The sequence below is a fragment of the Stegodyphus dumicola genome, chromosome 1, assembly GCF_044657685.1.
Source record: "Stegodyphus dumicola isolate Sdum_Otavi_A_Nest chromosome 1, ASM4465768v1".
In the NCBI taxonomy this organism is placed as follows: domain Eukaryota; kingdom Metazoa; phylum Arthropoda; class Arachnida; order Araneae; family Eresidae; genus Stegodyphus; species Stegodyphus dumicola.
The window spans coordinates 57,014,118-57,158,296 of record NC_140768.1 but is presented as its reverse complement, the minus strand read 5'-3'; the positions used below and the strand labels follow the sequence as shown (position 1 = coordinate 57,158,296).

General features: G+C 33.0%; 1 protein-coding gene across 1 annotated transcript; it reads left to right on the top strand.

Moving 5' to 3' along the window:
- The first annotated feature begins 46,701 nt into the window (after positions 1 to 46,701).
- On the top strand, positions 46,702 to 127,310 carry LOC118181944 (phosphatidylinositol transfer protein alpha isoform-like). The gene is made up of 11 exons (XM_085815028.1): positions 46,702 to 46,825; positions 56,325 to 56,355; positions 57,237 to 57,400; positions 66,708 to 66,799; positions 81,889 to 81,896; positions 88,425 to 88,502; positions 104,357 to 104,437; positions 105,260 to 105,337; positions 111,899 to 111,994; positions 116,955 to 117,077; positions 126,245 to 127,310. Exons 1-11 carry the CDS (start codon positions 46,809 to 46,811, stop codon positions 126,287 to 126,289), a joined length of 813 nt encoding a protein of 270 aa, XP_085671154.1. The 5' UTR covers positions 46,702 to 46,808; the 3' UTR covers positions 126,290 to 127,310.
- Positions 127,311 to 144,179: the final 16,869 nt, after the last annotated feature.

Below are 144,179 nucleotides of genomic sequence, written 5' to 3'. Positions count from 1 at the left end.
CAAACTCAAACACGAAATTCGCCACCACGTTGAGTTCGTTCCGGCATAAATTGCAATAAATCATGATGTGCACAAGATCAAATAGGGTCGTGTAAGGAGAATAACGAGCCCGAATTTGATTCTAGGCTTTCATTTCCAAACATAATTGATAAGCGGGATCCTTTTCAACATCCTTGGAAGTAGGAGGTAGAAGGAACGAAGCATCGTCGCCATCACATATTTTTACGTAGGGAGCTAGGACTTTGTGATAATAACTTAAGAAATTGAAAGGTTGGTCCTCGTCTTGATGGACATTTTCCATGAGCGATTTCATGTTGGTGAAAAGAGCGTGCAGAGCCGCTTTATCGACTTGGGAGTGATTCTCTTCATTGGCGAATTTTTCAATATGCTGGGCGTATTCGTCCATGTATTCGATCATGAACCGTTCGAGCGATTCATACGATTCAAAAGGTTCGGCCTGGGATCGAAAAGGGGCATTCACGCATTGTAATAATCGAATCCCGTTTAATAAAATACGTAACGTGACGGAAACATTACGGATCGGTAAAATACCAGGAATCCCTATGAGAGGAAATGTGCAGGGTACGTTCAAATCTCCCGTCCAATTCGCATATTCTCGAGCTAGACGAGGAATGAGATAATGATGATAATGAGAGGAAGAAGACGAAATGGGCGATAACGGTGGATTGAAATTCAGAGAAGGAGTATCACGAATTGGATTAGGTTTCTTCTTTTTGATCCTACGGCGGACAGGTGGAGGAGAAGGAGTTGGCGATATATCAGACCACGACGTGATATACTCATTCTCCGAAGAAACACATTCATATAAAGGCGAAGAAGGTTGCAAGTCCAAACAGGGTTCATTATCGTCTTCACACGTAATAATTAAGTCTCCCGTAGCCATCTGTTCTAGACCTATCTGCTCAAGAAAATGAGCCGCGATTCCTTCTGCAATCGTTTATATAGAGAAAGAGTGAGAGGGGGGGAATGAAAGTAGGTAAGAGTAAAAAAGATAAGTCGTTGGGAAAAATATTTCTCTCAGAAAAATTTTTAACCTTAAAAAAAAAAAAAAAAAAAAAAAAAAAAAAAAAAAAAAAAACTTTTTGTTAATTTTTATCATGTCTTTAGACATGATAAAAATTAACTATACCCTCTTTTTCAAATGATGTTGATAACCTGGTGTCTCGATACGCTTCTAAAAATAGAACATGACTCATTTCTTTCTTGGAAATTTATTTTTAGAAACATATTCGAAAGGATGAGACATCATTCTCAGACAAAAAGAAGAGAGAGTTAATTTTTATCATGTCTTAAGACATGATAAAAATTAACCAAAAGTTTTTTTTTTTTTTTTTTTTTTTAAGGTTTAGAAATTTTTTTTCTTGGCTTTCAGAAATTTTTCCCAGCCAACTCGATGGACAAAACCATCCAATTTTTTAAGAACGGACTATCGCTCATCTATTTAAGCATTCCGAGTTTCGCTTTAGTTCAATCCGTGTTTCCTTTTAGAATGAGTGTGTGCTCTCCAACATGGTTCTACCCTCTCTTCTCAAGAACCCCGTCCAGTGAAGAATTTAAGGATATCTCCTACCTATCTATCAAAGAAGCTACGCGTAAATTTAATAGAGTTGAATTCAATATGAGTTTTTCTAACATTTTTCATCAATGGATATTCACAAAATTAATAATAAACGCGGAACCACCCGTTTTTTATGAACACAGATTAACGAAAAGAAATGCTTTACATTTCGCTATTTTGTTCTCAATGGATGATATCGTTCGGCAACTGATTCTTCTTGGATGCGACATGAACAAACATGATATTTTTGGTTTTACCCCTTTACACTATGCCTGTCAATTACGATGCAAACTCATCGTGGATATGTTGTTGCTTGCTGGTGCAAATATCCGGTGTTGCGATCCCAAAACAGTTTTAGAACGCTGGCGAAAAAATGGAAAATTGGAAGAAGAAAATATGCGGTTATTCAATTATGCTGTTGAACCACGTATTCTTAGCCTGGAAAATTTATGTTACATAACTATTAGAAAACATATGAGGCATGTCAAAAGGAATGCTCATCATCTCGGATTACCTGACTTAATGGTAAGACGTCTCACCCTCGAAGAATGGTAATAATATTCTTTAAAATAAGATCCCTTAACCACCCCGCATTTCCCACTTGAAGAATCCATCCTATCTATTCTTTTTTTTAATGTCTCGGGATGTCATCCGACGCATTCTCTCCGCCAAAAAAAAAAAAACGAGTTCCTCCCACCTACCCCAAAAAGAAGAAGAAGAGGAAATTTCCCATGAGTCTTTTCGAGAACACTCCTTCTCCTCTCTCTTCCTATATATAAAAGAAGCTGACAGAAAAGTTGTCTTTTCTTTTTTTTTTTTTTCCATCTCATCCTCAGGAGAAAGAGAGAGAGAGAAAACCAAATGCCATGGAGTGGTTACGGCGAGAGTCTTTTTCCCTTGCGATTCGTTTCCGTTTCGCCAAGACAATTCCCCTCACGTTTTACTTGGGGTCGGGCACGCTCTATTTTCGAGGATCGGAACTCGTAACTTGCCTTTCCCAGCAAGGGACTTGGATGAGTTCGAAAAGTCAACGGACCCTTCAGCAATGGATCTCTCGAACCCCTTTTCGCCCTTACCGATCCTTAACGACGGATCTCTGGATCGATACGTCGGACCGCCCTAGCCGGATTCTCCGCTATACCCCTTTTATCACCTTCGATTCGCTGGAAAAACTGCTCAACGATTTGGGTCCAGACGCTCTCCTCTTTTCGACCTGGCTTCAGAGTGTGATGAGAGAACCTCTTCAAATCCAAGAAGATTCTCAGACCGGGGAAACTTATTTTAGTCCCGTGGAGAACAAGGTGATGGACTTTCAGTTTCAAAATTTATCGGAACTGTTTCAATGAGCTTTATGTTTTTATTCTTCTTAAAGAGTCGGGGGGGGGGAAAGAAAACCTAAAAATTGTAGAATAATCATAAAAAATAATTTTGTTTTTCTTTAAAAAAAATATTGAGATAGTCCAATCTTGTGGAGGAGGTGGAAAATTCAAAATTATTATCTAAAACAGATATGGCGGTCAGTCCATTTCGATCCACGGCGGAGGATATGTGTGAGATTCTCTGATCCATAGAGGGTTTCAGGAAAAAAAAACTGCGAAAGTTTCCCCCCTATCTCCAAAGAATGGGTATCCAGGTTGAATGCAGAGTACAGACTGATGGGAAGCCGAAACTCAAGTTCCTTAAATAGAAAAAAATGAGAGCTCCTTCTAGAAACAATTTTAGATGTCTTGTTTGGATGAGTGAGTCGACTGGGAAAAATTTCTCAGCGCTGAGGAAAAAAATTTTGAGTTAAAAAAAAAAAAAAAAAAACTTTTGGTTAATTTTTATCATGTCTTATAGACATGATAAAAATTAACTCTCTCTTCTTTTTGTCTGGGAATGATGTCTCACCATTTCGAAAAATAGAACATATCCCATTCTTGAAATTCTATTATTTTAGAAAGGATGATGAGTGATGGTCTATTTTTCGAAACGGTGAGACATCATTCCCAGACAAAAAGAAGAGAGAGTTAATTTTTATCATGTCTATAAGACATGATAAAAATTAACAAAAAGTTTTTTTTTTTTTTTTTTTTCAATTCAGAAATTTTTCTCTGAGCTTTGCCAATTTTTTTTCCCAGCCAGCTCCATCCATAAAACAACACCTCTCAAAATCTTTTCTCATTCATCTATTTAAACCACTCGAATTTTTTTGCTTCCAATGAGTCCACGCATCTTGGCCTTTCTTCCACTCTGCTCTGAGAAAGATAAGGTAGATTGTTTTCGGTGGACCGTCCTGTTGACGCTTCCGATTTATATAGAGAGCTATATATATAGATAGGGTCCCTCCTAACTCCCTCTATTATGACTATTAGTCTTTTCTTTTTTTCCAAGAAATAAACAAAGAATGATCCACAGTTTTTTTTTCCGTTAATGAAAAAACAAATATGCTTCCTACCTTCCGACTTCTTTTTTAGTACCTCTTTAGGTGTCTCCTCCTTCTGGATCTTTTCCTTCTCCTCTCTTCCTCGCGAGCAGGGAATTGGAAATGCTGTTCAGGATGCAACGCTCGTAAAGACTCCATTTTCTTCCTGGAGAGGGCGTCTACGGCAAACACCGTCTTGTCATGAAATTGGAGTTGGTAGTAAAGAGGTCCGTGAATAATGTACACGGAGCGAGCTCGCAGTCGATAGGGAATCATACGATACCCGTCGGCTTCTGATTCCATTTCCCATCCATAAAGACGGATAGAAGCTTCTCCGGTTTGAAGAATATGAACCCACTCGGGTGAAACGTAAAACAGTTTTAAAAAGTTCCAGCATCGACGGCGATCACATTTTCCCATCGCAGATAAGCGTGTAAGCGAAAGGTTCCTGCCTCCATCATCGATTGGAAAGCAAAGTGCTTGAAAACTTCGATGGACGAAAAATAATGCAGGATTTTTCCATCGTAACAGGATAAATAGCACATGGTTTCTTGGACGATTTGTTTCATACGCTCCGGGTCCCGAAACCATTCTTCGAAACGGGAGAGAGGTTCCCATTGATCAGCTACTTCGGGATGACAGACGGGCGTGATTTCCACCAGGGTAGGTAGAACTGCAACAGCATCGGTCGACATTTTAGTTTTGCTCGGTTGAGAAGGAAGAACGAGAATGAACCCTGTAGGCAGAAAAACTCGGATCTATATAAATACTAGAGGAAAAAACGCGGGGGGAAGGGAAGTTCTTCCTTCCTCCCAAAGAATAAGAAAAGTGGGTGGAAAAAAAAATCATTTCACTCTCAGGAAAAAAAAGAATTCTTTTTCTTGTCAACATGTTGTCTAGACATGTTTCTAAAAATAGATTTCCAACAAAGGTTCATTCTTTTCTTAAAAATCTATTTTTAGAAAAGAATTGACATATCCTTCACAACAAATTTCTTTTTTTTCCCTCCCTCCAGCAGCCAACTGGATGGGCAAGCGTTTCGGGTCAGATCAGTCCGTGCTGACATTATTTTTTTAAATACAATGGAATTAGTATAGGAATGTACTAGAAACTGACCAAAGGTTGAAAAGAAATATCAAAATCAATACTCACTTCTTGACGATTTCTTTTTCCAAAAACCTGTCGAAGAATTCTTGATGGGTTATCCAATCTCTAGACCTGTCTGAAGGGAATTCAATCTAAGGCGAGCGCGCATTTACCTGACGCGAAACTCGGAATATCTGCATAAATAACAAAACGTCCATTCTTAAAAACTTATCATCTAGTCCATTGAGTTGGTTGGGGGGGAAAAATTTTCTGAGTAATAAAAAAAAAAAAAACTTTTTGTTAATTTTTATCATGTCTTATAGACATGATAAAAATTAACTGTCCCCTCTTTTTGTCAAGGAAGGATGTCTCACCGTTTCGAAAACGAAACCAAAACTCATCCTTCTCATGGCAATTATTCCAAGAATGAGTCACGGTTTGTTTTTCGAAACGGTGAGACATCCTTCCCAGACAAAAAGAAGAGAGAGTTAATTTTTATCATGTCTAGAAGACATGATAAAAATTAACAAAAAGTTTTTTTTTTTTTCATCACTCAGAAATTTTTTCCAAAGCTCTGAGAATTTTTTCCCAGCCGACTCGATGATCCAAACAAGACAGATCCAAATTGTTTCTAGAAGGAACTCTCCCTTCTCTATTTAAACCACTCATATTTCCAACTTCAGTTCAGTCTGTGCTGTGAATTCGACCTGGATACACACTTCTCCCTCTTGGAAAGAATTTCTGTGAAGGTATGCGAACATTTTTCTCAGCTCTTAGAAAATTTTACCAGCTGACTTGATCGACGACAGACATCTCGAACATTCTGTTATCTGCGGAAGCCGTTTCATTTTCGTGCAGTCCATGCTGTGGACTCACCTGAATATCCATTGCTCCCTCCCCTTCTGGAAAGGGTCGTAGCTTTTTTAGATCCTCGTCGCTCTTTTTACGTTTCGTTGGATATCTAGGACGAACTTTTTTACCTTATTCCTTTCAAACTCTAATATTGAGGTTGGAGAACCGTCATCGAAAATCAGCCATGATCCTGACGAATCTAAACCGACTCCTTGAAAACAGAGCTATGTCATGTTTTTTTTTTTGATGACAGATTTCCAAGCTCCGAGTAATGAGAAATTTAGAAATTTTGCACTGTTAACGGAAAGGAGGAGACAGAAACCTGGAGAATGGAAATGAAGCTAAGAAAAAATGCTAAGAGCTCAGGAAAAAAAAGGCTCTTTCCAGGAGGGAGGAGAAGCGCGTATCTAGGTTGAGTGCACAGCACACACGGATCTGAAGTTGGAAACGCGAGGGGTTTAAATAGAGAAGCGAGAGTTTCTTCTAGAAACAATTTTGGATGTCTTGTTGTTTGGATCATCGAGTCGACTGGGAAAAAAATTCTCAGAGCTCTGAAAAAAATTTTCTGAGTGATGAAAAAAAAAAAAAAAAAAAAAAAACTTTTGGTTAATTTTTATCATGTCTTCTAGACATGATAAAAATTAACTGTCCCTCCTTTTTGTCAAGGAAGGTTGTCTCACCGTTTCTAAAAATAGATCATGACTCATTCTTGGAATAATTGCCTTGAAAAAGGGTGAGTGATGGTCTATTTTTAGAAAGGGTGAGACATCCTTCCCAGACAAAAAAGAAGAGAGTTAATTTTTATCATGTCTGTAACACATGATAAAAATTAACCAAAAGTTTTTTTTTTTTTTTCATCTAGAGTATTTTTTCTAGCCGACTCGATCGACAAGACATGACATGACCATTGTTTTTTTTTAATAATGGACTTACACCTATCCCTTTCAACCCTCCGAATTTGGCTTTGGATCCGTGTCCTTGCTTCCACATTCAGAGCTCTTTTCTTCAACATTTCGATGCAGGGGAAGAATCAATTCTTTCACGACGTTTAGATATTCTTTCAGAATGCTAGAAAACTCATTCAAAGAAGAAGTATCTAAGGGTGGATTTGCCGGTTGAGGAAAATTCACGAGTCTTGGAACCGGATTATGCGAATCCGTCTGTATGCCAAACTGTAAAGGAGAACCACCCGCTTTAGGAGAGCATATAATAGTAAGATCCATCTTTTTCCAATTTTTGATTTGTATACTTGTTTCTTCTTACTCGGAACATTTTCCTTTTTCTTCCTCCTCATCCAGGAACTGAATTCCAGGTGGAACGGAAGCATTTGTAATAAACTGTTGTTTCTTGGTTCCACACGCTTGACATTTTCCCGTGACCATCGGCCGTCGATTTTTCGACATGCGATAGTGGACGTCGACCGTATCGGTCTTGGCTCGGCATTTCACACACCAAATGGAATAAGAAATAGGTTGCGCGTCAGAATGCTCCATTGCAGTAACACACTCTTTATTATTTTCTTCTCTTTCGATAGAGAGAGAGAGAGAGAGATCTTAACCAGAAGTGTAGATATAAAATTTAGGATACGTTTCGGATCCGTCCGCTCTTTTCGCATACCCCACTTCTTCACAGAGGTATTCCGTTTGCTGATCCGCTCTTCGAGGATAAAACTCGTTTCCCCAAGCATCGCGAGCATAACGAATTCGATCGCCGGCCGTTAAACAATATTCGACTCCATCCGCCTTTTTAGGATACATTTCATGCCCCGATTCGTCTTTGGCATAAGGGAATAAAACAGACGTATAAAGCGAATACTCGTCCCCATTTTGAAATTTCGGGTAGTATTCTGGTCCAAAAGCCGTTCGGGCATACCGTCGAGGAGCTAAAATGTATTGGTTTCCGTTTAAATCTACTGCGTAATACTCATGACCGTTTTCGTCTCGAGCCAAGATAGGATTTCCTTCAGGATCCGTAACGTATAATTCGTAGTGAGGATGTTGGGGGTCGGTCGGGTATCGTTCTTTCCCCGATGCGTCTACTCGATAAACAGACATGCTTACTTCTCGTCGCCTGCTCCTTCCTTCCTCCCACTCGAGACCCGTTGAGATGAAGGTATGATGTGATATCTATAAAATGGGTTGACCCTTTCACACTATTCCATTGTTTAAAGACGGGTGGGTTAGGAAAAAAAATATTAATAAAAGCAAATATCTGAACGGTTCAACACAACGGGTGAATGGAAAAAAGGAATAGTTCTCTCTCTCCACTCACAGGATGGTTTCTTCTTCTTGAACGGCTCACACTCAACTGAAGCGAAACTCGGAACTCGAAATGTTTAAATAGATCATAGAGTCCATTCCAGAAAGAATCCGGAGATGTCTTGTCCATCCAAGTCGGCTAGAAAAAAAAATTCTCAGAGCTTTGAAAAAAATTTCTGAGTTAAAAAAAAAAAAACTTTTGGTTAATTTTTATCATGTCTTATAGACATGATAAAAATTAACTGTCCCCTCTTTTTGTCTGGGAAGGATGTCTCACCCATTCGAAAAAACAAACCATGACTCATTCTTGGAATGGTTCCCATTAGAAAGGGTGAGTGATGGTCTATTTTTAGAAAGAGTGAGACAACATCCTTCCCAGACAAAAAGGGGGTTCATTAATTTTTATCATGTCTTCTAGACATGATAAAAATTAACCAAAAGTTTTTTTTTTTTTTTTTTTTTTTTAGAGTTACAGAAATTTTTTCCAGCCCACTCGATCGACAAGACGTCCCCATTTTTTATTTAAGAATGGATTCTTGTTTATTTGTGTAAGCATTCCGAGTTTCGTTTTAGATGAGTCTATGTTGTTGAAGAGGAAACATGGGTATTTTTTTTTCCTATCTGATTTCTAAGATGAATTCAGTGAGTTCACCTTGACCTTTTCAAATTTTGTTTGTTTACTTTTAGCCCAGAGGTCGACGGATAAATCATTCTGATTTTTTATATATTTTTTGTGTCGCTCTCTCTCTCTAAGAAACCTATCTCGTTCCAAGTCTTCTCGAAGTGCTATTGGTTCGTTTCGAGACGAGGTCATTTCACATCCCCCCTCCTCAAAAAGTATATGTATATAAATTAAAGGAAGTGATTTTCTATACACACACTTCACCTTTTTGAGTGGTGTCACGATGAGCCTATCCAGTAGAGAACGTCTTAGGGAAAGAATGCGTGAACAGAAACGACGCTGGCGAAGCAATTCAGCTAATCGAGAGCGAGAACGAATACTTCAAAGGGAACGTTATGCTGTTTTTAAAAAAAACTCCCGACCGCGAAAGAAACATCTTCCTCCCAAGCAGTGGGAAAGCTATACGAATTTGCAGTATAAGGATATGTGGTCCGAAGAAGCCTATCAAAAATGTATTCGACAATGTAATAAAGAGCAATACAATTTTCTGATCTACGTTCTCGTCCGTTTGTACACCTATTACGCGTTACCTGAATCGAAACGTCCCCCTCCTCTGGATATTATTGTGCAAGGATCTGCCGGAACGGGTAAATCTTTCCTGATCCAAGCTTTATACCAAACTCTGATTCGAACGCCTCTTTTTCGCGAAGCGTGCTCGGTTCTCAAACTCGCACTCAGTGCTCAAGGAGCGGTTTACATTACGGGAGATACTTTGCATCATGCCCTACGTCTTCAAATGAACGGGACTTTTGTTCGACCTCTGACCCAAGAGACTTTAGACTATTACAGACCCCTGTATGCTCCTTTACGGATGGTGATTTTGGATGACGTTTCCACGATCGGATCCAATTTATTTTCGCGCCTCGACCAGCAACTTCGACAATTGTGTCATGTGCTGGATAAGCCGTTTGGGAATGTGCATATGATTAAATTCGGAGATTTGCAGCAGCTCCAACCGATTCGCGACACGCCCATTTTTTATTCTGAAGGGTGGTGGACGCCTCAATCCACGCTCTACTATGAACTAGTCGAATGTATGCGATTCTCTCTGGATTACGAGGAGAGACTCGATCGTTTAACCAGAAATCACTTTTTAGAACCGGACGATGTGGCATTTTTCCAGTCCCGCGTTCGCAGTTTCGACGAAATTCCTCGCGAAGCTATTATTCTCTGTTTTTCGAGCAAGGATGCAGAGAAATATAATATGAAACGTCTCCAATCCCGAGGGACGTACTGTTCGTGTCTGGCTCGAGACGTGATTTATTCCGAGAGCGAAAAATTGCGGAAGAGGATGATGAAACGGAGTCAACATTTACATCGATCTCAGATGGCGAATCTCGAATCCGTCCTCCATTTACAAAGAGGAGCGCGATATCAATTGACTAAAACGCTCGACAGATCCAAAGGATGGATGAATGGAGCGATTGGAACACTACACCAAATAGACCAGGATGAAGACGGAGTTGTGACGCGTGTCTGGCTGCAATTTTCGAATAGTCTAGCTCCTATCGATCGCGTCTCCATTCGTATTGACACCTGTTCGACGAAAACACTCGCATTTTATCGCGAACAGTTTCCTTTGATGTTAGCCGAAGCGATCACGGCTCATAAAGCCCAAGGAGCCACCTTTCCGTCGATCGCAATTTACACGCACGGACCTTTTAATCGATTTCAGCAATATGTCGCTTTTTCTCGAGTGACTCAACCCCAGGGATTGTATATTCTGGACCAGTTTCGTCCCCGCATGAAATTGGCGAGCAAGCAAAAATACGAGGAGGAACTGGAGCGATTGCAAAACATGTCCCGGATTCCGTATGATATATCGGCTCGAGAAGAGAACCAAGATCCGTACGAGTTTCTCATGAACCTTCTTCAATGTGGGAATCGTCTTTCCTTCCATCTTTCCAATAGAAACATCTCCCAAGAAAAAGAAGTCGTCAAACTAGAAGAAAAACCTTCTTTCCATGTAAAACCTGTTATAAAATGTCAATCTTAAATCTTTTTTTAAAAATTCAATAAAAAGAAATATTCTCCATCAAAACCCCTCCATTCTTTCAAAGCTTCACAAAACGCTCAACAATGTCCACACAATGGGAAGAGAAAAATCGATCTCAACGGTCCACACAACATGTTGACTCCTCAAAATATGTCTCTCCCAAGTGACAGGATGCTTCTTCTTCAACGGCTGACACTCATCTAAAGCCAAACTGGGAATGCTTAAATAGATAAGCGAGAGTTTATTCTTAAAAAAAATGGCGCTGTGTCGTCAATTGGAGAATCGAGTCGGCTGGGAAAAAATTTTGAGAGCCTGGAAAAAAAATTCTCTAACTCAAAAAAAAAAAAAAAAAAACCTTTTGGTTAATTTTTATCATGTCTTATAGACATGATAAAAATTAACTCTACCCTCCTTTTGTCTGGGAATGTTGTCTCTCCGTTTCTAAAAATAGACCAGAACCCATTCTTGGAATTTTATTCTTTTTAGAAAGGATGAGTGATGGTCTATTTTTAGAAACGGTGAGACAACATTCCCAGACAAAAAGGGGAAGGTAGTTAATTTTTATCATGTCTAAAGACATGATAAAAATTAACAAAAAGTTTTTTTTTTTTTTTCAGAGTTAAAAAATTTTTTTCCTGGCTCTCAAAATATTTTCCGAGCCGACTCGATTCTCCAATTGACGACACAGCGCCATTTTTTTTAAGAATGGACTCTCGTTTATCTATTTAAGCATTTCGAGTGTCACTTCAGATGAATGTCAGCCGTTGAGCAAGAAAAACGCAGATTCCCATTTTCTCATTTCCTTCAGAGAGAGAGAGGCCTAGATTTTCGAGACTCGATGACATTTCAAGCACTTTTTGTTTAAGCTATTCGACTTCATATTTGTCTGACGTTCAAGAGTATGATCTCTCGTGGATGGATCTCTTCCACCTCATTCTCTTTCCAGTCGATTTAGAAGGGGAAGGGGAGATTTTTTTTTCCTCATGGAGGATGTCTCCTGAATACCGTTCAAAGAGTCTATGGAGAAATTATATGGTCAGAGTTACGGATTTCCAGGGCAATCTGCTTCTCAGCTAAAAAAAGGATCTCTCTTTCCCAGTCTGTCTTCGATTGCCTCGTTAACTGTGAAACCCATCGCTTTTCCGATTTTATGGTTCTCCCAGTATAATCAGACAGTCGGTCACAAAAGTATTCGAACACCGGTACCCTATCAGAAAATGACAAGATGGCGTTTTTTTTCTCTTTCTCTCTGTGTGTCGTGTTATTCCATCCTAGGTTTTCTTCTCCCCCCATCTTGGAAAAAACTGGAAAAAATTGGTTACGATCTCTTTTTGAATGGGGAGATGTCATTTTGAGAAAAAGCTGACGACCCTATCTTGGAGAATGAACATGACCGCTCTACACACCTTTTCACTCTCTCTCTTTCTCTGAATTGGGAAGCCATTTTGGGAAAAAAGCAGACGACCCTATCTTGGAGAATGGAAATGAACGCCTCTCCCTCTCTCTTTGAAATGGGAAGCCATTTTGGGACCCTCTATTCTTGGGGAGGGAGAAAACTGAAGTCTGCATTTCGCTGTCTCTGAATGCGGAAAGCCCTTTTGGGAAAAGCGGACCCTCTTCTTCTGATCTTGGAGAACTGGAAATGAACGCTCTACACGATCTCTCTTTGAATTCAGAAGGTATTTTGGGACCTTCTAATGTTGGAAAACTGAAATGGACGCTCTACGCATTCTCTCTCTCTCTCTCTCTGAAATGGGTAGTCATTTGAAAACTCCCTAACTTTGGAAAAAAACAGAAATGAACGCTCTACACCATCTCTTTTTGAAAATGGGGGGGTGTCATTTTGAGACCTCCCTCCCTCCCCTAAACTTGAAAAAACCTGAAATGAACGAACTGAAGTGAAAGCTCTACACAATCTCTCTTGGAATGGGATCCATATTTCGGGAAACGTGGATCACCTCATGCTGGAAAACTTGAACCACCAAGATTGGACTCTATATAATATTTTTTTTAATTGACATTATGACCCTCCTCCAATTTGTTATTAAAAAAGTTTTTTTTTGTTTTGGTTTTTATCCCATTTCCGATGTGATTTCAGAAATGCAATTCCATAACAGTTCAATTTCATTCGAGGTTAAATGATCTAAACAGTCTTTGACCCACCCATCCGTATGATTATTTTCTTCTCCTTCCTGTTGCACCAAATTTTGTAAGTCCATATAATCATTCCTTACGGGAAGGGCTGGATCCTCACAAGGCTGTCTTGAAACACTTGGAGTCTCTTTGGGATGAGTGGAGGGATCTAGGATGTCTGGACCCGGCTGCGATTCTACCTGCATGATTTCTGGACCCGTTGGAACTTGTTTACCCGGCTGAAATTCTACCTCCATGATTTCTGGACCCGTTGGAACTTGTTTACCCGGCTGAAATTCTACCTCCATGATTTCTGGACCCGTTGGAACTTGTTTACCCGGCTGTGATTCTGCCTCCATGATTTCTGGACCTGTTGGAACTTGTGGACCCGGCTGACATTCTACCTCTACGATGTCGGGACTTTTTGAAGCTTGTGGACCCGTCTGACATTCTACCTCTACGATGTCGGGACAGGTTGGAGAAGAAAAAGAAGAAGAAGAAGAAGAGGATACTGGAAGAGGTTCTGTCTGTGAGGAGTCCGAAAGAGGTTGCCTGTTTGAACAAGTCGGGGAAGAAGAAGAAGAAGAAGCTTCTGGATTCTGAAGCGGATCTTGCACGCCAGGTAGGTTCCGGTAAGTCGATCGTTTTTTAAGAGGTAATTTTTTTTCTTCCTCCTCATCTTCAATTGTGATGACTTCAATTTCATTCCGTTGCCGGGTCGATTTTGTTTCGGGAAATAACGGTTTGGTCCAGCTCCTCTTATCATCTAAGGAAGGGATGGGTAAAGGTGGCGGAGGGTTTTCTTCTTCTTTTTCTTGAAACATCATCGGCGATTGGAAAGAAATCTCCTCTTTCAATTGTTTCCAAAGCGAGTACGAGCACCGATCGACGAGAAAGAGACTCTTCTGGGTTGTGACGATGAGATATTGCGTTTTCGGGGGAACGACATAGTTTTGAAAAGGTCTTAGAATATATTTCTTATATTTCATCCTGTCGCTGACTTTAAAACTTCTTTCCTTCAGATTGGGGGACGATGATTCGTAATATGCGAGAGGAGCGGCTGTGGTTTGAACAATATGAACTTCGTCCTCAGCCGTCGTTCTCACTCCAAACGTAAAATATCGTTTCGTGAGAAAAATATTCTTCCACCGAAAACTCGTGCGCGGATCTGTATATCGCCGGTCTGTTTGAATGGGCCGTCTCAAAGCTCGATCCATCCGATTTCAAAAGAAGGGAGATTCCTCTTTCGTTTGTTGCGATTCGAATAAATTTCTGTATATATTCTGAACGAGCAGGTTGGAGGATTCGACATCTTGGTTGAAAGAAACGATCGCTTGATGAGGTGGTAAATGCGGAATAAATGTCGCACAATGACACGCCAAAAAAATTTTCAAGTTGGAGATTTGCTTTAGCGTCTTCAAATCCTCCCCGTTCGAAATCCGTTGACTTGGAAAAACGTCCAATAGCGACATGGCTCCCAATGGAAAAGAAATGATCTCGCCCAGTACTCTCGTCTTTTTATATATCTATATAGACACACACAGACACACATAGAGGCTCTATGACGTCCGTTTTATTTGTTTTTTTTGTTTCTCTCTCTCTTCTTTCCAAGAAATCTTATCTCCATGACCTCTTTTTCTTTTCTTAAAAAGATGAATGTGTGTGGGAATGAGGAAGTGAAAGTAATAATTTAATAAACAAAAAATTATCCAACCATGACCTTCTTTTTTTTTCAAAGTCAACCTTTCCAATCCAAGGACGTCCAGAGATAGAGGAAGCAGGGAGAGAGGAGGAGGAGGGAAGGGAAGGTCACACTCTCTTTCTCTCTATAAATAAAAGGGGAGAGCCCCAAAGTCGTATTTTTGTCCAAGTGGATCATGAAGAGCCATCCCCAGCTCACTACGTGTATTCCTTTCAAATATAAATATGTTGATGTTTCCTTTTATATCAACCAAGGAGTCGTTTACCTGAAAGCCTCCGATTTTTCAAAATGTGCGGGTTATTATACCGTGGGGAGTTATCAAAAGATGCGGGACGAATTTTTGTCCGACGAAAACGTGTTGATGGCTCGTGACATTCCACCTTTGGATGCACAAATTTTGTTAATGAAACGAGCCAAATATTTTTACACGTCCCACTTTCTAACCGTCTCGCAAAAAATAGGATTATGGATCGTCTTGAGAAGACAAAAGGGATTCTCGTTCATTTTAGTGAATGGTTGCACAAATGTTTGCACGAACCTCTCTCGATCTAAAAGACTGGGAAGAATACCTATTATATTCTTCTCGAGGACTCTCCTCCTTCCTCTCATCATAGAGAGGCCACGACTTTTGAAAAAAATCCTCGAGCAAGAAAAAATAGAATGGTGGAACAACTATCCCATCCCTCTCCCCGAGCATCAAGAGGAGCCTGTTCAGAAGAAAAAGAAAAAACCTTTCCAAAAGCCTATCCTCATCCTCCTCGATAATGATGGGGATGAGGAGAAGCCTGTTCAGATTCCTCTCAGTTTGTCAAAATCCGTCGAGGATGAAAAACCTCTCCCTTCCTCAAAACCCCTTGAGGAAGAGAGACCCCTCGAGAAGGAGAGATCTCTTCCATTGTCAAACCTCCTCGAAGATGAAAAACCTCTCCCTTTCTCAAGACCCCTCGAAGATGAAAAACCTCTCCATTTATCAAGACCCCTCGAAAATGAGGGACCTCTCGATTTGTCAAAACCCCTCGAGGATAAGGGAACCAAAACTTCTCTCTCTTTCGAAGAGGAGGGACCTCTCAATTTGTCAAGACCCCTCGAGAATAAGGGAACCGAAAATCCTCTCCCTTTCTCAAGACTTCTCGAGGAGGAGGAGGAGGAGAGACCGCTTCATGTCTCAAGACAGGACCCCCCTCTATCTCTTGAGGATCCGAGGGAAACGATTCCTATTGAAAAACCATCTATCGACGATCCCCAGAAAAGGTCTTCGGAGGAGATTAGACTTCCATGTAGAAAACGAATCTGCCACAATCATCATCATCATCATCATCATAATAATAATAATAATAATAATAATAATAATAATATACCCCCTTCTCAACAACAGAATCCTACAACATTTGCAGATAAATGCATTCAAACTAATCCCTTTATAGTAACCCTTTTGATTGGAGAACCCGTGCATTAGCCTCGAAAAATAAAATGAGATTCTAGACTGTTTCTATGACCAGAATGTTAAGCCAATAGATAGGTCTAGCTCAGAATTTTTCTTTTAAAAGAAAATAAATAAATAATCCAAAGACTATTCGTAAATATAAATGGTAAAGTCTTGAGTCGGCTGGAAAATAATTTTCAGAGCTGAGAAAAATTTTACAACTCAAAAAAAAAAAAAAAAAAAAAAAAAAAAAAAAAAACTTTTTGTTAATTTTTATCATGTCTTAGACATGATAAAAATTAACGACCCCCTTCCCTTTTCGTCTGGGAATGTTGTCTCACTCTTTTGAAAAACAAATCGTGATTCATTCATGGAATGATTGCCATTAGAGAAAGGATGAGTCATGGTCTATTTTTAGAAAGGGTGAGACATACTTCCCAGACAAAAAGGGAGAGTCATTAATTTTTATCATGTCTAAAGACATGATAAAAATTAACCAAAAGTTTTTTTTTCAGCTCTGAGAAATTTTTTTTCTCCCAGCCGATTCGAGACTTTACCATTTTTTTTTAAGAATGATTTCTCTCTGATCTATTATTTCAAAATTCCAAGTTTCGCTTCAGAACCATCTATGCTGTTGAAGAAGTAACGTGATATATGTATTTTTTTTAATGAGTTCTGTCAAGATTGAATTGTGCAGGATCGACCTTGCGAATTTCTTCTCTGTGTCTTTAAATAATAATGATACCGAACTGCTTTTTGTAGAGCGCAATGGAAAAAACCTTTTGTATGGTTAGGACAATTCATGTGTTCGATCCCATTGTATTTGAGAATCTCTTGCGTCGATCCCGAAATGTAATAAATGGATCTTTGCAACCATTTCTCTAAAAACCGCCGTTTCATTTCTCCTCGCACCCAAATCATGGAAAAAGGTTCCGTCAACATCGTTAACACCCATGGAAAATAACTGTACGGAATTTCTCCTTCGTACCACGACAAGCCGTGATAATAATCACTTGCCCACACAGCGGTTCGTTTTTCTTTCTCGGTGAGCATTTGCCATGGAAACGGGGGTTTAAAACAAATACCCCTCGAGAAGTACCGTCCAATGTGACGTAAGCCAATTCTTTCACAATAAAGGCTCCTTGAGAATCCTAGAAACCTTCAAAGTCGAGCACGAGTTCCATGTTTTTTATTTCTTTTTCTTTCCAAGGTGACCTTTATTATTATGATGATGGATGTGTATTGAGATGCGCACGATATTATTCAAAAAACAAATATATATACGAATGTGACCTTTCCCAGAATTCATACGACCTATCACGTGCAACCTTCTCTCTCTATATATATATAAAAGAGGAGACGGCGAGAGAACGCTATACATTTTTTCCTTCAGGACACACAGCGAGAGAGAGAGAGAGAATTTTGTTTTCTTTTTTTCCTCAATTGAAGAAGATGGACATTTTGAGTACCAAACCTCTCAAAGATTCCTACATTGTTCTGGACATGGAATACTTTCACTGTTATGATCCAAAGACGGGAGATATATGTTTCATCTTGAAACAACTGGGCTACATCACTTGCGATTTAACCTTATGCGGATCCATGATTTTTCTCCCTCCTGTCCATTACGATGACTTATCGTCCCGCAATCAAGCTGTGGTCAACCAGACTACAAATAATCGACACGGCCTTCAATGGACCGAGGGTCGTCTTTCCTACGAGCATCTTCCTACGATCCTGAAAATGCTGACCGAAAATGTGGAGGTGATCTACGTCAATGGATATGATAAAGCCGAATTTTTCAGCAAGCTCTGCCAGCGATCCGTTTACGAGTTTTACATCCCAGGGAAAACCGAGTGGCGGAACAAGTCGAAATGCACGCGACACCAATATTTCCAAAAGATGATTCATTGTGCCGAGAACAAGGTGAGAAATTTTCGATACCATTTGATGGAGGGTAGTCACGTTTTCCGGAAATTACATTGTTACCCCTCCGAAAGCAAAGCTGTCGAAGACGAAGAGGAGGCGGAAGAATCTCCCCAGGAGAACTCGTGCGACGATGAGGAGGAGGAGGAGGAGTAGGAGGATGTACTTTCTAATAATAATAATAATAATAAATGTCTAAGTTGGGATGCTTTAGAGACCCAAGAATATTGGTCTCAACCCTTATCTCACCTAGACCTGAAAGAGGATCCTCAAGTGTACTCTTTGTGGTCCTCTTCTAAAATTTGGTCTTGGAGAGAACCCTTGAATGTTCATGAATGAAATGGTATGTAAATCCCTAGAGAAAAAAAAATAGAAAAAAAAAGTTCCTTTTTTTGTAATGTGTTGATTTCTTTCCAATCCCATTTCTTTTCCATAACTCCAACCCAATCGACGAGAAGAAGAAGAATTTTCCAAGTTACACAAGACGAATCTTCCAAGTTACACAAGACGTAGAAAGATTTCACAAGGATTTATAAATCACACGCTCCCACATGATATATGTATAGAGAGAAAAAGACCCTCTGTTCTCTAGCCAATACGTCAAGACTTCCCTAAACTAAGAGAGACCATGAGTACCGAGGAAACCTTAGCAGAGCAAGTGGAAAGACTTTCAAAGAGATTAGAAGAGTTAAGACGGGATAGATTTACAGTTCCGCCGACTAAAGAGGAAAATATCATCGATTTCAACAAACCGCTGTACTTTCATCCTCTACCCCAAAGAATGAGACGAGTGGACTCGCCGTTGAACAGTTCCAATGAGAAACAAAATGTCACTTATTTGAATAGTCAATTTCAACACATGAATATTTCATAAGTATTTTTTTCCCTAAAGCGTAGGGAGATCGGATCAGTAGTTTTTCCCTTTTCATCGTCGAAAAAGATTGGGAGGAAAAATCTTTCTCAGCTCTCTCAGAAAAATTTTTAAACCTTAAAAAAAAAAAAAAAAAAAAAAAAAAAAAAAAAAAAAAACTTTTTGTTAATTTTTATCATGTCTTAGACATGATAAAAATTAACTCTACCCCCCTTTTGTCTGGGAATGTTGTCTCACACTTTTTAAAAATAGACCATCACTCCTCCTTCCCTAAAGAATAGAATTCCAAGAATGGGATCTGGTCTATTTTTAGAAACGGTGAGACCCTATTCCCAGACAAAAGGCGGGTAGAGTTAATTTTTATCATGTCTAAAGTTCAGGGTCCATCCATCTTCTTATGTGAAACGGTGACCCTGACAAGATCGAGATAAACAAGTCCTGTGAGTTGTTTTGTAATCTTGACGCGATCCAAGAAAGACTTTTTATTTTTTTTGAAACAGGCGGGGGGTGGGGAGAGAAAATATTCTCACGAACCTCAGATATCTTTTCATAAATATATTTTTTATCAAAGTGTTTCTTTCATTCCGATCCTTTTAAGAGGTTGGAATGACCCTGACATTTAGATGGGGTCGCGATCCCGACAGATGTCGCGCGAGTATAAAAGTGTGTATCCTCCGCGAGATTTCTTCAGAGAACAGAAGAAGACGTGAACTGAGCTGGTAAGTCCCTTTGGTCCTATGAATATGGTTTAATCATAACTTCATTTAAAAAGACCTTTGAAACTTTGAAACTTCTTAACCCTTTGAAAAGAAAAATGTCTCTTTCAAGACGACGACTCTAAAACGTTTTATTGTTTTTTTTTCCCTTTCTAGATCTTCCCTGTTATACATATATACCTTTTCGATTCTTTTTTTTTTTTGCTCCTGTTTGTGGAAGACATCACCGTATTCATCGCCATGGCGTGTTCAGAAAACTTTATCGTGCTCGATCTAGAGGGTTTCCAGTCCTACAACCACAAGAAGGGTGAATTTACCTACGTTTTAAAAGAATTGGGCTATGCGACAAAAGATTTTTTGACCGTGGGATCGTTGACGTTTGCTCCTTCTCACCCCTTCCACCAACTGAATGAAAAAAACCAAAAGACGAATGCCTGGCTGACGAGAAACCGGCACGGACTTCGTTGGAACGAGGGTCATATTCCCTACAACCATTTAGGAAGCATTCTCCAATCGCTCACTCACAGCTTCTCCACGATTTATGTGGTGGGATGCCAGAAAGCTAAATTCTTTGCTAAAGCCTTGGATTATCAAAAACCCGTGACGGAAATTTATGTGCCAGATGGAATCATTTGGAAGTATCGGGAAAAATGTGCCCGACATCATCAAAGGATGAAATATTTCCATTGTGCCGAAAACAAAGTGCGCAACTATCGATGGCATATTACGGAAGGAGATTTTCATATCAATCACGTCTATCCAGACGGAACGGAGAAAGAGGAGAGGATTCAGGAGGAAGCAGACAATCCTCTGCAAGCTTTTGATAAGGCCTACGATCAGTTAGAGAAGGATCCGTCCCCAAAAGCGTACGATAACCTCATCCAGAAATGGGATAATCTGTCCTGTTTCCAAGTGATGGAACATCCGGATGAGCATACGCCTTTAAACTTGATGGGCTCTTCTTCTTTGTCGTCAACTTCCTCCAATAACTCGAGGAAGACGGAGCGTTGGGGAGACATACCTGAAAATATTCCCCATTACGATCCAGCAGCCTGTTGGGACGAACCTTCCAAAGAATCTCATGAGACCCCCAAAATATCTTCAGAGGATCCAAAGACAAAATCCACTGAGTGTTGGGACAATGAACGGACGACTCATGCTCTAAAATCCACTAAGACTATGTCCACTGAGTGTTGGGACAATGAACAGACGACTCATGCTCCAAAATCTACTGAGACTATGTCCACTGAATGTTGGGACAATGAACGGACGACCCATGCTCCAAAATCTACTGAGACTATGTCCACTGAGTGTTGGGACGATGAAACCGAAAAGACGACAGAGAATTGGGATGACCGTTCTCAAAAGTATTTGAATTGATATATACATAAACTCAGGAGAAAAAAAAGAAAAGATTTTTAGAAATAAGTAGAGAAAGGTTCTCCGCTTTCCCTATATTTATAGAAATGGACTGAGGAGAGAGAAAGAGAGACGAATCAGGAGACCAAAAAAAATGGGTCTTGGAAGGAATGAGTGCAAATGCATTCGATTCCTTCCAAGACCCATTTTTTTGGGTCCCTCTCTCATCCAATCTTGGAAAAGAACTTTGTCCTATTTTTCTAGGTCCATTCAAAAAGAAATGAATCTATCCATAAATTTTCTTAAAAGAAAAAAAAACAAAGAGATCCTTTACCTCTTGACGGTCCAAAGTCGAGAATCTTGGAAAAAGTTATCCACTCTCTCCATCCAGTCAAGCTTCTCTGTAGAAAATCTAGTAGGTGCATCTGCATTCTTGAACACCCGGCAGTTATTATTGGACGCGAAACGTCGAATGCTGAAATAGTTAACAGTGAGCCCATTCTTAAAGAAACGGGGATGTTTTATTCATCCAGTCGAGTGCGGAAAAATTTCTGAGAGCCGGAGAAAAATTTCTATGACTGAAAAAAAAAAAAAAAAAAAAAAAAAAAAAAAAAAACCTTTTAGTCTGAAAATTGAAGACATCAATTTTCAAATTTTCAGACTAAAAAAGGGGGGTAATTTATTTTTCAGAAACTTTTCCCAGCCGACTCGATGTGAATAAAACTTGACTGTTTACTGTTTGTTAAGAATGTTATTTAATGGATCGATTTCAACCTATCGAGTTTCGCTTGAGTTCCGGCCGTGCTGTGGGCCCACCTGGATACAAGTTTTCCCCTTTTGGAATAGAATTTCCGTCAAGGTAGGCTACTTTTCCTCTTTTTGCATTTTTCATGTTATTTCATTTGTATTATAATATACTGAAAACGGGCGTTCGAACTGATTTCTAGGCTATTTCTATACAAATGGAGCTCGATCCAAGAAAGAAATGATGTCTTTTTTTTTTATTTTGTGGACTGCCAATTTGTATTGGAATATACTGAAAACGGGTGTTTGAGTCGATTTTCAGTATATTTCAATACAAATAGAGCTTGGTCCAAGAAAGAAATGATGTCTTTTTTTTTATTTTGTCGACTGCCAATTTGTATTGGAATATACTGAAAACGGGTGTTTGAGTCGGTTTTCAGTATATTTCAATACAAATAGAGCTCGATCCAAGAAAGAAATGATGTCTTTTTTTTTTTTATTTTGTGGACTGCCAATTTGTATTGGAATATACTGAAAACGGGTGTTTGAGTCGGTTTTCAGTATATTTCAATACAAATAGAGCTCGATCCAAGAAAGAAATGATGTCTTTTTTTTATTTTGTGGACTGCCAATTTGTATTGGAATATACTGAAAACGGGTGTTTGAGTCGGTTTTCAGTATATTTCAATACAAGTGGAGCTCGATCCAAGAAAAAAATGATGTCTTTTTTTTTATTTTGTGGACTGCCAATTTTGTATTGGAATATACTGAAAACAGGCGTTCACGTCGGTTTTCAGTATATTTCAATACAAATGGAGCTCGATCCAAGAATGAAATGATGTCTTTTTTTTATTTTGTGGACAACCAATTTTGTACTGGAATATACTGAAAACGGGCATTCACGTCGGTTTTCAGTATATTTCAATACAAATGGAGCTGGATCCAAGAAAAAAATGATGTCTTTTTTTTTATGTTGTGGACAGCCAATTTTGTATTGGAATATACTGAAAACGGGCATTCACGTCGGTTTTCAGTATATTTCAATACAAATGGAGCTGGATCCAAGAAAAAAATGATGTCTTTTTTTATGTTGTGGACAGCCAATTTTGTATTGGTATATACTGAAAACGGGCGTTCACGTTGGTTTTCAGTATATTACAATACAAGTGGAGCTGGATCCAAGAAAAAAATGATGTCTTTTTTTTATTTTGTGGACAGCCAATTTTGTATTCGAATATACTGAAAACGGGCGTTCACGTAGGTTTTCAGTATATTCCAATACAAATGGAGCTGGATCCAAGAAAAAATTATGTATTTTTTATGTTGTGGAATGCCCTATTTTGTATTGGAATATACTGAAAACGGGCGTTCACGTCGGTTTTCAGTATATTTCAATACCAGTGGAGCTCGATCCAAGAAAAAAATGATGTCTTTTTTTTATTTTGTGGACAGCCAATTTTGTATTGGAATATACTGAAAACGGGCGTTCACGTCGGTTTTCAGTATATTACAATACAAGTGGAGCTCCATCCAAGAAAAAAATGATGTCTTTTTTTATTTTGTGGACAGCCAATTTTGTATTGGAATATACTGAAAACGGGCGTTCACGTCGGTTTTCAGTATATTTCAATACAAATGGAGCTCCATCCAAGAAAAAAATGATGTCTTTTTTTTATGTTGTGGACTGCCCTATTTTGTATTGAAATATACTGAAAACGGGCGTTCGAGTCGGTTTTCAGTATATTCCAATACAAATGGAGCTTGATCCAAGAAAAAAAATGATGTCTTTTTTTTATTTTCTGGACAGCCAATTTTGTATTGGAATATACTGAAAACGGGCGTTCACGTCGGTTTTCAGTATATTACAATACAAGTGGAGCTCGATCCAAGAAAAAAAAAGGTTTCTTTTTTTTATTTTGTGGACTGCCAATTTTGTATTGGAATATACTGAAAACGGGCGTTCACGTCGGTTTTCAGTATATTTCAATACAAATGGAGCTCCATCCAAGAAAAAAATGATGTCTTTTTTTTATGTTGTGGACTGCCCTATTTTGTATTAGAATATACTGAAAACGGGCGTTCACGTTGGTTTTCAGTATATTCTAATACAAGTGGAGCTCCATCCAAGAAAAAAATGATGTCTTTTTTTTATGTTGTGGACTGCCCTATTTTGTATTGGAATATACTGAAAACGGGCGTTCGAGTCGGTTTTCAGTATATTCAAATACAAATGGAGCTCTATCCAAGAAAAAAATGATTGTCTCACCGTTTCTAAAAATAGACCAGAACCCAGTCTTTTCTTGGAATTCTATTCTTTAAAAGGATGAGTCATGGTCTATTTTTAGAAAGTGGGAGACAACATTCCCAGACAAAAGGGGGGTGAGTTAATTTTTATCATGTCTAGAAGACATGATAAAAATTAACAAAAAGTTTTTTTTTTTTTTTTTTTTTTTTTTTTTTTTTTTTTTTTTACATCTCAGAATTTTTTTCTGAGCTCTGAGAAATTTTTCCTAGCCGATCCCATTTCGTTTTTCGACTTTCACTTTCAACTCTTCACTTTTCCTATCCACTGTCATTGGAATTGTGTTCACTGGAGGCTATTTCTTTTTTTCCAATCTCGCTTTTAGTTTTCTCTGAGATTCTTTAGAAATGGCTATACAAATTTCACCATCTATATAGAGATGATGTCCAAACAAAGTCGTCCCCGGACCATCTTGATGACCGAATATGTATAGAAATAGTCTGAAAATGGGCTTGAGGGCCGGTTTCTGGACGATTCCTCTACAAATTCGGCCGCATCCAGAAAAACAAAAATACATAGTTTCTTTTTTGGGTGGACAGGAGATGATAAATTTCTTTTCTCTCTCTCTCTCCCAATATTGGAGGAGAGAGTGGCCCAAAAAAATGGGTCTCGGAAGGAATCGAATGCATTTTGAAATGCACTCATTCCTTCCAAGACCCATTTTTTTTGGTCTCCTGATTCAACTCTCCAGTCTATGGAATAGGGAAAGCGGAGAACGTTTCCCCTTCCTTAAGCGACTGGAGACCATATCGCATCATCATCATCATCATCACCATCACCATCATCCTCTTTCTGATACTTTTCAACGAAGGCTTGATGTCTCTGGATGATTTTGGGGAGATGATGGATCCCGAATTGAGTGATGAAAAAGAGAGGACACTTTTTCCTTTCTTGTTCGTCTTGCACAGTCTCTCGGAGGGTGATATACGTTTCCCCGTCCTCCTCAATTTTCGTCAGAGGTCTCATGAATATTTTACACATCCAAGGGAAGAGCGACTTGTTATGCAGGGATTTCGAAGCGACGAAGGCCGCTTCATTCGAAGTGAGGACAATCTGGTTCGGTTGACCCCATTCTTTGGAGTAGTTGTCCAAATGGGAGTTTTTTTTTTTTTCAGAATTTTTTTCTGAGCTCTGAGAAATTTTTCCTAGCCGATCGCATTTCGTTTTTCGACTTTCACTTTCAACTCTTCACTTTTCTATAAAAGCATTCCACGTTTCTGTTCAGAACAGTGTCTCTCTCTACCCAAATCTGAAACCCTAGTCACGAGAGAATATGAGACTAGAAAAATAGTTTAGCTTATTGATCTAAAAAATGTCCCATGCTAGAACTCAGAATTATAATCAGAGCGGGGCTTTCCAGTATCCACTTCCAAGATTTTAGATTTGTCATGGGTGACATGTTCCCAAATTCATATATTCTTCAATTATAGTCCCCTTCTTTGACAAATGGCTAAGAAATTCTTAAAGAATATCATGATAAAGATTTAGCTATCTATATATAACATTATGTTTTCTTTTCAAAAAAAAAATCCAGTCTTGATCGAAATGGACTTTACGCACAATTTATTGTATCCCCACCTTTCCAAGATTGGTTTGAAGAAGTGATAAAAAAAAATGGGTTTGGAAGGAAAAGGGTGCATTTCGAGAAAAGAAAAGAGGACCCTCTTTTTCTCGCAATGCACCCGTTTCCTTCCAGACCCATTTCTTTTGCCTCCTCAGAACTCTCTTTCCTTTCTCCTCCCTCTCTCTCTTAAGAGGGATTGAAAGAAAGAGGCTAGATGGAAAAGTTTCTTTTTTTTTTCCTTTCGAGAAGATAAAAAAAATTTGGAGGAGGAGCAAATTTTTTTTGGGTGGTGGTGGTTGTTTTTTTTAGAAGGTGATAACTTTAGTGACATTTAAAGAGACCACCAGAGGATCCGTTTGAGTCTCGACGACCTTTTCTTGACGGGGGTCTGTCTTGCAATAAGCGCTGGCATATTGTTTAGGGTAAGTAGAAGAATCCGTCATGCCTGGATGAGGCGGTATGTAGCGCACTCCCAGATTAAAGAGGGTGATGAAGGGAAATTTCTCCCCCGGATAGAGCAGTCGGTAAACGGGTTGATTGGGTACAACTCGAACCAGCGGCTGAGTTAAAATGCTATACACCCAGGCCAGAAGCTGATTATTTTTAGGATTATTTTCGGCCAGATGTAACATTTCTTCGCTGGAGAGGACATATCCCTCTTGAGAACTGCCGAGACTCTCAAGATCTTTTATTTTCCTGAAGACGCGGTGTTCGTCGAAAAACACGGAGAGAATGTCCCAGGTTCTTTTACTGGAAGTATGAATCAGAGGCAAAATGTCCGTAGCGTTCCAAAACAATCTTCCGTCATCCACATAACAGCGAATGCTCACAAACTCATTATATAAGACGCGGATCATCATCTTGAGTAGAAATATGGATACGCACAGCAGTCTCTCTCTCTGGGAAATAGAGTCTGTCTTCCACTCGCCTCTCTATATATACGAGAAGACCACGTGATGGGCGACGTGACGGTTGACTTCTAGAAAAAAAAATCAACTTTGTCTATCTCTCTCTCTCTATGACCTTCTATTTTTTTCCTAAAGGACACCCCGTCACCTTTTCAAAGGTCATGGGATTGAGAGGAACGAAAGAAAAAAAAACAACCATCCTTTGTATACTACCTATGACCTTCTCCTAGAGACCCCTGTCATTTTCTTCTCGAGAGCTACGTGATGAAAGCTTTTTTTTATTCTAAAGTTTATCAACTTTGTAGACACATGACCCCGTCACCTTCTCAAAGGCCATGTCGTATGGAATGGGACCCTTTTGGTTTTTTCTTTTGAGAAAATAAAAAATAAAACAACTCTATAATCATCTCTCTATGACCTTCACAAACACTCATGTTTTATCATTTTTTTTTATTTTAGAATTCATCAACCTTGTTCCTCCTCCTCCCCTCTCCCTCTCTCTCTCTCTGAGGAGTCTATATAAACGGATCGCCAGCGAGCTCTTGTTCATATCAGACGAGTCTTTCGCCTTGAGAACGGAAAAAAAAATACAAAAGCCATGCTGCTCAAACTGGAATATAACGATGACTATTACGTGCACGCGTATGTGGATCTAGGATTCCTGTACTGGAATGCCAAAGATATCTTGACTCTCTTGCCTACGAACGTCTCGCATACGACGAGTGTTCTCCAAGTCTTTTCCTAATCGACACCATTTTCTTCGACTAGGCGATTTGGAAAACTACTCCAAAGAATGGGGTCAACCGAACCAGATTGTCCTCACTTCGAATGAAGCGGCCTTCGTCGCTTCGAAATCCCTGCATAACAAGTCGCTCTTCCCTTGGATGTGTAAAATATTCATGAGACCTCTGACGAAAATTTAGGAGGACGGGGAAACGTATATCACCCTCCGAGAGACTGTGCAAGACGAACAAGAAAGGAAAAAGAGTCCTCTCTTTTTCATCACTTCAATTCAAAAAGAGGATGATGGTGATGGTGATGATGACGATGATGATGCGATATGGTCTCCAGTCGCTTAAGGAAGGGGAAACGTTCTCCGCTTTCCCTATTCCATAGACTGGAGAGTTGAATCAGGAGACCAAAAAAATGGGTCTTGGAAGGAATGAGTGCATTTCAAAATGCATTCGATTCCTTCCGAGACCCATTTTTTTGGGCCACTCTCTCCTCCAATATTGGGAGAGAGAGAGAGAAAAGAAATTTATCATCTCCTGTCCACCCAAAAAAGAAACTATGTATTTTTGTTTTTCTGGATGCGGCCGAATTTGTAGAGGAATCGTCCAGAAACCGGCCCTCAAGCCCATTTTCAGACTATTTCTATACATATTCGGTCATCAAGATGGTCCGGGGACGACTTTGTTTGGACATCATCTCTACATAGATGGTGAAATTTGTATAGCCATTTCTAAAGAATCTCAGAGAAAACTAAAAGCGAGATTGCAAAAAAAGAAATAGCCTCCAGTGAACACAATTCCAACGACAGTGGATAGGAAAAGTGAAGAGTTGAAAGTGAAAGTCGAAAAACGAAATGGGATCGGCTAGGAAAAATTTCTCAGAGCTCAGAAAAAAATTCTGAGATGTAAAAAAAAAAAAAAAAAACTTTTTGTTAATTTTTATCATGTCTTCTAGACATGATAAAAATTAACTCACCCCCCTTTTGTCTGGGAATGTTGTCTCCCACTTTCTAAAAATAGACCATGACTCATCCTTTTAAAGAATAGAATTCCAAGAAAAGACTGGGTTCTGGTCTATTTTTAGAAACGGTGAGACAACATACCCAGACAAAAGCGGGATGAGTTAATTTTTATCATGTCTAGAAGACATGATAAAAATTAACAAAAAGTTTTTTCTCCATCAAAAAGACATTCTTTTTGTTTCTGAATGCAACCGAATGTATATAGGAATATACTAGAAAGCGCCCTCCCCTCCAAGCCCATTTTAAGTATATCTCTATACAAATTCGGTATAAAATTGTCCGGGGACGACTTTGTCCGGAGACGACTCTGTCCGGGGACGACTCTGTTTGAACTCAACCATGACGTCATTTTAATATAGTGGAATGTGTGTAGAAATAGTCGGAAAAAGGACTCGAACGCCCGTTTTCAGTATATTCCAATACAAAATAGGGCAGTCCACAACATAAAAAAAGACATCATTTTTTTCTTGGATAGAGCTCCATTTGTATTTGAATATACTGAAAACCGACTCGAACGCCCGTTTTCAGTATATTCCAATACAAAATAGGGCAGTCCACAACATAAAAAAAAGACATCATTTTTTTCTTGGATGGAGCTCCACTTGTATTAGAATATACTGAAAACCAAAGTGAACGCCCGTTTTCAGTATATTCTAATACAAAATAGGGCAGTCCACAACATAAAAAAAACATCATTTTTTTCTTGGATGGAGCTCCATTTGTATTGAAATATACTGAAAACCGACGTGAACGCCCGTTTTCAGTATATTCCAATACAAAATTGGCAGTCCACAAAATAAAAAAAAGACATCATTTTTTTCTTGGATCCAGCTCCACTTGTATTGTAATATACTGAAAACCAACGTGAACGCCCGTTTTCAGTATATTCCAATACAAAATTGGCTGTCCACAACATAAAAAAAAGACATCATTTTTTTCTTGGATCCAGCTCCATTTGTATTGAAATATACTGAAAACCGACGTGAATGCCCGTTTTCAGTATATTCCAATACAAAATTGGCTGTCCACAACATAAAAAAAAGACATAATTTTTTTCTTGGATCCAGCTCCATTTGTATTGAAATATACTGAAAACCGACGTGAATGCCCGTTTTCAGTATATTCCAATACAAAATTGGTTGTCCACAAAATAAAAAAAAGACATCATTTCATTCTTGGATCGAGCTCCATTTGTATTGAAATATACTGAAAACCGACGTGAACGCCCGTTTTCAGTATATTCCAATACAAAATTGGCAGTGCACAAAATAAAAAAAAAAGACATCATTTTTTTCTTGGATCGAGCTCCACTTGTATTGAAATATACTGAAAACCGACTCAAACACCCGTTTTCAGTATATTCCAATACAAATTGGCAGTCCACAAAATAAAAAAAAGACATCATTTCTTTCTTGGATCGAGCTCTATTTGTTTTGAAATATACTGAAATCCTACTCAAACACCCGTTTTCAGTATATTCCAATACAAATCGGCAGTCCACAAAATAAAAAAAAAAAAAGACATCATTTCTTTCTTGGACCGAGCTCTATTTGTATTGAAATATACTGAAAATCGACTCAAACACCCGTTTTCAGTATATTCCAATACAAATTGGCAGTCCACAAAATAAAAAAAAAGACATAATTTCTTTCTTGGATCGAGCTCCATTTGTATAGAAATAGCCTGGAAATCAGTTCGAACGCCCGTTTTCAGTATATTGTAATACAAATGAAATAACATGAAAAATGCAAAAAGAGGAAAAGTAGCCTACCTTGACGGAAATTCTATTCCAAAAGGGGAAAACTTGTATCCAGGTTTGCCCACAGCACGGCCGGAACTCAAGCGAAACTCGATAGGTTGAAATCGATCCATTAAATAACATTCTTAAAAAACAGTAAAGTTTTATTCACATCTAAAACTCAAGCGAAACTCGATAGGTTGAAATCGATCCATTAAATAACATTCTTAAAAAACAGTAAAGTTTTATTCTATTCCAAAAGGGGAAAACTTGTATCCTGGTGGGCCCACAGCACGGCCGGAACTCAAGCGAAACTCGATAGGTTGAAATCGATCCATTAAATAACATTCTTAACAAACAGTAAAGTTTTATTCACATCGAGTCGGCTGGGAAAAGTTTCTGAAAAATAAATTACCCCCCTTTTTAGTCTGAAAATTTGAAAATTGATGTCTTCAATTTTCGAAAAATTGAAGACATCAATTTTCAGACTAAAAGGGGTTTTTTTTTTTTTTTTTTTTTTTTTTTTCCAGTCATAGAAATTTTTCTCCGGCTCTCAGAAATTTTTCCGCACTCGACTGGATGAATAAAACATCCCCGTTTCTTTAAGAATGGGCTCACTGTTAACTATTTCAGCATTCGACGTTTCGCGTCCAATAATAACTGCCGGGTGTTCAAGAATGCAGATGCACCTACTAGATTTTCTACAGAGAAGCTTGAGTGGATGGAGAGAGTGGATAACTTTTTCCAAGATTCTCGACTTTGGACCGTCAAGAGGTAAAGGATCTTTTTGTTTTTTTTCTTTTAAGAAAATTTATGGATAGATTCATTTCTTTTTGAATGGACCTAGAAAAATAGGACAAAGTTCTTTTCCAAGATTGGATGAGAGAGGGACCCCAAAAAAATGGGTCTTGGAAGGAATCGAATTCATTTGCACTCATTCCTTCCAAGACCCATTTTTTTTGGTCTCCTGATTCGTCTTTCTTTCTCTCTCCTCAGTCCATTTCCATAAATATAGGGAAAGCGGAGAACCTTTCTCTACTTATTTCTAAAAATCTTTTCTTTTTTTTTCTCCTGAGTTTATGTATATATCAATTCAAATACTTTTGAGAACGGTCATCCCAATTCTCTGTCGTCTTTTCGGTTTCATCGTCCCAACACTCAGTGGACATAGTCTCAGTAGATTTTGGAGCATAGGTCGTCCGTTCTTTGTCCCAACATTCAGTGGACATAGTCTCAGTAGATTTTGGAGCATGAGTCGTCTGTTCATTGTCCCAACACTCAGTGGACATAGTCTTAGTGGATTTTAGAGCATGAGTCGTCCGTTCATTGTCCCAACACTCAGTGGATTTTGTCTTTGGATCCTCTGAAGATATTTTGGGGGTCTCATGAGATTCTTTGGAAGGTTCGTCCCAACAGGCTGCTGGATCGTAATGGGGAATATTTTCAGGTATGTCTCCCCAACGCTCCGTCTTCCTCGAGTTATTGGAGGAAGTTGACGACAAAGAAGAAGAGCCCATCAAGTTTAAAGGCGTATGCTCATCCGGATATTCCATCACTTGGAAACAGGACAGATTATCCCATTTCTGGATGAGGTTATCGTACGCTTTTGGGGACGGATCCTTCTCTAACTGATCGTAGGCCTTATCAAAAGCTTGCAGATGATTGTCTCCTTCCTCCTGAATCCTCTCCTCTTTCTCCGTTCCGTCTGGATAGACGTGATTGATATGAAAATCTCCTTCCGTAATATGCCATCGATAGTTGCGCACTTTGTTTTCGGCACAATGGAAATATTTCATCCTTTGATGATGTCGGGCACATTTTTCCCGATAATTCCAAATGATTCCATCTGGCACATAAATTTCCGTCACGGGTTTTTGATAATCCAAGGCTTTAGCAAAGAATTTAGCTTTCTGGCATCCCACCACATAAATCGTGGAGAAGCTGTGAGTGAGCGATTGGAGAATGCGTCCTAAATGGTTGTAGGGAATATGACCCTCGTTCCAACGAAGTCCGTGCCGGTTTCTCGTCAGCCAGGCATTCGTCTTTTGGTTTTTTTCATTCAGTTGGTGGAAGGGGTGAGGAGGAGCAAACGTCAACGATCCCACGGTCAAAAAATCTTTTGTCGCATAGCCCAATTCTTTTAAAACGTAGGTAAATTCACCCTTCTTGTGGTTGTAGGACTGGAAACCCTCTAGATCGAGCACGATAAAGTTTTCTGAACACGCCATGGCGATGAATACGGTGATGTCTTCCACAAACAGGAGCAAAAAAAAAGAATCGAAAAGGTATATATGTATAACAGGGAAGATCTAGAAAGGGAAAAAAAAACAATAAAACGTTTTAGAGTCGTCGTCTTGAAAGAGACATTTTTCTTTTCAAAGGGTTAAGAAGTTTCAAAGTTTCAAAGGTCTTTTTAAATGAAGTTATGATTAAACCATATTCATAGGACCAAAGGGACTTACCAGCTCAGTTCACGTCTTCTTCTGTTCTCTGAAGAAATCTCGCGGAGGATACACACTTTTATACTCGCGCGACATCTGTCGGGATCGCGACCCCATCTAAATGTCAGGGTCATTCCAACCTCGTAAAAGGATCGGAATGAAAGAAACACTTTGATAAAAAATATATTTATGAAAAGATATCTGAGGGTCGTGAGAATATTTTCTCTCCCCACCCCCGCCTGTTTCAAAAAAAAATAAAAATTCTTTCTTGGATCGCGTCAAGATTACAAAACAACTCACAGGACTTGTTTATCTCGATCTTGTCAGGGTCACCGTTTCACATAAGAAGATGGATGGACCCTGAACTTTAGACATGATAAAAATTAACTCTACCCGCCTTTTGTCTGGGAATAGGGTCTCACCGTTTCTAAAAATAGACCAGATCCCATTCTTGGAATTCTATTCTTTAGGGAAGGAGGAGTGATGGTCTATTTTTAAAAAGTGTGAGACAACATTCCCACACAAAAGGGGGGTAGAGTTAATTTTTATCATGTCTAAGACATGATAAAAATTAACAAAAAGTTTTTTTTTTTTTTTTTTTTTTTTTTTTTTTTTTTTTTTTTTTTTTTAAGGTTTAAAAATTTTTCTGAGAGAGCTGAGAAAGATTTTTCCTCCCAATCTTTTTCGACGATGAAAAGGGAAAAACTACTGATCCGATCTCCCTACGCTTTAGGGAAAAAAATACTTATGAAATATTCATGTGTTGAAATTGACTATTCAAATAAGTGACATTTTGTTTCTCATTGGAACTGTTCAACGGCGAGTCCACTCGTCTCATTCTTTGGGGTAGGGGATGAAAGTACAGCGGTTTGTTGAAATCGATGATAGTTTCCTCTTTAGTCGGCGGAACTGTAAATCTATCCCGTCTTAACTCTTCTAATCTCTTTGAAAGTCTTTCCACTTGCTCTGCTAAGGTTTCCTCGGTACTCATGGTCTCTCTTAGTTTAGGGAAGTCTTGACGTATTGGCTAGAGAACAGAGGGTCTTTTTCTCTCTATACATATATCATGTGGGAGCGTGTGATTTATAAATCCTTGTGAAATCTTTCTACGTCTTGTGTAACTTGGAAGATTCGTCTTGTGTAACTTGGAAAATTCTTCTTCTTCTCGTCGATTGGGTTGGAGTTATGGAAAAGAAATGGGATTGGAAAGAAATCAACACATTACAAAAAAAGGAACTTTTTTTTTCTATTTTTTTTTCTCTAGGGATTTACATACCATTTCATTCATGAACATTCAAGGGTTCTCTCCAAGACCAAATTTTAGAAGAGGACCACAAAGAGTACACTTGAGGATCCTCTTTCAGGTCTAGGTGAGATAAGGGTTGAGACCAATATTCTTGGGTCTCTAAAGCATCCCAACTTAGACATTTATTATTATTATTATTATTAGAAAGTTCATCCTCCTCCTCCTCATCGTCGCACGAGTTCTCCTGGGGAGATGCTTCCGCCTCCTCTTCGTCTTCGACAGCTTTGCTTTCGGAGGGGTAACAATGTAATTTCCGGAAAACGTAACTACCCTCCATCAAATGGTATCAAAAATTTCTCACCTTGTTCTCGGCACAATGAATCATCTTTTGGAAATATTGGTGTCGCGTGCATTTCGACTTGTTCCGCCACTCGGTTTTCCCTGGGATGTAAAACTCGTAAACGGATCGCTGGCAGAGCTTGCTGAAAAATTCGGCTTTATCGTATCCATTGACGTAGATCACCTCCACATTTTCGGTCAGCATTTTCAGGATCGTAGGAAGATGCTCGTAGGAAAGACGACCCTCGGTCCATTGAAGGCCGTGTCGATTATTTGTAGTCTGGTTAGCCACAGCTTGATTGCGGGACGATAAGTCATCGTAATGGACAGGAGGGAGAAAAATCATGGATCCGCATAAGGTTAAATCGCAAGTGATGTAGCCCAGTTGTTTCAAGATGAAACATATATCTCCCGTCTTTGGATCATAACAGTGAAAGTATTCCATGTCCAGAACAATGTAGGAATCTTTGAGAGGTTTGGTACTGAAAATGTCCATCTTCTTCAATTGAGGAAAAAAAGAAAACAAAATTCTCTCTCTCTCTCTCTCTCTCTCTCGCTGTGTGTCCTGAAGGAAAAAATGGATAGCGTTTTCTCGCCGTCTCCTCTTTTATATATATAGAGAGAGAGAAGGTTGCACGTGACAGGTCGTATGAATTCTGGGAAAGGTCACATTCGTATATATATTTGTTTTTTGAATAATATCGTGCGTATCTCAATACACATCCATCATCATAATAATAAAGGTCACCTTGGAAAGAAAAAGAAATAAAAAACATGGAACTCGTGCTCGACTTTGAAGGTTTCTACGATTCTCAAGGAGCCTTTATTGTGAAAGAATTGGCTTACGTCACATTGGACGGTACTTCTCGAGGGGTATTTGTTTTTAAACCCCCGTTTCCATGGCAAATGCTCACCGAGAAAGAAAAACGAACCGCTGTGTGGGCAAGTGATTATTATCACGGCTTGTCGTGGTACGAAGGAGAAATTCCGTACAGTTATTTTCCATGGGTGTTAACGATGTTGACGGAACCTTTTTCCATGATTTGGGTGCGAGGAGAAATGAAACGGCGGTTTTTAGAGAAATGGTTGCAAAGATCCATTTATTACATTTCGGGATCGACGCAAGAGATTCTCAAATACAATGGGATCGAACACATGAATTGTCCTAACCATACAAAAGGTTTTTTCCATTGCGCTCTACAAAAAGCAGTTCGGTATCATTATTATTTAAAGACACAGAGAAGAAACTCGCAAGGTCGATCCTGCACAATTCAATCTTGACAGAACTCATTAAAAAAATACATATATCACGTTACTTCTTCAACAGCATAGATGGTTCTGAAGCGACACTTGGAATTTTGAAATAGATCAGAGAGAAATCATTCTTAAAAAAAATGGTAAAGTCTCGAATCGGCTGGGAGAAAAAAAATTTCTCAGAGCTGAAAAAAAAAACTTTTGGTTAATTTTGATCATGTCTTTAGACATGATCAAAATTAATGACCCTCCCTTTTTGTCTGGGAAGGATGTCTCACCCTTTCTAAAAATAGACCATGACTCATCTTTTCGCTAATGGCAATCATTCCATGAATGAATCACGATTTGTTTTCAAAAGAGTGAGACAACATTCCCAGACGAAAAGGGAACGGGGTCGTTAATTTTTATCATGTCTAAGACATGATAAAAATTAACAAAAAGTTGTTTTTTTTTTTTTTTTTTTTTTTTGAGTTGTAAAATTTTTCTCAGCTCTGAAAATTTTTTTCCAGCCGACTCAAGACTTTACCATTTATATTTACGAATAGTCTTTGGATTATTTATTTTCTTTTAAAAGAAAAATTCTGAGCTAGACCTATCTATTGGCTTAACATTCTGGTCATAGAAACAGTCTAGAATCTCATTTTATTTTTCGAGGCTAATGCACGGGTTCTCCAATCAAAAGGGTTACTATAAAGGGATTAGTTTGAATGCATTTATCTGCAAATGTTGTAAGATTCTGTTGTTGAGAAGGGGGTATATTATTATTATTATTATTATTATTATTATTATTATGATGATGATGATTGTGGCAGATTCGTTTTCTACATGGAAGTCTAATCTCCTCCGAAGACCTTTTCTGGGGATCGTCGATAGATGGTTTTTCAATATGAATCGTTTCCCTCGGATCCTCAAGAGATAGAGGGGGGTCCTGTCTTGTGACATGAAGCGGTCTCTCCTCCTCCTCCTCCTCGAGAAGTCTTGAGAAAGGGAGAGGATTTTCGGTTCCCTTATTCTCGAGGGGTCTTGACAAATTGAGAGGTCCCTCCTCTTCGAAAGAGAGAGAAGTTTTGGTTCCCTTATCCTCGAGGGGTTTTGACAAATCGAGAGGTCCCTCATTTTCGAGGGGTCTTGATAAATGGAGAGGTTTTTCATCTTCGAGGGGTCTTGATAAATGGAGAGGTTTTTCATCTTCGAGGGGTCTTGAGAAAGGGAGAGGTTTTTCATCTTCGAGGAGGTTTGACAATGGGAGAGATCTCTCCTTCTCGAGGGGTCTCTCTTCCTCAAGGGGTTTTGAGGAAGGGAGAGGTTTTTCATCCTCGACGGGTTTTGACAAACTGAGAGGAATCTGAACAGGCTTCTCCTCATCCCCATCATTATCGAGGAGGATAAGGATAGGCTTTTGGAAAGGTTTTTTCTTTTTCTTCTGAACAGGCTCCTCTTGATGCTCGGGGAGAGGGATGGGGTAGTTGTTCCACCATTCTATTTTTTCTTGCTCGAGGATTTTTTCAAAAGTCGTGGCCTCTCTATGATGAGACGAAGGAGGAGAGTCCTCGAGAAGAATATAATAGGTATTCTTCCCAGTCTTCTCGATCGAGAGAGGTTCGTGCAAACATTTGTGCAACCATTCACTAAAATGAACGAGAATCCCTTTTGTCTTCTCAAGACGATCCATAATCCTATTCATTTGCGAGACGGTTAGAAAGTGGGACGTGTAAAAATATTTGGCTCGTTTCATTAACAAAATTTGTGCATCCAAAGGTGGAATGTCACGAGCCATCAACACGTTTTCGTCGGACAAAAATTCGTCCCGCATCTTTTGATAACTCCCCACGGTATAATAACCCGCACATTTTGAAAAATCGGAGGCTTTCAGGTAAACGACTCCTTGGTTGATATAAAAGGAAACATCAACATATTTATATTTGAAAGGAATACACGTAGTGAGCTGGGGATGGCTCCTCATGATCCACTTGGACAAAAATACGACTTTGGGGCTCTCCCCTTTTATTTATAGAGAGAAAGAGAGTGTGACCTTCCCTTCCCTCCTCCTCCTCTCTCCCTGCTTCCTCTATGTCTGGACGTCCTTGGATTGGAAAGGTTGACTTTGAAAAAAAAAAGAAGGTCATGGTTGGATAATTTTTTGTTTATTAAATTACTACTTTCACTTCCTCATTCCCACACACATTCATCTTTTTAAGAAAAGAAAAAGAGGTCATGGAGATAAGATTTCTTGGAAAGAAGAGAGAGAGAAACAAAAAAAAACAAATAAAACGGACGTCATAGAGCCTCTATGTGTGTCTGTGTGTGTCTATATAGATATATAAAAAGACGAGAGTACTGGGCGAGATCATTTCTTTTCCATTGGGAGCCATGTCGCTATTGGACGTTTTTCCAACTCAACGGATTTCGAACGGGGAGGATTTGAAGACGCTAAAGCAAATCTCCAACTTGAAAATTTTTTTGGCGTGTCATTGTGCGACATTTATTCCGCATTTACCACCTCATCAAGCGATCGTTTCTTTCAACCAAGATGTCGAATCCTCCAACCTGCTCGTTCAGAATATATACAGAAATTTATTCGAATCGCAACAAACGAAAGAGGAATCTCCCTTCTCTTGGAATCGGATGGATCGAGCTTTGAGACGGCCCATTCAAACAGACCGGCGATATACAGATCCGCGCACGAGTTTTCGGTGGAAGAATATTTTTCTCACGAAACGATATTTTACGTTTGGAGTGAGAACGACGGCTGAGGACGAAGTTCATATTGTTCAAACCACAGCCGCTCCTCTCGCATATTACGAATCATCGTCCCCCAATCTGAAGGAAAGAAGTTTTAAAGTCAGCGACAGGATGAAATATAAGAAATATATTCTAAGACCTTTTCAAAACTATGTCGTTCCCCCGAAAACGCAATATCTCATCGTCACAACCCAGAAGAGTCTCTTTCTCGTCGATCGGTGCTCGTACTCGCTTTGGAAACAATTGAAAGAGGAGATTTCTTTCCAATCGCCGATGATGTTTCAAGAAAAAGAAGAAGAAAACCCTCCGCCACCTTTACCCATCCCTTCCTTAGATGATAAGAGGAGCTGGACCAAACCGTTATTTCCCGAAACAAAATCGACCCGGCAACGGAATGAAATTGAAGTCATCACAATTGAAGATGAGGAGGAAGAAAAAAAATTACCTCTTAAAAAACGGTCGACTTACCGGAACCTACCTGGCGTGCAAGATCCGCTTCAGAATCCAGAAGCTTCTTCCTCTTCTTCTTCTTCCCCGACTTGTTCAAACAGGCAACCTCTTTCGGACTCCTCACAAACAGAACCTCTTCCAGTACCTTCTTCTTCTTCTTCTTCTTCTCCAACCTGTCCCGACATCGTAGAGGTAGAATGTCAGACGGGTCCACAAGCTTCAAAAAGTCCCGACATCGTAGAGGTAGAATGTCAGCCGGGTCCACAAGTTCCAACAGGTCCAGAAATCATGGAGGCAGAATCACAGCCGGGTAAACAAGTTCCAACGGGTCCAGAAATCATGGAGGTAGAATTTCAGCCGGGTAAACAAGTTCCAACGGGTCCAGAAATCATGGAGGTAGAATTTCAGCCGGGTAAACAAGTTCCAACGGGTCCAGAAATCATGGAGGTAGAATCGCAGCCGGGTCCAGACATCCTAGATCCCTCCACTCATCCCAAAGAGACTCCAAGTGTTTCAAGACAGCCTTATGAGGATCCAGCCCTTCCCGTATGGAATGATTATATGGACTTACAAAATTTGGTGCAACAGGAAGGAGAAGAAAATAATCATACGGATGGGTGGGTCAAAGACTGTTTAGATCATTTAACCTCGAATGAAATTGAACTGTTATCGAATTGCATTTCTGAAATCACATCGGAAATGGGATAAAAACCAAAACAAAAAAAAACTTTTTTAATAACAAATTGGAGGAGGGTCATAATGTCAATTAAAAAAAATATTACATAGAGTCCAATCTTGGTGGTTCACTTCAGTTTTCCAGCATGAGGTGATCCACGTTTCCCGAAATATGGATCCCATTCCAAGAGAGATTGTGTAGAGCTTTCACTTCAGTTCGTTCATTTCAGTTTTTTTTTTCAAGTTTAGGGGAGGGAGGTCTCAAAATGACACCCCCACCCATTTTCAAAGAGAGATGGTGTAGAGCGTTCATTTCTGTTTTTTTCCAAAGTTAGGGAGTTTTCAAATGACTACCCATTTCAGAGAGAGAGAGAGAGAAAATGCGTAGAGCGTCCATTTCAGTTTTCCAACATTAGAAGGTCCCAAAATACCTTCTGAATTCAAAGAGAGATCGTGTAGAGCGTTCATTTCCTGTTCTCCAAGATCAGAAGAAGAGGGTCCGCTTTTCCCAAAAGGGCTTTCCGCATTCAGAGACAGCGAAATGCAGACTTCAGTTTTCTCCCTCCCCAAGAATAGAGGGTCCCAAAATGGCTTCCCATTTCAAAGAGAGAGGGAGAGGCGTTCATTTCCATTCTCCAAGATAGGGTCGTCTGCTTTTTTCCCAAAATGGCTTCCGAATTCAGAGAAAGAGAGAGTGAAAAGGTGTGTAGAGCGGTCATGTTCATTCTCCAAGATAGGGTCGTCAGCTTTTTCTCAAAATGGCATCTCCCCATTCAAAAAGAGATCGTAGCCAATTTTTTCCAGTTTTTTCCAAGATGGGGGGGAGAAGAAAACCTAGGATGGAATAACACGACACACAGAGAGAAAGAGAAAAACAACGCCATCTTGTCATTTTCTGATAGGGTACCGGTGTTCGAATACTTTTGTGACCGACTGTACAATAAATTCCCGAGAAACTGTAATAACTGAACTGGGTAAGGATCCTGAGTTTGGAAGCATTTATGAGTATTTGAAGGATCCTGAAAATTTTAGCCACCAAGATATTGTGGCGATAAGAAATAGGGCGGCCCATTACGAACTAATAGATGGTCTATTATTTTAAACAAAAACTACGAATTCCAACAACGAATTTCGACCTGTTATCCCAGCTAGTCTTAGATTAAATATCCGGCAGGAGCTCCATGACAGGCTTTTAGCTTTTTATGCTGGTATTCGAAAAACTATCCAACGCGTACGCGAGGCAGTCTACTTTCCTGAACTGCAAAAGTTAACAAGGGCGTATATCCAGTCCTGCCCAACATGTCAAGCAGTTAATTATATTAATTTCCGCCCGGCCGGGTTTCTAAATAGTATTAAATCCGAATTTCCAAATGAAATAATTGGCATCGATTTATTGGGCCCTTTCCCAAAAAGTCAGTTAAATAAAAGTCGCTATCTCCTTGTTATGGTTGATCATTTTAGTAAATGGACCGAAATTGTTCCCTTAAAACGAGCCTCCGCGAAATTAGTTACTGATTCTATTTTAAATAAATATATTTTAAAATACGGGGCGCCCCTAAAAGTTATATCGGATAATGGTCCTCAATTTGTAAGTAATATATTTGAAGACATGTGCCAAAAACTGGGCATACGTCATTTAAAAATGGTCCCTTATCGGCCGCAATCAAATATAGCGGAACGGGTCAACAGAAATATAGTGAAAATTATCCATAGTTATGTTAAAAATTTTCATAAAAGCTGGGATAACTATGTCAATGAATTTGCTTTCGCCCTTAGGACCGCAAAACACGATACAACGGGCAAAACTCCTGCTGAGTCATTTCTAGGCAGAAAGATTATAACACCGTTAGATAAATTATTTTATGTGCAACAAAGAGCCCCAGAATTTAAAATGGGTGATATAGAAAAACTAATAAAAGAGGCAAAAAAGAATACGGAAATAGCACAAAGAAAACAGAAGCTCTATTATGATTTGAAACGACGGGGAGTAACTTATAAAGTAGGGGATGAAGTTTTAAAAATTAAGCATTCACTTTCTTCAGCACCAGAAGATAAGACTGCCAAATTTTTTCCACGATTTGAAGGACCATATGTTATAGAAAAAATAACTCACGCTGTAGTAGTGTTAAAAGCCAGAAATGGTGAAACCTGTTCCGCAAACATTGATCAAATCAAGCCCTACTTCGATCGTAATAAAATGCAAATCTTTTCAGATCTTTTGCAGGATCCGGCACCGCAGACACCGCAGGCACAAGCTCCAGAGGTGGAAAAACGACAAGTACAAGGGCAAGCCAATGAGAGACAGAAGCAAGTGAAAAGAAAATTGCCCCGCGGAAAAATTGAAGGTAGCAAGAAAAAGAAGCCGTTCCACCGTCCAGAAAAGAGAGTTCACGAACACCCCCAGAATGAAGAAGGGAGAAGGACGACGTATGTGAAGAGAACCAGGAGAAATGACGGCAACTATAACCCGGCTCTAAAACGGAAGATCGACTCATCCGACAGGACTCTCCGCAGTAAATGTAGCCGAACTGCGGAAGGGCCATCAGCGGCGGAGGAAAAGTTACAAGGAAAATTTGAACGGCCAACAACGAGGTCCAAGCAGGAACACGACAGAAGTTTCCCGGTTCCGCCAAGACCAGCTGCCATCAAACGGCCAAGACCACAAGCAGAGGAGAAAAAGAAAGTATTCAAGGGTGGCCGTACTGGTGAAAAAAGGAAGCTTCCAGAGGAAAGCACTGAAGGGCGAGCCCGTACAAGAAGGAGGATAAATCAAACTACTATCTGCAGTACCTTTAAAGACTGGGCCCAGAAAAGGATGTCCGAATATTACAAAGATAAGTAAAATTTTATGTTACTTTGCAAACTTAAGTTAATCTTTCATTCTTACTGCAAGTGGCAGATTTCAAGAAGTTTTACCTCATGCGAGGTCTACCTTTATCGACAAAAGGGCGAGAAATGAGTTGTGACCGATTTTCGTATTATGTTTTTCAATTACTCGCGCGTAAAACTAAAGTTGATGTATAATAGCGTTGTGTAAAAACTTAAATATTGTAAAAAGTTATTGTATAAATTTTATTTAAAACATTCTAGCAAGAAAGAAGTTTTAGTCTGAAAGACTTTTTAAAATGTATTATTTCAATGTAGAAAGAATTGGCACTTGCTTTGAAAAGAATAGAAGTTAACAATGTACTACTAATGTATGTTTTCAAATCTGTAAAATTAACGGCATGTTGATATGTTCTGTTATTTTAAATGTTACGAAATACCGTGATATGGTAAATGTGAAAGTAATGTTAAAAATTTGTTATTCGTGTGACTGTAAAGACTAAATCATGGCGAATAGGTGTTAAAGGTTGAATGATGTAGTTAGGCTCTCTGACGCTACACTTTAGAGTTAGCCACTTTTAGAATAGTACCTCAGGGTTTAGAGTTGAAATTAGGGTGTGTTAAGAGGTCTCGTTGTTATGTTGAATTTTAACACGTTAGTGTTTTGATTGTAGGAAGAAGTGTGGCACACGTAGACAGAAACACATTCGTGTTTTGTGTTCTTTTACAACACATGTCAGAGAGCACGGGGAGAGATAATTAAAATAGTCATGAATGAAATAAGAATGTTAAGAGAAGTATAATTGTATATGTTACTTGCCATTTCATTGTGTAACATTTCATTAAACTAGTTTTCCTTCCAGATCTCTGGAAGGAACCAGAATTGAATAAAAGCTCCTGTTTAGATGCAGTACAGATGAAAAAAATTGTTGTATATCCTGGGCGCTGCTATTATAACAAATTTCTTTCTTTTAAATTTCTAGTTTCTAGCGAAGTATGTTTGTAAAAGATTGGCCTCGCGTTAGATTCTAGAGCTAAAAGTTTTCAACAAGGTCGTTTTAGACCTCAGTTTCAAACTAATTAACTCTGGCGGGAAGTATGTAAGGATCTTAAGTTTTACTAACGTTTATTTTTATTTTAAATCTTTATTATCACTTCTTATTTTCTACTTCCGGCCAGAATTATAAGCGTTAAGGTTTTTATGCAAAGTTTGTCTGGCGAACGCCAAGTATTTAAGTGTGGCCTTTTGCCAAGCGAGAGAGAGGAAGCAGTGAGTTCGAAGCAGGCCGCTTACCTTAGAAGTTACGCAGTTGCTGTTTGCCTTCCAGGCCAGAGGTTTTAATCCTCTTAATAAGTTTAAACGTATTGTAGTGTTCTCAGTTATCTGTACTACATACGCCTTCCTGTTAATATAAGGCCAATCTTCCACGTTTATTAGTTTAAAGTTAAATTAGAGTTTAGTTTTATTTTTATACTTTTAAGTTAGACCCCAAGTGGCGGGTCAGTGTATTCCGAAGTACGGAAGTTATTGTATATAGAGAAAAATAAAGGGTTTTGTATACCCTTTATGTGTATCCTGTCTACTTACCACAATTAGTGAACATAGCTTTAGTAAGCTCTCTGTTCCGAGTCAGGTCCTTGTATGTTCCCGAAGAAGGTTAGAAGGAACATTGACCCTGATAATATGAACATATGCTTCACATCCAAATCTTTTAAGATAAGTAATGTTAGGCTTGCGTCCTTTATATAGTTCATATGGTGTAAACCTTTTATCATTTTTGTGACTCCTCTTTTTCACATGTACAGCTACTTTAACGCTTTCAGACCAAAATTTTATCGGTAATTCTGCATCAATTAACATAGTTCTAGCAGATTAAATTATAGTGCGATTAAAACGTTCAGCTTTTCCATTACTTTCCGGAGTATAAAGGGTTGTAAGTTCATGTTTAATTCCCATTTTTTCAAAAAATTCTTTTATATTTTTAGCTAAAACTCACTACCATTATCACTACGAATTCTTTTTTAGTTTCTTTCCTGTTTGTCTTTCTTCTTGAATGATAAGTTTGATTAGAGCTTCTGAAGTTTCACTCTTCTTCTCAATTGTTATCACAAATATGAAATTACTGTAATCATCTACCACTTTTAAAAAATAACAACTTCCATCTATTGATTTCTCAATTGGTCCAACTAAATCTATGTGCCATAATTCTAAAATATCTTCAGATTGCTTAAATTTCACACTTTTATAAGATGTTCGTGTTATTTTACCTAATGTACAAGGTTCACAATTGTTTTCAGAAATTTTTACATTTTCTAATCCAATGACCGATGAGTGTTTTTTTCATTTCTATGAGCCTTTGATAATTTATATGACCTAGTCTCTGATGCCATAGTACATCATTAACATAACTAATTTTAGCTTCTTCAACAATATTTCCTTCAACTTCAAATTTATTTCCATTTCTGTTAGCTATATATAGAATGTTTCCCTGTTTATTGATCACTTCTGCTTTATTTTTGGTAAAAATTACTTTTAAATCATGATCTACAATTTTTGATACTGACAGCAGATTTTCACTTAAATTCGGTACTTGCAGAACATTTTCTACTCTCAAGATGTTCTTATTTCTATCAGTTTGCATTTTAATGTTACCAATACCAACTGATTTGATCATGGCCCCTTTTTCAGCCATCAATATTTGTCGTTCTTTATCTTTAAAATTAGTAAATATTTCTTTATTAGTTGCCATGTGAGATGTGGCTCCTGAATCAATAATCCATTTAATTTTTCTATTCTCGTGTTTATTTATTTTATTTTTTCCATCATTTCTATCTTGATTAAGATATGAGCTTTCTATTTTCTTAGATACTTCAAATAAGCATATAGCTGATTCATATTCTCTTTCCTTGCTTGACATTCTATAAGTTTTATTTGTTACATCTCTCTGCTGTCGGTGTTCTTGTTTAGTTTTACATTCAGTTGATTTGTGGCCGAATTTTCTATAGTAAAAGCACTTTATACTATTATTATTATTTCGACATTCTTTTATTAAATGTCCTAATTTTCCACAATTAAAGCATCTTCTTTCATATTTCGATTTTATCCAGTTTTCTTTTGCCTTAGAACTTACTTCTATTTCTTTTCCTCTTTGTTTATTTTTTCCTTCTGTTTCTTTTAAAGCTTGTCTAATTGAAGCTAGATCTTTTTCTTTATTACTTTTAATAATTTTAACATCAAATTCAAATTCCTTTCTAAGTCCTTCTAATATGAAGTAAATTAATTCTTTATCTCTTATTTCATCTCCAACTTGAATACTTTTACTTTTCAGAATAACAGCTCTATTCATATAATCATCTACTGATTCATTTTGACTCATTTTCAGTTGAGCTAATTCTATTCTGCATTTCATTTGAATATCTTCTATTCTTGCCGCCATTTCATTTTTGATTTTCTCCCATAACTTCTTTGCGTTCTTTTCATTCGCATATTTTAACGCTTGTGGAGCTGTCATAGTTTGATTCATTATATTTCTTGCTATCGCGTTATTATCATCCCATATTTCCCAAGTTTTTATTTCATTTTCGAAATTAACATCATCCTTTTTATATGGTTTTGGTGGTTCATCAGCTTCTATCACACTTCTCCATATCTTTAAACTTCTTAATTCACTTTCAACTCTGTTGGCCCAAATAAGATAATTATCGTTACTTAATTTTTCTATATGACTCAAATTTATCATATTATATGCCATATTTTCTAATTTATATTCGCTAATTATAATATAAGTCTAATTTATCTCTTAGAGAAATTGGCTATTTTGTTAAGCCTAAGCAACATCAATGTTCTATCTGAAAGTTTATTAACAGAGGCGGCAACCACGCTCTGCTACCAAATGTTGGTTATTTAAGATTGGCATATATATAACATTCTCAAAAGAATTATCCACTTCTAACAAAAATACATTATGGCAATATACAAAAAGAAACCTTTATTAAAGAAAATCAGACATAAGAAATCTTACCACATTCTACCAAACCATAATAGTAAAAAGCTCTCTCTTCCAGATACATTTTTAACTCATTCTTTTAACAATTTAATATCAATGTTGCCAAAATATTAAAACTTAAAATTATGCTTTATAAACAAATACTATCAAGGTCTCCACCTTAGTAAGACCTCGCGGCCCATATTTTCTTCATCTCTTTTAATTGTAGTTTAAGCCAGCCTTCATTCATTTTCACGAAGGAAATCAAGTGACACTGAAATGTAACGACTAGGGAATTCGGCTGTTTTCTGCATCTGTTTACCATGGTTATCAATCAGCTGAATGATAAAAAGACCTTGTAGTAACAGACTGAAGTAACAGACTATAATGAATGCTTTTATTCTATTAATTACAGCTACAAAAATACTGTTGATTACATATTACCCAGTTCAAATGCTTGTAAATTAATAAAAATCCACTTTTCTCATTACGTTTAATGCATTAAATTATTTTTACATAAGTTCGACGTATCATCTTTAAATTAAAAAATTTACCTTCTTTCCACTTTAAAAGGAAAAAATTATTTTTTATTCCTTAAGTCTGCACAATAGCCTTTTATTTTGTTTTAATTTCGAACTTCTATCAATGCCGGAACTTTTGATGGAGATGAAATAGAGCGCATCAAAGAGAGCAAATATTATTTGACGTATTTATCACTTCCTTTAAGATTGGCATTTGCCTTACAGGTGTTGTTTCATGTAACTCTTTGCTCTTTAAATCTGGCTCTGCAGTAACATTGACGTCACTTCTCCGCCCCATGTGAAGAGAAACTTGGTTTTATTAGAGCCGAAAAATGATTATTAAGGAATTGTAAGTTATTTCCTTGAGTTCATGAGCTTTTGTTGGCATATTTTCTTTAGTTTAAATGTATTAGCTGCATCTAAAATAAATGTTCTCATGTGTAATTTTAATTTTATTAGAAGATATGGCATGAAAATCAAAACTCTTTCAGTAATTTTATTTACTTTTATGTGTCACTTTATTTAATTTCATTTCCAGATTTTAAATTCCAAGAATTTTTTTAAATAATTTTAATTCCTATATCTTCTTTATCAAAGGATTTTTTTTGTAGTCGTAAATTTACTGTTGTAACTAATAAGGCAAATAATTTTTTTTTTTTTTTATTGTGTACTATGAAATGCTCTTTCCGAAATATAGTATTTATTTTAATGCTAATTTTTTATTCTGTTCTTTCTTGTGTATAATTAAATTTCGTCGATTGCTGTCCAGAAATCGCAAAATAATGTAACGATAGATGAGCATTATTGTGTAATTCTTGGAAGCAAGTTTACTCTTTTAAATAATATTGTGAAATTTTACCCATGCCATCCTTCACACAGGGAAAGATAAAAAAGAATTTATTTATAAATAACCAAGACATTTAATAAGTGTATCATCCTCTTTGTGTTATTACTAAATCAGGGGTGATTTTATAAATTATCAGTTAATATGAGTTGCAAGAGTAAAAAGCAAAAGCGAATCCTCTAATAAAAATTCTCTCTGTGCAAAATATGTTATATTATGAAAATAATAAAAAATAAAGTTCTGTTTTATCTGCTCTTTTTAGCTTCTTTGAGGCTGAATTATTTAGAAATATACTCAGATTTATTTGTGGTTGTTCTGCGTACATTTTTCTGTTCTGTGCTTATCTTTTGTAAATATTGGGAATAAATTTAATGATTCATTTGCACAATCCATCAGAAATAAAGCATTATTTAGTAAATAAATATTATTTGCAAATGATTTTTTTTAGGCAAGACCTTGTTTGTTTTTATATATATATATATATATATAAAATCGAAACCGGTTTAATAGTGCTTATGTTAGAATGGTATGCTTTAATTACCTGACTGCTAATACTGATGGGTAAAACTGCACACTTTTATAGGTTCGGTTCTGAATTGTCTGCATACTGAACTCAATTGATTCGTTTTTTTTATAACTCGCTGGAGTAAATAAAGATCAGTTATCAAGTAAGGAATGAAGCATGGAAAGAATTGAAAGAGCAGTGGGATTGGAAAAGGTTAGCAAGAATAAAGCAAATAACAAAAAGAATTGAACAAACAGTGGGATTAGAAGAATCAATTCGATCAAATGTTAAACTTCATGAGACTGATTTATTTGACCTCTAGTTTTGAGAGTTTCTAAAACCTCCTTTCTATATAGAACTAATAATAAAATCGTAGATTAAATTTTTTTTTTCAGAATGTTTGGATATTGTAAAAATAAAACTCACTATTAACATGGAAGGATACACATTCTCCCCTCCCCCCCCCCCCGAAAAAAAAAAGGGAATTGAATTTTTCTGGCACGCTTCCAGCTAGAGTTCTCACTGGGTGAACTCTACAAAAGTTAGTGCTGTTTTTTTGTGAATCTGCTGTTTGCTTTCTGAATAAAAGGAACTAGTTTATGAATGAATAGCACATCTCTTAGTTTAGGGCTTGCTAGTGTTTGAGTGGTAAAGTCAATTACTTTTAAGCATCTTAGTCTTATGCTGGTAGTTCGATTCGGATTCAGATCCCCGCGAATGGGCTGGCTGCATGGGTGTTTTCATGTGTAATGTAGATACAAGCCAGTTTCCCCTTAGAAAGTCCACCATGAAGGCATTTTTTTCCCCATGCCTTCCATTTAATATATTTTGCTGTAACAATTTCAATAAAGCAAGCAAATAGCTATGACATTTCATCAGTTTGGCAACAGAGTTATTCGCCAACCTGTTACGTATAACATGAGTAAGAAATTTCATCTAACAAGAACTCATTTTAGTTCAGTTTGTGTGATAAACAAGAGGAATTTTATGATTGGCTGTTTTTCTCACTCTGATGTGCCTTATAATTCATTCTTTTCCTGATCCTGTTTTCAATGACGGAGATGTTTAACTATATTGGCTTATAAAAAGTTGGAATTTGTGAACCATGTACTATTACAAAGGCTGTGCAAGTTACCTTCGAAGCATAGGAGTACTGTTCTTCAGTGCCAAGAATAGGAGGAAGGGTTTTACATTGGCAGGTTTTAAAAAATCAGTGTCAAGTTCAATCTGTAATGGAATAATGAATAAACAGTCTTATAATGGTAAATATAAGCAGGTCACATCAATTTTTATATTGGGAACTGCTCACTTGGACATGGCAAAGATCGTGAGCCTGCCTTTGAGTGAGCGAAACCACTTTATGTATTATTGTTAATTATTGTTATTGCGATGAGTTCACTGTACCAGAACAGTTTAACCATCTGAAAACTTTCACTCTATCTGCTGAAAGAAATGTACATTATGATAATTTATCGTCAAAAAAGTACATAAAGAAATGTATGGACCTGGTCCTGTCAATGCAGAGAAAGGTTCGGTAAGGAGTTTAGGTACTTTTCCGTTTCGCCGGCGCAAATCTCGCCAAGCAGACTTTGATGGCGACAACATACAGTATACACATAAAAAATGTTAATTCTAAGAATTTTTTTTTTATTGTGAAGGCATAAACATTTTAATATGGTTTAAAATTTTGTAAAAAGCCAATAAATAAAGACAATAAATTTGTAAAAAGACATTAATTTAAGAATTTACTATGATTTCATGGTTCAAAATCCTGATTCGCCGGTTCGTATCACGTGACCCCAAGTGATCTCATCTCACGTAAACTACGCTACTAAAATTTAATTCGCTCAGTAATAATCTACATTAATTTTAAGTTAAATCTTAATTTGGAATACAAGTTTAAATGCAAGAATTATTTCAATTCGTACGAATAGCTTACTCAGAAATTATGTAAAACCGCAGTGCTTTACTTCGCTAGTGCATTCTCATTAGAATTGATGAATTTAACACTTGATTTCGCCTTCGGATGAGCGGTGTAATTGCGTTCTAATTGACTTAATTACCGTGAATTGTCTTAGGGGATAAAATTTAAATATTGTGTAAAAATTCTATATTATTGTATGCCAGTATTGAAAGAAACAATCTGATAAGAAATGGCTTAAACTTGTTTTGAAAATGAGGCGTAAAAGGTTACCAGCGAAGATATTCCGTCTGGCATCAGTTAAACCATTATTGGCGACTTTATCGTTTGCGCCGGCAAAACGGAAAAGTACCGGAGTTTATTGTAACAAAATTCTCTTCCGACAGGAAATTAAGAATAAAAAGAGTGGAAAAAATGTTAAAATCAACTCGCCTTACTATCAAGTGAAAGTTTTACATCTTATATTTATAAAAGAAATTTCTTTTCCATGTCCCATTAACTTTCGAAAAGTGAAATTTCATTAATACAGTGCTACAAGTTATACTTCGAAAAGTGCCACTGCATTCTTTGAAAAAAATTGAGGTATTGCATATATACCTTTTTTATGTATTCCTGCAAAATCTCATGACATTTCACCTGTGGACCATTGTGCCTTTATTCTTTTGAAAAGAGCTCTTTTTAAGCTAAAAAATCTACCATGATGGATGACTCCAGAAAATAGTGGAAGATGAATGGAAATCATTATCCTAAAAAATTTTTATGAAAAGCCCTTCGAATATGAAAATCATGATGCAGATTTAATAGTCCAGAAAAAAAGATTCTCAGATCGCACATAAAAAAAAAAATATGGTACTTTTCTGTTTCGCCGTCGCAAATCTCGCCAAGCAGACTTTATTGGTGACAACATACATTATAGACATAAAAAATTTTATATTTTGAAGGCATAAACATTTTAATATCATTTAGAATTTTATAAAAACCAATAAATAAAGATAATAAATTTGTAAAAAGACATTAATTTAAGAATTTACTATGCTTTCATGGTTCAACAACCTGATTCGCTGGTTCATATCATGTGACCCCAAGTGATCACATCTCACGTAAACTACGCTACAAAAAATCTAATTATCTACATTAATTTCAAGTTAAATCTTAATTTGGAAAGCAAGTTTAAATGCACGAATTAATTCAATATTATTAATTCACTGATATCTTATATTCGTACGAATAGCTTACTCAGAAATTATGTAAAACCCAGTGCTTTACTTTGCTAGTGTATTCTCATTAGAATTGATGAATTTAACTTTCCAGCACGCGCACATGCGCAAAATTTGCGGCAAATTCAGTTTTGCATTGCATTTCCATCTCACTAACATAAGAACTTTTACTTATATTTGAATGCGATATCATTTGTATTTTGCAATAATAAGATTAATATTTTATTTCTTAACAAATTTATTATCAATATTCACTCATTTCTGTCATTTTTCGTGCCCAAAACGGTAAAATAACGGATGTTGTAAAAAATACAACGCATGCGTTCTCATCTAAAATTGCCAAGTGTGCGTGCTGGAAGGTTAACCCTTGACTTTGCCTTTTCTATATTTTTGCCTTCGGGTGAGCAATGTCATTGCATTCTATTTGACTTAATTACTGCAAATTGCCTTAGAAAATTATTGGGAATGGAATAAAATTAAACTATCTGGTAAAAATTCTATGTAATTGTATGGCAATTTTGAAAGAAACAATCAATCTGATAAGAAATTACTGCAACTTGTTTTGAAAATGAGGCGTAAAAGGTTACCAGTGAAGATATTCCATTTGGCATCAGTTATACCATTATTGGCCACTTTATCGCCTGCACCGGCAAAACGGAAAAAGTACCAAAAATATTTTTTATATCTTATATATAATTAAATTCTAAAAATGTGTAAATATTCTAAAAACATCCTCTGTATAAGACAGAGTAAACAAACAGCCTAGCCTGCCAATCACTGATATCTAAACTTTGAAAATTGACTCTTATACAGTCAAAAGTCATTAATTTGGACACCCATAATCCGGACCTCAAAGCTACAAACTTTCTGCGCATGCGTCGCGTTGAGGCTTGCGCGTAAGACCTTTACGGCTGCGAATATGCGTGTGCACATGCGCAAAATACGTTTACGAGTGCGCGTTTAATGTATAACGGATGGTATAAGCTAAGCAAAAATTATCTAATTCAGTTAATGTTGCAGATTGCGTTGTTCTTTAATCTTCGAATTGGATCCGGCTTATTATTTTTTGCAGACTGTTAGAGCAATTTTATAAAAGTAAGCTTGAACTTTTGATTATATCAAATAGAATTTCTAATATATATATTTACTAATATGTAGAGGATTTACAAAGCGAAAGTATGTTTCGAAGACCATTAAACAAAAAGTGGAATTGCTGCAAAAAAAGGATAAAGGCATATCCTTTGTTTATCTAACCATTCCAAAATCTGTTTATCAATTTCACGCTGCTCTGCGTGTGGGGGGGATGTCGCGGCGCGCAATGAACTGGAAGTTGATCTGTCAGCACTATCCTTATCTTCAGGGCAGATGTTTATATTTTATTTATCTTATAATTCCTTACTAAATGTAGTATTTCATCTCGATGTACTCCCTCTTTGATATGATTTAAATCAAATTCCTTATCATTATAATTCGCTTCCAATAGCGAAGAAAGTGACACAGAGGTTATTGAAAACGAAAAAATTTCGATTCACAAATTAATCGGTATTCTCGACACAGCAATTATAGGACTTGAACAGCTGAACTTTGTAACTGAACAAGAAATTATGGTTGATCTTTACAATATGGTAACTGGTAGTTTGGCGACATTTTGGAGGCGATAAAGGTTACTACCTGGGACTTTGGTAATAATGTGAGCAGTACTCAGTTCCAATTACGCATTATTTTGTGTGAGGGAAATGAGAGATCATGGGATATGTCATGTGATATTAATGGACGAATTACGGTTCTTTAATCGGAAAAGGGGGAAAATCGGGAAAAAATCTGGAAATTTTGTATTTGGCTTTATTCTGTGTTGTGTGAAACAGTGTTCGTGAATTTTTGGATCCCATGGCCGTAACTAAAGTGAATTCGAAATGGGTATTTATGTATGTATTAATTTAATGTATGTGCTCATTTATATTTTAAGTAGTGTTTTTGAATTTAATTATATTTTAATTAAATGATAGTTATTTTGTGAATTTTATGTTTATAGGAATTTGGTATACGTTTAAGTTGAAGTAAATGTGCACGGAAATAATTTAAATATTTGATACTAAGTATTTGTAATGCTTGCAGTATGAATTCGTTGGTGACGTGTATAATGTAATAGATGATTTAGAGGTAAAAGTTTTTGGATATTTTATTTATTTTATATGTGGAAATGTTCATATTTGGAAAGGGTAAATACTTTTTCGCGATCAGGTAATTTCATATATGTTCTTTTTACCGGGTTTAAAGACTGAGAAAATTGTCATGTATTTTCGTGAAATTTTTCTAATTTATGAGAAAAAAGCAGTGTACATGGATATAGTGAAGAGTGTGCGCAATGCCATTTTTGTGCAATTCTGGGATGTTTTTTTAAGTAAAAATAAGTCGGCGTGTACATGGTTTATGTGTATGTGTTATTTTGAAAAACGCGTAAGGAGTATGGTATTGTGCACTTTTTCCCAATTGTGCAGTGAATATTTGTCATGATTAAGCAGTTTTGTTAGATAAAATTTCTAGCATAAGTGTAATTCGGCTAGTAGATTGTTGGAAGAAGTGTTCAGTAGATAAAAAGAAAAGAAACATATCTTTACTTCGTGAAGACAAAATGGCGGCGGGAAAAGAAAATAGAGGGTTGCTGTAGGAGAGTTGGTCGCCAAATTTTCGCCAAAAAAACGCCAAGTTACCATAATGTAAAGATGAACTGAAATTATGTCTGTTTATAGAATTAAAGAGAAAGTATTATCACATAAAAAACGAAGCAACTTAAACAACTTACGTTGAAAGAAATGTTTAATAAAGTTAAACAAGTAAATATTAAGCTTTTTTTTTTTTTTTTTGTAAATTTTGATACCCTTTAGATCATAACTGTTCTTTATTTCATAAATTACAGTTTCATTTTTTAATTTTATAATTTCTGCATGCCATCTTACCAGATTTAAACTGATGATCTATAATTCGGAAAAATCGATAATCCGGAATCGCTGAAGTCCCGATGAGTCCGGATTAACGACTTTTGACTGTATAAATGTTATTAAAAATTATTTAACTTTCAACATAAATGACTTTGTTACATGATTGTATTCTGGTAAATGTTGACATATACGGGGAAGTATAGAACTTCAAAAATAATAAGATGACTGGTTAATTAAAATAAATAAATTCTTACCAAGTGAGGATGCTGTGGCCACAACTGTTAGAATAAATCTAAAGTGACAAGATATCTCAGAATATTTTAGACAACCCCAGGCCTTAATGCATTATTCTATATCAGAATATTTCTTTGAATGTTCAAAATTTTGCAAATATCCCCCAAATTTATTAGCCTTGACTTGGATTTGCTAGTGTTCTAGAAAGCTGTCAGTTTTGATTTTGGTAAGGGGGTGTTAAAAACAGAAATATATTCAGTCAAATAATCTTGCATTTTTGATGTAGAAAACTTGTGTGGTGCACAACAGAATTGTTTCTATCCCAGCTGCATTTAATACTTGAAAAGTGGAAAATGCCATTAAATTATTTGTAGAATTTTTAATGATTCATTTTGAAAACTACTGTAGAATGCAGAATTATGGAGGATGGCTTAATTTTGGTATTGAAATATAGTAGAAAGTCTGAGATCTAAAATAATCAGGAATTCAGCGATTCCAGATATAAAAAATTTCTGAATTTTAGATTGTGAGCTTAATTCTAGTAAGATTAATATGTAAAAATTATATAAAACATTTTTTATTAATATTTTTGTAAGAAAGATAGTTTGTGTAAAGAAAGTTTCACGCAGTGAAACTCATCACTGCGTGAAATTAAAATGCAACTCAAAACTGAAATGATGATATTTTCTGGATTTAGAACCATACTGCCAACATTTTGCCGATTTATTAATTGAATGATGCATTTTTATCAATATGTAGGACTTCAGTTGTATCATCTTCATTCAGCATTTCTTTTGATATTCCATTAATAAAACAATTTTGCCTTTTTTTGTAATGCCTAAAAACTTTTAGATTCATGGCTCTGATTATCATGAAATTTGGTTGTTGGCATGCCTAACAGTTTTAAAAATACCTGCAGACATGACTTTTCAGGAACTTCTAATGCCTCATGCATCAGAATTTATAACAGAATATTTCTAAAATTTTTGAATAGGCTTATTTCAGCATCAGTTTTTAAAACGGTACTTTATATCTGCATTTTAGTGCATTTCAGTATATTTTCCAATATCCATTGGCTGATTGACAGATGCACTGTTTTTGGAAAAGAATAAAATGGAAACATTATTATTTATGAAAATAGTAATTTTAACAAGATTAATAATAATAAACATGAAAAGTTAATAAATTGTTTCGTATTAAAAAATGACCTCAGTTTACTATGTTAACTGAATTTGGACTCTTTGAAATCTGATTCTTTCTCCCTTGTCCATTTCTATGCCAAAAGAAGAACGCCAATGAGTGACGTTGTACTTTAAATAAATATGTCTTGGAACTTTGCTTATTGTTTAGGTCAGATAGAAAAATGCTAACCCCTGCCCTCCCCCAACCACTTAAAGGTTGAAATTGGAGTCATGATGAATGCCAGTGTAACGTCAATCATTGACCATGCGGGATTACCCATAATCATTAACCATATATAATCATTGACCATATATTGTCGTTGACCATGGTGTGATTACAGAAAGGTGGTGCTGGAAAGTTACATAGAGAAATCTCGGTTAGTCAAGAGAAAAGTCACTTTTCTGGCATACCTGTTTTTTCTCGAATGTTATATTTTCCAGTCTTAGACTTAGGGGAGGAGGAATTCTAAAAAAATAAAATAAAATAATAATAATAAAAACAAACAAACAAAAAAAAAAAAACTAGTGGTCTGGAATTTAGAAGGGTGTTTAACAGCTGAAAATTTAACCTGAGTATAAAACTAAAAATGGAGTGAAATGGATTGAGATTTTTTTAATTTTCAAGGTAATCTCATTTCTTTCATATGCATGACATTCATTATTTGATTTGTGTGTACTGGAAACAGATATATTTTTATAGTATTATGTGACAAATTGAAAAAATCAACCAGATTTGCACTCTGAAATTTGTTGTAATCTCGAAATGTAACACTGCGGGATTTCCTGATTTCAGTCAGTTGATAAACTCTTAAGAAAATACTCAGAAGCATGGGAATAAGTAAAAATTTCATGAATGTTTGGGTGTCTGTTACTTTTAGCTAATGTTATAAAATATTGTTGGTATATGACTTGCTAATTATTTAAAGAAATAATATTAGTATGTTATGTTTTACTTTAAAAACATTTTTAGATTTGTTCTGTTACTTCATATGTGCTTTTTGTTTCAGCCGTGTTATTTTACCAATCACTGTTGAAGAAGTAAGTTACTTTTTATTTTTACTTTATATGTATAACAATTAAAAAAAAAAATTTTTTTTTGAAGTTCAGTTTAAATATTGTTAAAATTTTTTGTGAATTAATCTCTTTCCTTTCTGTTTAACATATATCTTAAGAACATTCATCATATTAAATCATTATTATATTAGAGTTTAAGAAAGACTAAAATTAATATTACATTTCTGTGATCTAATACTCAATATTTTATGCTTTAGGTTGATGTAAAATTATATAGTTATTGAATGTAATCAATTATTGTAATCAATGTATCAGGCATATCATTATAAGTTTGGATTTTTATTACAGTATATTGTAAAAACTTGTTTGCAATGTAAAATATCTAGAAAAGATTGTTTAAAAATATCTGTTTTGATTGTAAATTATAATTTCCTGTTATGCTAATTTCACACAGCATCTAAAATATACAGATAAATAAAAGGTGTCATTTTCAGTTATTTCTCATAAAAAATATTTTTGCCTCATAAAAATTGTTGCTAAAAATTTCTTAAGAATTTTTCTTTTTTTTCCCTCCACAAAATGGTAATTAAATATTTGTTTTAAGTATACTATTAACCATTATATATCTCCATAAAGGCTAGCTGAAGTATCTTTGGTGATTAACTTGTGCACGTTATTGGTAATCGCTGCATTAAATTTATGTACTGTTGCCTGAGTCATGATTTCACTCTCCTCCTTACTTTATTTTGTATCTTTTCGTGTCATGGAACTCTTATGCGCAAGTAACTGATTGAATTAAGAAGTATGAATTATACTCATTATCAATTGTATAATTTATAATTTCAAAAATATTTAATGTTTTTGATTTCAGAGTTTATTATGCTAATTTTTTTATCCCTTATTAGTATCAAGTCGGCCAGTTGTACTCAGTTGCAGAAGCCAGCAAAAATGAAACTGGTGGTGGAGAAGGTATAGAGGTGCTCAAAAATGAACCATTTGAAAATGTTCCACTTTTAGGGGGAAGGTTTAACAAGGGCCAGTACACTTATAAGATCTATCATTTAGCTAGGTATAATTGCATTTTATAATTTATATATATTGTAGTATGTATAAATAGCATATAAATATTTGTTACTTTATTACAGTTTAAATAATTATTCTGATTTAAAGTTTTTTCAGTGATTATCCGTCATCTTGCTCAAATATCATGATCTTGTTGGCAGCATTGGAGAGCACTTGTACAGGCCCGATTCTACTGGGGGGCAAGATGATCCTGTGGGTGGTCAAATTTAAGGGTGACGAAATGATTATCAAACATAGTATTTTTCTGTAATAAATGGTAGCCAATTTGAATTTACATGTGGACAACGGGTGGTCTAGGATCGGTACTGCACTCGTGAATGCACTGCTGACTAATATTTTGCTAAGCTAATGCATGAAAAGCAACAGCCATTTTCAAAACGGCATTATCCTAAGAATTCCATGCAAGAGCAGTCAAACAGTAAAATTAAAAAGGTTGAGAAACATCAGTTATAAAAAATATCTTTTTCCAGAAGTCCTTCTTTTGTATACTTTTGTTCTTCCCATGTACAAAGCTGTAAAGTCAGAGGTTTGCACAAGCTTGGTGTCATAGAACTTCAGCACTCCACACTAGCCAAACAGACATATGCTGCACACATACATGTGTGTCTGTTTTTGCACTATTGTTCACCCTGTTTACACAGTAATTTATCTTTGCTTTTTAAAAAAAAAAAAAAAAAAAAAAAAAAAAAAAAAAAAAAAGAAGAAGAAGAAGAAGAACTGCATAAACTTGATATTGTACAACTTTGGCATTGCACTAGCCAAAACAGACATGATGCATGCATATCTAGGTGCCATGTCAAATTGTGCCATGTGATTTGCTATTGTCGTGGGTTGCCACATAACTTCAGACAACATACTGCTTTGCCTCAATATTTTTTTACCTTTTTTAAGCAACATTTAAACATTTTCTTTTTTAAAATTAAGATAACATGTACAAAACTCCTTGTGTTCCTTGAAGTATTCCATGAAGCTTACAGATGTAAGTAAATAACTCATAGTACAAGGAGATACAGTTCAACAATAAAAACATAAAATCTAGGTCTGGCGAGAGCAGAGAAAAATATAAAAGACAAATATTATTATAATAAAAATACTAAAATATACCATGAATAATTAAACTGTGTTAATACTTCTATGAAAGGAAATAAACCAACTTAATACAACAATAATAAAAATAAAATTGATACTTAAAAATAATACTGATACAAAGCAAAAATGATACATTAACATACAGTACATCACTACATAATGTTATCATACATGGACAATACACAATATAATGACACATAAAATATAAAAATCCAATCATATAAATAATAATACTAAAAATTCAAACAAAAAATAAAGTTGTGCAAGACTGCAAAGCTTCAGAGCTCCTAATAAGATCATAGAAAACAGGAGGCCAGCTAAAAGAAAGCTGCCCTAAACTCACAAATGCATTTTTGGCACTTGCATGTAACCTACAATGCAATAAAATATATTCCACATCTTCCACAGCATCATTGCAAGCAAAGAGCCCTTTAGTAATAATATTGAAACAGAATAAGTAAATTCCAAAATTTCCATGACTTTTCAAAATCTGAGCAAGTTTATAATTCGGTTGAAAATGCTTACATTTAAGTCATTGAAAAACATTAGGGAAAAAATCTCTTTGCTCATTGGGCCTTCGAAGCAGAGCTGTGGACTCGGTAGGGAAAATGACCGACTCCGGGAATTTTAATGACTCCGACTCCTTCATATATATGTAAACATATACACATGCGTACATCTTATTTTTTTAATAATAAAAGAAGTAATTACAAAAAAATTGATGCATAGCAATTTTTTTATATTAATTAGCATTTATTATGGAATGGAAAAACTGGCATTAGTAATTTCTAAGAAACAGTAAAACTTCAGCAAGATCTTCCTTGTTAGAGGACCATAGATTCGATTTGACAAACTTCAGAACTGAGAAGAGTCTTTCTACACTGACTTGAGTAGGAAGAAGAGCTGTTACTATTAGGGCTACTTCCTTTAACTTTTCAGGATAGATTTTTGTCAGTTCTAAAAGAGCAATCATATTTATCTATTTCTTCAGAGGCTGTGTATAAATCTCGTTTGTATTTTTTCATTTTTATATCTAAAGGCTCTTGGTTATTTATTTTCATTTGCTTTGCCTTAGCCTTTTCAATATTGTCCAAATATTTCTGAAAATCTAATTCATCAGTGAAAGAGGATGATAGAGACACAGTTGCAATATCTGCAGTTTGACTGTCCTAATTTGAATCCTCCAGTTGTTCTGTAAAATAATTTTATTCTTAATGAAAGTTCATAGATGGCTTTCTTTGCCTTTTTAATTTGTTTGTCATCCAACAAAATTCGGTGTTTTTAATCTACATATATTGAACCCAGCCTGATCATATTGTCTAGCAAACTAGTTTCTCTTTTCTTCATTGAAGAAATGATTCCTTCTGCAATAAACCCTCCATTTCAGAAAGAACAAACATCACATTCTTCCAGTGTTGCCTCTTGTTAATCTTCAGATTGTAGCGTTTTTGTGGCTATATATGGTGTAGAAAGAGGAATTTCCAATTCTGCAAGATCATTCCACAGTCTTTCTGTTAGTGAAACATTAGGGTTATCTACATCTTCTAACATTCTCGTCTCTTGTTAATTCATCAGATTGTAGCTTTTTTGTGGCTATATACAGTGTTGAAAGAAGGGTTTTCAGTTCTGCAAGATCATTCCACAGTCTTTCTGTTAGTGAAATATTAGGGTTATTTACATCTTCTGAAAAAGTTCTTAATCCTAGCAACCACTATATCATCAGATATGTACTTCTCCATTGCATTGCTCGCTTCCTAAGAATGGCATCAATTTTGGGAGTTCTTGCTGCTTACCTCAGTTCACCAATGAGATTAGTAACTAAATGAATCAGTTTAATCAATAATGGCAAATATCATGTCCATCCTTCTCCCTTATATTTATTTACTAATATGCCAATAAAATAGAAAATAACTATTTATTAATGTATATAGTCCATAAATAAAAATATTAACTCAGTTTGTCATTAATTTTTTTTCAATTCACTTCATTTCAAATTCAAACTGTTCAACAAAAACTGGAGTCAGAGTCGAAGTGTTTTTTAGCGACTCCAACTCCGACTTCTTTTACCCAAAAATCTACCCGACTCCGATTCCTACTCCATGACTCCGACTCCACAGCTCTGCTTCGAAGGAGCAAGATATTCAGCATTCCAATCAACTATAGTTTTCTTCCAAGCCACATACTTCCAATAAGACTTCAGTGCAATCAGCATTAAATCAAAATCACAATAAGTCGCCTGCTTAGCCAAATGGTCAGCCCTCTCATTACCGAGAATATAATTGTGGCCTTGAGCGTAAGTAAAATGAATATCTGCAGTATGTCTAATCACATGTAATAGAGAATGAATTTCCATCTTCAGTTTTTCAGTAAGTAGTGTATCACGTAGAAGAGAGAGAGAAGAAAGTGAATCCGTGCAAATAAGAATTTAAATGTACCATTCTTATGACTATATTTTGTATCCATTTAACAGCAAGATTTAAGCTCAGAAGTACGGCTTGAAAAACAGAATATACACGTCTGGTATTCTATATTAAACAAGTAAACTGGTGTGCAAAACTTAAGCAACAATGTAAAAATTTAGCAGATAGCCATGAAATTGCAGAAAAAGAGGTCTGGAGATCAGTACAATGAACATGTAAGTCAGTAGAAACGTCATGCGTATGCAAATATCAGGAACGAAATGTCAGAGGCGACGTGAGCGTATACAAAACGCGTGATGTCGGCGCGCGCAGATCAATAGTAGAATAAAAGGAAGGACGGAGACTCAATTCAACATATTTGTTGCAAGTGCCAGTGAGTCAGTTCATGAAATATGGCTAGAAGAAATCACCTGGAAAAATGATCGGAAAGCTGGAAGAGGGGTGTATTGTCACCAGTGTAGCTGCAGAGTTCGAAATCAACAAAAGTGTCGTTTTGCATGCTTGGAAAGCATTTCAAACCACAGGTACAGCTGTTAGAAAGGTTGGTGGTGGCAATAACCTATATATCGTCCTGCAGGCGAAAAGAGGCCGATAGCAGTCAGCAAGCTCCATTGCTTAGCAACTCTCTACAGTAACGGGGCGATTAGTGTCGCAGTTTACTGTGGCCAGACGGCTTCGCAAAGAGGGCCTATTCGCCCGCCATCCTGAACGCTGCCTCCCGTTGAAAGTTGGCCACCGACGCCACCGTTTACAGTGGTGCAGAGAGCACAAAAACTGGATGACTGATCAATGGAGTCATGTCCTCTTTACGGATGAGAGTCGGTTCAGTACCAGAAGCGATCCTCAATGCGTTTTGATTTGGAGAGAGGTCGGGAGCCGGTTTTATCTGAGTAACATCAAGGAAAGATACTGTAACGGTGGTCCTGGAGTTCTTGTCTGAGGAGGCATTATGTTGAACGGGCCAACTGAGCTCCACGTTTTCGACAGAGGGTCTGTAACCGTGGATCGCTATTGTGAGGAGGTACTTCTTCCCCATGTGCGTCTGTTCCGAGGTGCCATTGGCCCAGACTTAATTTTTATGGATGACAATGCACGGCCACATCGAAATCTTGCTGTTGAGGAGCTACTGGAAAGTGAAGATAACACTCAAATGGATTGGCCAGCGTACTCCCCAGATTTAAATCCCATCGAACATGTGTGCGATGCTTTGGGGAGATGCATTGCAGCACACTTACATCCTCTGGAGAACACCCAACAACTCAAACAGATGCTGATTGAGGAATGGGCACTCCTACCGCAAGAAATGCTGCACCAGCTGGTTCTGAGTATGCGGAGACGGTGTGAAGCAACCATTGCAGTGAGGGGAGGGCATATCCCATATTAAGGAACATCTGCTTGTATTTCTTCCTCTTGGATAGACAATCATGAGTCACAATACTATGCGTTCAGTAAAGCTCTTTTTTGTTCGATTCCATACCTTATGCATTGTACCAGGTTGTTCAATAAGTTCGCGGAGCGCCATCTATTCATCAATATTAGACCTAAAACTTCGACGCCATTTTCATATGTGTTCTTTCTTAGGAACGCGTCAAAAGTTTCATTTCAATCTGTTAATTTATTCATTGTTTAACCGCCCTTTATATCTAACGTGTTGTGCCTTTTTTCAGGTATGGATAAAATTGAGCAACGTGCAGTTATCAAATTCTTTGTAAAGAAAGGTTTAAAGGCAATGGAAATTCATACCGAAATGGTGAATGTGTTGGGTGAATCTGCTCCTTCAAAAACAATGGTTTGCAAGTGGGCTAGTTTATTCAAAAGTGGTCATACCAGCCTTGAAGACGATCCGCGAGAGGGACGTCCAAAAACTGCATTAACACCAGAAATCATCGGAAAAATACAAGATATGGTATTGGAAGACCATCGATTGACTGAAAGAGATTCAACAGAGGCTTTAGGCATTTCATTGGGCACAGTGAGGAATATTTTGAGTGTTAAATTGGGTTTCAAAAAACTCTGTGCAAAATGGGTGCCGCATTCTCTAATGATGGAGCAAAAACACATTCGGATGCGACTTTGCCTGCAACATTTGGAGCGTTTTAAGAATAAAAGCGACTTTATCCATCGATTTATCACAATGGATAAGACTTGGGTCTACCATCATGATCCTGAATCAAAACAGGAGGCTAAGGAGTGGTGTGAACCCGGCTCTTCGGCGCCGAAGCAAGTTCGTGTGCAAAAATCAGCCAAGAAGGTGTTAGCAACAGTTTTTTGGGATGTGAAAGGAATTTTGTTTATAGATTACCTTCAAACTGGCAAAACAATTCATTTGGATTATTATTGTAATTTTTTGAATCAAATAGACGAAAAAATTCGTGAAAGAAGACGACCCGGATTACAGAAGAAAAAAATCATTTTCCACCAAGAAAATGCACCGGCGCACACAGTTCAAAAAACCATTGTTAAAATAACTGAATTAAAGTATAAATTGTTGCAACATCCAGCCTATTCGCCAGATTTAGCTCCCTCTGACTTCTGGCTCTTCCCACACCTCAAACAATATCTCCGTAGAAAACGATTTTCTTCAAACGAAGAGGTAATAGCTGTCTTGGAGGAATATTTTGCAGAGCTGCCGAAAAACCACTACAGTCAAGGGATCCATAAATTAGAAGACTGTTGGAATAAGTGTATTGAAATTGATGGAAAATACGTTGAAAAATAAAGTCATTTTTACAAATAAAAATTGGTTTCTTCATTTCTGGTCCGCGAACTTACTGAACAACCTTGTATTCCTTTTTCAGCTCCGATGCTTTCGTCATCCTTTATGTACATAATACTCTCCTTCATTTCTGCATTTCATGTCTCTCAGTTGATTTCTTGTGGAGTTATGGCAAAAAACCCTGCTGTTGCTTAAGTTTTGCACATCAGTGTACATTCTCCTTGCTATCTTCATAAATAAGAAATGGAAGGCCAACCTTTCCATTTAACTTACTACAATCTGTGAAACAAATAATTGTATATTCTTGGAAATTGCCTTTTGGTTGGAATGCAGATAATCAGAAAATACCTTTTTTCCTATTCAGCTTTTCTGGTAGGAAACATATCATATTTGTGGTAATACTATTTTTATTAAGGTAGTACAATAATTGAGACAGATCGTTAATAATCATAACAATAGAGTAGAATAAATATTATTTTGTCTTTTGTTGCTATGGGTTACCAGACTGGCAGCGTTGAGTTGATTGTTGAGTACTTCCCAGATTTAAATCCCATCGAACATGTGTGCGATGCTTTGGGGAGACGCATTTCAGCACGCTTACATCCTCCGGAGAAGTAGGCAAGTCGTCACAGTAATAAATACGGGTCACCAATTGTGGTAATACAGTTTTTATTAAGGTAGTACAATAATTGAGATAGATTGTTAATAATCATAACAATAGAATAGAATAAATATTATTATGTCTTTTGTTGCTATGGGTTACCAGACTGGCAGCGTTGAGTTGTAGTAGGCAAGTTGCCTCAATATTATTTACAGGTATTTTAATTATATTGTAATGAAACTGTTACTTAGCTCTTTCATGATGAAATGTGCAAAAGCGTACATACCACTGGGGCCTGCTGTTTCATTTGTATCTCTTTGGGGCTGAAAGGTGCTTTGCTGCCTGAACTTAAATTATGAAAAGATGACTGCTTTGTTAATAATTTTATGTAGAGTGTCTATGTGGTATATGCAATATTATTTTTTTATGTAGATACTTCATATACTTGAGTTTTTTGTTTAAATATTTTTATTTTGCACATTTTTTTTCGTTATTTATTTACCTTTTACTGACCTTTAACATTATATATCTGACAATTAAACATTTTGTTTAAAATTAATTTTTAGTGTGATAATTTAAAAAGCAGGTATCTACACACTGTCCTCTGTTACAGTGCTTGCATTCATAACAGCTGAATAGTCTTTTTGGAGGATTTTTGCAGTATTGTGAACAAATGAAGCATCACTATTGGACTTTCCTAGAACTTTCAATTGAACAAAGCACTTCCTGTCTATCTTTGAAAGTGGTTAAGTTTCGTTTTTTTCTTCTGCAAAACAAGTATCCCACCAATTTTTATTTTGGGTGGCAGAAAAGTTTTAGAATTCTCCTCACTACAGTCCTTCAAGTATTTGCTTCAAATCTAAAGAGTTCATCTGCCGATGATGGATACATGAAAAAAATTATCAATATATAAATGCTTGACCATAAAGTTCTTCAAGTATAGGCATAATAACTCCTTTCCCATATAATCCTGAAGTTTCCTTTAAGTCTGTTTCTTTTCCCTTATAAACAATAAAGTTACAAATATAACCGGATTTAGACTCACATAATTTGTTAAAAATTTTTGGTACTTTGATATAGTAGTGCTTAAAAAAAAAAAAAAAAAATTTGCTTTTTTTTTATGATGAACTGAGAAAAGACTGAAAAAATATAAAAATTTATGTCAACACTTAACACTACATCAGGAATTCCCAAAATATGCTGCTATGTTGTTTTCAGAATTTTTGTGATTTTACTGTTGAATTGTGTATGGTGCAAGTATGAAGAAAATTATACTTAATTATGAAGCTGGGGGGGGAGGTTGTCAGGAATAAGTGCAATCGCAGACTGGTAGACCTTAACAGGCTCTTTTGGATGACTGTTGAAATCTGAACTCTTTCAGATTTTTAAAAAATGTTTCTTTTTTTTTTTTTTTTTTTTTTTTTTAATGTTTATCGAATGGGTTTTGGTAGTCTCTGTAAAGTTTATTATTTATTATATTCAAAATCTTTTTGCATTGCTGTCTGGGAGAATTTATCTTATTGTCATTATTATGTACATGTATATTTGATTGAACTTTATGTGCCTTCTTTTCCTCCATTTTGAACCATTTTTCTAACTTCCATTAGCTATATGTTATATATTAAATGACTAACATTTCAAAATGCTACATGTTACGTTTTTCAAATATGGTAAGTAACATAAATGCAGGAATATTTTTTTTGAATATAAGTAATTATTTAGTTACATACATTAAAGTATAAAATCCCTAGTGTAAATATTCAAGCTATCTCTAAAGAGGAAAATGATATTGAATTATTGAAATAATATTTTGGGAGGGGAAGGTCTCCTTGTAATTTTCAGTAGAGGTATTTTGAATGAATGTCAGTATTTTTATGTAAATAGAGGATCACTATTTCTGAGATGTACTTCTTATATAGTAATTATTCTTTAATAGATGTCTACAATTAAAAAAATAGCTTTAATGTTCATTTTTTTTTAAAACTAAATTATCGTTAATGTTGATTTTCCCATTCTGAGATTGATGTGAAAATGGAGTCTTGAAGTTTTCAGTTGAACTTTAATTATCAAAGTAGTTGTTAACTGAAAGCTTTTATGAAAATAATATTTTCACATTTTTTATGTGATGAAACGACTATGTTTTTATGTAAATAGTTTTCTGTTTTTTATGTATTTGAATAAAAGTATGAGGAGAGGAGTTTAATTTTTTGCTTTTCCTTACATATTTCCTAGAATGAAATACATAGTTTTCTGTGTTGTCTATTATTGGTATATTAATAATAAGTATTAATAGTAAAATATTAATAATTTTTCACTATTTTACCAACATTGCTATGGTACATAAATCAGAAATTTATAAATCATATGCTATAAAAAGCTGTGAGAAAAATAAACCATGGAAAGAAAGTACGAAATTTTTTCTTCCTGTTGTATCTATCTTTAATTGTTGATTTTTTATTTCTTTCAGTAAAGTCCCTGCTTTCATTCGACTTCTGGCACCTAAAGGATCACTGGAAATTCATGAAGAAGCATGGAATGCATATCCATATTGTAAAACAGGTAATTCTTGGTTTTCATGAGATGCTTGTAATATTTGTTTTCTAATTTTATTCTAAATTGCTGCATTAAGTTGTTTAAAATGAGTTTTATGCTTCAGTATTGAAAGCTTAAGTAATACTGTGATTAAAATATCTGTTGGTTTGTTTTATTAGATTTTAATACTATGTTAATTACAATAGCCTACTATGAAGATTTTATTGTAATGCTAGTTTTGAGCACTGAACACGTTCTCAATGTAATTCTGGACAAAACTAACATTGGAAATTAGGTATCATGTACTTTTTTCCATAAACATGATTTTTTTAAATTGCCTTATTAACCATGATCAGTATAGTGGTTAATGTTGCTGTCTGCTGTATCGTTTGACCCAAAATTCAGTTGCTTGGATATTTGTAAGTATATTGTGTTCTAGAGCATGGAGTACTTAAAATACACAGCTAGCCAAAGTCCTCTCAAGTGCCTAGATGATAGGGGAAGAGAAGTCAGAGATCCGTTGATCTGTATAGCCTATGAATTCTTTCTCAGAATTCAATGGAAGTCATAATGTTACTTGTAAGATGCCCACAGTAACAACAAATGCAGTTCTGCAATTCTCGCAAAGATAGAATTCGTGGACTTGTGATGTTACTATCAGACAAGAGAGATATAGTACAACTACACAACACAGTATGATTTAAATTAATTATGAAATAATTTTCGTGAGCAAAACTGAATATGTAATCAGTAGTTAAGGATTTATTGTTGATTTCATTATGAATTAATAAGTTTTTAAACAACCTTCAAGTTTTTATATAACTTCTATGGAAGAAAATCTGAAACATTTCTTTTGGATATGAAAATTTAATATATTTTTGAAATAGTTCAATCATTCTATGCATTTCAAAGAATCACTTAAGTAAAGGAATCGATCTTTATACATATGAAGTGCAGTGATCGTAAATGGATGGTTTTGAGAAACTTAAAATATGAGATTCACTCCTTTGTCAGTAGATTTGGCAGTGCAGTAAAATTTCTGTGATCTGCGCATCTTGTGACTAAGTTCATGAGGATTAAGAGATTTTGCAAATTATATATCCTACCTTTGTAAGATCTGTTTACATGTCTCACTTTCTAATTTTTGCATTACATCTGGAATGTTTGTATGCAAGTAACTAACAAAATCATGCTTTAAGAATTATTTGATCAAGATTTATTCTTGTATTGTTTTGTGCGTATAGATTCATAATATATTAAATGCACACAAGACCTTTGATAGCTTGGTAAAAATTATTTTACCAAAAGAAACATTTTACAATTTTGGAACTTTCCACAAAAATACCCATACAGCTGTTCTCAGTAATGCAGAACACAGCCAGTAGTTATACCTAAAGTAATTAAGAATATTAAACACAGCATAATGCAAAGTTCACCTAAAAGGTGAAGCTCTTATGGAAATGATTCAATACTCTGAAGTCAACTCTGAACTAAACAGCTGAGAACTAATGCTCTCCATGGTCTTATGTAGTTCGATCCCACCCGCTGAGAAACTCTAGTACCTTCCATTTCTCAAAATTATAGTTAAAGTTACATATAAGGACCAGATACGGTTACAATTGCACATAAGGATCAATTACAGTTTAGTTACAGTACCAGTTTAAGGGAAATTACGGTATTATACAGAGATTGGACTAAAATGTCCACCAAATGGGGACCAAGGCTGGCAACTTTTGTCAATTTCTTGTCAAATTTGACGATAAAAATTAGTTACCCAAACCATCATCAGCTTGGTGATATCTCGCCAATTTAGCAACATAGCCATTTATTTATTCAATGTTAAATAGACTTGCCCCTATAATCTTATTTTTCTGGCAGAGGTGCATCTCTTTTAAGCATTTCATGGTACACTATTAAAAAAGATACCACAATTTCGCTGTAACAGTACTTTTAAATATATTTATACACAAAGAAATAAGGGTTCAAGAGGAAAATATTGGTGGAAGAAAAAAGATAAATTGCAGAGTTTTTTTGAGGAAATGAAGAATTCTTTTATAAAAATGCATAAAAATATGTAAAAAAAAAAAAAATCCAACTGCAAAATTAGTTTTAAAATAATTTTTGTGCTCTTAAATGAAAGAAAATAACTAAATATGCTGTATGTAAATATTCTGCATTACTGTTTTTCTTGAATGGAATCCCTCCCTATGCTAAATCCACAATAATGGCCTGCACATGTACATTTTTGGATTAACACCATTATTAGTAGCGTACAATATGCACTAGAATTGAAACTTTGGGTTTATTAAAAGACAATTTCTGCTTTTTTATCCCATTTATCCAAAATATTTAAAATTTTGGAACTACTCTTATATGCACCCTCAAGTCGCCAAATTTCTCACCAAACGTTTTTGGCAAGAAACTTCACGGTGCCATATTACTATCTGAATTTTTTGTCTACATTTCGAACTTTAAGCCTAAAATGTCTCCAAAAACGTGGTTTTCGCATATGCAAAAACCATGTTTTGAACACACAATTTAAGCTAAAAATCTGAAACAAAAACAAAAAATTTAGATAGCAAAAACGTTAAGTTTCTAACCAAAAATATTCAACAAGAATCCATGTACACAGTGATATATTTTAACTTAACATCTACGAATTGCACAATCTAGGCAGTGAAAGAATCTACGAACTACACATATGTCGCTTTAATAAATTAACATAACAATAAAATTCAAAGAATACCTGTACACAGCATTCTGTTTCAACTTAAAAAATATATGACTTGCACAATGTAGGCAGCGAAAGAATCTACGTAACTACGCACACCTCGCTTTAATAAATTAACACAACAGTCAATTTCTAAGAATACCATGTACACAGCATTCTGTTTCAACTTTAAAAACCATCTACGAATTGCACAATCTTAGGCAGCGAAAGAATCTACAACTACGCACACCTCGCTTTAATAAATTAACATAACAACAATAAATTTCAAAGAATACCATGTACACAGCATTCTGTTTCAACTTTAAAAAAATCTATGAATTGCACAATCTAGGCACTACGCACTAATCAACAAAATAAACTAAAATAAATTTCAAACAGTTAAAGAAAAAAAAAAAAAAAAAACCAATTACTACAGAAATTCATACTAAAAAAACAATGAACATAGCATTCTACAAAATAAGAACAAGAATAAAATAAAATGCACTTAACATAAATCAATGCTTTTTCAAACAACAGAAATACCAATTTCATGCCGCTACATAATCACTATCGTATTTACATGACAGCCAGACACACTATACAGAAAATTCATACTATGGCTCACAAATAAATGTTCAAAACCTTCTTTTCCTAAATCCTTGTAAGATTTCCAGCCATTCGAAAAAAATAGTTGTACAATACTCAATCCACTCTTTAATACACTTCATCAGCATTTCCTTACTTCTATCATGCACAGCCACTAAAATTAATCTCCCAAACCCTCTTGCAACCACATGTCTCATTGCAACATAGGCCATTTCAAAACATGCATGACACAAACCAACGAGCAATTAAACGAATCCACCAAAGAAGTATTCAACGTCAAAAGGGTTGCCATACAACATGCAATCGCACCAAAACCTAGCACAGAACACATATTGCCACATTTGGTGATCTTAGGGCGCTTATAAAAGTAGAGACAAAATTTTTATTGCCAGATAAATCACTGTAAGGACCATTTTCAAAAGTCTCTTCCTATTTCACGCAACAAATATGAAAAGTATGTTCAGAATGTAAACAAACCAACTCTAAGCTAGGTTTAATTTGTAATTCAATGTCTGAAAAAGTGTGGATAAATGCATTCTAAACACATATAAACTCACATTTAGTATCAAAGAAAAACGTACATTCCAAACTAATGATTTAAAAAATTTGCTGATTCATGATCCATGATTACTATAAAAGGAAAATTATGCAGAAAATGTTAAATAACTTTTATAATAAAATAGCTTCTTTAATCAAAATATGTTGTGAATATAGTGTAGTTTAAAAAGTTTATCTGTATATTTATTTTGGGAAAAAATACCTTTAAATTTACCATGCTGAAATTTCTGAAAATCAGAATTTTATTTGCTTACATCCAAATTTGAATACAGATTGCTGTTCATGAATTATTGTAATTCTACTTCACTAAATTCCCTTATTTAAAGTATGAGTGCCACAGGTAAAAGTATAAGAAGGCAAGGCACCATAATTTCACCATTGGTTAGACAAGTGTAGTTCCGTGTACAGCTTGTGCAGTTTTGCAGGAGAACATCCCAGGGGCAGTCTGATGGTCTCCCACTCCAATTCCCATACATAAAATTGGGGGACTCACCAACCTGATTTTCAGCTCACTGTGTTTTATAAGTGCCTCTGTGCTGCACAGACATTGTACACTTAACAAACATATGTGGCTTTTCTGGGATTCAAACACAGGCCCATTGGAATGGCACTCAATCAGAAAGGGCCTCTCTCTATATTGGCTGGGCAGCTCTATGTATAGGGCGGTATAACAAAAACCTAGCTTTTGCAATACAAAACTCTTATCATTAAGAAAATTTCTTCAGTGTGGCAGCAAAAGTGTTGGTCAAGTCCTTATTAGCAGAGAAAAGATTTTAGTGCATGGGTATTGACCAATTCCTATCAGTTTTATGAAAACACTGATGATAACCAGAATTGAGCATAATTCTTATAACAGCGCAACTGATTAATAATTGCAATTACGATGTAATTCATATATAAGTAATTCAATTACATTGTAATGGCAACTACTTGTAATTACAATTTTATTATAATTGCAGTTGCAGTTATAGCAGTTACATTGTTATTATGATTTGAAATCTTTCAGTTACAATGTAATTGTAATTATAAATCTGCCAACTACAATTCATTCGATGTGAATGCAATTTAATTAAAAATGATACATGCAGTTGATCCAGTTATGATGTAATTTAAGTGGACAATTTAAAATGACAATTACAACTATGATAAAATTATAGCCACAGTTATACTGTATATGTACATTGAGTAGAATTACAGTGCAATTACAATTAAATTTGTTAGTACCTGCAGTTTATTATACCTTGAAGGAGGAACATTATTCTTATTTATGATATAAAATATTATCATTTGAAAATAAAATTTGTAAACCTGATCATGCTTCTAAAATTGATAAAAAGAAGATGAATTTAAATAATCTAGAAGCAGCTTTCAAGAAGTGCTGTAAGTGCACAAAATATAAGATCTTAATTAAATTTTCACTTTCCCTCACACATAGCAGTTTCGTAAAATGTTGTCCTTTGGCAAAGCATTTAATTTCTCTTTAAAATTTAAGCTATCTCTTATTGACTGAACAAAGTTCTGATTCATTGTACTTATTTTATGGTTAAACTTTACTTAATGCAGCTATAATTGCAGTTATAACATAATGGCTTTTAGAATTACAGCATAACTGCAAAAGCAATTAAATCTTTGGATTAGCAATAACTGACTTTTCCTAAGTAAGGATTGATCAATTAGGGTTCAAATTCCAGTGAGCAATCTAAATGTTTGGCTATCTTAGTCTTCCTTCCATAAATACAGATAATTTTCCCTTAAAAATTCCTCCAGGAAGACATCCTTACTCTCTTATATGCTTTGGGGCAATCAATTAAATAAACAATCAAGTCATACTTTTGCTTAACTTATGTAATTGTAAAAAATGTAACTACTTATTTTTATCCAAAATATTTCCCGCATAAGCAATTTGCTTGCAGCAAAGCTAGCTCTGACTATTTATTGCAAATATGCTTTATATTTGATAAAAGCCTAAATCATAGTTAATGCTATTACTAGAAGTTACTGTTCACACATTATTTAGGTAGGGTGGTCTTAGAATAATGGCCTATTTCATAGTTAATATCAATATTGCAAGTTGGACTTCACTCAATAATTATGTAGGTTGGTCTCGGATGGAATATTAAGTCAATTTTCACCACCTGCATTCACCATCCACTAGCGGCAGCTGAGCTAACATTATTAGTTTGATCCTGGTTTAAATCTTGCCGAAATGGGCTGGCTGGATATGCCTTTTTGTGGTTTTATCCACTGTAATGTGAGTATTAGCCAGTTTCCTTAAAAACGTTCTCTGCACAAGTAGCTTTATTCTTAGGCAGATAGCCTATGTGTGCTTTACTGTAATCCATATAACCTAATCTTCTACCAGAACTATCATCTACAGACACTTAACAAAACTATAAAACTATGTTTGTTTATTTTTGCCTATTAATAAAACTATGCTTGTTCTTCTTTTTTTTTTTTTTTTTTTTTTTTTTTTTTTTTTACGTAAAGCTGTGGAAAATAGATCATATAGATGTAATCACCTGTAAGTAAATAATGTTTTTAACTTTTTATTGAAAATATTTGTTGTATTTAATAATAAGCTGTTTGAAACCAATACCGAGGATTTTAATACACAAAGCAGTTATGCAGGATAATTATGGATATTAGTCATGTTCCAGCTGAGGTAGAAAAATTCAATTCAGATGGGAAAACTAAATGAAGTTTCTGTGATTTATTTCCTATGTATATTAAAAAAAAAAAGTTCTCTTAACAAATCATTCACAAAGGTATTTCTTTCCATAGGCGAACAGTTTTTGTTTGCTTTCCCTGGATCAAACAATTGTTTAACAAAGCTGTGCATATTCAGTTCTGTATGAAACATCTGAAATTAATTCCTGGAAATACGTTCTGCTTTAACTGTATTTCTTTTACATATTTACTGAAAATATGTGTAGTATTTAACAAAGGTTAGGATAATTTATGTTGTTATTGCAAGCTGCAGTACGTACAAAAATTAAGCAGGATGTGATTCTAGATGAAATTCCCTCATAGTTTTTGTACATACAATTATCCATTTGTATTATTTAACAATTTGATATCCAAAATGGGGAACTATTTTGGATTTGCTGTCATTTACTGTAATTTTCAATTATGATCACAATTTTCCTAGGCTATATGTAACTGAAATTATCAGGGGCACTTGCTTTCTCAATTTAATTAAATTTCATTAGAGTATGCAGATTTCACCATGACAATGTTATTATAATAACAATTTAATTGCAATTCCATTACAATTGTAATTGTAAAAGCAATTACTTTCTTACTGCTATTACAAAGTAATTGCATAATATAATTACAATTACATGCTCTAGTTACAATTGCATTTTGCCCAACTCTTAGTAATAACATGTTAATAACATAGTTTACTGTAACAGCCTGTAACAGCCACAATTAACTGTACGTGCACAACAGTAAATAAATTACATTGCAGTCATGAATGTGTTTCTTTTCTTTCTAATAAATTTTCTTGTTTTATTCTTATGAATTACTTGTACATATTAATACTAAATTTTTATTGTGTGCTTTCAGTAGTGATATATAATTTCTCTGTAGTGTTTAGGAACTGAGCAGGTATTTGGATTTATACATAATTATGAAGTTGGGTGACAAAAAGATGAAGAAAAAGCAAATAGAACAGAATTAGAGGCATTGTTGACAGTAGAGAGTTAGGATTGTACTTGATTGCAAAAACTAATTAGATATTTATTGGCTAACCAAAATGCAAAAATGATGAATAATGAAACACTTCTTTTTAAGGGTATAAAAATTTTAGGGGGAAAAATCCCTCTCAATAATAACATTTGTTTTGTTTCATTAAAATTTTTTCTCAACATAACTAATTTAAGCAGTTTCATTTTTTTCATTTTACATGTTAATACTTATTCTTTGATTTTGTAGAGGCACATAATTTCCTGTTGAGTTACTAAGTTTCATTGTTAAAGTCCTGTAATTCTCATGTCGAGAATTCCCATTACCTAATTCAAATCTTTCCATTTCCAATAACTCTTTATCACTTTCTTCACAACTGAAGCAGTATTTTCTAGGTTTAAAACCACAATATAGGTTTTGCCATCTGTTGACTCATGATTGGGGCAATATCATCGTGATAATTATATCATCGCCATTTAGCATTTCTTTGCATTTTCTTCTTATACTGTATTAATTGGAAAATTTTGCAATACTTTTTGTGGCCAAGATGTTGTGTATTTGCTTGCCACCATGCTTTTTTTCCTCGATACAGCTGTATTTTTTATTTGAAGAAAGTTTCTCCCCCCCCCCCAGAATGGATTTTTATGTTTTGGGATTTGCCATGAGATGCACAAGTAGCTATTTTATTTCTTCAAGTAAAGGTATGCTGCACTAAGAAAGACTTAGAATAACTGCCTTGGGAAATTAAAATGTGATTCAAAGCAAAAATGGTAGAATATATTGCTGTTTTAGCTTATTAGACTTTGCAGTCCTAATTCATTGATGACTGGGGCACTGTCATCACAATTTAACACTTCAATTATATAATCTTCATTTAACATTTCTTCACATGTTCTTTAAAATTAAAAAAAAAAAAAAAAAAAAGTGTTTTGTACTTCTGACAATATTCGAAAGTCTTGAAGTTTGTGGCTGTTGTTGTCATGAAATGTGGTATCTGGGTATAAACAGGCCTGCTCCAACATTTTTGGCACCATAGATTATTACTGCAGTTGGTGTCCCATACAAATAAAACATGTTTAATAATTGAAATTTGAATGTACTTGTATTTTATTGGTGCTACTGAGAACAATATAATTGGCTCTTTTCAAAAAACGGCCTTGTAGGTCTCTGTCATTAGGCAAACATTTATAAAAAAATATTTACAGACCTACCCTCTCATGACCCTGCATGGCAGATTTTATATTAAAGTATTTCATGAATTTTAGGTCTATCTTGCTGCTGCATTGAGTTTAAAAAGGCTACTTTATATCTGCAGTTCAGTGCATGCAAAATTCTGTTATTCATTAGCTGATTGATGGATATAAAGATTCAAAGAGAGTAAAATTTAGATGTTGTCTTTTGCTAAAACTTTAATTTTGATAAGCTAACAGTGATAATAGACTGAACAAAATAATAAGTTTGATCAAATAGAAAGTTAAGGAAAATTACATTTTTCAATGTTAGACGAGTCTAAGTTAATTCTTTCTCCTCCTCTACTATGTCAATAAAAGGGAAGCAGTATTATATGCAACATTCCACTCCAAGCAAATATTGATTTTTAGGGTTCATTTATTTTGTACATTACCATTTGAGAGACAGAAATGAAAATGTAGTTTACTAACTAGCAGGTCTTAAAACCAAAACAACATACAGGATAAGCTCTCCTTCCAAAGGCATTAATCAGACTAAAAATCAATTTACTGCACACTTGTTTTTGTTTGAGTATCATATTATCCATTTGTACATTATATGAGAAAAAGGGAGTAATGATAATAGTAATAAAGTTCAGGTAATAGATCATTCTGGTTACTGGGCATCTGAATTTTGAACTTTGGGCTGTGATTTCATCAATGCCATAATTAACAAAAATTCACAGTGTTACTGTTCATGAAGTGATGAATGCTTTAAAATTTTTTTGAACAACTGTGCACAATTATCTTTGAAACTTGATTATGTCAATTAGTCTGGAGCATGAGTTAAATATTAACTGGGAGAGAGAATAATTTTTGAAAAGTTACTGGAGATGTATCTTAGATACTCTATGATAATGTTATCCATAAAGCCTTTGGATCCAGTTATAAGCTTTTAACTGAGACAAAGTCCACTTCTCACCTGAAGAAAGTTTTAATATCAATTTAACAGATGGCTGCCATGAACTGCTTCCACAGAGTGAAAGAATTCAATAAAATACTGCTACTAATTGGATAAACTAAAAAGAAACAATCAGGACAACATTAATGAAGAGATGAGGTGTTGCTTGCCAGCATTATGTGTTAAACCTAATGTGTTTGGCATTTGAAACAAATTGTTAACAGGTAAACAAATCATTTATTGAAATGTTCTGTCTCATCTTTACTCTGTAGGTATTGCTCCATTTGGTTATTTTCTGTTTCTTTTATTAAAGAATTATGCCTGCTGTAAAAGATATACCTCGGTTAAAATCATGAAATAAAAATGCATTTAAAATGGTAGAATTTTAAATGCATTTTTATTTCATGATTTTAACCGAGGTTTCATTTGATTGGAAAAAAAGGGAGGGAATGCATTATGAAACTTTGAAACTTTTGGAGATACAAATGTGATAGAGCAGACTGCATCAGTAATAAAACTATAAATTTTAAAATATTGTGCATTCTTTTTTTACTTATAAAATGAAACCAAAAAAAACTTTAGGATCACATAATTTAAGAGAAAGAGTAACTAATGTTGATTTACTACCAAAAGGGGTGACTGGTCTGTGACTAAGAAATCTATGTAAATGATCATATTTCAGCATTTTCTGTAAATATCTGTAGTATTAATTCTTTGAAATGCAAACCCTTCACTAACTTGTATCCTTAAATACCGAACCCCCTGAAATACTTTTCCAGTTTCACAACAGTTTCCTCCCTTCCCTGCCCATTAATGCAGAAATAGGTGTGAGGATTTCGAATGACATCCTTTCTACTTTCTAATAAAGATTCCATTAGCCTTTGACCCTGTTCTTTATAAACGTATTCTGAAGGACAAACTAGCAAGATTCTCTGGCTTTAAGATCACGACTGAAATTTTGCTTACTTCCGTTATTTTTATATGAAGGAATAAATTGATTAAAAATAAATATAATCCTTAAATTTTTAAACAGCAACAAAATTCTATTTAAAGATTTATGGTAAAATAGCTGTGGTTTAAAGAGTAGATATTTTATCATAATTCTGATAAGTACCGAAATATTTCTGGGTTTTTAAAAAAGATATAAAAATGGATCCCAATAAGCAAAATTATGTATATTATTATTATCACATGTAATGTAAATACGAGCCAATTTCCATTGGGAAAATCACGCCCATGCCTTTGCCAGTCCTCAAGCAGAAACCTCTTGTGTTTTGCCATATGCAATAGATACCTTACACCCCATGATAAATGTAATATAAATAAATAATTTTCCTTTTTTAAATTTCATTTTTACAGGAATTTCTTGTTTTTTCTTTTATTGAATGGAGGATTAAGATTTCTCTTCATGTACTTTCTTTCTTTGCACGTTAAGTTGCTAATTTTTAGTTAAACTGATGCGTTATTTGACTTTGTTTTTCCTTTTCCAAAAATAATGAGGGTCTTTGCATTTGTTGATCAGTTGTTTGATCCCATCTTTGTGAGGAATAAACCTTAGTTTATAGTCTTTTTTTATGATCTTATATATCGTATGAGTTTAAAGCACATTTATAAATGCTATTGGTTTTCCATGTTTTTTTATATATATATAGTCATATATGTATATTATTATTTCTGCATATGTTATAGATAAATAAGCATATGCATATTCTCACTAATATAAATTTGTGGGTAGATATATGCATACATTAATGTGTTGCCTATATAAATGTGTCTATGATTAAATACACAGTGCTGTTCATAGACATCGTTCTGTATATGAACACCACTATGTATATAAACATAGTGCTCTTGCACATTTATACATGTTTTTGTGTTGATGCAATAATGTTTTCACCTTTTTGAAATCAGGTACTGTTTTGTAATTGGAACCAGATTGGAAATATATGCACGTGTGTATGTATATGCATATATGTATATACACACATACATTCGTACTTGCATATATACATGCATACATGAACACACACATCTATTCATACATACATTTCTGAATACAGATCTGTACCTGAAATTTTATGACCTTGAAAAGTGCCTTTTTTTTTGTATTTTAGTAACTGAAATCTGAAGCCTAAAAGCACGATTTGCGCAAGCGCATTTGGCATATATCACACTCCTAAGAACTTTCAATATATCTCTTCAAGTTTGTCTTTTTTCCTTATTCTTTACATCAAACACAAGTGCGTTTTTGACGATTAATTTTTTGATGTACTAGGTGAAAATATGCCTGAAATTCGTTTTCGAAACGAATTCTGCAATGCAAATTCTTGAATCAATTCTAATTTGAAGTTGTATAGCTGCTTTGGTCGCCTTTGGATTACATAATTAATCATTCTATGAAATATAAAGGCATCTATGACTACTGTGTGTAAAAAAAACCAAAATATGCATATCCACCATTTTGAGAATTTTCTAGAAGCTGAGCAATATTTTTGGCATTGATCTGCTAAATCTACACCTCCTGTATTTTTATTGTACTTGACACATGTTGGTGGGCATAGTGCTATATGTTTTTCGGAGCCTTTTTTTCTTGTAGTAAAACATGGTTCATTTTTACAGTTTGTGGGAATGATACGTGTCAATTTTTTATCAAGCAAGAGTGATTAAAGTAAATTTGGCAGGCTTTTGCATTGCATAACTACGCTGTCATATTGATTTCCAAGCTTCATTTGCTTGATGTTTTCGGGCATGTTTTTTTTATTTGTCATTACGGTTCCACATGATAATTGTCCAGATTTGTATAACTCGGACATCAAGTCTACGCTGGTTAAAAATCTGTCATAATAGATTTCATGGCCTTTGTTTTCAAGTGCTTTTATTAAATAAATAACTACATCATATCTTAAACCCTTTCCTAACCGTGGTATCTGATCCTTTTTACCACAATAAAGTTCAAAGTAATAAGTATATCCTAAGCGAGATGTTCAGAGCATCCATATTTTTAATCCGTGTTTAGCTGGTTTCATATGCATATATTGCACGATGCCTAATCTACCTTTAAATTTAATTAGTGCTTTTGTCAATTGATACTTTAGCGTAAGGCGCAAAATGTTGCTGAAGTTTGTTTCTTAAATATGAAATGACGGGCTGTAATTTTTGTGCATACGTAAAGTTCTTTTCGCTATTTTTATATTCGGTTTCCCTATCTGACAAATGAAAATAATGCTTGACTTCCAAAAATTTCTGCTCATCATTTTATTTCCAAGTATTGCGTTATTTGATCAATAATTACTTGTGCTTGGTAATTTTACAATACTCATTATAAGAAGGATTGTAATGAATGCACGTATTTCTTTTATTAAAAAAAATTTAAATTCATGATCAACAGTGCCATGCTTTCTTGCACAGAATTCAGCGTGAGAATTAATTCACAAGTTTCATCCATAAAAAACAAGCACCAACAGGTAAATTATGAATTGGTCCCAAAAAGCTGTTAAATGGGGACAAAATTATGGCATCATTGTTAACGTTAGTAGGTCAGGTTTTTGCTGGATTTTCTGTTACAATTTTCTGAAACATCTGCTTTCAGATGTGCTCTATGCTTATCTTCATCTTCTGCTATAAATGATTCTTCATTATCATTTATTTCATTTTCTGTTTCTTTCCTGTCGCTGTCTTCTGATTCCAAATCTGACTCATCATTAAAAAGAATAGCCTCAATTTCTTTCCTTGTTGAGTTAAATGCACAGTCTAAAGATAAGAAACTCCTTAGGACAAGCTGTCTCAGTAAACTGATACAATGCATTTGGGGAAACTGCACCTGCTACTGCATATCTTAGGGGGAGGGAAGAAAACAAGATAGCAATCTCGAGTGGTTGTGGTCATCTGAATGAACGGTTGTGTGGGGCAATTTGGTCATCCAAGAGTTAAATATTTCTGTAAAATACATTCATACAACAATTTAGAAAAGTGTTGACAGAACCAGCCATAAAATTTTGCATTTTTGAAAGAGTGAATATTTTATAAAATTCATTATCCCATAGTAAAAACTGTGAATTTAAAATAAATTTTAAAGTTTTTGGTAAATTAAATTTTATAGGTCTCTTTTTCCGATGAATGTGTAAAAGAAAATTTATTTATTATCATTTAATTTTTGCAAAATCTCCAAAAAATCTTATAGTAACACTTCAGTAATTTTGGATTTTCTAAAATGCTGTACATAATTGTAAATTTATAATAACTGGTGCTTACGTATTATCCCATTGAGTCATAAAATTTAGTGGAGACCCTGCCAAAAGTGCATCAATTGTTTGTGCAGAATTCTGATGAAACAGAACCTCTTTATTTAATAAACAATCAATATTTAACCTGCTTCTTTTTTGCATTCCGTAAAAAGGCTTTTGTCAGTTTCTTCTATTTTGTTAGGCCCTCCAGTTTTACCAGAAGCTCTCTTTAGAACAGAATGTACAAACTTCCCACCATCTGGTGCTGTTTTGTCAGTCATATTCAGCTAACTGTATCACGTGCACACCTTTTTTATGGTAAAATCCCATAACTCTGAAAATAATCTGCTGCTTACAGTTTTGTAGAAAGCAGATCTATAATTTTAATCATTTTCTTTTCAAAATGTAAGGTAAAAATACAGCAATAATAGTTAATTTATATCTTTGCTCATAAAAAAATGTGGCTTACTGATATTCAATCAGGATTATATCAAATGAAAGTGGATATTATGAGTATTGCCAGTGTGCTTACACATAACTGGTATCTAAATGGCGCTGTTTGGTGACACTTTTGCAGTCAATAGAATAATAAGTATGTACCTAATAATCATTGTATGACATGTACTTGGTTTTGCCTTTACAGTATTTATGTTTAAATTCATATGATATTTGCACTGTTTTGGGCAGGTTTTCAAAACACTCGATTTTTAAGATCGTAAAGCAAGATTAATTTTTTTCTCTGCTATATTTTATCAGTAATTTATTTTAGAAATGCAGAAGTAATGGAATTTTATATTCTAAATTGTATTTAAATTAATTTCACTGAAGATGCATAGAATTTTTGATTTAGGGGCATTTAGGCTTCTATTATTATCTATACAAGTTTTGTACAAGGTAATATAAATTTCTTGGTATTGTTCTGTTATCAGGACTCGATCTAGAAATATATTGTATGCATGCATGTACATATGTAAGCATGAGTGTGTATGTGAATGTACATATGTAAGCATGAGTGTGTATACATATACACATATATGTATATACATTCATTCACGTGCATATATTTATACATTTCTAAATCCGGTCCTGATAACAGAACAGTACCAAATTTAAATTTGTTTATATATATATATATATATTGATTGGTATGGTTTTATAATGATGAATTTCTTTCCCTTCCATGTGCTGTTTCTTCTGTCTAGTCATAACGGTAAGTGCCAATTAAATTGATATTTAAAAAATATATGATTTTCTGTTGTTTTGATTTGTTTTTGTGATGTGTAAAAGTAAAATTAAGAAATTGTTTAATAAATAATTTGGGTATATTATAAATAATTATTAAATTTAAGAACTGAACCGTGTATTTAAAAATGTATGATACAAGTAACTTAAAACCTTTTAAATTTGTAATTTCTATGAATAAGTCGTAAAAGCTTTTTTATGTCTTGTAGATTTAAAAAAATGCAATTGAGATGCATATACTTTTTACTTTGCAGTAAATAATATTATTTTGGGTATTTTTAATTAGCAACATTACCTCAAAAAGCTGCCAATGTGTTAAATGAAATAATTCGTGTGGTAACTATTGTTTTAATCTTTCAAAATTGCTGTTGGCTGGTTTTTCTTAAATTAATAATCATATTATTTACTGAATCTTTGTAGTTTGGTATTAAAGCCTTCGTGAGGTGATATTGCTTATGAGAAGTACTGTATTTGTTCATATTTTTATATAATGATTCAATTTTACATGCAAATTACTGTTTATGAAAAGAAATAATTTTATCTTGGTTCTGTACGAAAAGAATGCATTATATTCTTCATTGTGTTAAGTTGAACTTGAGTGTTCATTTTGAATTCCATTCTAATGTTTAATCCATGCATTATCTTATATGGTCCACCCCCCCAAAAAAAAAGACATGTAAAGAAGAAGTTACTTAATTGTAATGAAATTTCCTATATGGATACCTTTCAATCCAAAATTAAAATGGTTAAATTTAGGCAATCAGTGAATAAATATTTAGAGCTCCAGAGCATTGCAACTGAGCATTTAGATGGTGTATGGACAAAGAGAAATTCCGATTGTAGAATAAATTTCTATTAAAATTTTATTCCTATCTGTTTATTTTTACTGTAGCTGCCAGCAATGATCCAGTTTTGCAAATGAATCCATGCACAGTCTGAGTATATGTGACTAGTTTAGAATGAATTTGTATTCGACCGAAAGGTCAGATCGAAGGATTGCTCAGTCTTTGGGTTGGAATGATGATGTATGCAGGAATGATTGAGATACGGCAAAGCACATTGTGAGAAGGCAGAAACCAATTTATGGAGATACGGAATAGGAAGACAACGATCATTTGAGTAGCTGCTGCAAACAGATGATTCATCATTTTCAGCAATGTGATTGGGACTTGACATGTGATTGAGACACCAGTTATACATATCAGAGTTGTCTGTCAATGAACCACAAGGACTATTGATTGGCAACTCAGAAAATGGGATCTATACTCACCGTTCCCATTTCACTGAATATTCCTTTGCTGTGCACACCAATAAGTTTAATTGCAGTGGTGCTGAAATCATGTGACTTGGAATCTTACTGGCTAGAATAGAATTGTCTTCAGTGATGAGTTCTGCTTTTCCTTATTATCATTCTTCATACAGCCCAACATCAAGGAATGGTTTCAGGGGGTAATCTGCGGTGGCATTTCATTTGATAGTCAGACCCTTTTGGTTGTTATCCATGACATCCACACAGCATGGAGGTATGATGATAATATTCTATGGTGTATTGTATTACTTTTACTTTTGAGGGGTTCTAGCTTACATTTCAACAGGATAATGGCCAGCTGCATATGCAATAATTTCTACTGATTGCTTTCACACTTGTCAAACACTTTCCTTACCAGCCAGACTGTCAGACATAAACTTTAAAAACAGTTTTTTTCTGTGTGGGGTAGTGAGTTTGAATCAATTTTACCCTCTGCATGTTCACGCATTTTGCAATCATTTTACATTATGAATCTGACTGAGTATGAATGGAAGCAGCAGAGGCAGCAAGATCTGCTCACAAGTACTTCTACAGACATTGAAATTGTTGGCATATGCAGTCGTCAAGCAGGAAAAGAATTTGATAGGTAAGAAGAAGAAAGAAATTATATGAAATGTTTTGAAAAAGTAGTTAATAATATTCAAAAAGTGTATTGCATTTCTAAGTATTGTACTCTTGAAGAAAAACTAGAACCATTTTGCGGAACATGCTATATCTGTCAGTTCTATTTTATTTTCTTCAGTTAAAGTTTTCAGCTGAAGTTCTGTGAATTTGGAAGCTTTACACATTGTAATACATTTCTGCAATGTTAATTTATCTTCCCTTAATGGTCTGTCTTTAAGATTTTTATTTAAAATTCCACTTACTATTCTATATCTATAATATAAACTTATTTAATTCTGCAAATCCACAGTTACTAAATTTCTTTAACTGTGTTAAAAAATCATTATTCACCTACATGTTGTGTTGAGAGAAAAATATATGTCCAACAACACTTTCGTTTTCTTTTGGGTATGCAGCAATTTTCCAAAGCTTCAATTTCTTTGTCAACATTCTTCTTATCTTCTTCACTTAAATTAAAAGTATTAAACTTTTAACCACTGGTTTCTAATATATCAATCTGGAATTTTTGTTTCCATTTCCCAAGTTCCTGTCCACTTGGATTCTTTCAAATTTACATTATATGGTGGCTTTAATCCATCTATTTTTAATTTAAGACTTTTTATAATAATTTATATATATACATATTTTTAGCCACTTCAAATCACAATAAACAAGGCACCAGCCAGGAAGTTTAATTTCACTATAAACAACTTCCCATCATATTTCAAAGTTTATAATATTTTTAAGTTTAAGCTTATAATATTTCAAAGTTTATTCACAAGTGACCATGGGTGGTTCTTTAAGAAAGTGGTGTTTTTTTTTTTTTTTTTTTTTTTTTTTAAGGACTGAGTCGTATAACATTTTTATATGTTATGGATATGTGCTAAAATTATGATTACCAGATCTACTAAAACATCATTTATTCTGCATTGCTACTCTAGTATTCTGTATTGCAGTTATGGTTAATGATAATAAAGTTACATAGATAGGGAAATTGTTGGTGTACACAGTCTTAAGCCAGAAAAGAATTTGATAGATAAGAAGAAAGAAATAATGCAAAATGTTTTTGAAAAAGTAGTTAATAATTTTTAAAAAAGTGTGTTGCATTTCTTCATTGTAGTATTGAGGAAAAATTAGAACCATTTTTCAAAGATGCCATTTTCACCAATACAATAAAAGCAAAACAGCGAAATATGTGTTGCATTTCTTCATTGTAGTATTGAGGAAAAATTAGAACCATTTTACAAAGATGCCAGTTTCACCAATACAATAAAAGCAAAACAGTGAAATATGGTATAAAAATTTTTGCACTGTTTAATTCATAAACTATATATAAATTCGACAGTCATTTGTCATGATTAAATTATTTGAAGAAACTTGCTGTTGACTTAGTAAAGGAACATCTTGATAGATCAGAGAGCACAAGTATACCACAGAGTATTAAAACTAACCCTAAAAGGAGTTTAATTTTTCTGATGACAGTCAAGCAAGTCTTTTGAATAAATCGCCAGCTCATCGTCAATACGAAGATTGTCCAAAGAAATTTGATAGAAAGGGTTCATCTGTATGTGATAGATATGATAAATCATTGTGCAAAACCTGTTCATTCACTACACATCGGAATTATTTTACAAAAGAAAGTGGCAAAAATGATTGTGGTGAATCAAATAGCTACTTTTTAGCATAACCAAGAAAATTAAATAAATCTACTAAATATGAATGCTCAATAGTGAAAGTTTAAGCCTTTTTGACTCAATTTTCCAAAACAAACACACGTTAAATATTATTAAATGTTTCAAAATGGTAGAAAACAAATGTTGCTAGTAGATATTTTGTGTACTTTCTGAAGCTATAATGAGTGGATATTGGTTCTGCTTTTCCATCACTACATAGTGATGTATATCATAAAAATAAGTTACAGCTTGTATTTTTAACAAAATTTCTCATTCTGTGCTCTGTATTCATTGAACTGTGGCCATGCTTACAAAATACACTAAATATCTCCTATACTTGAAATTATCACATGATTACCGTGATTGCAACTAAAGCCATAGTATATTATATGGATATTAATTATTTTTTCTGCAGAAGGAATGGAACGTGTAATGATTTAATAATTTTGCCAAAGGGCCCGATTTTGCATTCTAGAATATCAAGAATCGTAATAACTTTGAAACTGATCATGTGCATCAGTTTTAATATAGTAAGAGGCTAGAGGGAATTGCAGATGAAGAAATTGCATAAGTTACAAAGAAATATAATTGCAAGGGTGAATGGAAGTTATTTAGGTCATCATAATGGAGTCAGCATCAAATAAAAATTCTCTTAGGAGCTGAATGCAATATCAGCATCTGAAAGTTGCGGGTAGTGTACAACCATATATGCATAACGATACATTCCACATGACTGTGGTACTTATTAATATGCATAAATTTTATCTGCAAGTGCCATTCCAGAAGTGTCATTGCCAGTTTGTCTTCTTTGAACTCGTGAGGATGATTATAGGATTGAGACACAGATTATCACGTCATCAGTATTGTATTGTATTATGTGATGTTAAGGGACAATGTATATTCCAATACAAAACTTCAATTTAGATAGCTATTACAGTACGAAGTCTGAAATCTGGACGTCCATTATCCGGAATGATCTAAAATCTGGACCTCAAGACCACCACTGTTTTTTCTCATAGGCTTTATGCATGCACATTTGATTCCCTTTCTGCGCATAATAAAACATCTGGAGAGTCCTGATTATTAATTTCACTTCGACACTATATAAAATACCTTGTTATTGAAGAAACAATCATTTTATCATAAATTTGTGCTATCGGTAAGTTGGCTCCGTTGCTGTGTATCTGCTTGACTCATATCTGAAACAGAAACATTCCACATAGATAGATACATTGTTGATCTGACGCCAACCTGGCGAATCATTATTTATTATACTTTCCTTTCATCACCGCATGTTTATCAAAATATGACAACTTGTGCTGTCCCTCAATAAGGCTTAAGTATATGTGGGAATTTATTTAGAATTCTGATAAGCATTGAGCATGTGCAAGAAATAGACATAAGCATAATAAGTAATTTTTTTTTTTTTTCTCCCAATGGCAGATTGTGAGCAATTACGAATTTAACCCAGTCCATTAATCTATACAAGGCCGGATGTGGTAGTCTCTTTATTATGGAAGCACCTAATAGGTGGTGAGGTGCCCAATATAATAGAATAAATAACTAAGCTAATGCAATTCAGGCTTAATTGTCTTTGTGCAATAGAAGCAAGATAAAATTTTACGGAACAACTTGTCGTTAGTCGCCAAGCTCATGATGCATAGCCAAATATGTATAGTGAAGGATAGCTAAATTTCATGATTATAGCCGCTAATTTTAAAAGTTTTCGGATATCGCAAAACAAAGGTGAAATTTTCCAATTAACGGATTTTGTAAAGAAATGTGGAGAAGTGGTAGGTAATAAATGAAGATGATATAAAAAAGTTTTTCATTGTGATGACAATGCTTCTCAATCATCAATCAATTGATGAATGCCGAAATTTGTAGTATGGCTTTAGATCCATAAAATACCTCTACCGTTACTGAAGAAAGTGACAGAGAAGTTACTGAAAACGAGAAAATTTCGATTGACAAGTTAGTTAGAATTTTGCAAACAGCAGTTACAAGACTTCAACAATGTAACTGAACAAGAGATTATGCCTGTCTACAAAATTAAAAAGAAAGTATTACAAAATAACAAAGCAACTTAAACAACTTACATTGAAAGAAATGTTTAATAATGTAAACAAATATTAAGCTTTTTTTTTTTTTTGTAAATTTTGATACCCTTCAGATCATAAATACTTCATTATTTCATAAATCATGATTTCGTATTTTTAATTTATAATTTCTACATGCCATCCTACTAGATTTAAACTGATGATCTAATATCCGGAAAAATCCCAAATCCTGAATTGCCGAAGTCTCGACGAGTCCGGATTTCGGACTTTGTACTGTACTTATTTTAGGTGAAAAATATAATGTGCTATTCAGAACAGATTGTGCTTAGTTGGATAGTTAGGTTTATTGTGGCAAAATGGAACTAAATTATCTGCCTTTGGTTGGTTGGAAGACAATATAAAGAGATATGTCATATGGATTAGCCTTATGACTTTCTCTGTCATAAATACCATAGACGGTTATTGGGTGATGTAAAATAGACATAAGTCATGGATTTTACATCAATATCTCGAAGCTTATTTGCTGCCATTTGGCTTATTAAGTTCAGATTCCTCAGGGTATAAGCAGCACTTGGTGAAATCTGTGCTACATTGTGTTTAGGCCTTCCTCTGTAGCTAAAACAGACCAATGAAATATTAGGTAACTGGTTGCAATTTACTCAATAATATGTGTATAATTTAGTAGTGGTGTTGCAAATAAGTGTCATTCATCAAGCATAATGATTTTCTTCTAGTCTTTTAATGTCACTCATTTATTTTGAAAATTTTGTGTAATTTCTTATACAAGTTTTATATTATTTGTTAATTGCAATTAATATATAATTCAATCAATTACTACCTTTTTGTTGCAGAATCCAGATTATATGAAAAATAACTTTTTTATTAGCATTGAAACAATGCACAGTCCAGATGCTGGCGATCAAAAAAATGTGAGTGTTAAAATGAAATATTTTTACTTTTTAAGTGCAGCTCAATATAAACTTTTTAAATCTTTGAATTTCATGTTATAGGGCAAAATCATTTGGTATTTTTTAGGTATAATCTTGAAAACTTTATGTAGATGTTTTATTTTGACTTATTTCATATTATTTATATGACATGATTTCTCAAAATGAAGAAAATTTCATCATGTATTTTTGAAAATTATATGTTGGGGTATCTGGAAAACTCTGTAGTTTTTTATGATAAATACAAATGAAATGATACAGAAGCATAAAATTTTATTAAATCACATACATTTTATTCTATGACTTTTTATATTCTGTGTTTTTTCTATCTTTACGCAGCTGAAAACTTTCTTTTAAAAAAAAAATCATTAGGTTTATTCATAAAGGAGCTTAATGACATGCTGTTTTATGATCTCCAAACAAGTGAACTAAGACCATTCAGAGAGTTTTGAAGTAGCTTGAAAATACAAAGTTTTCAAGAGGGTAAAGTCTTATGAACATAAGGGGGACACAAAACATCCTATCCATACTCAATAAGTTTTTTTGTGACATTCGTCAAAATGTGGGGCTGAGCATTGGTATGATGGAAGACACATCAAGGATTGGTCAGTTCTGGGCACTTTACTTTGATACCTTATCATCAATTTACTCAATAATCCATTTCATTAGCATTACTTTAAAGTATCCACTTCTTATCTCCAGTAATGAGTTTATTTATTTTTCAGAAAAGAATTGCATAAAAAAACTCAAGCAAGCATATTACATATCTAGTCTTTTTTAAATGATCATGTACTGTACTGTATGGAATATTTATTTTGTCTGATAGTTTCCTGAGCTGTGTAACTTGGATTTTCAGCAGTACTTCTTTTAAAAGGGCCTTGTTTATAGGAAATGGTCTTCCAGAGCAGACATAATCTTTGAGGTTGAAATTTCTGCTCACGGATTTCTCAAGCTGTTCTCGAACTGTGTTGTCAGATACAAACCTGTGTTCGTATATAGCACAGATTTTATGAGCCGTCTGATAGTATTATTTTTTCTGTTTAATTAAATGAACAGAATATTAAAAAAAAATGAACGTTTGGGTTCTCCATTCCTAGCACTGTGCTGAAAAAATTTTATGCCGCAGCATACTAGAATCATGCAGTGCGAGTAGAAAAAAACTATTTAAACATCTGCAGCATGGTCACTTTTTTATTGGCACTAACAAAATAATTAGAAGAAAATGTGGATTTGAAAAATCACTGACATTTCCAGATGACCCAGTGTGAGTATATATTTTGTTATGTAGCGAAAAGCAGCAAAATATTTTTTAAACATAAATTAGATTCAAAATATTATTTAGCATTAAAAATTTGAATTTTGTGCCACTTAACCAAAAACAGAAAATTTTACTTCACTTAAGAATTGATAAATATGAATCAAATTTAGTGATTGCAAAATAGACATGCAGATTAAACATTCACTCTTTTAACCAGCTCATTACTAAGCTCTTGGACACCTTTATTTTACCAAGGGAAAGAAAATAACAGGGTTCGTAGCGGTCCTTACAAGTGCTTATAAGTCCTTATATTTGAAAATAAAATATAAAGGCCCTTATAGGTGCTTACTTTTTCTTTAAAGCCCTTATTTTTTTGTTTTTAGTGTTTATTTTTTGCTTTTAGTGCTTTTTTTTTTAATCCTTTGTTTTTAATGAACGCGCATTTTTTCCCCGTACCAAAGCCGAAACTAACTAAACAACTTTTCTTTCTTATATGCAACGTCAGATGGTGAATCATACTCCCGAAAATCGCTTTCCCCCCTTTCTCTGCATTACGTAACCTATGGTGCGCGCGAGAATTCCTCCCACACAAATACTAATTTCTATCAAGATTTTAATAATTTGCATTCTCGTTCTGCTTGGTCAGTTCATATTCGTGTTTATTATGATCGTTATGCTTATATTATGAGTATATGTATGAATATTTATTATAGTATAGTTGCAGTAACTGAAGTATAGATAAACTTCCAAAAATGGGTGTGTTTTTACACAGATTAGCTTTCTAAGGAATAATATTCGGAATGGCTTAAATAAAAGGAAAGTAATCAAATAGTCAAAATAATTTCATTTTCTTTGCCAATACATTATACAGTACGGAGGTTGGGAGTTTCTCCGCAAAATCTCTGATATTGAAGCAGCGGACCTTTTTTGGTCACTGTCCAATCTGGATTGAATAGGACTAAAAGTTTTTGCGGTCTACCCAACCCAAGCGAAGATTGATTCTATTCCGGAATTTAATACAGTCTGTTGAAAATTAGAATCAGAAACACCCCAGATTAGTAAGTCTCTTTCTTTTCCTTTATTTAGTTCTTTTTTCTTCGAATACCGGCAGGTGTTGATTCTGATTGCGTAATATCCCATATGGAAGAATTACGCCGCACGTATTGCGCAATAACGTTTGCGGTATTTTGCATTGATAATTAATTTTGATGTTCAGTCTGAGATTTGTTTATGCACACTTAAAAGAGTTTTACTGTGCTTTCTAAGCCGAATATTTCTCAGTTCCGTTGGTTTTTATATGATGCACATATCGAAATGTCAAAATAATTTATTTAGCTTAAATTTAAATCTAAAGAACAGCTACAATCTCCCCCACTCCTCTTTTTCCAGTTACTATCCGGAATATTCGGGAATTTCGAGTATGCGGGTTAGTTAAGCTTTTACTGTTAAAGGATGACTGAATGAAGCAATTTCCTGTGTTCTGATTTCAGAAATGTGCCTCTTTATTACTTAAATTACTTTGCTTGGGATATATGTTAAGGGAAAACTGTTATGCAATGAAAATTTAGAAAATGTTCAGAATTTTGATTTAAGTTAAATTATTTAAATATTAATATGAGTGGAAAAATAAATTGTATTTATTATTAGGTGCCAAACGAATACAATTAAAATGGCTTATTATTATTTATTTTCTATATTTTCAACTGAAATATCATCATTAAATTTTGTAATATAGTTTATTATTGCATAGTTTTTTTTCTCTCATTGTAAACTAATTCTGTAAATTGAACTGTCATTTAAAATTAAAAAAAAAAAAGTTAATTGTTTTCCATTGTTGAGGTAATGCTCATTCTCTTAATAAATATTGCATAGCTCATATTTTAAATTACAAGTCTAATTTTTCTTTAAAGGTTATGCAGTTGTGTATAATGTAATTAGACAGGTGCTTATTTTTTCCTTAAAATGTGCTTGAAAAGTGCTTATAGGTGCTTATTTTTTTTAACTAAAATGTGGCTATGAACCCTGAATAAGCAAATGCTAATATTATTTTCTGCTGTGTATCAAATCAAGTTGTGGAAGCCTGTTCTTGAGTAATTGGCTCACATGTATGTTTCTACTTGTCTTTCTATACAGGGTTCGTACGGTCCTTAAGAGTCCTTAAAAGTCCTTAAGTTTTTTTGAACTGATTTTTGGTCCTTAAAAGTCTTTAATTTTAGCCCAAATTAGCAGAAGGTCCTTAATTTTAATCATCGGAAGTTTTTGTCTGTTTTTACGACTGCCATTTTGAGTGTGAATTAGCATTTTGGAGGAATATTTTTGGTGATTCACTGACGTATATGGTTATCTTTTGAATGGGTTCATGGGTTATAATTTGTTTCTATTTCTAATTTAAATGATGGGATACTCGAGTTTCTAAGCAAGAAGTGAAACATAAGCATTTCGAAATTTATTTTTTGTAATAAAGAGCTCTTAAACAATTTTTGCTTTTGGAGATGTGAATTCTTTTATTAAACTTTTAAATTTGGCGACTTGTCAATATTTTGGCAATTTTAAGGTCAGTTTCTATAGAAAATTTTTAATTCAGAAATCTGAGAATTTTTCGAAGATTTTGTTTAAAACATCATAACATTGATAAATTTCATTAAAATAATGGTAATAAATTGGAATTATATTAAAAAATAACATTAAAATAAAACATTTTTATTTTTCGCTGTAATATTATAAAAGTTTCATTTTGGCAACTTATTATACAATATTTTGAATCTGAAAAATAAACAAGGTATAATGCTATAAAGCATAATTTATGAAACAGCTCTTAGGAAAAGCAAAATTAGCTATGTAATTAATTAAAAATGTCTTCTTTTTAATTTTTTCATAGTAAGCATTTTCTCCACGTGATTTGCCTCAAAATATTAAAAATTCTCAGAAATATGCATCGGTTTTCTCTATAAAATTAATTTTACACTTTTTCCCTCCTTTCTTTTTTTCCCAAAATATTTCTGGCGTTTTGCTGTTACAGAATTAGTTGAAATAATTTTTCTTTAGTATTTTTGACATTGCAGCTTGGAAAGTTTAGAAGGATTTGAAGGCAATATTTAGAGACCCACGATTCTAGAAGATTCAAAAAATATGTGACAAAATGAAAAATGTCTCCATGGTATCAACGCGTAATGGATGTATTTTGTAGAAAGTTTGCGATGAATTTCTTACTTTTTGGAGAATGTCCGGAAGAACAATGAAGACATAATATTTGAATATTTTTATTCCTGATACTAGAATCTTTTTCTTAACATGTTTATCCTCCCTTTATTTTCTCTACTTTTCACTAGACACAAGCATGGAAAATATCAAAAAAGCTTCTAATCTTATCACTTGGGCAGGCATTATAGAAAGGGATTTTTTTATTAATAAATTGAAAACTTAAATTTAAAAGATCCATCTAATATGTCTTAATGCATCATACACAGATCTGGCACTCGACATTTTCCCATCTGATGCAGTCTCTGTGATCCTAAATTCGACAGCATAGTGCCTTATAAGGATTATGTTAATTTTAATTAACAGTTATATTTTGAATTAAACTCCCATTCATATCGCTTCTTAATTTCAACATACCACTTCCAGCCAAAATGTAGTTTTAGAATCACGTCTGAATGCTAATGAGGAAGAGCGGTATTTAACTGCGAACTTCTACTGTCTTAGTGAGAGAGATACTAGATATTCTTGCTAGCGCATGTCCGCTTTTTTAGGCTACTCTCTCGTAAGCTATTATTACGTCTGGCTGTACCTTAGGCCCTTGATAGCTTCGCAGCCAATTAGCATTAAGGGGCCAACTCTGTTAGAATTTTGATAGCTTCGGCTGTATCTCTTTACTTAAGTTTAGTTTAGTTCTTTATATCGTAAGTTCAAAACCCAAGTGTTCGGCTTTATTTTAAAACTCCAAGACGGAGTTCTGTTAAATCTTATTTGAATAATAAAGCGTCTTTTAACCCTATCCAAGTTTATTCACTGTCTCATGAACTCAAGCGATTATTCGCATACTAGTTCTTAAGATTCTTCACTTTTCACTGTAACTTAGAATTACACAGTGGAGAATCCTTTCTAAATTCTGCTTCCAATACTTGCTCTAAATTCTAAAAGTTTTGCCATTTCTAGATTTTGTTTCTTGGTGTGTCACTAAATTCTAAAAATTCTGCCACACCAGCTCTGTAACCGGCCTTTACCATATATATTTCATGTTTCTTCTGAATTTCATATTACTAATGAAGTAAAATTAGTCGCTTTTTCTATACATTCTAAATGCATTTAGTGTTTTTTTAGAAAAACAGAAATCCTTAATTAAATCTAAAAATTCTAAAACAAAAAGGAACATGCTGAAGAAAGAAATTGAATACGTAAAGAAAATTATTCTTCAAAGATATGTGCAGTTATTATTATGTAAATTACCCAATTGTTTATGATTTCAGCCTTTACTATAATTTTCCATTTCTATTTCCTCATATGATAGAGTTACTGAGCCAGATTAAATTTAAATTAAATTGTATAATCTTTGACCACTAGTTCGCATTTTTAGTTTGAATTTGACTGTTCTTGTTTAATTACGTCACCGTGAGATGTAATTGACTTTGTTAGCATCAGAACATGCCTTTATGTTTGTTTTCTGAGTTCTTTTTTTAAATAAGAGGCTTATTCAAACTTTTGTCTGATACTGTAGTTACTTTCAGACATAGTGATAATTTGCTTCACATCTATTGGGGGTTTTGGACTATTTAACTTTGACCAGATCAAGTAAACCCTCATAGCTACATTGTGGAGAGCTTGACAGTTTAGGAGATAAAGCACGCAGAAACTAGCGAGAGCATTGGTTTGCATATTAAGACAAATCTCTAATTATTGTTAGAAAAGATGCTTAAAGAGAAGGAAATCGATATAAACTAACCAAAATGTTTAGGAAGGCTTCAAATTAAAATGATGGATAAATATTTTGTTGAGTGTTGTTGTTACAAAACATAAATGGTTTTTAATGTGTAAATATTCTAATATCCTTTAAGAATCAGTGTCATAAATTGCATGTATTTTAAACTGAAATTTTATTAGATTTTGATTTTAATAGGGCCTTTTTTAACAAATATTGTTAACATAATATTTTTAACAAATAAAATTTAATAGTGGCCATATAAATCCATAATGGCTAAGGTTATCTATTTTCCTAATTTAATTATTTATAACTAACTGCTTACCCTTAAAAATTATCTCTGCATATTAAAGCGAGTTATTGCCTTTCATTAATACTCACTATGGTCACAAGATAAAACACAAAGATGTAGAAATTCAAGTAAAACTTATTCTTTGCATTTAGAGAGACTTAAAATAATACAAAACAACTTATCACCTCTGGTGCTTTAATGGCTTATTGGAACCTGAAAGTATATTAACTGTGTTACAACTCCTAGAACTCTACACAAAGCTATGACACTAACTGCATCAAACAGAGCCTGACTAACTTTCAACTCTTGCTTAACCGTGCCTTCATCTGGCCTTTCAAGTTTGTTCTAATCAGCAGGTCTCTCTCTAGACAAGCAGCAGCGGTGATAAAATTCACTCTTTTGTTATGAATCATGCTGATTATGATTTTACTTCTCATTTTAACCTATGCTGTTTGACATAAAATCTACCTGCTATTTACTAAACCTCTAGACCAGCGGTTCTCAACCTTTTGACTATGAAAACCTTTAGTAACACCACTACAAAGTACTACTACCAGCACCACTCTTGGACAAAGCTTAGATCACATAAATTTACAAGTGTTAGAGAAAAAACTCAATCAGGATGTTGGGGTTTTAATTTTTGAAATAAATAGTTAAAAGTACTTTATGTAGCACTTATTTTTTTCTTGCGTACCACTGGTTGAAAACCTCTGCTCTAGACTGACCAAGTATGTGACAAAATGAGACATAAAAAAAAATCAACAGAGCTAACTATTAGTAAAACGTAAATGTCACTTATCGTCTTTCAAATATGTCCAACCTATTATAAGTGTAAAATATTTAATGCTACTTGATAAACTGCATGAAGTTTATTTTATTCTCAAACTTATTAATAATTATATTAATTAATTCATGTTTAGTAATAATGCATACTACTTAGGGATCTATTTTATTTTTAGGATGGTATTACAAAAGTGAAATTCAGGCATAGAATAATATTTTTAATTGAATTTATTCAGTTCCCATTTGCTCATAGGTATTTAATTTTTTTCATTAATGGTCCTTAAAAGTCCTTAAAAGTACTTAATTTCCGTGTGCAGAAATGTGTACGAACCCTGCTATAGCATTTAAAATATTTTTCTTTGTCTTGATAGAAAATAAGTATTTTAATCTTGTTGGCCAATGGGAATGAGAAATCTCAGGTGCTGTGGTTGCTATGAGATCAGAAGTTGACATGTTGGAAGATGTTTTGAATAAAGTTCCCGTAAATTATCTTGTTTCTAGCACTATCACCCTAATCATATATAATTAAACTGTTATAATTTTAGAAGGAATAACTGATACTTTTTTTATATCTGATGGCATTCCACTTTATTGTTCAATGTATTTTGGAGTGATTCATCATTGCAACAGACAAATTATGAGGCTATATCTATCGCAGTAGGTTATACGTATTTCTCCCACCTTCTTAGCATGCCTTCATAGTGTAGTGGTCAGCACGTTTGACCATTTTTGAGAGGTCCATGGTTCGAGTCCCAGTGAGGGCACTGCTCATTTTTCATAACTCCTGCTTTCAAAAAAGAATCCTAATGTCTATACAGTGGTGCCCGAACAAAAAAGATGGTGGATGATGATTCTCCATCCCCAGGATTTGGCAACTGCGGATTAAGAGACCCTATTGCCAAATAATTCAATTTCATAAATTAAAATTTAATTATAATATTAATATTCAATTTCATAAATTAAAATTTAATGTAATTAAAAAATCAATCCTAACAGTTTATTCAACAAAATGTTATGTGGGAATCGTGCCTCAACAAAGCACCAAATGTCGCTATCTATCTCTACTCTGTAGGAACTCTCCAGGTAAACACATCTTCACTTATTTCGAGAAGTCCGACAGAAGCGGTCTAACAGAACGCTCGCAAAGGAGCTACAACTAGACGCTTACTGGTCGCGCATAGGCGATCAGACTTGGAACTTACCTAAAGTGACCGTACGTAGGTGAGACTTGGAATTTAAATGGGGGAGTATATAAGGTATTTCTCCCGCCTTTGTAGTGCAGTGGTTAACATGCTTGGTGTGTATTCGAGAGGTCAGTGGTTTGAGTCCCGACAAAGGCATTGCTCATTTTTTATCTCTCCTTCTTCAAAATAACCTAATGTCTCCACAAGGTAACCTGCTTTATGTTTGATGTTGGTTATTGTAGCATAACACAAGCATCAAAATGATGTTTCTGTGAATGTGAAATAGGACTGATGGTTCTCAATGACTTACATGTAATCATAGTAGTAAAATGAAGATTACCAAGAAATGAAAAAGGATAATGGAGATATGGTAGTAGGATTGTTTGAACTGATGGCTATTGCAAGTGTAATGTACTGTGTATTGTATTACAAACAACATTCTGATTGAATGTTCTATGGTTGTTCGAAATACTTTGGTAAGTCATTAGACAAATGATAGGTTCTCTTATTATGAGGATTTTAAGTGTTTTTCCTAAATTTCTACTAAATGAGCTGTTTTGATGGTATTTCATTATAATACTGTTGATAATTCTGTATGAGAAAGGAATAAAAATTCATTCTGGTTCACTCTGATTGTACACTAAGCCAGTCTATCCAAGTAATGATATGTATTAAGTGGTACGCATTGCAGTGGAAAAGGCTACAGTTATGATTTGTGAATTTGTTTAAAAATTATATGTTTCTCATAAAAATACGGTTTTTGGTACGCATGGTAATCCTGCAAAGAATATTCAAACAAGTCTGTTTCTGTTTCTTCCTTTCATTTCTTGAGTAGTAACTGTAATGTGCTAATTATTCTATTAGGAATCACTTTTCAAATCATTATTGTGGGAGAACAAACTCTTAAAGAAATCTATAAATATAAGTGCATTCATTTCATTCATGTCAGATTAATTTTTATTTAGTAGGCCTGACATTTTTGTAAATTTTTAATCGATAATTGTGAGGGTGACGTCTTATCATCAAACAGAGATCACACTCACTATTCAAAGTATCAGGTTTTTACTCCTGGTTTATAGAAGAAAAGATAAACGGAATGAGTATGTACAAATGGATTAAATATGTTTAGGAGAGTAATCACAACACTAAAAGTCACAGCTGATCACCTATGTGCGGTCACTTTAGGTAAATTCCAAGTCTCACTTACGTGCGGTCACTTTAGGTAAGTTCCAAGTCTGATCACCTATGCGCGACCAGTAAGCGTCTAGTTGTAGCTCCTTTGTGAGCATTCTGTTAGACCGCTTCTGTCGGACTTCTCGAAATAAGTGAAGATGTGTTTACCTGGAGAGTTCCTACAGAGTAGAGATACATAGCGACATTTGGTGCTTTGTTGAGGCACGATTCCCACATAACATTTTGTTGAATAAACTGTTAGGATTGATTTTTTAATTACATTAAATTTTAATTTATGAAATTGAATATTAATGAGTTTAAAAGTATTTTTACATATTTTGTGAAGATCTTTAGAGATATTACAGCATTTAGAAAAGTGCATATACAATCTTTTTTTAATATGTGCTGATTTATTATATATGATACAAAGTAATACAGAATTGTGCTAAATATGCATATTTTGTTTTTCTCAAATCTGCACAGCTTACCTTGTTTATTTTCTGGTTTTAAAATTTAAGATCATTATATAAATCTTATCCACTAAGAGTACTGAATAAGCACTTCAACTAGGAAGGATACTTTTGAAATCTTCTATTGTGACTCCTTACAGAAAAAGGAGAAACTGAAAAGAAAGTCTTATATAGAATAAATAAATTGATTATGATATTAAAATTATAACAGTATGTGTTTTTAAGAAGAAATGAATTTGTAAGCACGTTCGTTTGTAGCTTTTATCAGAAAGTAAATGTTGGCTTTATTGGTGTGGGATGAATACAAAGGGGCAGATTTATTCCCCACTGCTTGTATGTGTTTAAGTGATTTTTTTAGTTATTTTTCTTACTATTATTTTGGATAGTAATATTTACATTGACTTATTAAAATATACAGGGTTCGTACGGTCCTTAAAAGTCCTTAATTTTTTCAAAAATGATTTTTTGTCCTTAAAAGTCCTTAATTTTGGCCAAAATGAATAAACGGTCCTTAATTTTGCTCATTTGACATTTCTTATCATTTCTAATGATTGCCATTCTATGTGTGAATTGTGATTTCTCATGAATATGGAATTAAAATTGCACGGCTCTTAACCAATCTGTTGGCGTATTTGCGTTGCAAACGAAAAAAAAAAAATTTAGCTACCCGAATGAAAGTATCGGTGTCTGATTGGCTATTCACCCAATCTTTCGAAACAGGGGTCATCCATAAATTTAGGCAGATTGTGACGAAAGCGTGAAGCCGGAAGTTCTTTAAGAGGCGAAAGTGATGATGAAGGTGCTCGAGAAAAAAAAGGGGGGGATTCTGAAAATATTTGCCAAAATTAGAGCAATCTCAACCTGGAAGGCCACAACCCTTCCGACGCCAATAGGAACGAGATGCCTGGAAAGTGCATTTTCAATAAACTGTGGCTTCATCAAGCTGACTACAAAGACTGGATATTGATGGATGACAATCCTTATAAAGCTAAATGTGGTCTTTGCTTAAAACAAATTGAAATTTCTATAATGGGAGAGTCAGTGCTGAAAATTCACATGAAAATTAAGTTTCGTTTTATCATTTCAATTTGTTTTTAACACGGTTTTGCTTAGCTTAATTTCTGTGTTTGTTTCAATTAAGCCATAAATTAGTTTTTTATCACCTTCTATGGAGTTTATTCTCTTTTTCACATACTATATGTGTGGGATATCAGGATTATGAGTTTATTTCTGCAGAGGGTCTGTTATTGATTTCGCGGGAAATCTGTTGGCTCCATTTCGATTTTAGGTCGCCAAGGGCAAATTCGGTAACGTTAGCCGAGAAAAAGTGAATTTCGGAAATACGTTTTGAAGCTTCAATAGACAATTAAGTATTTGGTTTAATCCTGTGCTGTTGATAGTAATGCATTATTTTTGCTAATGGCGATACAATTATTAGTTGAAAACGACTAACTAATTAAAAATTTTTTAATATTTTTAAAGCTGAAAACAACTAATTGAAACTAATTTTCCTGAATTAACTAGATGCAAAATTAACTTTCATGAATTACTAAAAAGTTATTGGGTAGAAGTTTAACTGAAAATATACATTCTGTATATATATATATATATATATATATATATTTATACAGTACAAAGTCTGAGGTCGGGACTTCGGCGATCCCAGATTTGAAATTTTTCCGGATGTTAGATCATTTTAAATCTGCTAAGATGGCACGTAGAAGTTATAAAATTGAAAATATGAAATCGTGATTTATGAAATAATGAAGGATTTATGATTTAAAGGGTATCAAAATTTACAAAAGAAAAGAGCTTAATATTTATATGTTTACTTTATTAAACATTTCTTTCAATGTGAGTTGTTTGATTTGTTTTCTCTGCTGATACTTTAGACTAATACTATAGACATATAATTTCTTGTTGAGTTATTAAATTCCATTGTTCAAGTCCTGTAATTGCTGTGTCGAGAATTCCAAATAACTTTTCAATCAAAATTTTTTCTCGTTCAGTAACCTCTCTGTTACTTTCTTAACTATCGGTAGCTGTATTTTGTGGATTTAGAACCATACTACAGATTTCGCCCTCCGTTGATTGATTGATGATTGGGGCATTGTCATCGCAATGAAAAACTTCTGTTTAACTCCCCTAAATTCTGCCGCCTGGTGCGGCCATGCGAGGCACTGGTTCTGGCTTTATGTGAATAACAAATCAGTTATTCTTAATTCAAATAGCACTAAATATAATCGGTTGTCCTATGAGTATCATTAAAAAATCTATTTTCAGCAAAGACATTTCTGTTAAATCTCCCCTTGTCAACATTTTAGCGCATTAAACTTAAATCTGTAATCGGATAATACTCTGTTATTTGGCGTCGCTGCATGAGTCATCACTCAAGTTGTCATCCGTTGATTAACATGCGGTGATGAAAGCAAAATACAATAAATAATGATTCGCGATTTCGGCATCAAATATATAAAATATTAGTTGGTGTAAAATTAACAAATGTTTCGGTTTGAGATTATGCCAAGCAGATACGCAGCTATGGAGTCAAGTTACTAATCACACAAATTTATGCTAAAATAATTATTTCTTCAATAATAAGATATTTTATTTAGCGCCAATCTGAGATTAAGAATCGGGATTTCCAACATGTTTTTTTATGATGAGGAAAAAAATCTAATGCGCATGTGTAAAGCATACCCCTTCCCTCCAAAAAAGCCCTAAAAAATTGGTTGGTGGTGGCTTTGAGGTCCGGATTTTAGATCATTCCAGATATTGGATGTCTGGATCTCGGAATTTGTACTGTATATATATATATATATATAGTAAAAAATGTATATTTTCAGTATAGATTTCTTATTATATATATATATATATATTTCTTATTATATATATATTATATGTGATACTTAATTTTACTAATGCCTTGCATGTAATGCCCCTTTTAGCTGCAAAACATCTTTCCCTTCTCAACTGCAGAGTTTCTTCTAACAGTATCATGAATTTTGTCAAGTTAGAAGAACCATCTACTTCAGGAAAAGATGTAACTGCTAATTCAACATCAATAAGTGTAGAAAATAATAAAATAAATTCTTTTCTTTTCAAATCTGAAGTTACAGATGCAGAAATATTGTGGGCTTTTAAGTGCATCAAAAGCCACTATTCTTTTAAATCGTGCGATGATATTGGGCCTTTATTCACTAAAATGTTCCCGGATAGTTCCATTGCAAAATAGATTTCATGTGGTGAAAAGAAATGTGCTTATATCTGTTATTTTGGTCTTGGCCCTTATATTAAAACTTTGTTACTAAAGCATTGTAAAAATGCTGAGTTTTTTACATTACTATTTGATGAGACTTTTAATCTGACAAATCAAAAGAAGCAACTAGATATTTATGTGAGGTACTGGCATCACGAAAATAAGGTCAGAACTCACAACCTTACTTCTGCATTTATAGGGCATGCAAAAAGTGAAATTATTTTATCCAAATTTTATGAATGTGTTGAAAAACTAGACTTGTCAAAACTCTTACAAATATCGATGGATGGTCCTGCAGTAAACTGGAAATTTTATGATTTATTGCAACAGGACTTGACAAAGGAATATAACATTCAATGCTTGACATTAGGTTTACACATTCTTAACAATGCTTTCAAGCATAGGATGTCATCCACTGGCTGGGACATTTCATCATTCTTATCCTCCTTATATTGGATTTTTAAAGATTCTCCTGCAAGACGTGAAAATTTTTAAAGTATATCTGGCTTAAAAAAGCTACCTGTGAAGTTCTGCTTTTACCATTGGTTGCAAAATGTCCCAGCAGTTGAAAGAGCCATTGAAATATGGGATGACTTGCTACTGTATATTAAAGAAGTTGAAATGGGGAAGTTTAAAAAAAGAATTCATCGAAATCCTTCTCAAATATTTTGGAGGCAACTAAAGATAAAACATTTCTTATAAAATTAAATATTTTTCTCTCTCTGTCGAAAATATTATTGCCTTTCCTTGAATATTATCAAAGTGATAAACCACTTATTCCCTTTTTTGCTGAAGATATCTTAAAACTTGTAAATGATTGCCTTCAGCACTTTAAAATTTTGAAATTAGAATATTCAAAAATAACTAAAGCAGAAAATCTTTATAAATTTAATTTTAGTGATCCAAATTGTTATAATGATAAAAGTAAAGTTTATTTGGGATTCATTGCTGAGCAGTTAATGAATGATAAATGCCGCAAGAAGGACATTTCACAAGCTGAAAGTTTTGCATTGAAACAAGGTCAACAATGTGTCTTAACAATAGTACAACACTTAATGTCTAAATGTCCAATAAATTATTCTCTTATTCAAAATGCATCTTGTATAGACCTGCGATTGATGGTTAAAAGTCCAGAAAAAGCCCAGAACAAAATGAAAATAGTTCTAACGGTATTAATGCAGAATAAACGTGTTTTACAAGATGATTGGGATGAAATTCTGCTGCAGTTTGGAGAGAAGTTAAGACAAATTTACATGAATTTTCTACTTTTGATCCTCAAAATCTTTCTCTTGACACATTTCTCACTTCTTATTTTCATGATTTTCACTATTCAAAAGTATGGAAAATAGTGAAAATGATTCTTATCTTGTCATATGGACAGGCCTCTGTGGAAAGGGGCTTCTCTGTAAATAAAGCATTGAAATTGAAAATTTAAATGACTCATCGTTCATTTTTCAACACACAGTATTTGATTACATAAAATTTTCTGTAGTTGTTCTTAATATCGAAATTAATAAAGAAATGAGATCAGCAGCAGCTTCTGCAAGGTCTAAATACATGCAGTATTTAGAAGAACAAAAATCTTTAACTAAATCTGAAAATTCAAAGAGGAAAAGAAATATCATTGAGGAAGAAATTGATTTTATGAAGCAGAAGAAAAAATTTCTTCAAAGGGACATTAAAGATATTAATGAAGAAGTAGATGCTTTAGCAGATGAAGCTGAGACCAGCATGAACATTGATTTGTTTATCAAAGCAAATGAACTTAGAAGAATAGTTAAAGAAAAGGAAATAGACATAAATAAATTAGATGTTAAAATAGCTGAAAAGATTTCAGATTTAAAAAAAAGCACAAATGTTTTGTATCTTTTATTGTACAGTTTATTATTCTAGTATCTTTCAAAAAAAAAAAAAAAAAAAAAAAAAAACCAAGGAAATAAATTGTATGTTTACAAATCAGTTATTTTAATCTGCAAAATATTCTTACATTGTGATTATAATAGTAGTTGACTGTGTTTAAATAAATATCAAATAAGTTAATAATAATCATGTAAATCTCTAGTGACTGTTATTAGTGTAAAATACACTTATACATGTTTTTAAAGAAATTATGTTCCTAATTTAATGTTATCTACTTCATAACTTGTAGGGAGTTAGTTTAATTATCAAAATTGTTTTATGGTATGTATTAAAGTAAATTTAATAATAGTGCATAATACACACTTCTGTTAATTTCTTAAAGTGAAATTACAAGCATGAAGTCGGTTGTATGGATAATTGCTTTATTCTATTTGTTTTTTTGTTTGCTGATAGGTCCTTAATTTTTTCTTTGATGGTCCTTAAAAGTCCTTAATTTTCATGTAAGGAAATGTGTACGAACCCTGAATATATTATTTAAAACTACTTTCATAAAATCCTTTAAATTGATCTGTTCTCTTTATTTAAACTTCTAGAAATTCATGATATATTCTCTAAATACATAGAATTCATTTACACTTTTAGGCCCATGATTTGCCTCCAGAAAAACTGAAGCATCGAGATGTAGTTTTTATTGATATTGCCAATGATCCAGTTGAAAGTAGGGTAAGAATTTTTATTAATAACATCTAAATTTTGACTGCAAACATTTGATGGCTAAAATATATTTTTAAAGAAATTGGATGATATTAAATGATTTTGAAATTACTGAAAGGTAAAATCATAATTATGCTGTTAAAAGGTGTGATTTATTTGTATGTTTTGAGAGGCTGAAGGATTTGAATTTTATTTTAAGATTTAAATATTACTTCATTTGAACTGATTATAAGATTAATAATAAAGTGTAGAATGCAGTCAATTAATTAATCTTTAAATCAGTCTGGTGTTTCCAAGGTAGTTCTTGTGCATTTTATTTATGAAATTTATGAAGTATTTCATTGAATATATTATTTTTCAATATATTTAAACATAGAAATGCTTCTTAAAAATTTCATCTTATGATGTTTGAAAATTTAAGTTTTTTGCTCTAACTTCCTACGTGTATTGTTGCAAAAAAATTTTCCTCATTTTAAAAAATATTACTGTATAAATAGATATATGTTTGTGTATCTTGTGTTCTACTTAAAACAATTTCTCATGCTCAAGTCTGATTTAAAAAAAAATGCTGAAAATTGATTTTCCCTTATTACAAATATGTTCTACTTTTGATATGGTTATCAATTGTGTACGAGAAAGACGAAAGCCAGTTTCTTTGGGTTAAATTTGGGTTTAAATGAGCTTCACTATAGAGATGGGGGGGGGAAGTATTGGAAAGAAAAGTGTTCTTAGTCTTTTTTTAGAATAAAGAATTTTGAATTAATTTTTTTCTTAAATTAATCATTCACTTTCTTTCTGATTACTAAAAATAAAGTTTCTGATTTATGTTAGGATTACAAAGAATCAGAAGATCCAACTAAATTTAAGTCAGAGAAGACAGGAAGAGGACCATTAATAGGAAACTGGCAGGTATATTTATAGAAACTGTATGTTATATCAATTATTTGTATTCTGAGTACTTTAATGAAATATTAATATTGGATTTCATGTATGGTATTGAAGCATCGGAATTTGTGAATAATTATTGTTCTTTACTAACGTTTCAATTGATTTGTTACTTATATTTTAAACTGTGATGCAATATGTGATTTTGAAATTTCTGGTTGATTGATATTCTCTTTAATTTAATGTTTGTGTAGGAGAATCCATTATCTGATTTTAAGTTGGTGTATCAAAGTTTTATTTTAATGCAGAATTAATGTTAATTTTTTTAAAAAATTGAACCATATACAAAAACATAGATTTAATTTTTAAAGATTAAAAAGTGTCTAAAATTATAGAAATTTTCTTATAATATTCCATAAGATTTCATTTAAAAATAACTTGTTTTTCTCACTTTAAGAAATAATGAAGAAAATCACCCTTCCCTTCAAATCAAATTCTTTAAAAACTCGGTTTTTCTTAATTTTGAGACAAAAGTATATTATTTTGCTGCTTCATATTTTCAAGACTGTTAGTTTATACTTTTTTCTTGTTTATTCAATTTTAAAACAATTAATATCTAACTAAGTAATTTTTTAATTATCATTAAACATTTAGCTATCTTCAATTTTGTTAAATTCTCTCTCTCTCTCCTTTTTTTTTTTTTTTTTTTTTTTTTTTTTTTTTTTTTGGCGGGATCTGAAATTATTTTAAAACTGTGTAATTAAATTATATGTAATTTTACAGATGATCTCCCAGATGTTTAATGTTGATATATAATCTCCTCTTTTTTACATTTGAGCTTTTTACAAAAATTTTAAAAGCTGCTTTATGTTTTATGTATAAATAAATGTTAATTGCATGTATTTGAAGATTTTATAAAACATGTATTTTAGTAAATTAGCATGTAATTGAAACAGTTACAGAAGATAAAAGTAATAATACTAAGTTTAAAAGAATTTTTATCAAGAAATTTTTGTCTTAAATATGAAATTTGTATTTAATTTAATGAAGATTTAAATTAAAAAAGTTTTCTCGTATCAAACACGTTTAAGACCCAAATTATCTAAAATTTCAAAAATAGTAATACAAAAATTGAATTTTTAATAATCTTGTAAACATCTTCCTTAGACTGATAAGTGCAATCAAGAATTGCTTTCAATTGAAATTAAAGTGCATAAAAATTATTAAAATTATATGTATGACAAAATTTTTATTTGATCATGGTAATGATTCATGTATCAGATTTTTAACAATAGCCATGTATTTTTGTTATAAAATCTTTTTTGTTAAAATTCTTTATGTAATTGACAAAATATGTATTAAGGTAAATGTTTAGGGGCTGTATATTTAATTCATTATCAGATTGTGCTAAAATTTAATTTAAAATAGTGTATTTGGAAATAATAAATGTAATACTTTTCTTATAACAAAAAAGTGAGAAATAGTTTTTATCTCCTTTACTACCCTTTTAAAAGTAAAAGGGAGAATATAGTAATAAAGATTTCATTAAATGGTTTGTTGATGAAATTTTGAGATTTGTTTTTAAAAAAATATTATTGTGTACAATTGTAACATGTAAGTACATTAAGTTTAATAAGATTCTTTTTCAGGTAACTTGGAGGTCTAAAGTTCTGTGTTATTCATTATTCTTAGTATCTCAGTAGCTTTTTGAACATGAGATCATTCTAAGTTTTCATAATCTTGTCTGGCTAGGAATGCTTTTCCTTAAATTGCATTTAATTTTCATTAATTTTAGTACTGAGGTTTTTAAACACTAGTTTTAATGCAAGTGTTTTTTCTTCTAATAGCATATTTCTTTTCCTATAGTTATATTGCATTAAAAATCCCAGTTTCTTTGTATAAATAAATTTGTCATAAAATTTTTAAAATTTAAAAAGAATAAATATTAAACTTCTGATTTGCTTTTCAGTTTATTTAGAGCCTGTTTTGTTATTTTATTTTCTTAGATTGTAAACTAAATCAATGTAAAAATGCTAAATTAACACATGATGGAAACGTAAAAAATCACAACTTACGCTTAACTTTATTCATCTAACTCATTTTAGTGCATGAAATTAAGGTAGCATTAAATTTTCTGTTATTTAATGCACTGTTAACATATGTCATAAAAGATCAAAAGTTTAAAATAGCAGATGTATTATATTTATACAATTTGTGCTTCAGTTTAAATTAAATGAGACAGAATCAAACAGAATAAAGGTTTCATAGAATCAAACCAAATTTAGAGGAACTTAATTCCTCCTGTCAAATTTGCATCTCCAATCAAATCAAAAAAGAGAGGGTGCAGTGGGGAGTCTGCGAAAAGCGAAAAAGGCACATCATGTTTGTGCTAGATGCTAGCGCCAGATCTGTTAATTGTCAAAATAATTCCCACACACTTTCCACCTGAACTCTATCAAGAGTTAACATCAGTCTACTAATTATCAAATTTATATCAAATGCTAAATCAATAACATCAGCAAACTGATTTCAACTAAGTAATAACAAATATGCATTTAAATCCAAATTTTTCAATTAACAATTACTACAGGCAATTCAGTCATTGAATATCCTATATTTTCCAACATAATTGGGGAATCAAGATGCAAGAGAAGCATGCCGACATGGAAAAACAGGCAAATCAACAACCTTATTCCTTATAAAATATCATAAAATAATATATAAATATATAATATAAAATATCATAATAAATCATCAACCTTATAACCTTATTATGTATTCGGCGTAGATTTTGTAAAATCCCAATCGATTTCGAGGGCAAAACGTGTCCCCCTTCATCAGGAGCAAAAAATTCTGCGAAAGCGAATGTCGATCATATTTATATCCTACAGGCGACCAGTAGAAGAGCCGATGGTGCCATCTGTCAGCAGAAATTGTAACAAAAAATGAAGGGTTAAGTTAGTAGAATTTTAAGCGCATTAGGCAAGACTGGATTGGAATTAAAGTCATTGACTAAACAAATAAGAAAATCCAATTCCCTAATAGAACTATCTTTCTGGATAATTTTAGCAGAACCAAAATCAAAATTGTGATTGAATTTCAAACTATGATTAGCTATTGAAGATTTGTTAACTTCGCCTTTTTGGACGTAAGATAATAAAGAAAAATAAATCTTATGTCCAAAAAGGCGAATTAACAAATCTTCAGTAGCTAATAGCTGGAAAGTACAGGAACCATCATATATACTTTGACATTTCACCCCCTAGTTTTTCTTCAACCATATGATTCAGAAACATCCGATTCTATAACAGCAATATGCGGTGTACGGCTGGATAGAAAAATATATGTGACAAAAAAGAAAGTAACAATTATACCTGTCTTCCTTAAAATATGGAATGCAGTAACATTAGCATATATATCTACAATTTTTTAAATTTATTAAGTTCATTTTTTTCCATCTCTTCAGTAATTTTTCTTTCTTGTTTCTCAAGTGGTAAAATTTGATAAATTAGTGAGTATATGAAAGTAAATATGGCATTTATTCATTCTTTTTTAGCAGAGTTTGCCAAATTAGTGAACTGTTATAGAACAGTAAAATCTGCACCTGGGGAATATTTTAATATTTTTTGTGTTCAAATAATCCATAGGGAGTTTCTATTGGATTTCTTGAATTATTTTAATCTATTCTTGCTACTGAAAGTATTCTTTCAGCTGATATTGGTGAAGGAGGGAGGCATTATACAATCTTAATTAATGTTTTTAAATTAAGAAAATAAATTGCTTTCTTGTAGTTTTTCATTTTAAAAGTTTTGTAGAGGTTTTTTTTTTTTTTTTTTTTTTTTTTTTTTTTTTTTTTTTAAATGGGAAAAATTTAGCTATGCCTTCAGTGGGATTCAAACTGCAGATCTTTCAGTTGCTTGCTGGACTTGCTAACCATTTATGCTATGAGTACATGTCAGAGAAATGAGATAATTACTTATACCATTATTATAAGTAACTATTAGTTTTTAATTTGTTTCGATATTTCTATTATCTTCAAAACTTGTAATTATGTGTCAAAGCTTTTCATAACTGTTTATTCAGTAACATTAGAAAAGTATAAGACAAATTGCAATTTATAGTAAAATTAGTTTAATTCATGCATTTTAAGATTCAGCTTCTCTAACTTTTAAATATATGACCTTTGGAATTAAACCATTAAAAAAGGACCTAGTTGCATAGAAAAACAAACGTCTCACCTTGGAAGTGTCTCATATCTCTAACTTACTTTTACCTGAACTCATTAGAAGGCTTCTGTGCTTGCTCATAAATATGAATTTTAATTGAAATATTTGTAGTATATTCGAATATCGTGAAATATTTCATAATCATTTTCATTTTATCATCCAATGATTAAATTTTAAAAAAAGATGATGATAGTAATTACCATGATAATTTAAATTTACAGCTTTGGATTGAATGAGTGCTAAGGAAAAAAAATTGGCTTGATTAAGGGATTTTGTTAATACTGCCTGAATATGTGATTTAGAGAATGAGAAGGTTTATGAAGAGTTAGAGGGAAGGGGAAAAATAGAAGTCATGCTTTATGGTATTGAATTTAACATGTTGGAATTTGAGATAAGAAAAATATCAGACCCATACATTTAACTTTCATGCTGTTAGTTATTATTAACTAACAGCATGAAAGCCATGTAGCGGTTAGTTATTATTAACCAACCGCTACATGGCCAACCTTCGTCTGACTTTAAACGTACCGTAAAGATGCCTAAAGGGAACACCAAATATTAAATCTAAAACCTGTTGATAATTTTACTCTGCAAAACATTTTTATCCCCCCCCCACAAAAAAAGTATCACATATTAAAATAATTACAATGAAATAAGCAATATCCCATAATACAAATATTAATTATCCTAATAAATAAATTAACCAGCTTCCCGTTGCTAAATCCTAAGAATTCAAATGGTATAAAGGAAGTTAAAAATTTTGTTTCCTAAAAAAAATCATGCAAAACTTTATCTCAGATTTTCAAGAGAAAACAGTCAGCAATCCAGTATGCAAAGCAATGAATGAAAAACCGTTGCCAAAACCACATTTCTAAAAGAATGAAACTATCATCAGAGAGCAATAACCAATCAAAATTGTGCTTTGTTTATGACATAATCCAAAATATACAAACCTCTTTGCCATTAGCTAATAAAGAGAGAGAGGAAAAAAAGAAAATTCTTTCTGTTGTGCATCGCAAGACACGTGCGTCAAAATAAGAAGATTGTGATGTGCGTGTTGCATGTCCAAAAATCAAAAGAAAATAAGCAGCATGAAATAAACAATATTTTATCTCATAATTTTCAAGTCAGCAGCACAGTATACAAAGTATTGAATGATAAACTGTTGCCCAAACCACATTTCTAAAAGAATGAAACTATTCAAAATAATGCGATTTCATTAAAAAAGATAAAAATAAAATTAAAAAAAAATATGATTCGAATTTTGAAAAAATCGCTTCGAAGTGTACTGACTCTTGTCTAGACCTAAGTACCAAATGTATGTCTTGCACCTATGTACCAAATTTCGTAGCCCTGGGTCTATTAGGTTACGCGCAACACGAACGAAAGCCACACACACACACAGACAGAATTTCTTTTATTATATTGTTATGGATTTGGTATTTAAATAGCTAATGTTAGTAGAATTATAAATAAAATTGTTTTAGTCCCTATGCAGTGCAGCACATGATGAATATTAAAAGAAAGCTAATCCAGAAAATTAAACATACAAGAGCACGTGCATTTAACATTTAATAAATAAATATCTCTTTTTGATTTTGAGAAATAGCTAGAATAATTGTGCGTGATTTACAAAGCTTATAAAAAGGAGGAAAACCTTATAATAATAACTACTGTGAGATATTGTAATTCTGTACAAAAATCTGAGGAAATTTAGGCATTTTGTTTTATTTGTTGTGATAACAATAAATTTTGTTCATTTTTCATTGGACTTGTGCATTCAATTCATAACGAACTCGTACGCATGCAACAATATGTAGAGATTATTAATATTTATGTTACTCAAAAAAGATGAAAGTATCATATTGTTTGTGAAAACACAAAAATATTAAAAATTTAGAAAATACTGATATAGTATATAAGTACTTTTGGGTGTCAGACCGGGCAGATTATTTTCATAACCTTTTATTTTGGTTAAAAAATAGTTGTACAAAGTTTAATAATTTATGTTACTTCTTTGGAAGAAACACTGTTTAAAATGAAACTCAAAGTTTGGAGGAAAAAAAACTGTTTGAAGGTTTCAATAATGATATTTCATTTTTGGAAAATGAGAATTAAAACTGTGGTGTAGAGATTGGCTGTGTTATCAACTTAATCCTCTTTCATGTAAAAATATACTTTTGTATTAGTTTTCTGGAAAAAATTAAAATTTTTGAATTGCATATCCCCTTCCCAAGTAGTTGTGTATTGTGTTAATAAGATATTGTAAGTTCTTGAATTGTGCATATATTTAGGGCTTTTCATGTTATAACTATGCATTGTCTGCAGTAAAGTTTTACTTTTTTTTCCCTCTTGATAGAAAAACTGTACTCCTATAATGTGTGCCTATAAATTAGTGACCGTAGAATTTAAGTGGTTTGGACTACAGAATCGTGTGGAATCTTTCATTCAAAAGGTAAATTTTAGTTGATTTTTGTAAATGAAATACACTTTGCTGAAATGTGCAGTGTGCTTTTTTTCTTTTGAAGCAAAAGTGTTTCAAATGATTATTAAACATATAAACTGCTGTGTTGGACACATGTGATCAACACTTCAAAGTACTTCTTATGAGCCATGAGTCACTTGTGGTTGACAACAGATTTTGTTTTATCTTAAAATATATTTATCTTGGTCACTTTTCTCACGGGCTATGTATCAAATATGATTGATGCTGCATATTGCATTAAACATGACTGACTAATACTGTACTGGGGATGCATCAAGCTACCTGCAACTGGCATTTTTACCCCCCCCCCCCATTGTTGCTTTGTGGGCAGGCCTTGAAAACATTACAATAGCAATTTCTAAATGTTGCCTATCATAACATCTAGTTACATTTTTCTTTTTTCTGTTATACCTTTTTTTGTAATGCAGCAGTATACATGGAGGGCTGACAAACATGTAAGAGGTTTTCTGAAAGAAAAGTTGTGTACTACTTTTTATAATAGAAAAACTTATTCTTGCATACCTAAAATATTTGTAAAGTTGAACGACTCATAGCTGGAGTCATTCTTTTCCTGTTCTGAATTTACATGTGTATTAATCATTTATTAAAATTGATCTTTTTGTCAGGTTTTATTTAGTTCACTTCTAGTATTTCACTGTGGTTGGATCATTTATTCTTAACCTAATTCCTGATAAGATTTTGAGTTCAAATCTCATACAAATACTATTTGTTGATGACAATGTAGTGTGTTGAAGCAATTTTTGAAAATTTGATTTAAATTTTTGGTACTGTTTCGTTCCGATGAGCGTAAAGAATTGCGGCGAAAATGTATGCAGAAAACCGCCAAATCTAGCAAACACGCCTATTTAACAGCGAACCAAATCTAGCGTACGGGCTGATTTCAAATTGCGTAAGTATAGATAGAGTTCTATATTTCTTAAGACGCCATTGAAATACTAGTTTAATTTTTAAATCCTGTTTTGATTTTAAGTCATTTTTTGATATTCTATGGATTTAACAATTTGGGAATTGCCCATGACGAAAACTCTGCAATCCATGTACACATCGACCTATTTTCACTTAAAAAAAAATCCCAGAATTGCACAAAAATGGCACTGCGCACAACCCTTGACTTTATCTGAGTACACATCGGCCAATTTTCATTTAAAAAGTAAAAGAAAATTGACAAAAATCCAATTGTTTTTACCTTTGTAAAAAGGACCAAACAAATAAGTGGGCGATTCTGCACTTTACCGAGAATATTTTCAAAGAAAAGGCATTATTCATTATAGAAAATTATGTTTGAACAACCAAAGAGATGAAATTATGCTTTAACGATAACTCGATAGCGAAATAGCGATGAAGGAATCCATTTGATTATGTTTAGCTTTTTTTTTATATAAATTATAATAATGATCTGAAATAGTTATTTATTTTTATGCTTCTATTCAGTTATGTTTAGCCTTTTTTTATATAAATTATAATAATAAAAAGGTATTATATGAAATTAAAATAATAATCTTTAAATAGTTATTTACTATTATACTTCCTTTCTTGTGTTAGGGTTACCACAGTACTGGCATCAACAATAGTTTGGTCGGTCCTCAAAACGAAATAGTACCAAATTTTTTTATTTAATGTTTAAACGATTTTTTTTGCACATATCTTTGTTTAATTAACAAACTAGAAATATCAGAATTTCACTGTTTGCACCATCAAATAAGAATCTTTTAAGTAAATCTTGTATTAAGATTGGAATTTATTATCGGTTTTGAAAATTGCTCAATTTTTTTTTTAAACTACCTGCATTTTTACAAGCTGTTATTTAACTCCTTCACAGTGTTTATCAGTATGGCCAAAATTTTGCCATTGACTTTTCTGCACCATCAGATGCATTGGGAAAAAGTCTTTTGAATGAAATTCATTTAACATTTTTAATGTAATTTCTGTTTTTTTGGTAAAAACATTACAATACCATTTCCCATCACAGTTGGAAGTAAAAGAGTAACTAGTCATTGTTGAAAAACAATCTTTTTAGTTTAATAATTTCATTGATTTGAGGCTGAAAAGAAAAATTATTTAAAAAATGTTTTTCAAAACTAAGTTTTTATTTAAAACTTGTAAAATAATTAGAGATTTAATGATAATCAACTTGAGATAGTGAATGAAATTAAATATTTAGGTGTTTTGCTGAACTGTTAGTTATAATGTTTTCTTCTCTTTTGCCAAATTTCAATCATTGTATATGTTTATTTTGCGATGCATAAGTTACAAGGATAGCCTTTCTGATTGCTCCAGTTTTCATTTTTATTGTTTACTGCCCTTGTCTGCACTTCCTCATCCAATTGCAAGTACAAATTTTGAAATAGTAGAGATATTTATGAAAATGCATTCTCAGTATACAGATCTATCTATACAGATACAGTATGATATACAGATGTTAGCAAAACTGATGATACAATTGATTTTGCTTATATGAAATGAATGTGCTGTTTATATTTCTGAACTCTGGTGCATTAGTGTTACAATTAAGTAGATACTTAGCCATGATAGACATGTTTCCAACTACAGTGAAACCTCAAAATAAGAGTTTAATTTGTTCCAGCATTGAGCTTGTAGCGAATTTCTCATATCTAGAAACAAACTTTACCGTTGAAAATAATGGAAATCCAGTTAATCCATTCTCTCCCCCCCCCACAAATATCAACATAAAAATAAATTTATCTAATAAATAACACTGGTAAATACCGTAGTTTTTATAAAATTCCGACACCGAATCGCCTTTCAACTGCTTCTCGTTAATCCACACTAACAGCAGCTTCTTAATGTCTTCTAGGAATTTTGGATGGTACTTGGAAGTAATGGTAATTCCTTTGGCCACATCAAGTTTCTTAATTTCTTTCTTCTTCTTCAGAATATTGCAGATCATCGATGTTGAACGACCGTAAGTCTTCACCAATTCCATCACTCTTACACCATGGGTTATTTTTATCTACGATTGTTTTCTTAATTTCAATGGCCATGGCTTCCTTCTTTTTATTTGCAGCACTATCTGAGGCAACAATCTTCTTAGGAGGCATCTAATTATTTTCACATTAAATGTAAAAGAACAATTAACTCTCAAGCGTAGATCAAAGGACACTATGTGATCCGACAAGAGAATTCCCCAAGTTAGGGACAAAGCCGCTTTAGACTAAAAACCTCACAAATTAAAAACAAAAATGTATTACATATAACAAAATTACAATAAAATAAGCAATATTCCTTATTATTATTATTACTTATTCCCGTTGCCTTCTCTCAACAAACATCCAGGCTGCAAGAGAAACATTAAATTTAAAAACTGCACAGAATTATCACCCTCATTTTTCCAAGTGCCAACAGTGCTGATTTTCAGCAATCCGGTATACAGTTGAATGAAAAACTGTTGCCCAAACCATATTTTTAAAAAAATGAAACTGTTCAGAATGATGCGATAAAATTGAAAAGATAAAAAAAATTCGGCTTCAAATTTTGAAAAAAAAAATCGCTTAGAGGTGTGTGTACTGGCTCTTTTCTAGATGCACCTATATACCAAATTTCGTAGCCCTGGATCTGTTAGCTTACGCACAGCACGAACGCAAGACACACAAACTCTTTTTTTTTTTTTTTTTTTTTTTTTTATTATTATTATATGTAGAGATTATTTAGAAAACATTTTTCGAGCTGAGCATATTTGTGCACATTTTTGTGCACAGATGTAATCTTGGTTCATTTGAATGTGAGCTTGGTTCATGTGGTCTGCAAAACAGCTAAGAAGCAAAATGCCTTCCAAATATAAATTAAAAGAATTAGTAGAACATTTTGCTATACCTGAAACAATAGAAAGGGAATTAAAAAAAAAAACAAGAATCAATGTGAGTTATTAATGTAATGAAAGCTTAATGACTTGCAAACTTCCTTGTGCATGCTGATGTTCTAATGGAAGAGTATAGCAGAATTAACATTGACTAGAAATGAAAATACCTTAATGGGGGAAGGTAAATAAAGCTAAAACTTCTTATCAAATTAGTAATGAAAGAAAATGCTATTGTAAAAATTTGATTATTTCTCATCAAGCTGTTAGATATTGAAGTCTATATTCTAATAACCAAGCGTCTTCTTTCATCATCAGATGCCTCTCAGCATATTTGTCTCCTTAAAACACCTCAGCCATGCCTATCTTTAGACTCAGTCATTTAAAATGTGACTGAGTAATATCTATATAGCAATATTATTTCATAAATTTCAATCGGACTTCTGTATATACCTTGAATAATAATTATTGTTACTTCTAATTATTTTATATTCAGTTTAACATGAAAATAAATATTTTATATTTATTCATAAAAATCTTATCAATTACGTTTAATTAAGTAAAATCAAAATACTTTTGGCTCCATGAAACATGCTTCTCTATTTATAGGTTTGTCTTGTACCAATTGCAGAGTGCCGCATAGTGGCTAAGACCACTGAATGTTAGTTATTCAGTGCTGGTTTAAGTCTCTGCAAATAATTTGATTGCATGGATATTGACAGGATTTTTCCCTCGTGTTACATGAATATGAGCCAGTTTCATATAGGAAGTCATCATAAAATATTCCCTTGCTTTAAATAGTTATCACATGTTTTTGCATAATTAGATAAATATATGACACTTATATACAAATACATTAATGGTTTAAAATTGGAGAAGAGTGAAACCTTTAATAAAGGAATTTTTTTTGTTTTAACCAAAAAAATTAAAATATAATTTTAAATATATTTTATTTCTATTTATTTATTTAATTTTATTTCTATTTTTATTTAATTTTATTTCTATTTATTTATTTTTATATATATTTTATTTCTAAGCATAATTTTTTCCCTTAGTATATTGTTGTCAGCAATGATTTTTAAAAAAATTTTGCAGACAGAACGGAGAATTTTTCTTAATTTTCATCGCCAAGTATTTTGTTGGCTAGATCGATGGCATGGCATGACTATGAAAGATATTAGGGAAATTGAAGAAAAAACTAAGAGAGAATTGGATGAAGTAAGTGTTTGATTTTTTATTTATGTATGATGATCAAAATAGGAAATAAAACTAACTTGATAAAAGTTACAGTTGCACAATTAAATTTAATTTTAACGTAAATGTTAAATATTCTGAACAAATTATACTTTCAGCATGTTTAATAGTACATTTTAAAATCCATAAGCTAGAAATTTTCATCTTATAATTAATTATATGTATACAAGTTTATTTTTATTAGACTTAAAGTCCTCAATGGACACATTTCTTCCCTCAGCAGATAGTTCTCATCCTTTTCCTTATTCAAAGAATCAAATTTAACATTTGGCTGATTTGTATAAAATACAAACATAGTTTACATTCTCCCCCAAAATTTTTTGAGTCCTGTTTTTAAGAGCTATTCGAAATTAACCTGAACTTGGAAAATTTTGTGATAATTGAATTTCTCTTTCATGTTTGATTATAGTGTTAACATATTGATTTTACATGATACAGCCATTCACACAATCATATTAGATAGTCAGAATGTGTTGATATGATATTCAGATTGTTTTTTGCAGCTCCATATGTGTGCAATATGGGGATTTTTTTGTATTGTTTCATTTTGTTTTTTGCAGCTCCATATGTGTGCAACATGGGGATTTTTTGTATTGTTTCATTAATCTTAATTCATTTAAAGGATAATATTTGAATGAAACATAATGCTTGCTAACATTTGAATTGACCAATGAAGTTTCAAAATCTTCTGTATAAAAAAATATTTCTGTGCTTTGTCATATGCTATTGCTTTATATTACCTCACCTGAATATGGTGCTGTCTTATATTTAATATAATGTTTTAATATGTACCCAAGGTTAATTTATGTACCAAAATCTAGATTTCCATTATGAGTTAATACACTCTTTTGCAAAAAAATCGAAACACCATGAAAGAAATGGTTGTTTTTGATGAAACTGAATATTTGTATAGCTCATACACAGATAATAAAATGATTAAAAAATCAAGTTTAGTACCTATTCATGGCTCACAATCACCCATTGAGTGTTCAAATTAGTAGTTGGTCGAATCGCCCCTGGTGGCAATGCATGCTTGAATTCGTCAAGGCAAGGAGTGGTAAAGGTTCCTAATGTCATCATGCAACATATTCTGCCAGGCATTCATCAGTTGTCTCTCCAGATGGGGAATATTATGTGGTGCCCAGATCTGGCGGTCTGCTATGCCTCAGACATGCTCACTTGGTGAAAGGTCTGGTGACCTTGGTGGCCAAGGAAGAGTTATCAACCGCACAGAGACAACCCAGAGATATGCGATCGGTATGTGGCCTGGCATTATTTTGTTGGAAAATGGCCCCAGGATAATGTGCCATGAAGGGTAATGCAACCGACCGCAGGATGCTATCAACATATCGTTGAGCTGTTAAAGATGTATGGAGGATGACTGAAGATGACCTGCTAGCATAAGGATAGCGCCCCACACCATCACACCAGTGGTTATGGCTGTATGCCTTTGTAAAACAAAGGCTGATTGTGACCTCTGGTGCTGCCCTGTTCAGACATGAACACGGTCGTCATTTGCTTCAAGAGTGAAACAGGATTCATCGCTGAACACTATACAATGCCAGTCTGATGGCAGCCATGATGATCAGCTGCAGCACTACTCCAGAGGACTGCATCGATGTTGTGGGGTCAAAGGCAAATGTCTTAAAGGCCTCTAAACATGAACATAACCACCTCAGACAAGCGCCGTGAGATGGTGGACGGTACCACGGGAGGTATAGACGTGGCTGCAGTGTGTTGAATAGTCAACAATGATTCCATTGTGGTGGTTCAGTCCTGATGAACAACCATCTTATCTTGCCTCGCATTTGTGCTCCTTGGCCTTCCAGAGCCTTCATTTCGTCAGCAATTTCCTTGTAACAACCATTGCTGCGAACATCTTTGCACAGCAGTGTCTGTATGCTGCAGGTGGCGACCTATTGCTCAATATGACCACCCAGCTTTACACAACCCTACAATGCGACCACGTTCAAAGTCATTTAATTGTCTGTAAGGTCTTCGATATCGTCGTAATGGCATTTTTAGTTGCTTCTTTACGGAATTACAATGGCAGCAACAAGAAAAAAGAGAAATTTTCCGCCTCTGTTACTGGTTTTATACTTTGCAAAGTGCACACTAGAAATGTGCACTATGATCACAATTCCAAATAGTTTTGTTAATATCACCTGCTATGCAGAATAACTTTCTAGGATTTTGTGATTGCATGCATTGTTTCAAGGGCATCCCTCTAAAAATACCAGCAGTCTGTGTCTGCTTATAAACTGAATATGAATATAAATGAAATGTCGTAAAAATAAGTAATTATATCAAATTATTGATAACATTTTAGTGCTGTAATTTTTTTCAGAAATCTTATGTTTCTGAGTTAAGGCTATTTCTGTTGAGTTTCTCATTCTTTTTATAATCTTTCTTGAGGCATTGATATTTTATATTAAATTTTAGCTATAACTTTTTTGGTAAGGCTTAGTAGGGAAGTTCTGAGAAAACGGTTGTTTTTCTATTAGCCTATTTTTAGTATTCAGCTTTTAAATTAATATAAACTTATATGATTAAAGTACCTTTTTATGAAATAGGCTTTTAAAAAACTAAGAGTTTAGTCTGTTGTTATATAATCACAAATTATTTCTGAATTAGAAAAGATGAGCATATAAATTACTTTGTAAAAAGCGTGTAAAATTCAATATTTCTGGTTTTTTAAAAAATAGTTTCTGATTATTATTTTTTAAACAAGTCAAAATGTATTGTAATTCTGTAGATTATTTTCCTGTAAAAATCATCAAGATGACTCATGTAATTATTAAAAATATGTATCTTAACATTTATTTTTTACATTTTGTATTTGCTGTCATATTTAAAGTACTGGATTTTGACTTCTAACTAGTAATTCGAATTCTTGATTATCCATGTAAGAATTATTTGTGTTATTAAAAAATATTCTTCTCAGACTAGTACTTGAGGATGAAGAACTAGGGAGTTTTTGGAAAAGGTCATGATTTTTAATGCAGTTAATTTCATTGCTAAGATTTGGTTGAAGTAAAAAAGTTTAAGCGTATATGGAACAACGTGACAGGAGAAATGAAGCAATTCTTGCAAAAGATTCAACAACATGTATTTTGCTTTAAAATACAGATATAACTGAGATTTTTCTTTCCACAGTAATATTTCAGTTCATATATAAAAGAAATTAATTAGCTGCATAAATTAGTTTGAAAGAGCTAATTATTTTTTATACAGCTGTATTAAAATTTTTTTTAACAATATGTCTGTACTGTACATATTTCTAAAAAACTATTGAGTTTATTACCTTAAATATGGTATGGTAGCAGAAAATATACTATTTGAGAATAATAAGCATTTTTCATTTTGGCTAAAAAAATTAAATTAAAATTATATTACTAAAAAATTTGGAAAATCCCCAAACTTTTAAGAATATATTTTTCATTATTTTCAAAGTTTTCCCACTCAGATCTATAATGTTAGGTACTTTTAAAGAAACAAGTTAGTTGTACTGCTTGGAAAAATTTAAGCACTGTACCTTAAATAGAGTTTTAGAAAAGTGTATCGAAGAATTAAAAAAAAAAAAAAAACATTTTGAGAAAAAGGCAAAAAACTATATGCTTGCCCACAATGCTTAAAAAAGTATTATTTTAAAACCTTCCAGCATCATAATCATTTTGTTTTATCATTTCTGCATCAGGTCTTCTCTATTCTATCATTTTATTTTTCACTGTGGCTGATTTAGAGTTTTGGAAACTCAAAAGGATGCCTCTTGAACTCAGTCCTCATCAATATTTTAGAATGACTATTTCATATTATGTCTCAGTTCAGTACTCAAATGTTTTAGAACTTTTAACTGGCTGTAAGCCCCATCAATAAAAGTAATTACAGCATTTACTTTCAAATTTCTTTGAAGCCTACTTCCAAAGTAGCTGTAGAAACAGAAACAGTTTTAGGTCAGCATTCCCATAAATAACAGTTAAAACTCTCATTTGGATTCTGAGTTCTACCATGTGTGCACTTGCACAAAAATTTTCTGTTCGACTGAGAATGGGGAAAGAACAACAGAAAGTATAGTTTCTGGCACGGATTGTTTATGACTATACTTTCTCTTTTTTAAGGCATTATTGTAGCCACACCAAGTTTCTGAATCCATATTACTCTGGTAGGACGTAGTTGAAAGTTTATGGCAGTATATTACCCATATAGATTTTACCAGTCAATCTAAGGATGGGTTTATATTACTGTGGATTGATAATAACATAAGGGGAATAAACCATAGGATAAAATAAAAAGAAAAGTTGCTCTTTTCAGTTAGCAAGAATGCTGAAAAATATGAAAAACTTATGTCCTTTACACTGGGGGGGGAGGCATTATTTGTTTACATTCTTAAATACCATATTTTAGGTGCTTATCTATCAGAAACCTACACAAATTATATATTCATGGAATCATCTGAGTCTGCTCTATTTTTTAAAACTCTAATTGGAAATTTGAAAATTTGGACCATTTTATGTTCCATGTGCCCTTTTGATGCTAGTTAGATTGTATTCATATATGGAGATGGGAAGTGACTGATTCCTGGTATTTTAAAGGAGAAATATTTCTAGTAGTGAAGCAGGTCTTCTGAAACTTTCTAATGATAAGGGTTCTCAAAATATAATAGCAGAAAAAAAAAAGGGGGGGGATAGGAAAACAAGGAGAATGAAGGCTTTTAAGAAAACATTTCAAAATGAAGTAATAAATAATGAGAACTTAATAATCTAAATAGAGAATGAAATTTTAAAAAGCAGAAATTGTCTCTTTAGTCCAAAAAAGTTCTGAAAATTTTGCTGACCAAGACACAGACAGGTACTTCAAAGACGCTTGAAGTATCTTCCTCTGCTGAACACGAAGCGTATTCCTCTGCTCAAGAGGAATATGCTTTACATCTTCACCATTACTACAGCTGCACAATGCACAAAGCAAGTTCAAGTTACTTTAACTAGCTCTTAAAATTGCCATATCCGGTGAAAAATCGAGTTTAAAATCTGTTAAAAATTGATTAACTGGTATTCTGTGAAAAATTGCAGGAAAAAAAAAAAAAAATCTTTTGGTGAGGCCAGATATTCTCTGTTTCATATGCAGATAACATCAATTTTGTAAAAGCACTTTTAGTGAGAAACAGGAGCTTTGCTCTCTCATTTCCAAAATTTTCACAGTGTCCACGAACATAAGTAAAATGAACGTCGATATCAAGATCCTGCAAGGTCTTAATAATAAACTGAATTTTAACAGCAAGTTTCTCTGAAGCACTAATTTTCTGTAATAATTGCAGCAAAGAAAGTGAACCATTGCATCTTAAACATGCATTGATTTCAAACCACTACAGGTATTTTGAATCCATTTCACAGCAAGATTTAAGCATAATAACTCAGCATTAAAAACAGAGTACTTATCATTAATTCTATACCATATGTCTCTTTCTTCTTTATTTTCATAAACAACAAAAGCAAGGCCAACTTAATCATTCATCTTACTGCCTTCTGTGAAACAAATTAATTTGGCCTTTTCAAGAACAGCATCAGAATAACCAGCAACTGGTATAGAATTCCTGTTAAAAGGATACAGCAAAGAAGAAACTGGAAGACTGCCATCGAGAAAATTTGATAAAGATTGCCTGCAGATGCTTTCTTTCATCACATTGTTGCTCAAAATTTCAATATCTGTGGGTAGAATACCAGTGACAGTAAAAAGTGCCTCGTAATAATAGTTCTGTAGTCATGAGCAGTTCTTAAAAGAAATCACCTTTGAATTTTTCTCAGAAGTTTAGACCACTGCAAAAACAGTATCGAACATCAACGAAACTTTTGCTTTAAAAAATTGAAAGCTGCAAAAACAGTTTTAAAATGGTGTTGGAAAGAGATTATTCACACGAAAGGTAATTTATTATAAGATTCCACAAAAGGGTCCAGATACAGCACAAAGTCCGTAATCCGGACTCGTCGGGACTTCAGCGATTCCGGATTGAGGGTTTTTCCGGATTATAGATCATCAATTTAAATCTGGTAAGGTGGCATGCAGAAATTATACAATTAAAAATGTGAACCGTTATTTATGAAATAAAGAGCAATTATGATCTAAAGGGTATGAAAATTTACAAAAAAAGCTTAATATTTATTTGTTTACTTTATTAAACATTTCTTTCAATGTAAGTTGTTTAAGTTGCTTCGTTTTTGTGCTAAACGTGCATGCGTAAACTTTAAACACATATGCATAACATTAAATGCGCATGCGTAAAGCATTAAAAAAAAATGGCTTTGAGGTCCGGATTATAGATCGTTCCGGATAATAGACGTCCGACTTTGTACTGTACTGATTCCTCAAAACAGCACTATATTCTTTATCCCTATATCCTATATTTTTTCGTATTATCTAAAGAAAATTCTACTGTGTGAATGCACGAAAAATCCTTGATTCGGTAGATGTTCCTATTTGCACGTTTCAATAAATTTATGATTCTTGGCCCCCATTCATTGTCAAGAGCCCCTTTTATGTCCAGAAATTTCAAAATTTGACATAGTTTTTCCCATTTACCTTGCTTTACTATCTCATCCAAAATATATCTGCTTCTTAAGTGCCAGTTCACACTTTTTATAGAAAGTGTTTCAAGATTTTACTCAAAAGTATGATAGAAGGCTGATACATCTGATATTTTCAATACTAAACTTTTTAACTTCAATGTTTTTAGGAATATTCACAATTCTGCTTTTATCCACACCACTGGAAAGTGATTCTGATCTAGTCAGAAATTATATTAGAAGGACTAATATAGTGAAATATAAATTTGTAGTAGAGGGACAGATATCGTGAATATGTAAATTTATATTAGAGAGATAAATATCATGAAGATCCTGAATCATTTCATTTACGATTCTGTTTGGTCTAGGAGTTGTACCTAACTTTAAACCCTTAATAACCTTTCAGTTTCATGGCATCTATTGTAGCCCCAAAAGAGGAAGTAACTTCTCCTGACAACCATTCAGTTCTTGAAATTTCAATATCTTTAGAATAATTCATTTTAAGACTTAAAGAATAAATCTTTTTTCCAAATATTTTGTGTTGTAATATTACTGAGGAACTTTTATCAAGAGTTAAGTGTATTTCTTCTATCTTAGATGCATATTTTAGCCTTTTTTGCAAATGTTGTAAATATGTCTCAGAATTTTTTAGTTCTTTGATATCTCCTTCTAGCTGCATTTAACTGTTTGCTCTTATAATTGATCTCAATTCACCACCAAGAAACATTATGTAAATGATATTTTGACATTTCTTCAGTGCAATGGAGTGTTCTGCTGCAGAAATAATTAAATTGGGCAATTTTATAACAGTGTTATGTAACATCTCTGGTGAAGTACAATTTTTGCAAAGATTTAAGGAATTCTACCTTATTATTTTTGCGGAAACTTTGAAAATGACTCCAGTTTGCTCTATTAATGTTAAAAAGAAAATATTTCAAGGCTCATCTTAAAATATTTCACAAATATGACACAGAAATTTTAATAATAATAAAAAAAAAGATCAGAGATTTAGTCTCAGGAATACACCCGATTTGATATTCTGAAGCTGTTCATTGTGGATAAGAAATGTTTGGCAAAATCGCCCTGTTGCCTTAAAGAATCCATGAAGTATTAGTCTGGATTATGTTCAGATCCCATCTAACAGATAACACAAAGAAATAGAGAAGCAAGAAAGAGTTGTTGAAAGAGAGTAATATATAGACATGGCTGTTATTCCTGGCAGATTAACACCATTAGTTCAGCCTTTAGATGTGGATATCAATAAAACATTCAAAGAAAATTTTAAATGACTGTGAAATACATGGATGTTAGAAGGTGAAAAAAGGAGGCAAAAGGCATCATGACAGTCTAGAAATAATGTGCAAGTAGATAATAAACACTTGGAATGAAATTAAACCCAACTTAATTTAAAAGTCATTTAAATAACATATTTTTAATAATCTAGATGGAAAGGAAGAATCAGAATTTATTATTTATGAATCAGAATTTATTATTTATGAATCAGAATTTATTATTTATGAATCAGAATAACAGGGATGGTGAAGATGAAACAGAATTCAATGATGTGCCTGAACATATGACAAGAGACTAATTTGCTGAACTTCTCATGTTATCTGATAATGAAAATTTTTACGTTTATAAACTATATCATTTCTTTTAAATAAACAGATCTTAGGTACATGTAGAAATGTAATTTTTGTATGCTCAGTTTTTCCTTATTTTTAAATCTATTATTTTTATATCTGACATATAACATGCACCCGTAAATTTTGATCTAATTTTTTGTATTAAAAGTACACATTATATGCTGGAATCTATGGTAAATAAATGAAATGAGCGAAAAACACAGCATGTTTACACCAGCATTGCAGCACCCTGCTATTGAAATTGTAGGCTTTGGAAGCATTTTTTATAAATTTTGCTGATGATATAAATATAAACAAAACCTTTATTACGAAATGTTATCATGGAATAATTTTTTTTAAACTATTCACCATGTTATATGGATGATAAATATTCTTTCAAATGTGAAAGAAATGTCTTGTCTTATTAATTGTCAATAATTTATTTTGCAGGAAAATTTACTTTTTGTGTGTGCTGAAAGTAAGAACACCTAATTTTATATGTGAAGAAAAGAAATGTGAAATATTTTTCTAGAAGAAAAACTGAAAAATATATTTTTTATTGTAATTGACTTTACCTTAAGTGGTATATCATATGCTCTTTCTTTAAAACATGCAAAGAATACCTGTTTTAGAGCATACATGATTTTTTTTCAGATTATTTGTCTTTACTAGTGATCTGTGCATACTTGTACATTAATTAGAAAATTAGATTTCACTTGAATTATCAATCCTAAGTTTATTTATTATTATTATTATTGTTTTTTTGTAGAGTGTAACCTAATAAACATTTCACTTGTTGTGTGGTAGACCTCTTCGACACTTGTTGTGTGGTTGACCTCTCCAGCACACTCATACACTTTTATCTACATCTATCATCTTTTTCATTTTTAAGTATCTTACTTTTTAAAAATTATTTATATGCCATCTGATTTAATTTTATTTATTTCAGCAACGCAACAAAGGACATGTTAGGGGCACTCAAGGTGAGGAATGACTTCCAGGATTAATAATATATCAAGCATATCTGTTCAAAATCACCTGTGTATATTTTGTTTCAACCATTTCACTGTCCAGAAAACATGAGAAGGAAGTAACCAGTTCATTAATTTTATTCCTTAATAATCAAATTGTGTTAGATATATTGATTAGAGATGCATTATCATAAAAGCACCAGATTTGTTGATGTGAATGTCATCTAACATGACAGGGACATAAGTTAGGGAAAGCTATATTATATGATATGTTAGGATACAGGCTTTTCTGCCTTTCACCACATCATATGACCTCTGTGTTGTAACAGTAGCAAATTTAGTTACATGCATGATTGTGATGCCAAAGAATACTTTAGTTAAGAATCATAGTAGTTTTTACTAAAGATACACATAAATCAAGTTTTGTTGGCCTTGATTTTATGCATGAAATTAAGTGTTCTATGCGAACAGGTAATTTGTTTGAAATGTGGTAAAACCTCTTATGTGTAATCTCATTAATAAACATGTACCAGAATCAGTTTCATGTACCAGGCCATGACATCATAAAGTAGAATACATATTAAACAGAAGCTTATATAGTTAAAAATGTTTTAACGATATGACTGTGTTCGCTGTGTAATAAAATATGAAGTACAATAAGCTATCCTGTATGAGTAACAATATTATAAAATGAATAATTAAGAATAAATTATAAGTATTTAATTCTGAATTTGCATCTAAGATTTTATTGGCGTATATTGGTACATAATGAGATTTGCATTCCTAGCGAATTTATGCAGTTTGTTTTAATAAGAAAATGCTTTTAACATCACTTTTATTGATGGAAAAAAAATAGTAGTTTAAGACATACATCCAAGATTTTTTTATAAGAGGTTTTGCTGTAAATTTATATATATATATATTTTTTTTGTAAATTAAGTGCAATATCTGTGCAGTTATATGATTTTGCATGATGTACATTACCTTTTTACCTAGTGGTTTGAAATTTGAAACTTTTATTTCCATTAATGAAATGGATATTTTTTTCAGAAAATTGACCTCTGAGAAGTTAGGCGCTCCATCACCAGTTCCTTTGTAAGTTAACAGTTACCATATTTACCCTTTTATAGAAGGTGCTTCTGTGTCAAACTCATATAAAGAAGCTTAGTTAGTTAGGTGCACTTTTTTATGTAATGTGTGTATTAAACTTGTGCATTGATTTATAATTTATTTTTATTTTCTTTTTAATCTTAAATTATATTAAACAGAGTTTTATTTTGACTTAATAGTTCATAATCCTAAACAGAACTATTTGGGATTTCTTTTTATTAAATTAGTTTATAAATTTATCAAAATGAGATGGTGTTAATTTATGAATATATTCAATAGGTGCTGTTTAAAGTTTTTTTAGGAGAATGCTTTGAAGAAACTTTTTTAAAAATATGTTAATTTACATGAGGTTATTTCTGTTAAATTAGTGATATATAGTGCTTGTAGTTCTGTGTAAAAGCTTTTATTATATTAATTATAAACAGTGTATTTGTTATTTTCATTATTCTCGTACATAAAATTAATAACTATAAAATACATCTTATGATTTATAATGAAACAAAATAGGTAACATAAGGTAGATTGTTTTTAAAAGGTGTTAACAGATTTAGAATTTCCTAAGAATGCACCCATCTTTAATTCATAACTAAGTTTGAAATATAATTAAAGATTAAGCAATATTTTAATATAACTACACCTTCTGATTAAAGGTGCTTTATTAAAAAAAAAATACTTGCTCTCCACTTTTAATTGTGTGTAAAAACGAAACTTTGTATCGAATTTTGCCAGTGAAACTGGTGGAATCATTCATAAAAGTAAGTTGGAATTCTTTGCCCAAACAATTGGCTTTGGTGTTTGCTATTAAGAGTTTATGTGTCAAGCCCTGAATTTCTGTGTTCCATATTATTTAATTTTTAACAAGTTTGTAGATTATAGCCTCTTCCCATCTTTTCTGGATGGTCCAAAGTCATCTTCTAAAAAGATGTATGCTGAAGAAAATCACAGAATTAAAGGCTCTTGTTATTCAAGTTCCTATTTAATAAAGAAAAACAAATAATTGATTTCCTCCACCATTCAATTTGTCTTTTGTAAAAAATTTAAACTAAAAATAAGTAACTTTTGTAAAAAATTTAAACTAAAAATAAGTAACTTTTGTAAAAAACTCAAAATAAGTCTGCCCTTCTTGGTATCTTTTAAAATTTGGAAGGTTTGTAATACAGTAAACATTATGATGTATAGCAGAACTTTGATATTTGGAATTTAGTAATTCAGAATTTTTGATAAAGCTAACTAAAAATTTTCCACAGACAAAATGTATTAAAAATTAATGGTAACTTTACTTAAAAAGTTGAATTATTTTAACTGGAAACATGTGATTCAGCTGACTCAAGGATGTTGAAATTATTTTCTTTATGTTTTTTCCTTTAGTTAAAGTAAGATATATGTCAAAGCTTCCTTTGTAGAATCCTCAAAATCGTTACTGTTGTGAGTATTTAAATATGTACTTTAAAAAAATGCTATAATTTATTTTATTGCAAAATGTATTTTTATTTGAGATGGGCAAAATTGAGCTACTTTAAATTTTATAATTTTATTCTGTAATGTTTAATATATTTTACTTATTTTGCATACCTATAAAATTGTTATATGTTTTTAAGCTGCTAAAAGTCACAATATCTTGAGTTTCCAATTACTTCTTCCCCCTTCACCTCCTTCTGACATTCTCTAATTTTGGCTCATCTAAATATGATTGTCTGTTTAAAATGATTGAATCTGTTGATCAGTAGAATGACTCTCTTCTGAGGGAGAGGGGGACGAAGTTTTTTAATTTTTCTTTTGAAATTGATCAGATTTTTTCAGGTTAAATTTTATCAGTTGTTAAAGTTTTGAGTAATAATAATAATGTTTTACTGTGCACATAATCTGTGTCTGCTATCAAGACTTTATAAGTCAAACACTGAATTTCTGTGTTCCATATTATTTAATTTGTAACAAGTTTATAGATCATAGCCTCTCCCCATCTTTTCTTGATGGCCTGAAGTCGTCTTCTAAAAAGAGAGTTTTATCATAAATGTATCTGTATGCTGAAGAGAATCACAGAATTGAAGGCTGTTGTTAATCAAGTTTTTGCAGATTAACAAAATTAAAAATTCCCATTGTGCTATTATATTCATAGTTTTTTTTCCTTTTAAATAACTATGTTTAGTATCATATCATTTGAATAAATTATTTTGTGTGCTATTAATCTTGAATTTTAATTTTGAGTTAGGAATGATTTTTATTATTAATATTCATAATATATGTACACAACTGTTAAACCCTTTCATGTATTAATCCATAAATAGTAATATTCAGTGTTTGTTTTGTAATAAATTTAGCCATAAATAGGCTTACGGCAGTTTTAATTAAGTTAATACTAAATTAAAGTTGAATTTTTGTCCTTTCTTTTAAAGGTTTAAGTTTCTATATATTTCTTGTAGCATCATACAAAATAGCTTACAGTGAAAAATGAGAATAAAAAATATTTGTTTGCACAAAAAACAAGAAATAAAAATTTGAGGCATTTAAAATATATGGTGCTTTTAGCAGATATGAATATTTAACATTAAAAATCCTGATCCTCAGCATGTTAATATATTTTTAAGATCACATGTTAATAAACTGTAACTATGAAGAACTTATTTCTTTAGCAAAATGTATATTTAAAAAGTGATTTATGAAAATAATTGAACATTTTATAAACTTTTGTCAGTTTTGTTTTAAATAAACATATCATTCTCTCCTAAAAAATTTATAATTTCTTATTCAGTTTTTTAAAAAATTAAATTTCAGTTTCAAGCTTTCAATTCAGTGTACTTATGATACTATCTGTATCAGTCTTTGTTTTATTTTAAGAAATTGTCTGTATAAAGTTACGTTCTAATAAATTTTGATTATATTTTAAAGGCCTAAACAGTAATTCCAAAATATATGTGATTTTTTTTATTTATTTAAATTAAACTGATCATTATAAAGGATTTTTCCAGTATATAAGTTAACATTTGGGAGTAACAGTAAAAACCTGTTCAGTACCTTGAATATCAAAATTGGATGAAAATTTGTCACATTTATTGATACAAGTACTTCATTAGATATCAAAATCAAGTTTTGCTCATTTTTGTTTTTAATTAAACATGCCATGATTAAATACTCATTATTTGTACCAAATAGAATGAATAGTTATTGCTTGCTCCAAAGTGTATTTTCAGATTTGGAATCTCAGCTCTTAGGCTATTATAGAATTTAAATAACTGTTACTTGCAATAGCATTCAGCGTTGACTGTTTCATACGACTTAAGACTTTTCATATATAATTGAATGTACTCAGTTATAAAAAATTATATAAAAAGTTTTGATACTGCTATAACCTTCATAATCATTATTATAAGACTAGGTATGGTTTGTTTATATATCATCTGGTGTAATTTATGGAAAACAGTATTTAATAGTCTTAGTTTCATAATGAGATTTTCAAAATGCCTTAGTCATGTCTATTTCTAGAGCATGTAAATTAATCATTAAGCTAAATTGTCAGTTAACTGTACATATGTCTTATACTAATTTTTGAACTTTGAAAGCAGCATCTATTGAAATGTAAAAACTTTATTAATATGTAATGAATAGAATGTTTAAGCAATGTATTGTATGGTGCTCATGCTTTATTTGGAAAGTATTTTGTTTTCTTTAATATATTCTTTTTTCCTTTCATTAGCTTATATTATTTTTGTTTCAAAAGGTAAATCAGACAATGCTCCGCCCACTGCCTAATTCATACAATGTCTAAGGAAGCAATTCAGTTTGTGAAAATGGGTAAATATGGTACTGGACCATCATTAGTGTTATAAAGAATCATAAAACTGTTTGTTGTAAACATTAGCTTTGAACAAATGAGTTTTATAAGGAATTTTAGTCTTTTTTCAGACAATGAAAGAATTTTTATGTTCCATATTACCATATTGATCTGAATAAGATGCTTAAAATAATGTATAGTAAATTGCAAAAATTGTTATGTTCCCAAGTAAAATGTTGTTATTAAAATATTTATGTGGATTCAGTAACTTTGAATTTAAATATTTTAAGGAAATATTTTTCTGATAATATCAAAAGTTTTGAAAGTTATTCATTCCTCTAGTGCAATAATTTTTCTCTTTTTGGAAGGATGATAAATATCTTATCATTGTCTAACAGACCATTTATTTCCAGAGTTTTGAATAAATCTGTTTTTGCTTATATTGAAGATAAGTTTTTATTAAATCTAAAATTTACTTTATTATTATTATTATTATTATTATTTTAGAAAATGTATTTAATCATTGTGCCTTTTAGTGCCTTTAAAATATTTCATTTGAAAAACTTTGTACTATTCTTCTCAGAACTTCTAAATGATGCTAGTTTCTGTCAAGAGATAAAAATGGGCCTTTATTAATTATCAGTATAATGAACTTATTTTCATAAATCTCAAACACTGTTTTCAAGGAATTTTTTATTTTGAATTCATTTTCCACCTCCCCCTTTTTTTTAAGTTAAAATAATAATTTTTTTTTTTTGGGGGGGGGAATATCTCAGTCAGATTTCTTTGGAAAATGAGGTTCTTCATTTATGTTTTCATAAGACATTAAAGGAAAGGAAATTTTTTGGTTTCTTTCTGTTGTATTTCTGATGATTTGCTTAAGAAGTAGAAAGGTTAAGAGAATGAAAGTATGAAGTAATTATAGTTTGAGATCTTAATATTCTTGTTTAAATAATTATCTATTTAATTGCTTATAGCTCTTTTGCTAATTGTTTTGTGTGGTATGAAAGCATGTGGTGTATATTGAGAACAATTTGGGAATGCGTATTCAGGTCAGTATGGTTATATAAGAAATCATTTGAATTATTTATTTGGACTTATTTTGTATATAAACTGTTTTCATATTGCATTACAGTTTTGTGGACTTGTGATGCAATGGAGCTACATTCCAAACTTTTTCCATATATTTTCATACATATTTAATTCATTTTAAAGTAAATATTTTGTTTACCTTCTCAGAATTAAGCTGTATTTATGTGTATATGTATTTCTACACTGTGCTGCTATTTTTATGTGAGTTTTACTGTTGAAATTTCACATGTAGCAAACAGCATAGTTGTTTGGAATGTAGCAGTTACATTTTAATTTAAGCTCTCTGCTCAAGTTTTAGAGGAGAGAATATAATTTATTGCTCTGAAATATAGTGATATTAAAACTCTCCACACACATGTAAATATTTGATGATTTTTATGTAAATAACTAGATCTTGTTTTGTGAAATGTTAGCAGAATTAATTTAATCATTAGTCTAGTCATTTTAAAGAACTTTGATAAAATTATGCTTTATTCTTCAGGACTAAGATGAATAAGCAGTACCAAAGACTTGTTCTGAAATATTGTTATCTTTATGTATTATAACAAAATTTTGAAAAGGTAATTTATTATTTGACTACTTAACCTTATATTGGCAATCTTGAACTATAATATAATGACAATGATTTAAATTTTTTTTTATTTCTCAGTGAAATTGTAATGTTTTATGTGTTTCAGTAGTGCACTATTTAATTACCTTTTTAATTAATTTGAACTATTAAAATTGTCATTAGTAATTATGATATGACTATTTCTTTAAAAATATCTGCTTTTATTTTCACCAGTTTTTCCTCCCCCTTAAATTTTTGCTATTATTCAGTAAGGTTTTTTTTACCTTAAAAATATTCCTTTTTTTATTTGATAAATTTATATATATATATATATATATATATTTATATTTTAAATGTTTAAATCAGTTAAAAATCTTTTGTCTTTGTTCACATTATTACATAACATCAAAATAATTAATTCCATCTTTGTATGTACTGTTTAAATAATTTTTGTGGGGTATCTTGTGATTATTTATTAATTTATAATATATCCAGTTATTTATTTTTCCAAATTTAGTTTACAAAAGTTAATATTTAATTATCTTATCAACATCTTGATTCTTATAGGCAATTAGAAATAATCACATGTTTCTTGTAGATAGAGGTGTCTTATTCCTTGAAATTTCTGACAATCTGTTGTTCTAAAGTTAATCATGATATTGATGTTATAGGTGAATCAAATTATTTTTGATTCATTTTAATTTTTCTAAATGATGAGTTAGTCATGAATTTTTGAGGAGAACATTACTATAGATGTTAATAGTCTTATTAGTTAACATGTTGGAAATGAAAGTTTTTGTCTGTTTTTTGTTATAATCAAAGAATTCAATTGATATGGCTGACAAAAATATACTAATCTATAGTGTAATGGTTATGAGCTTATGTTTTACACTGTGGAAAGAGGAAATCTCATGGTAAACTATGAAAATGATCATTTTTGATCTACATCTATAACTTTAATCTCTTCTAAAATGTGTTGTTGTTTGAAATATTAGTCAGATGTATATTATTTATTTGTTTTAATCTGTAAAATATATTTCTCACGATTGTGTCAACATTAGTTTTCATTTTCTCTCTTGGTTATTATATAAACTATTTATAAACTATTTATATACTATTTATATTTTTCTTCAATGCTCCAACAAGTCAGGAGAACGTTTCTTGAATCTACAGTGGGTGCTTGGTGCATCGTTCATTTTGTCCCATAATTAATGTTTCAGAATTTATCCCAACAGGAATAAAAATCTAGTGCAAATGAATGTTAGATTAAAAGAAATTAGTGTGTTAATACTTGTAAACAAGTCTCTTTTAAAATGTTCTTTCAGCACTAGGGATGTTTCTAAAATTTTAGTGCATAAAAAATGGAATCTTTTGTTTATTGATGCACTAAAATTATTTCTCATAGTTCATGTGCAGCTGAAAATTTATTTTAGTATGTAGGTGAAAAGAAATATTTATTGATGCAAAAAATGTTGAATATAAAAAGTCTGATGAAAAGTGATACAGTTCTGTATATTTGAACTTAGACGTTCTTTGTTAGATTTGATAGAAAATTGTATTACATGTATTCAATGCCTTGTTATGAATACAAATTGTCTGATATTTATTGCAAATGATTTTTACATTAATGCAATTAAAATCTTATTCTATAAAAATTGTGTTGTAATGCAAGCTTATTTTACAAGTCTCATTCCAACTGGTTTTAAACATTTGTCATCTCATTTTTTATTTATGTGTTAATTTTTACTTTCTGTGTTTTGTTTGTATACTTGAAATATTAAAAAGCAATTAAGCTGGAGAAATTTAGTGTAGCATAAAAAATTTTCTGTTGTAATTAAATGTCTTAAATTTCAAATGAAGAAAGTCAAAATAATAAAACTCAAAATCCTTAAAGGATTTGCAGTGGTTAATGTGTGAAATCTAAATAAGTCAGTTCTTTAGAAGCTTTAAGTAATATTGCATATTATAACTTAGAATGTTAAAATTATCATTAAATGTGAGAATTATTCATTTACTATTGCAGTCTTTCTCTTCTTCCCCCCCCCTTGTGTTCTTTTTTCAAGTTTCCAAACAAGTTTGTGATTTCTGTATACTCTTGTTTTTTCATCTGACAATATTTGTGTACATGAAAAAAAATCAAAAATAGTTAATCCGAGATAAATGTGAATTGAAAATATTTTTTTGCTATAGGAAATTGATCAGAATAGTTTCATAAATATGAAAATAAAAATTGTATTAAATTCAATACCTAGGATATTAAAATAAAATTAAATCAGTGCAGTTATTTTTACATTCATAAATATGTTTAGTTCAACACATTACTTATTAAAGTTAATATTATTTGTATCAGATTTGATACAAATAATATTTGAAATGGCAGAATGTAAGTTAACCATACGTTATTCAAAAGAACATTGTGAGTTTTTTTAGGGGTTATAATATTTTAATTCATGTTTATTAATTTTTAAACTATTTCTAATTTTCAAATGCATTTTTGCATAATTATGAATTGCATAAAATTGTTTTCATGTAGAATTTTATGTCTTTATTCAAACAGTAAATTTAATATTTATTGGAATGGCAAACATTCTTTTACAAAGGTTTGTTCAGGCTGAGTGATATACTTGTTTATTATCTGTATATATCAAACATATTGTATATTAAAACTTGTGTTCTAACATATATTTACATATTGTTGATGAATTCTGTATCATTCAATTGGGGGGGAGGGGATATTTAATGGAGTGCTAATAATTTGACTGTAAAATGATTTTATAAATTTTACATATTTTTGAATCAGTTTTTTTCATTATATGTTTAATATGTGTGCCCTGTCATTTTTTCTTACAAAAATTAGCTCAATCCAAAGTTAACAGATAAAGACTTCTATAAATTCTAGTCTGTTCTTTATTCCTGTTTTGTATATTCCTAGTCGGTATGCTGTTTTTTTAGTCAAAGGTTATATGCTTTACTCACATTTACTTTTTGTTTAAAAGCCTTGGTTTATTGCAGGTTTTGTTTAAATATTTATTGTGTAAATGGCAATGTATGGTATTGTTCTTTGGTTAGTGATAAATAAATGTGTATCTCACCTTTCTTTTTTAAAATTTGTTTTGTGTTATAATAATGTTTAATTTTTTTTGTTATGAAATTTTTTCATGCATTCCCTGTATTTAAAATTCTAATTTTATTTTGAAGTTTGTCAAATTAATGTCAGATTGGAAATAATTCTTTATATGCTTGTTATGGCATATGATGTTCTGTTTCTTCATTAATGATGTAATAAAAATAGCATTTACAATTTAATAAAATTAAGAAGTCAGATGTCAATTCTAAACTTGTTTTATTATTCCATTCTTGTTCTGTATGTGAGTGTTTCTTAGGTAAGAATTGTTAAGCAGGCAGATCTTGACCGAATTTTTTGGAAACCATGATATTACTAATTAAGATGAGGAAAAAAAGTGTGTTCTTATTACTTAAAGAAAAATTTTAAATATTGACCAGTTGTATGATGTGCAACACAAAGATTTATTGTGTAGACGAAGATAAGGAGGCTGAAAGGGGAAATGTGATGTTCAGAAGTAACTTTTAAATTAATAGTATGTATATATTTTGGTGGCACAGTAGTAGTTATATCATATTTAAAACAATTAGACTAAAATGAGGTATAAAAAGTGATCATAGTAAATCCAACATACAAAGGGGGGATTAATTAGTGAAAAAAACCAGTGATTACGTATTGGATTCATCTAGTAACATGTAAATAGTTTTCTCCATCCATGGACTGAAAGACTCAGGATAATGCATTGATCACTTTGCTCCTTAACTTGATGCTAAAACAGCTCCATAATTCTCTGTAATTTACTTTCTAACTTCTTTCTTTGGGCATACTTTAAAGATAAATTTTGTACATATTTCAAATTGAATGGTTTAAATGATTATTGAGAAATTGAACAATATGCAGTTAAATTATGCATACTGAATGCTATAAGCATGCTTAAATCTTGAAGGCAGAATTGTTGTTTACTATGTTGTGAACATGTAAACCTGTTTGTCATATATTTTTGAAATCTAACTTTTACTTCCATTTGTTTTGAATTATACTCTTTCCCAAGCTTTTAGCTCACTCTTATTTAAATGATTATTTCTGCAATATCCATGTATATATGAGATATAAAATATGAAAGAAAATTACTAACTTAATTGACAGTAGCACTTCTAATTTCTGATTTTGCCTATGTCTCCTTTCAAAGAATCTGCGTCATCGATTTCATTAGTTCTGTAGTGATCTGCAATGCTGTAAGCTCTTGACCAATCATTGTTCAGGATTCAAACAAAAGATTTCGAGCTTATTTATAGGCCCTGCTGAAGTACACGGATAATTTTTTCCCCCCAGCTGTCACCATGGAGGTAGGAAAGTTAGGAGGGGCCATTCCGCGCTAGAAGTGAAGCACTGCTTTGAAGCTTGGGTCACCAGATGGGGTGTTCTTTGTTTACATTCAGAAGCTCACTTGACAAGATTCTGATAGTATTTCGACACATGACAGTTCCATAGAAATCGAAAAAGGGACACTCTCGCATGAAAGAAACATTCATAGTGTGATGGATAATAGCAATTTGTATAGTTTACTGACATTTACGCAAAAATCACATCTTGGTTATTTTTCGATAACTAACAACAGCGATTTTGATTATGAATTTGTTTTATAAAATTCTAAGCAGTTGCACTACAAAAATATAGATTTTAAGAAAATTGCTAAAAGAGATCTGCCAAAATTTATTTTCTAGAAGATTTGAAAAGTTGAAACTTGATGGCTAAATGTAAATATAAAATTATGTATGTTAAAATATTTGTAATTAGGCACATAGGTCAGATCAAGTTTTTATTAAATAGAGTAACGCATGCAAGGGCTGTCTGCCTAAAGAGAGAGATGCCGTCGTGGAGGAATTTTAAAGAAAAACTGACCTTTGAGTGGGTATTAAAAATAATACTTATAATTTTCATTCAAATTATATTCATATATAATTTTTATGTAAAACTTTCGGGTGTATGCTAAATTCGTGTAAAGTAATTTACACGAATTTAGCATACACGAAAAATATAGGGACTGCACAGAAATTAAAGATTTGCACATGCTGGAAATGATAAATAGGAAATATATATGGGTATTTATGCATGTGCTTGCAAAAAGCATGTATCTGCCTTTGACAAAATACTAAAGTATTCATTAAATTATTTATAAATGTATTTGAAATGAAGAATTTATTTACTTATAAACAACTGTGAAAGTACTGTGAAGAAATCTAATGATTAAATGTATCTAATTTATAGTGATTATAAATGTTATCTAAATATATAATAACCTTAATATTGAATTGTAAACATAAATTGAAATCCTGTTGACAAATACGTTATAAAACTATTTAAGCAAGAATTGTTCGTATTGGAAAGCAATCTGTTAAAAGGTATTGTAAAGCAAATGCTATGAGATGCGCACTTAAGAACGTAATAAAGAGTTTTGGAATATGTATTGTTGAAATGAAGGGTAAAAAAAAAAAAATCTGATAAGTATAATTAAAAGAATTATTCCCTTTACATTTTATAATAACTCAGTTACAAGTTTTAAATAATACTTAAAAATCCCTTTCAGAAATGTTCAGAGAAAGTCAAATACTATTTAATACCTATTTAATTATTAGGAATTAGCGAAATACTTATTTAAAGTATTTCGCTAATTCCTAATAATTCTCTAATTTAAAATGAACCGAATAGAGCATTAATTATAAATTGACTTACACTTTTCGATTTAAAAGAAGCCAAAAAATCATGTCATATTTAAGAAAATATTTTAGGAAGAAGCTCTATAAATAGAAAAGAAATAATGCATAATTTTAATATTAATAATACAATAAACTTTGATCTTAATTTTTGTACCTTAACCGAATAAAATCGAATTACCTTAATTTTTTTTTTTCCTAATGTAATTAACGAAAACTTGTGAAAATATTTCATTCAAATTAAACCATTCTGAGAAAACTGTCCTGTGAAAAGTATAGCATTTAATTCCGTTCAGAATGAAATGTTGTTTAAAAATATGTTCCCCATAGAAATCCCATAGAACTCAATGGTAAATGACCCAATGTTTTGGTCACCACGTAGGGATCGCCGGTGCTTCAGAGCAGGGTACGGAGAAACTTGTTGACTCCATCTTACTTCCTACCTCCATGGCTGTCACCACACAAACATGTAATTAACTGCTTAGCAGAAACTGTGTAACAATTTTTTTTTTTTTTTTTTTTTTTTTTTTTTTTTTTTTCTAAATATTGTGAGGTGCAGATTTCATCTATTGTGCTGTGCCAATCCAGAAGTTATGTGCTATGAAATTAGTCATCTGGAAATAAAATGTTTTTAATTATCAAGCTAGCTGTGCTCTCTAAAGTTAGTCATATAATACGCAACTGGCATGTTTGCCGCTTCTATCACAACTCTGGCCTTGACTCCAGAGTTAATTGGTTTCATCATCTGCGAAATTATTACATATACAGTAGTAACTCCCAATAAGGAACACCTTCCAGACAAAATATTTTGTTTCTTAAATAGTGTCCCTTCAGAGTATGTCCCTTCTAAAAATATGTAATTTAATTAGAAATTCAGGTTGTACCAAACTGTAAATAAATGATATATAAATAAGTAACATTATAGATATTTATTTGAAAATCTATAATGTATATTTATGATGTCTATTGGTTATAGATATCTAAAATTAGAAATTGATCAAAAATGAAAATTCTTAATTAAAGTTTAATTATTGCAAAAATGTATGAAATGAACAATAGAGTTTTGTACATACATAAATTTATTGAAAATAATCCATTACACGGCTTTGTTTAAGCACTTCTTTCCAAGTCACTGATGATCCTAAGTCCTTTACTGTCACCAATAGTAATCATGAATTGTTTTAACCCTTTGAAGGGCACCGGTTTATAATATATACTGGTTGTTTGTCAATTTTTTAACCTCGGAAAAATTATAATTTCTCTACACCAAAAGCTGTAATCATAAGTTTCTAGGGTTTCCTTTCGATTCTAAATGGCAGCACCACCCTATGAATGCTCAATATTTTGCAGTTATGAAATTAATATACCTCGTTCCAAGGTATCATGTTTGAAGATTGATAAATTCTATTGTAGGGAAAGAAAAAATTCAAAATCTATAAATATATGACATACACATTCTGAACCTTTTATATTTACTGCATTTCAATCAAAACTGATAATTAAAAGAAGATTATGTATATGTTTTTAATACCAGTATATGCACCCCTACTGAGGGTACCTTGCCAATGGATGGCAGCACCAGGCTTCTCCTTCTCTACTGTGAGAGATGACAGCATTTCTTTAAATTATAATAGTTTATGATGTAACAATTTGTTTATGATTAATTTACAAGTTGCTTAGGATTCAGTATTATGTTTATGAAGGGATCGGGAGTGTACTAACCTTGCACTAGGACTGAATACAAGTATATTTGTTTCCTTTTTATTCCTTTTTTACTCTGCGCGAGTTTCATTCGTCTCTATTTAGCTAAAAGTTTAACTTCAGCACGTCACCCTTTTCCCAAGAGAAAGACTCATCGATTTCGAAATCGCCATCTGGGGTCAAAATTTTTCACAATTGTAGGCGCTAAATGTGGCATGTTAGTCCCCAAAAGACACCCTTTGCTTCCTGTTTTCCTAGAATCAAACGAAAATGAAAGGAGGTGATTGACAACTGATTTGTCATTCGGGAGTCAAGCCTTCTTCCCTTTGTGTGGTGTGATAAGATCGCACAAAGAGAAAGTTCACTTAAAAATACGAGAAATGGAAGTGCAAGTGCCGCCACAGTTTTCTTTTCCAGAAAGAGGAATGTCCATAGTCAACTCCCTCCACTCAGATTATTTGAAGAAAATGTACCCTGGGTGGAATCCTATAAATATCTGGGAGTTTATCTAGATGCGAAGCTGCTCTGGAATACCCACATCAATTACGCCATCTCAAAAGCAAGAACTTCAAGAACCCAACTGATGTCTCTCCTCAAAAGAACCAGCAACCTCTCCCTCAACAATAAGATCCTTTTATACAAGAGTACCATCCTACCGATCCTGACGTACGCCGCTATCGTCTGGTCAACTGCTGCCAATAGCCATCTAAAGAAAATCCAAGTATTCCAGAGCGTCACGCTTCGTATCCTGACAAATGCTCATTATTTCGTCCGTAATGAAGTGCTTCATAACGATCTCAAAATTCTACCCCTAGATGCCTTTTTCCGGCAAAATTCGGCCAAATTCTTTAATAGATTAACGCAGATTGAAAACCCAGTCTTGCATTCACTTCCTGCTTACGATCCAGCTGAGCCCAGCTCAGCTAAGCGACCTAGGAGCGTTCTTGATAGAACTTATAACATCTTTCCTAGGAAGCCGAAGCGGAGGTGTCTGCTTGACTAGGAATTCTTTCTAAAAATTTTTAAATTAACAAGCACTTCACGGGCCTAACCCGACGACCCTTAATTAAATCCATACTTCCACATGCCCGCCGGACCTAATTCGGCCTCGTTTCTCGGTTTATATCCGTGCTGCTATAGGTAACATGCCCCTCCACTTGCCAAGACCTCATCTTTTCATAAAACACGGCCCAGACAATTTTAAATCAGACTTGCAATAGTTTTAACGTTTCTCTATTATTTTATCACCTAACTTAATTATTCAACTTAAACTGCCTAATTTTTGAAATTTAAATTAATATTCTAATCTTCTAAATCTAACTCCCCCATATGCTACTCAAAACACTTTTTTCATGAATTTTTGTTCCAGCAATCTGCATATATACAAGCTTGCATATCTTCAAACACCAACTGCAATCAGGTAATTTTGGTTAATTCTGTCCCCATTTTTATTTCTTTCTACTTTTTAATCCACCTCTCCTCTCCAATTTTTAACGTTTTTCTTTACTTCCCTTCCCTTTAACTATCCTAAAACTTCTCCGTCTTTTCTACAGTTAACTTTTTCACGGTTCTTTCCGCTCCAAAAGTTGCTCCTATTGTACTCTCGCCACGGGCGGTAGGAGAACTTTTTCTACTCTTGAATCTTTTCCCCCCTTCTTTTCGTTCCACCATCCATTGCTCTGCTTTAGTCGTAAGACTCTCTCCCCCCCAGCCCATCCCCAAGGCATTAGCGATTACTGCGGTTTTCCGTATTACCTAATATACCTTTCCCGAGCCTTGGAAAATTATGATTCCCGGCTAATTGTCTTTCAATCTTTGCGATTCCATTAATGCAATGCATTCAGGAATCCGCCTTTATCCGTCACCTCTCTCTCTTTCAACCTAGTAAAACAGGTTGAAAGCAGAAAGAATTTAACGTCCATAGAATGGACTCCTTATTCACTTCCTTCCCCGTAAGCCCATAATGGTCTCCTTCATTACCCTTCAGCCAGTGCTTTGTCTTAATCACCTCAGTTCTCCTTAACGAAGTTGTGGAGGTAATTGCATTAAGTTGCAAAGGTACTCCGGAAAATATCGCCTTGGGCCGAAGGTCCATCTCTTAGTATAATCACAAAAACTGCTGATTTGAAAGCATGCTTTTATTCTTATCGTCTTTTAATTTCGGATGAAAGACTAGGGAGCGCAAGAAAAATTTAGGGTTAGGTTGTTTTTGAAATAAATTTCACAGTTTGTGAAATGAGGGAATATATTTCTAAGGCCCGTTTTAGATGCAAACTAGAATTTATCCAAAAGTTGAAAAGGAGCCCCTAGAAGGCCAAAGGGGTTGAAAATCGAAATAAGAGCTTTCAGGTGTATAAAATAGTAAAGTTGTTTAACAGCGTTTCTTCCTGAACAAAAAGATATATTACAACCTATCTTTACAAAAAAAAGGGGGCTCTTACGGTCCTCGATAATCTAAAGTGTGTGTGCGTGTGGGGGGGGGCGATTCTTCGTATCATAGCATGAACCATGGTTTTTTTACATATTATCTAAAGCATAAAATATGATTTCAAAAATGAAACATACTTTCTCATCTGAATCCTAGTGTTTCATTTTTAAAATACTTTGGCTGTTATATTTCCTTGTAATATTATACTAGTTCAGTTACAGCATGATATGATTTACGCATGCAGTGTCATATTTACTAAGTGTTTTTTATAAAATAATAATATTGAATTTAAATCAAGTTAAAAAGCTTTTTATCCATGTTTTACATAAATATGTTCAGCCGGGTTGCATCATCAAAGTGCATAAAAACATAAATTTTATTTTTAAAATTTTTAATTTCTACCAAAATTTTAAACGTTTTTGTCTTCAGACTTGCATAACTATATTGAAGCACCTACCTGTACAGATGCACATCAAAAGTACGCACAATTAATTTGAAAATCAAAAATTAACAATTGGCACCTACATGGAAAAAAAAATGTCTTAGTATGTCTTAGCACCTGTATAAAATAAATGTGCTTAGCACCTTAAAACAAATGTCTTAGCACCTGTATAAAATATACTATACCGGCTCTCAAAATTTAGATTTCGCTCTAGATTTTTTTAAAGTCTCAATTTTGTGTCTTTAGGGTCCCTAAGTTATAGTTCATGCAAAATTTTACCACAATTTAAATTATTTTATATACCACCCCTCGAAGGGTTAATTGGAAGGTGTATTCTAAAGCATTTGTATAATTTTTTATGTCACACTTTTCATCATCTTCCTCACTGCTTTCCAAGCTATTTTTATTTAGGCTCAAATCAACTACAGTTGAAATAAGATTTTATGTCATTGTTGGTGTCTTCAGTATACAGGTGTTCATCAGTTTCTAAATAATCTTACATCTGAGCACTGCCACTGATTTTTGACAGGTTCAAACAATTTATTTTCATCAGTAGTATTTTCACTGAAGGCACTCTAAACTGGAATTTAAAAGCCTGATTTCTCAAAACAGTGCTGAATACAACAACCAAACAGTGATATAGATTTAACCGCTTTTGTTATGCTTAACAGGTTGTCCAATTGCTTCTCTACCATTGGTCCCTGTTTTGAATATACAACTTGCTAACACTCTTTTCTTCCCCCTATTGAGAATTGTAGCAGGGATAACTGGAATATGAATTCTGTGAATGAGAAATATCCTTTTGATTTTACCACAGCGTGCTTTTCCCCAGTGTGTTGCTCCCATTTTCCCTACTGAAAAGCAGTTTAAAAAAGAGAGGGATTAACTTCTCACTTCATTTTTCTCTTGTTACAAAAGTATCTTTCACTGAGTGCAAACTTACCTTTGAAACCTCAAAATAGTAGTAACAAAGAGTATTTCTATATATTTCTCTACTTCTGTCTTATTTTTTGAAACTGATTTTCAGTGTTCCTTAATAGGAG

What these genes read in the sequence shown, in the direction of transcription:
- LOC118181944 (XM_085815028.1), top strand. An exon ending in AAGATCTATCATTTAGCTAG is followed by an intron (nt 57,401 to 66,707) that starts GTATAATTGCAT and finishes TATTTCTTTCAG; the next exon opens with TAAAGTCCCTGCTTTCATTC. An exon ending in ATGATCCAGTTGAAAGTAGG is followed by an intron (nt 104,438 to 105,259) that starts GTAAGAATTTTT and finishes GATTTATGTTAG; the next exon opens with GATTACAAAGAATCAGAAGA.